The 144,179-nt window shown below is 42.8% G+C and overlaps 2 protein-coding genes and 1 non-coding gene across 8 annotated transcripts; 1 reads left to right on the plus strand and 2 right to left on the minus strand.

Annotated features, from left to right (window-relative positions):
* Nucleotides 1–6,973: 6,973 nt before the first annotated feature.
* On the minus strand, nucleotides 6,974–70,592 carry ZFR (zinc finger RNA binding protein). 5 transcript variants are annotated; one of them, XM_090037905.1, is made up of 20 exons: nucleotides 70,438–70,592; nucleotides 70,234–70,318; nucleotides 42,037–42,319; nucleotides 37,975–38,119; nucleotides 32,767–32,985; nucleotides 29,917–30,164; nucleotides 28,698–28,889; nucleotides 25,521–25,809; nucleotides 24,674–24,864; nucleotides 24,094–24,213; nucleotides 23,516–23,661; nucleotides 22,985–23,147; nucleotides 21,680–21,885; nucleotides 21,288–21,438; nucleotides 20,089–20,230; nucleotides 15,085–15,182; nucleotides 14,176–14,271; nucleotides 9,722–9,833; nucleotides 9,526–9,623; nucleotides 6,974–8,652 (listed from the first exon to the last, which is right to left on the minus strand). In XM_090037905.1, exons 1-20 carry the CDS (start codon nucleotides 70,472–70,474, stop codon nucleotides 8,473–8,475), a joined length of 3,201 nt encoding a protein of 1,066 aa, XP_089894031.1. In that variant the 5' UTR covers nucleotides 70,475–70,592; the 3' UTR covers nucleotides 6,974–8,472. The 5 variants fall into 5 exon arrangements, 4 of the variants coding, with proteins under 4 accessions (XP_089894031.1, XP_089894030.1, XP_089894028.1 ...); XM_090037904.1 differs by having other exon boundaries at nucleotides 25,509–25,809; XM_090037902.1 differs by lacking the exons at nucleotides 70,234–70,318; nucleotides 70,438–70,592 and adding an exon at nucleotides 52,399–53,548 and having other exon boundaries at nucleotides 25,509–25,809.
* On the minus strand, nucleotides 54,316–54,451 carry LOC149868064 (small nucleolar RNA SNORA66). The gene has a single exon (XR_016441528.1). It is a non-coding gene; the product is annotated as a small nucleolar RNA SNORA66 (small nucleolar RNA).
* Nucleotides 70,593–94,273: 23,681 nt separating the features above from the next.
* On the plus strand, nucleotides 94,274–113,339 carry SUB1 (SUB1 regulator of transcription). Of its 2 annotated transcripts, none has more exons than XM_090037907.1 (5): nucleotides 94,274–94,401; nucleotides 99,299–99,371; nucleotides 101,570–101,689; nucleotides 107,073–107,181; nucleotides 112,452–113,339. In XM_090037907.1, exons 2-5 carry the CDS (start codon nucleotides 99,300–99,302, stop codon nucleotides 112,529–112,531), a joined length of 381 nt encoding a protein of 126 aa, XP_089894033.1. In that variant the 5' UTR covers nucleotides 94,274–94,401; nucleotide 99,299; the 3' UTR covers nucleotides 112,532–113,339. The 2 variants fall into 2 exon arrangements, with proteins under 2 accessions (XP_089894033.1, XP_089894032.1); XM_090037906.1 differs by lacking the exon at nucleotides 94,274–94,401 and adding an exon at nucleotides 94,711–94,729.
* Nucleotides 113,340–144,179: the final 30,840 nt, after the last annotated feature.

Below are 144,179 nucleotides of genomic sequence, written 5' to 3' on the forward strand. Positions count from 1 at the left end.
TATTCAACTGATGTCTGTGAATTTGTAGTGTCTCCATTGCTCATGAGCAGCAGAAGAATTGGGGCGACTGCCCTGGGCCCTGCACTTTGGGGGCCCCTGCAGAGCCAGGCTGGCTTCGTGTCTGGCCACTCGCCACCCCCCTGCCACTGCTGTGTCCAGGTCCTGCACAGACTGATTTGCCCCAGTCCTCACACCCTACTATGGTCATCTCTGGCCTTGGTGATCCAGAAATTACAGGGGAGGCAAGATTTTTTAAGGTGATATTTTTTATTAAACCAAATATGTGGTTGGGATAAAGTTAGACTTGCTCTCAAATGTAAGACATTCATTATCTAGTCTGGTGTCCACATCCTTCAAAAGTATTTTGAAAAATTGGGAAAGATTCTATAGGCGCGCCTACACATTCATTAATGCACTGTAATTATGGCGCATTTAGTTACCGGTTTTAACCTTAATGCACTGTAGTTACAGGTCCCAAACTTAATGCACCATAATCAGCACTACTGTGCAGTAGTGCCAGTGCACACTTTTATGTGATGCTGGTGCACAGCAGACCAATTCTACTGTGCATTAATGCATTAGCACAGTTTTTGCCTGCCACACTAATGCACAGTAGAATTAGTCTGAGCATTTAGTGTCTCATGTAGATGTGCCCAGTAAAAGCTAGAAGACCAATTTAAAGTCATGAAGGCCTGGCTTAGAGATTTAAGTGCAATTCATTTAGCTTATTAAGGAGAAAGCTAACAAGTGACTTGGTTTGGGTCTTTAAATACCTTAATGAGGGAAGAATTCTACTAGTTAAAAGTTATTTTGTTTAGCAGACAAAGACATAACAAAAGCCAAAGTCTGGACATTGGAAATAAACAAAATAAGGGTGGCAAAATAAGGCTTGGATTTGTAACAGTGAGGATAGTTAGTGATAATCAAATAGTAGGTCTTAAAATTATTTATTCATAAAATGACTCCAGAGGTTAAATGGAATAGTTTTCTGAAACCTAATCAGTAATATATCACAAGAAATGCTTGGTGCTGACAAATCAAAGTAGTGAAACTGTGCTAGCATGCCATAACCACAGTGGAATTTGATCTTTGGACACAGCATAGCATGAGTTGTTAATTAAGTCTTAGTTTACCTAGGTGTCTAGGTTACCTGGGAAGATTTACCTTTCCACTGCTATGGAGCAATAAACCTCCCTGTCATATAGAGCTAGCCTACTCATCAGCCTTTACATGTTGCATTGACTGTGAAATTATTCCTGCCACAAATAAAAATCACTTTATACACTTTAGTATAAGTAACTGGAATAAAAACCAAAAAAATTAGCTACCAGTTATCATGCTTGTCCCTCCTTCCATCCTATCCAAGGATGGAAAAACATAAGAACATGAGACACTGAAAAGTAAACAGAACCCTCCCCCCCATGTTGACACAAATGTACCTCTTCCTGGAGAAAGAAAAGAACTGCATTCCTTGAGTTTCAACCCCAGCTTTAAAGAATAGGCAAAATCTTTGGTGTTGAATTGTTTTCTGCCTGCAACCTTGAAAATAAAAATTAACATCAAAGAATATTGGAAGTTTCCAAAAAAGAACGATTGTACAGTATCCAGTTCTGTCCTCTGCAGTGTAAATACACTGAAGTTACACAGTGTAAAACTGGTCGAGGGCAGATTTGGGAGCACAGTTGGCAAAATACTTTGTGTTTTCTCTCAAGACAAACCTTGCTTGGTAAGATGTCAGGGCTTGCTCCTGCATCAGCTGAAGGCAATGGAAATCAGTGGGAGCCAGCTCCGGCCCTCGGTTATGATCTGCAGCATTTGTCTTTGTGGCATAATTTGCATGTTGTTTCCTGCAGTCATAACTTTGGTTGCAGGTATTTTCTATGGCTTTAACACAAAGCTGGGGTGGAAAGGAGCAACAAAGTGGGACACTGATTGAAAATAGGGGACCCAGGCACCAGATCAAATGTTTCCTGTCATGGAATGGTGAAATTGTGCCCACCCAGAACAGACTAGACTCTAATTTTTCAAGGTCTGGTCTGAAAGATTCATATGCAATGAACTTGACAGAACTATTTTTTAAGCAAAAGTCTGAGCTGACTGTGGTGGATATGGGGAGGGTTGTGCATGGTTAGAAGACTGCTGGATGCTGCACTACCTCCCAAATGGGAAGCAGTATAGCTGCCTTAGTACAGCGCAGCAGGTGGGCTAAGTAGCTCTGCAGAGAGGCAGCTCTAATGAGCCCTGCCCCAGAACCATCCTTATACAGCTACTGTGGTTCTGCTTAGATCAGGGATGCTGTGTCATCCAGCCTGTGGATTACCCACAGGTCTGGAAATTTGGTGGCGGGAGAGAGATGGCACTGCTTCCCTGCTGCCAAATTTCTAAATGCATGGGGAGCCCCAAGTTGTGTGCTCTGACTGGGGACCCCTATCCCAGCACACAGGGTCAGGTACGGGTGGCACCAAATCCCAGGGCCCATTCCTGGCACATGGGGTCTGGGAGGGAGTGGCACTGGGTCCCCAGGACCCAATCCCAGCCCACTAGCGGCAGGAGAGGGTGGCGCAGGGCCTCAGGGATCCAATACCAGTGTGCAAGGAGTGGAAGGGGGTGGCAGTAGGCCCCCAAGATCCAGTCCCACTAGGGAGGGGGCAGCGCTGGGCCCAGTCCCAGTGCATAGAGGATGGGAGAGGGTGGCATGGGGCCGGAGGCCTGATGTGGCATGGCTTCACTCATCGGGTCCATGGGGCCAAAAAGTTGAACACCATTGGCTTAGTAGTTTTCAATCTGTGGCCTGAAGACTGTCTAAAGGTTCTTTAGCAAAAGATGGCCAAGATCAATCAAAAGTACATGAATACCCATTTACAATTCAAAGGGGTCCATACCTTCATTTGAAATTTCCAAAGGGGTCTGCACCATTCAAAAATGTTTAGGGCTCCACAAATAAAAAAAGGTTGAAAACCACACTGGACAGCTGGTAAATCTGGAAGGGGAGGGGGTAGGGAAGAGGCATGGTAAGTGGGGGCAGATCAACACCCCTGCAGCAAAGAAGGGATTGGGGCTGGGGCAAGCGCTGCCCAGCTGGGGCAGGAGGGCATGGAGCAAAGGCACGGCTCATCCAAATGGCAGAAGGCGGAGCGGGGGAGGGGGGCAGTTCCTGCCACTGCATGCCACTGCTCTGGAGCAGCACAGAGCGGGCAGCGGCAGCGAGGAGACCCCCGGTGCAGATTTATGCTCCCTGCAGAGCTGAGTCTCAGGGCAGGGCAGCAGCATACAGCTGCTTCCCTGAAAGCCTGGCTCCAAAGCCCTGAAAATTTCCAAGACATTTCTGAAACATTTTGGATGCCTTGTTTTGTTTCAGATATGCTTTTGAGCCTTTTGTTTCTATCCAGATTCGGTGTTTTGGGTGCTGAAACGGCCCAAAACATCTCCAAAGTGAAACAGCTGCCAAAATTTTGCACAGCCCTACTGCATACCTCTGCAGCCACAGGGCTGCAACACATGTACAGTCCAGCCCCAGCAGTTTTCTAGCCTAAGTATTTCGGTGAAATTATCTTAAATGTTGTAATTAGGCTCACAGTAGTTAAGTATTAAGAACTCCAATGCAAGAAGTGACCACCTGTCCATAGCCATTAGCTTAATTTAATAAAACTATGTTGCATTGTATTCCATTTACCCCCATGTCTTTCATAGCCTTTCTTTGAAAATCTGCCTTGAAATCTTCCATAGCACTTGGTTGCTACATTTTTTTCCTTCCCTTTTTTGAATAAAGATGTTATCCTTGTTATTCTCCCAATACAGGGCACTATACTTATGATAATGTGGGTGAGTTTGTGGTGGAGGTCTGCTACAGACCACTACACCAGGAGGAAGTGGTGGATGAGGCTTTCTTCAAACAGCTAGGGAGATGGCTATGACTGCAGAGCCGCTGGCCATTGTCTTTGAAAACTCGTGGTAATCGGGAGAGGTCTGGGATGATTGGAAAAGGGCAAATATAGTGCTCTTATTTAAGAAAGTGAAAAGGAAGATCCGGACAACTACAGTCCAGTCAGCCTCACCTCAGTTCCTGGAAAAACTGAAATCCATTTCTAAGCACTTGGAGAAGTTGATTAGGAGCAGTCGAAATGAATTCACCGAGGACAAGTCATGCCAATTACCTTCTATGATGAGATGACTGGCTCCATGGATGTGGGGACACCAGTGGATGTGGTATACCTTGATTTTAGCAAGGATTTTGATACCATCTCTCACAATATTCTAGCAAGGCTAAAGAAGTACAGGCTGGACGAATGGACTTCAAGGTGGATAGAAAACTGGCTGGAGCAAAGGCTAGAGCACTTCCCCCTGCCCAAGAGGGGAAGTGCAGCTGGTGCTGCTGCTCCGGCTTCCCCTGTGGCCAGAGGCTGCCCAAGCTCCAGCAGCGGGCAGAGCATGGCTGGGCAGCCACACCTCATCTTGCTTCCACTGCTGCTCCATGTGGGACCCAGTGACATTGCAGCCCCACAGCCCAGCTGCTCACCCAGCGATATCAATCGACAAACTGTAACAATGTGAGTAGGAGAGAGTGCAAGACAGCATGCATACCAGTTTGGATGGAGTTTCCATTAGGAAAATAGGCACGGTCTCAAGGCACTTATGGAAAACTATTTGGAACAATAAGAACGCACATATTTTTTCGTGAGAGATCTTGCAAAACTGATGGGAGGCCACCAGCAGAAGTCTGGTGGGTTATAGGGATATCTCCTATGCCCAAACTTTCATTCTTTACAGCACATTTAATACATGTGAATGTGTGAGGGTTGACATGCCAATCTAGGGGAATTCTTGGGTGAATGGTTGGCTGTATATGCAGAGGACCATGCCTGATGGCTTTCATCAAGAGGCTTCAACTCTGGGTTCTCAAGTAAGAAAAAACAACTTTGATACATTCAAAATCCTTGACAGCTTTTTGGCTGAAAACAAATTGACGCTGGACAATGATGTGAAAAGTGAAATCAAAGAACACTTGAAGGTGTTCAAATCTCAGTTTTGCCAATGCTTTCCTGAAACGGGCAATGAGAATGAGTAGACATGTAAACCCCTTTGTAGTAGACTGAAACTCTAGGTCCTAACAGCTGGAGAGGAGCAATTACTTGAGTTATCCTGTGATGAGAACTAAAAACTTGAATTCAAGCAGGAACCTCTGGCTTGATTCTGGTTGAAAATCAAAAAGGAGTACCCTGATCTGACAGATAAGGATATTATAGTCTTGATGCTGCTCAACACTGTTTACTTATGTGAAAGTAGATTTTCAGCCTTAGTATCAATAAAAATGAAACACTAAAAGAAATTGGATGTTGAAGGAGATTGAAGACTGACACTATCACCTATCCTATCAAACTTTCACATGTTTTTTGCCAAGAAGCAAGCTCAACTCTCTCAGAACTGACAACAAAATGGTGAGTTCAAACAAAACTGTATTATTGTTAATGTTGTTGAAATTATTTTTAACAAAACAGTTTTCAGAAATTATCTACTTATGTTTACTATATACACGATAGATTTCCAAAGGGTCCATGCCTCCATTTGACATTGTTTAGGGGTCTGCAAATGAAAAAAAGATTGAAAACCTTTGCTTTAGAGTAGGGATTCTCCATTATGATAAGCTAAGATCCTTTGAAATGTGCTGCAGAAATTGTGGAGATATGCAGATAAGGGCAGGCTCAGGCTCTCCTTGCCTGGCTGTTTCCCTGTCTCCACTACAAGGCAAGCACTATAATAAATAATTTGGCTTTTGAAATGGGGTGTCACTCAACTCACAGAAGTTATGGAAGGGTGCCTTGAGTCTAAAAAAGGTTGGAGAACTACTGCTTTAGAGTAATTGTAACGGGCATCTAGGTAAGCTGCCTAGATGCACTGCTGTAAGTCTGAACAACACTTATGGAGCTTTAACTAGTCTCATTTTCAGGAATGGTTCCTCATTACGAGGAACTTTGGAGGGAAAGCTGGTACTGTTGCTCTTTAGGATTCTCCTGCTCTTAGAAGTATTACAAATATAACATTGTTAAATAAAAAGTAATTAATACTACGTAATTTTGTACTGCACATTGGTATTACTTATCCAGTGGTAAAGTACTCATAATTCAGAAGTTTAGTTGCTAAATCTGTGTTTGCAAAAGTCTTAGCTGTTGCTTTGTAAATAAAAGATTTAGATTAAAGTGTAAATAGCTTCTTGAAATGAATAATGGATTAAAAAAAAGCCAAAACAATTACTATACATCCATTCTTTTACCACGCAGATCAAAAATCACTGTCACAGCTTTATGTTTAATGTGGAATCACTTCAAGTATACAATATTTCAAACATCCAGAAACTGGTTAAGAGATAGAAGCCAGCTGAACAAAAATGCATGAAATCCAAAACTCATTTGTGACCTTTTCATCTTGAAGTATAGGGTCAAATGAATGAACTAATAGCATATCTTCCTATGAAGGAAACTTTGGTATGGAGTTGAAATGGCCACACTGAAGAGTACCTGAAGTGTCCGGTATGAAGTAATTTTCAGAATAAGTAGTGATGGACACCATGGCAGCAAGACATTTTCACCTTCAAAAACAAAAGATCACAAGCAACTGCACAATGCTAAGCTGAATATCAAGGCAGCATAAAAGAAGTTAGTGAAATCTCTCTACTGAAAATAATTTTAAGCATGTGCTAATCCTTTCCAATATAAAATTATTTTATTAAATCATTTCTGCACAGTGTAAGCTTTCCATTTAGATTTTATTTGCTGACCAGTAGCATCCTACTTATTTTTTTAAAGTGGCACTCTTTGCTAATCATAGGATACTTAAACTTCTATCACGCTCTTCTCCTTTTTAAATACTGTATCTTTTTTCCACAGACCCCAGTGCTAATTATTTGGGAGTTTCACCAGTATATTCTGAAGTACAAGACAAAAAATTGCTAAAAAGGTCAAAGAAGTTTGACCTCAAACAAGGTTTTGAACTTATTTTATTAGGGAAACAAGTGTTTTTGCAATATCTAGCATTCTCCTACAGCCATTTTTAAAGGAGTTATAGGAATGTTAGTCAATATTAAAGTAAGTGTTTTATAGGTCTGCAACTAAGCATAGCACACACCAAACACAATGAGCGAAACTTTAGTTTACAGTGTATAATGAACTTTAGTCATTTAATAAATTTTAGTTTTTATTTGTGTATTCCACTGTAGTGCTGTGACAACAAATCACACCTGTGTACCAGAGCATACATCAACAGTATGATGTAACTTTACTTACATCACTGCTATACTTAGCTTTTTGAAGGAGACATAAGCATACACTATGGCCACATCAAATAATTTTCTGGGTTTTTTCTTCGATAATCTTTGCTTTGTCAGCAATACTCTGTTAGTTTTAATTTCTGAGTTACTGAAAATTACAGAAATTGTATACAGGAATAGCTATAGGGAGTAAATTTGCAGGCACTGATATGACAAACACTTATTTTAAGGGCTAAGAAGTGGCATTAGTATCACACTGACAAAGTTTGTTGAAAGAAACTACTAACTTTGTCCAAATGGGAGAATGCCCTCTTTTACTTGCATCTTAAGGAAAAAAAATTCAGAAAGTTATTTTTTGGCCTTGCTATGTCACGAAGTCAATCATACAAAGACCTATGCATTAAACTAAAACGATAGTTTTAAAAGCCCTTCTATTAAAAACAAAAACATCATGCAATTTTTTTTAAATCAATAATGCAGCTGCTTTAAAACTGTTGCAAGACCATACTGTATATATTAGCTTTTACACTGCTAATGCACAACTAACAGCAAACCTGATTAGATTAACACAAATTTGTCTTAATTACACCGTTATATCACACTAGAGAGACAAATGTCACAAGATTGGCAGAAACATTTAATTCAGAGCGCTCAAATGGCAGGATAGTTGTGTTGTAATCCTTCACATTTAGAAAAGAACATAATCCTGCAGTCTCACTTTACAAAAAAAATTTCTGCTGTAAAATATTAAGTGGGAGGGAAGCTGTATCCAACATCTAACGCAAAGTAACTTATACAGCTAGTGTCAAAGGCAACCAAAAAACCTCTAAATAAAATATCAAAATACACATAGCAACCAAAGCACAAATGCTGCATTAAATACAGTCAGGATGTAAGATGAAGCACTAGTTAATAAACAGGACAAAAAAAAAATTGGGAAGTTAGCAACATATGACTAAAAGAAAAAGGGAAAAATCTTGAACTATTTTCTTTTTAAATCAGAGCACAAAACTTCCATTTGTTATCTTTCTATCCATAACCTGTCTAATAGAGCACATCCACTGAAAGTTTAGAATTCACAGAAGAGCTAAGTGTTCTTCTGCAAAATTAATCTTCCAGATGTTTTAAACAGACACTATTATGAATGAAAGTAAGTGAGGCAACAAACGGACTTTTATCATCACCTCTGGTCTTAATGTTCAGAGATATTTTTAAAAGTTATCATAATCTTTTTTGTCTTTTTTCCCCTCTGCTTCAAAGCCATCAACTCCATCACTGTCCCTTCTCCTTTTACGGTTGCTATGGATGTTGAAACGTTGGTTCATCTGCGGCAATGGATCCATTCCTAAAACTTTGTGTATCTGACGGAATGCAAGGAGTCTCAATGCAAACTAGTAAAAAGAAATAAAAGGATATTTCTATTAAAAACAAATATCAAACTTAAGTTAGGCAACAAACATTTGCTCCGTAAATCAAGTCTGTTATAATGTGAAAGATTATACAAATTAATTTAGGGCATTATTCTTTTACTATAACTCTAAATTTAAAAAGCATATTGGTATTATCTGAACATCTTTATGGGTGCCTTTACACAGGCTCTGAAGTGGGTGGGGAGAGGGTGCCTTAATTAGAGTATCTCTCTGGAGCCACTCTAATTAAAGCGCCCACAGTGTTTGTGTATTCAGTGTCCTGCACTTCAAAATGGCAGTAGGGGTGCCTTAACTAAAGCTCATTCAACAAGCTTTAGAATACTCCAGCAGACTTGATTAATAGTCTGCTTCAAAACATGCTAATGAGCACACATCGGAGCAGGCATCCAAGCACATGTGTAGGTGCTGAATGAGTATATACAAATAGAATCACAGTAATCATTTCCCCAACTTAAACAATAGCAAACGTTATACTTGTAACAGTCAGGATATAGCATTAAGTTCCCTTTTTGGATCTTTCTGATACCACAAAGTTGAGTTAGCCTGCACAAAGTGGGTGTTGAAATAGCCTCGTCTAGCCTAAAGGCTACTTTAATTTATGCCAGGGGCCAAGCTGTCTGCTAAATGCCCCAGGGATCAGAGGAAAGAAAACCCCCGTATGTTTACTCATCCTGCTGCTAGAACTGAGGAGTGTTTATGCAAGAACTGCAGAAACAGACCTTAAAAGTCAAGTTCCTGAAGAAAAATAAAAAACCCAGATTCTATTAAGGAAGGAGAACATTCTTTAGACTAAAAATGCACCAAATCTTCCTCTTCCATTATGCTATTTATTACCTGCGCACTTGAAGTAATATCCTCTCTTTGCTGGTCTGTCATTACAGCAAGTGTGTCAAAAGGATCTTTTTCACAAGGATCCAGAAGGCCAGGACCGCCTATAAGAATAAGGGTAATTACCATTGTCAGTGTCCCTATGTAGTGTTTATAATATATTGTAAGCTGTGGGCACAAATTCTAGAATGATGCAACTTGCCTTTCAGGATGATGCCTGAAGATATACACTCAAAAACTCTTCTCAGTGCGTCACCTGGGCTTTGCGGTCCAGAAGCACTGCTGATTGCTTTCTCTACTAATAATTCCATAGCCTGAATTAAAAAGAAAAGGCAGGGGTTTTTTAATGTTTGCTAAAAAAGCAGTAATCCAACCATCATCTTGGAGCTCCTGGTACACATTTTCCAAGAATCTACACATAGTATTTTGCATCTAGCTAAAAAGTAAGGAAAAACAGAACTAGATGTGTGTTTGCTTTTTTTGCATGCAGAAAAAGTCTAAGAAAAAATAATAGTACTGATTTCTCATATAGTGCTTTTTGTTGGTAGACATCAAAGCACATTATAAGAGACAAATATATATTTAATAGTAAGATTTGAAATAGAAATGTGAGTAACTTGTGCATATATAATAACCTACACTGTAATATACAATATAGAAATTAGCTTACATGATCAGCTATCATATTTTAAAATATTCTTTGCAATGTTTTCTGTGAATTTCTGAACAGTTCCCTACCACACATGCACACATTGGTAACACAGACCTCCTAGAATTATGCTGAGTGTGGCAGGTTTTGTAAGATCCTAAAAATATTTAAGTAATACAGAATTTGCATCTTATGAGTTGCAGTTTCAAACAATTCTCCTCTTCTCCAATTTTCTTCTTAAGAGTACATGTCCAAGATGTATTAAAATAATTTAGCTCAAAGCAGTAAAGATCACGGCCTAAGCAATTTCCATTATGGGCTGGCTTGCAGCTACTTATAACTTTGAGAAAATTTCATTTTTACTCGCCTGTTTCAGTTAAAATAATGTATTATAAATTCAAAGAACAAGGCAAGGATCCAGAAAAAAAATCCTTTTATGGACTGGACTGGAGTTAAGAAGAATCATCTTCTAATTCCTGTCTATAATGGATTTCACAAATCAGTGGTTCTCAACTTTATTTAGACTTAAGGCATCCCTTGTTAGATACCCCTCAGAAAGTGCCAGCTCTTGGCTTTCATTCACTTTGTGACTATGGAAAAAATAGAAGAGCAATTATTCCGTTGCAAAGACCTAAGAAATACCACACAGCAGGTCAGAATGTTTTTGACATTATGGATTCCTATTGTAAGCTCTGGGTTCATCTTGTAAATCATGTGTAGGTGTTTGCCTATCTACCCTTACTAATATCATGTGTTACCTTTGAAAGGATCTTACAGTTCCCCTGGTTGAGAATCACTGTCCTAGATTAATCTGAGGAAGATTATTCTAATGCCGGGGCGGGGAATTATTTCGGGCAGAGGGCTGCTTATTGAGTTTTGGGAAGCCATCGAGGGAAGCATGACAGGTAGCCAGAGGCAACTAAATATTAATTTTCTAAATTTTTTAGGGGCCCCATGGGCCAGATAGAATGGCCTGGCGCGCTGCATCCGGCCTGCAGGCTGCATTTTGCCCACCCCTGTTCTAATGCATACAGGCAAAGAAGTTGAATGCATGTTACAAAAACAACTTTAATTCTGACATTTTCTACTTTTTGGGTTCTTGCACCCTTTTAAACTTAACATTCCTCAAACTTAGTTTTCTGTTTGCAATTATAGGAAGGACTAAGAACACCTCCTCTACTTTTGTTTCCCAATATTTTCCATTAGGAAAGATTCTTGGGACCTTTTGAGAACTTCTAACATGTTCATTGTTTGCAACACACAGCCAGAATTTAAAGGGGGAAAATCCTGGGTTCAGAAAGTGCTTTTTCTTTGACCAGTGAAACTCCATTCAGGTTGGCCAAGACATTGGTTTCCCTCTGTGGGCAACATGCAAAAAATACTGAAAACAGTAAAGCCCACTTACACTACTGCCAAAGCTGTGCCAGTAATGCCTCAGGCTGAGATCTGACAACCTCTTCAGGAGGGGTGGAGGGAGAGAGCCGTGTTTGGCACCTTAATGCACCACCCATCTTGGCCCTACATTGCAACAGAAGGTACCATGTGGTGAAGGGTCCTCACCCACTTCCTGGACTATAGGAAGGGAAGGAGTGGTTCTGGAAAGAGACATCACTTATGCTTGACCAAGCTTTCTCTAGATAACATATTTCACCCCCGAGGAGGACTGTCCACATTCAAACACTCCTATAGCTGAAGGTGTAAGGTTCAAACTACCTATAATAGATAGTGATGGGGTTGTTACAGACATTCATAAAATTGTCCACGTTTCTCTGGGGATATGCATTATGTATAGTCTTTACATGATTACAGACCATGCTTTTCAGGAAACCCCTGCTCACTGGGTATACAGTACAGCAGGTATAGAACAGTATGGCTGGGAACTGTTTGTTCTAGAAGTTGGAATATGGGTAGAGAACAAGTCAAGGGATTACATAAAGAAAAAGGGATTACATAAAGAAAAAGGGACTAAAAGGTGTCAGATGCACAGAAAAATTCAATTCTATTCCTGCTTCTGACATTCTTCCCTTATGAACAAATGAAAGCATTACATCTTGATGATAGCTATTAACTAACTGTTCCTCATTTTATAATCTTCCCATCTAGAGACTCCTGTGCCAGATATGTAGAAGCATGGAGCACTTGCAACTCCAACTGAACTCAGTCAGCACAACTGCAACTGAACAGCACAGTCTGGAGTGAATCTACATTACAAATCTAGAGGTCCCAAGTTCTAATACTAGCTCCAAAACTAATTCCCTGCTAGGCCTCAAAAAAACCTCTGGCTCAGTTCCTCTATCTGTAAAAACAGAGGCTCTCCAATATCTCACAGCAGTATGTTCATATTTGCAAGACCCCTATATTTTATAGGCAATAAATGCTGTCATACAGTAAACAGTATGTGACCCAAACAATTAAGGTAATAATGCATACTGCATATAGCAGTGATTCTCAACTGGGGTGCCAGGGCACCCAGGGTGCTACAAAATCATTTGAAGTGTATTGCAGGGAGTAAGGTGATAAGTGCAGGTTCATCCTTGCAGAGCTGCTCCTCCTCCCTTCCACCATTCACTGCCTGGCCCCAACGAGATAAGCAAAGTTTCATCCCTGCCCAGCTGCTCCTTCTCCCTCCCATCCCAACAGCACCCAGCCCATGTGAGAAGGTAATAAAAACTAAGTTTTTGAAACAGGGCACTGCTCAATTCCCAATTTACAAAGAGGTGCCTTACGATTTAAAAGGGTAAGAAACCCTAGCATATAACACAAAGGAGCAGAATTTACAAAGCACAGAACCCTAGTTGGGGCATGTGTGAACTTTTAAATGTTTGATGTGTGGAACTTAAAGTTGCTTAGACAAAATAATTTTCTATATGCTTTCTTCTCTGCAGACAGTTCCCTTAAATACCAAAGTCTAGGAATACTAGGAAGCATATTTCATTGAAAAACAGAAGAATAAAATTATTTTCCTCTAGCACTTGCAACCATTTTAAATAGCTGAAGCCTCAGTTTTGTTTTCCTGGAACTTAGCTAAAACTATAAATAATAAACTTCTTAATACATGGTTCCACATAAAGAAAAGTTAACATTGTGTTAAGGGCTTAAATTGTGAGGCTGATCCCAGAAGCCTGGAATTATGTTGATGCTGGAAAGGCATGTCTGCATTCTTTTCCCTGTAGCAGTGGTTTTTTGTTGTTGTTTTTTAAAATCAGTGGTGCTCAATCTTTTTGCCCTGTGGGCTGGATGGGCAGTACCTGGTCCACTGATGGGCTGGATCTGGCTGGTGGGCCCAATGCAGCAGGGCTAAATCCAGCTGTGGGAAAGGGGGTGGAAATCAGCCCAATGCTGACCCTGGCTGTACAGGGAAGTAGGAGGCATAGCCTGGCCTTGATCCACTTGTGCAGGGCTTGGGAATCTGGCAACAGGGGAGGGGTGGCAGTATTAAACTGCTACTAACTTCTTGTCTGAGTAGACACCTACACTGACATGGTTTGGAGAACTTCCAGTGCACCCCCTTGTCAAAGCCAGACAGTCACAGACTAGTATTTGGGTACTGTATTTCGCAATGGTGGCAGATATTAATGATGATAACAACAGAAAGGCTATTTTGTAGAAGCTGAGAGCTGCTACAGTTATCCAGGTACCTCTGACAAATAAATTTAAAGAAATCTGAGGAAAAATTCCAGGCAATTTGAAGTGAATTGATAAAAAATAATCACACTTAACTTGTCTACATAAACTTAAAGGTAAAAAATATGCTACCAAAGAATTCAGAACTTTTAACACTTGCTTTGTAGAAGAATATAAATTAAGAAAAAAATCAAGCCCCAGAAATTACAGGGCACCAGAAGTCAGAGTTCTCTTTAGGGATTTAATTTAATTAGTCTGTTGAATGAAAACAAAGACCAATTCTTGATGTATATGCTTTATTTAAAATAAGATTTTCAGCATTTTCTGACATGCAAAAGCATGTTGCTACTCATGCATTTGGGGGTGATTTTAAGATTACTTACCCAGCTTGGAAAGTCAGACCAAGTTGGAACTCGCTGACAGAGGTCACGAAGAATACGTATGATAATCACACAGGACTGCAGACCATTAGCTCTAGCCTTGAGAGCAATACAAAATCATGTTAATTAATCCCATCACCTACAGAAAACAGGATTCACTGATAGGCTAAAACACCACTGTTCAATGGAAGCTCAGATACAGAATAGAAACAAATCACTCTACAACTTCATTCCATGAGCTGCCATTTACAGCAGTATTTTATGCCAGGGTTAGTAATTTAAGGTGGTAGAAGTCAAAGTGCACAGGTTATACAAGAATAACTTTTCTTGATCCCCTGTAGACTCTGACCCTTCTTCACTTGTAACGGTAAATCCAGTATCTTTCTACATTAGAAATAAAAAGAATAAAGTAAAGGTCTAAGAAGAATGTATAGAGACTGAAAGGTCAAGGGAGTCTGTTTGGTTTCTTTGTTGTGCCTTTGCCAGAATGCAAAGTCACTAAACCAAACAGTTGCTTCTCACCTTTCATTCCCTACACGTAATGCACTTAAAGAAATAGGAAAAGGTCTTAAATCTAAACACAAAGCTTTAAACACATATTCCATTATTTAAAGCAAAGTTACTCTGCAGCCTTATGGAATATATTACAAATACACAATATATGATTACTCAAAGCGAGTCAAACTTTCAACGTCGCCTTCTCAATGACCAGAAAAAAAGTCAAATCAGCAATAACCGCATAAAGCAGTTCTTCCAAACTGAACATTCTATGTTAACATTTTTCTGGTCATTAAATTTAAAGTATTGTTAACATGGGCAACCTTGGGTGTTTTTACACAGTCAAACATGTATATTGCAACTGAACTAGCGTCTCATAAGGCTACAAGAAGAAAGTAAAATGATGTTCCGAACCTGGAACCACTTAGCGTGGCGTAGAGCAGCCAGAGCGTCAAGGCATTTTTGCCTGTCCAAGACGTCCGGTGGGTCTTTCACCATACCCGAGGTTACATCTAAAATGGATTGAATTGGCAAAATGCAGTGAGGAATGGGTGTTTGACCAGGTGAGCAAGACACTTCCTTAAAGTAGCTTCAATGTCACACGTGCCATTTAGAGTTTAAACCCCTATCCAACAAATATTAGTGTTCAATAAAATTCCTTTTACTGGATTAAAGCATCAACCCAGTATAAAAAAAATAAAAATAAAAAAAAACATAAAAAAAATCAAGAGCATAATAATTTTTAGCTCTCAATCTTAATTTTTAAATGCACTGCAAATCATGCAGCACTTTAAAGTTATGTACACATGCTACCTCTAGAAGAACACATTTCCCCTAAAATTAAATATTGCAGGAAGGATGGTTGGACACAGTGCACCAGCACAGAGAACACGAGACAGAAGGAACACAAAAATCCACTTCAACAGTAGAATTTACAACAAACTCAGTTTGTTGAACAATTTTAATGGTTACATACTACTTGGGACATATTCTTGATAAAATGGTCCAAGTATAACAATCTCTGAAAGCACACAGAATCTAATGGAGATGTGAATTTTATCCATTTAAAAATCTAACACAAATTATTTTACTATAAGAAATCTGACTGAGGAAATATGAAGTGTTCTCTATAATCCCAGAGTCTCATTACTTTTTACTAAATATTCCTCTAATTACTATAGCTCACATACCCATGGTATATATTTTCTAAATAAAATTGGGCCAAGAAAAAGCATTGTATTTATTAAGCCTAAAAAGGAGAAAGAAGTAAGAAGTAGCAGAAGCAATAGCAAAAATATTTGAGCGATAACAGAAATATAGTGGGCCTTATATATTTAAATGTTCAAAAAAAGAAAAGGGGATTTGACATATTGCTATTTATAGTCCAAAAAGGACCTCTTCTAATAAGACTAGAAATTCCAAATTACTTTATGGTAGATTCTGGCTGGTTTCAGTAGCTTCTGAAGGTAATCATTTATGGTAGCTTCTGAAGGTAATCATTGCCCTAAAATAATAATTATTTTTAGACTATATGTATCATCATCATATTCTATTGGAAAAAGGCCTTTGTGAAAATATGCCAGTACTAAAAAATAGAAGAGTACTAGATGAAGAAAAATTCAAATTTGGCTTATTCAGACATGGGGTGCATAAGAAAATGTAGTTTTGTTTAGTAAGACTCAACATAAATAAAGCAAAGAACCAAACAAAAATAGTATATAAGAGACTTATGAGGCATACTAACAATAAAAATGATTTGGGAACACTGCAGAGAAAACTTTGATGCTAGTTACCAACATACAAATGTAGGTAAAGGCAACAGAATATTAGGATGCACCAACAGTTAAAGCACAAATAAAATCACAAAGGCTACTGGAACTCTGCAATATTATATCTAGAACACTGTATACAGATTTCGTAATTTTTAACGGGAAATATTTTGTTGCTCTGCACAAGGAGAAACAAAAACAAGAGAGCAAGAATTGCTGGGGAAAATTCAGATACCTCAGAGATATTCAAAATTCTGAAGAATTATTATAAAGCAAAATGAAGAAAAATTCACCATTAACAAGAGGTTCACAGAGCAAAGACATTAAAAAGTAAAACTACTTTACTCAAACAATAGGAAATCGACAGTAAAGAGTTGTCAAGTAAGGTAATCAATGCAAAAAAGGAAGACTTGAAATAAGAGACAGGGATATGGTTAGAGAAGAACCCACAAGGGGGAAAAATGGCAAAGCAAGGAAGTAAAACTGGAAAATTAAAAAAAAAGCCATGGGTTTGATGGGCTAAGTGGTCTTTGTGAGTCAGTCAATAATTTCCATTCCTAACACTGGTGTGCAAATAGGTGTCATTGTGCAATCTTTCAAAATAATAATTTATGACTTACTTTGAAACTCTAGTAAGTGAGTTTCTAGCACAAACACTTAAAATTTGGAAAACATTTTTCTTAGGAAACATTTACATTTGAATGAACACGAGAAATCTTGCTTTATACTGGGAGCAGATCTGAAACATGCCATGCACCATTAATAAAGGAGACTGCATGAATAACCTTAGAACTTAAAGCTATTGTGAAATTCAGAAGATGCCAAGGCACCTATTGCAACTGAGAATAAATTTTGACTGAAAATAATATTAGGAAACTTGCAAAATTTCATGTGGATTTTTGCACCTGTTTTAACGTTTCAAGTGGATTAACCCCTTAAAATACTACAGTACTAAAATTAAGACTCCTAACCTTACTGCTCTATTAACCTAAGACAGAGGCTAAATTAATTTAAAAAAAACACGAGTGCAAATTCTTAACCTAAATAACTGCATTCTATGAATAGCCTAAATAATAAGGGGTTAATCTTCAATTAGAGACATGCTGTGTCCACACTATTTCTTCATTAAAAGTTAACAGGTATATCAATTTCAGTAAGTTTCAACACGTGAAAAACATTACCCAGTCAACTATTTCAAAACTAGTGTGAACACTGCTTAATTCTGAAGAAAGACAGAGACAAAAAGAAAAACACAAAGTAACAGTAAATGCTAGGACTATGCAACCAAAACCCCTCCTTTGTGTAACATGGCAGGTGTGACACTGAGCTTTAGAAAACCTTGGTCAAAAATCCTTCCGATGTCTTGGCAGCAACCCCTGACAGGAATCAACTCCCTCTGCTAGAAGGCCTGCTAGAAGACTTTGGACCGGGGCTGATAAGCTAAGGATAAAAAAGACACACACATACACACATATATACTTTGCTTGCTGAAGGAAAGACTCCACACAGCAATGGTTAGAGCATTTGACCATATCGGATTTGATGTCAATTCCAGGAAAATGCGTAACTGTCAAACGCACAATACTGTAGGGAACAATTACTATGCGATTAACAGTTTTCTTTTTTTTTTTTTTATTCTTTTGTCATGTAATGGAATTACTGCATATTAACCATGATTCTATTCACATGCAAGTCACAGGCTTATCTTTACTCAAACTGTTTCTTCCAGCAAAGCCTTCCTTCCTACCTGAACTTCTTCCCCCAAAAGCTAGCTAAAGACTTCCAACCCTTGTAAGACACAGAGCATTAGCAGCTGCAGTAAGAGAATACACACACATCCTGTTGTTCTGCAGCAAGTTAGCAGCATTCTTCATCAGCCCTTGTTTACTGCAATAATTTGCAATGAAATCCTCTGTATTTTATTCTCGTTTCACAAGAGAGTGTTTCGGTACATACATTTTACACTGCTCAGTGTCTTGAAGTATAAGCAATTTACTTTTTGTTCAATTTTGTTTCCCTAAACTCAGAATGATCATTCTAACTCAAGTTTGGGTCAGACAAAAATACAGATTTGTTTCCTTTAGGAGGCATAACTTATCAAGTAATTTATTGAAAACACCTGCCATTTGTTTTATTTTTGCCTTTGTATAAATTTCTGAAGGCCCAAAACAAATTTCACTTAAGTTCAGCACAGTGGTATGGACTGATCATGTAATTTTGTATAGCACATTGAAGGATATAGGAAAATGTTAAAATTAGTGTAATTAATATATATAATCAAAAAGATTACATTGAAGGTTTCCCTTGTTAACTATTCAAGTGACAAGCTACATCCAATTCCATTCCAGAAGTAAACAGAAAAAGTTTGGTTTGATACACTAATTTGTACAAAGCTAGTGATACACACAGCTGAGCAATCATGTACAGAGCACTGCTAAAAATACAATCCAGTCCAGAGAATAATATCTTCAAGCTTCGTTTTCTGGTGGACAGATTGGCTCTGATAACAAAGCTCAATCATAATGCACCCATCACGAATATAGAGCATCTAATGCAATAAACCACTTCAAATATTTTAAAGGACAAATACAAATGCTGAGATGGGAAAGAAAATTCTGTGCCTTCCTTCTCTCTATATATATACGCATATACACATGCAAACGTATACATATACACATATGCTTCCCCCACAACCTGCATCATTAATATGAGTTAATATAGCCTTAAATTGCCTAATGGTAACTTCATATTCAAACACCAGAACCTTGGTTGTTATGAGCTCTTTTCAACTATGAAAACACAGGATGAAAGGAAACAAAGTTAATTTTATCTGACCCATAAAACAACAGAACCAACATACTGCAGACATGAATCATGCTTGTTGGCTTAAAAGCTTTTGGAGCTTTGAAAAGTGTTACAGAACAGACCCTAAAGCAACACTGCTGGCACCAGGAGGATTGCATATTTCACGAACGTAAACTGGTTTACAAGTTCCAACTTCCATTTCAACTCAACGACCAAGTCACTTCTTAGTACTGTACTATGGGCTTACCCATTTGGGTAAACTACTGATTGTAATACCAGGAACACAAATATTCTTAAAAGCATGCCAAACCAAAGAGCAACCTCAGCGAGCTGGAAAAATTCACATCTTTTTCCAAACAAAACCAGAAAGTCTTTGAGTATCTAAATCATTTTACAAGTGCAAGATCTTCATCAATGTAATTTTAAAGTGGTAGGCAAGACTGATTCACTTTAAATCCAGAATATAAATATTTTTATACAGCCTTTACAGGTAAGTCCTGTCTGGCAAGTCTGCTTGTAGCCACTTGCTATAAAACCTTTAATTTTTCAAATAGCTTAATGATTTCAGAGACAGAAAATAAAAAGACAATTTGGGATCTTTTCCAGAAAACTGAGGTTGGACATAGGTTAGAAAAAACAATAATTTAACTAAATAAATGCAGCATATTAGCATTTATTTTTAGCAAGTATTCTCTGATAAATCTGGTTGTTGAAAGAGCAGGATTTCCATCAAATACATGTATGTGCCAGCATGTTGCCTTCGAGGACCTTAACGCCATCTTAAGCAGAAAAGATAAATTTATATAACAGATAATAGAGGTAGAATCTTAAACAACTTTCCAACCTCCATCCCTCATGTTTTCCTCACGAATGATTGGAGATGTCAATGTGATAGTAACTTGCATTTTGGGTTCCACACATGAATTCAATATTATAGCTGCTTCTGGAACTGCACACTTTATGTCATACTTCTCAGGACTTATCACCTAAATAATGAAAAACAGGTAGCATTTGTTAAGATATTTCACTTCTACTGGCATTCATCAAAAAGAATAGAGAAACAGGGAAGCCAACTTGAACATCCTTCTGAAAAGTCAAGAAGCTGGAATACTACAGTGATGTCTGCTTGACAGTTGTGCTGTTACCTGAAAATGTTGTTCTACTGAATTAGGGTTTTTAAAAATTTATGGTCTTTCACATAATTTCAGTCATTAATGAAAACATGTAGTGGGTACCCTTCAGAACATCAGAGAGAACATTCACACACAAAATATGTTAAAATAAGGGGCCAGATTCAGCATTTTAAATTGAGGATTCCTCTGGACTGTAGTCGTCTTTGGATGGCATAAAGCTGATGTAGTGGTTCTTATGCCATCACTCCAAGTACAATATGAACCGCTAGGCTAATTCTCTTCCTGGTTGTTGACCCCTTTGCCCACATGGTTTCAACAACCAGCTAATGTGATAACAGAAGAGGAAACAGAGTTGTTTCCAAGTAATCGGAATGACTTGTCCCCAAGAACGTTATTTAAAACCTGCCTCCTGTGACTGGTACCACATGAACCTATTAGTGTCTCTGGAAGTAAAAGCTGCTATTTGGACACAAAGGTAATCTTCTGCCATCTTCTGTCTCTTTATTTAAAGTAGAGGTGGGCAAAATGGCCCACACTATCTGGCCTGCAGGGCCCCTAAAAATTTAGAAAATTAATATTTATCTGTCCCAGGCTACCTGTCATATGGACCTCATTGGCTTGTCAAAACTCAGTAAGCAGCCCTCCACCTGAAATAAATTGCCTGTCCCTGATTTAAAGGAAAGGGACACAATATATATAAGCAAACAGCTCCATGTTCATGAACTGGATCTCACTTCCAAACACTACATGGGTAAACATAATTAAAATTATGAACACAGATATAAGTTCTTGGAAGCGCAACCAATGTTCTATGCCCTGATATCAAATTTAGAGCTGTTAGCACCACAATATCTTGCATTTATGGCACCTTCATAATAATCCAAATCCAAATTTTCTAAACTGTACTTACTGCAAGTTGCTTGGGAAGACTTTCTGCAATACGACTGAGTAATGTCTTTGAAGGTTTCTCAGCACACAGCAAAACAAGGTTAACGTTCCGGTCTCCACGGAGAAGCAAGCCTTTAGCTAAAACTCCTACTCGTAAAACTCCTTTCAAGGCTCTATGGAGAAGTAAAGAAAAAAAGGTGGCATTTAAAACATTATTCATGATTGTAATAAACTAAGATGACAAAAAAGGAGTAAAAGTAAAAGAGAGCACTCTACATGTCTGGATACCAGAACCTAAAAAAGCAGACTCAAAAGAGCAATTAAAGAAGATGTAGGGAAAATGCACAGGATGATTTCTCTCAGCTCAAGATTTCAACAGTAAATGAATTACCAGATTAAAAAGAAAAAATGTACCTGTCCTTACTGCCATCTTTTTTATCATCTCCTTCTTTGTTCTTACTTTTTTCATGGTCAGTCATGCTGTCAGATACAAGTTTCAGAGCACGCTCTGTAATGGAAACTATTTTTTGAACTGCCTGAAGTTCTTCCTCAGTTGGATAAATGGCTGCATGTTTTGTCATTACGTAACGGTCATCAGATGAATCTGGGCGGCGAAGAGGCTACATGGAGAAAAAGCATATTTCTGAAATCCAGGTAAAGGTACTGCAATAAATACTAGCTTTCTTTTAAAGCCATCTGTTCACTACCATCTTATATTCAAAACAGATCCTCCCACCACACGCTGGCCCTCTCACAGAATTATACCTGAGGCTGATCAACATGCACATTTCATACATACAGCTATTGACCATCAACACTCTAATTGGATTTACATACGCAGACCTTACATGCATAGAGGAGTTGCAATGAAGCAGACAGTTTAGCATATTGTGTACTGCTTTTGTTTCAAGCTCTTCATTAGAGAATAACCCAGAAACAGATTAAGATAATAACAGAGAAGACTAACATATTTAACTCAATTCTAAGATGAGATCCATCCCCCTGGCAAAAAAATCCCAACAAAACCAAACCAACCCCCCCACCCAAACAAAGTCCTGTCTTAGGATCAAGCATCACAGCTGGGAGCCATGTGAACTTGCTGTGCAGGGAGCCCAGCTGGGATAGGGGCTGCATCAGTAGCATGCAGTGGCAGCTTTGCTCCCTGCCTGGATTCCCTTCCTACTCCCCTCCCTCACCGGCAAGGAGCCAGGCAGGGAAGGGGGAGTCTGCATACTGCTGTGGTCTTCAGCCCGCTCCACACTACAGGAAGCAGCTGTGCTACAAGATGGACACTGCACCATAGTGATTTCTCCTTCCTTGTCCTGCTGCTCCCTTCTCCCCTGCCTTTTCTAGTCTCCCCACAGAAAAGGCAGGGAGGGGGAAGGAGAAATCTTCACAGTGCACAGATGCTTCCTGCAGGAAAGGGCAGGGGCAGCTTTTTCCACACTCAGCTTTCTCTGTACCTGCCTCCTTAATGCTGTTCTCCTGCCACAGAAGTGGGGCAGGGGGCAAATTTGAAGACAATCCCTCAATAATTATGATCTAGACATGGAAAATCATAAATATGTTATAATGTATGATTTTCCATGTCTAGAATCCATGGGGGGAGGAGAAGGCATTGTAAATTTAAAGTTGTCTTAGATTCAGGTAAATACAGTAGATAATAGGTGTAACACCAAGACTTCAGCCTCTTAGATTTAAAGTAAAAAACCCCCTCACAGCTGGTCCCTGGGGTTGAGGTGGCATTCCTGGTCTAACTCCCAGTAGGCCTAGAGGTCCAGGAGGACCATGAGGATATCCCCCATCAGGTATTCTGCGACGGTCATCCCAATGATGTTGCTCCTCTTCCATTCTCCTCCAGTACATGTCCTCTTCATAGCGTCTAAATAAAATGAATAAAGAGCATACTATGACACCAAACTATAAAAGTTTGATTGCTCTAAAAATTATTTAATTAATATTATTCCCTAGCTCATGGTCTAGTACTGGAGAGCTTTTACCAAATATTAGGTAAAAAGGATGGTTGTTTAAAGCATCCTTACTCTAAAAAAAATTTATTTTAGAGACCTAACTTCCCCAGATGAATTGAATGCAAAATGCCAAGAGCTGTACCATAACATAACTAAAGACAAAAGGGCATGGACTCCTCACTGTGAACAACCAATAGAAGATAATTATGGAGGATAGACTCCATGCCAGAAAAATCAATCATGAATGCAAGGCCTGTCTGAATTATCATACTAGACATACCTCATTTCCATCCTCCAGCGCTCTTCCTCTTCTCGTCTTCTCCAATATTCTTCTTTTTGCATTTGCTTTCTCATCTTCTCTTCTTGAATTTTCCTTGCTCTGATACTAGGTTTTACTTCTACTTGCAAATCTGGATTTACTTTTTTCTGTTTCATAGATATAAAGCGATGTTAGGTTTATTCTTCATTTCACTCCAGTCACAGGAAATTTACTCTCTCTGTTTTGTTAGCATGTCAAACACTAGTAGTTTAGAATATAAGATACTTAGATAAAATTACATGCGATGTAATTGCAAGCAGAAGACCAGAGAATGCTCAGAATTAATTTAAAATATTGTGACCTCACAATATCTTCCCGTAATTAACTTCAGGAAAAATGTTATATTAAATGCGAGTCTGATGCTAATGCTATACTACCTCTAATCTGTAGCACAGGCTGAAGGACCTAGGCTACACTGCACTAGATTAACATCTCCAAACCTACCCTCTAGACTTGCCTTGAAACATTCTATGATCTGAACAAGGTACGAAAAGTAGTATCTAGTAAAGTTTAAAACAATATGCAGTATCAGTACTAACTTTATACTGAAGTCTGTGTCGCCTTCCTTTCAGATGCATCTCCTTGGCATTAGGATCATTAAAACTGCATTCACAAAGTTTGCAGTGGAAGCGGATCACTTTTCCTTCATCATTCCGCACCTTGAAAATAAAGTGGCATTAGCGCTTTGCTTTTTTAAAACAGAACGGAATTGCACAACTCAACACAAATATGAATTCAGGCCTACTAAAAATAGGCTAACACATTAGCACGTAATAAATTAAATAAATACCCCGTGGGCTTCACCATGCCATGTATTGAACCAACAGAAGAATGCCAAGATTTTGCCCCCAAAGTGTAGTCTTAAAAAACAGCTGTTAATGGATTCCTTATAATAAAAGGAATTAAAAAGCCAAGCCAAAAACAGTGAAAAGTCCAAATAAGACCCAAACCTTATGCATGCACTTCATGTTATCTACTACAAATAGTTCTCTTGATTTCAAAGTGATCAACTCTTAATGTGAATTTGCACTCTTAGCACGTGCAAGTCTTTGCAGGACCACAACCTTACTTATTATTAAATACATACTGGAAAAATAATACACATTTTCAAATTAATACCTCTTCCACATAGTCATGGCCCACAGGCTGAACATCACTCTGTAAAGCAGCAAGAGTTGTGGGTGTTACTGGTTCAGACGTTGCATCTGGTTTAACTTCTTGTGTCTGTACTGTAGCAACAGGAGTGGTCTTAACATTTTCAGCGGCTTTCATTTCATCCAGTTTGTTTGTTGTTTGTAGTTTATTACCACCTAACAATCAAAAGTTTAAAACAAATTGTTAATTGTTTTAAACTGTTAAAATGATGATACAATTACAAATATGTAATTTTATAATTACTTAAAAATGACTGAAACCCCTTGTAAATACTAGTAACCATAACATGTAATACAGTGAATTTTTTAGCTATAACCAGTGATAATGTTTTTCAGTGTAATAACATAGATATTAAACTCCTGTCAATTCAACTTTTCTCTCTCAGAAGAATAGACTTTGCAGTTTTGCACTATTGAGACTTTTATTAAATCCAGCTCAGTGCTTTGCTAGGAAGCAAGACTGAGGGCCAGAAAAAAAAAATCCAGATAAGCAATCCACTTTGTGTTGTCATAATTAGCCCACTGTGGGACTATAAAAAGAATCTGTATTGCATAGAGCAAAATAAAGTGGTCCAGAACGTCTAATATGTGCATTAAACATAACATTTAGCCCTCAGTGCTGCAAATGCTCATACATATAATTAATGCTTTCCACTACTAGTAGTCCTTAAAACCAATGTTGCTCCTATGCAAGAAGTTCAAACACATATTTGAGCATTTGTAGCCTTGAGTCCTTAAAAACCAGACAGACACATATTTAAAAGTCATATAATAGGTTAGGTTTCAAAATAAAGACTGACTTCTGTACTTGCCAACAAAGTTTATTTTCGGTGTAGATATTTTCTTTACAGCAATATTAGCAGCAACTGTAGATGTTTTGTTGTTGGATACTGTGTTAAGTGGTGTGTTTGTTGTGGGAGTAAGAATTTTCACTGCTGAAGATGCAACGGAGGAGTTCACAGTGTTGCTGCTAGTTGCAATATTTGAAGCGGAGGCAGCTGGTTTGGAAGCAGATGTGGATGCTGAAGAAGTAGCCTGGGTGACAACATTTGGTTCAGTTGAAGGAATGGGTTTGCCCAGTTTTGTGTGCAACTTAACCACCTAAGGAAGAAAAAACAGAGAGAATTTAATGAAAGGCTCTTTATGAAAAAACAATAACTGCTTGGTTTGTCCAAATAATAGGCTTCTTATGAATAAACAGTAACTGCTTGGTTTGCCTATTTACTGATTTAAAAAAAAAAGATGATCTGTAAGTGGGGGGGGGGGAAAATCAGAAATCATCCCAATTATTAGCTATGCAAAGAAACACAGATCTCCTCTATCCCAAGAAACACTTCATAGTTTGACAATTAGTAAAAATAGATATCCTACTGAGCCAAAAACCTGGACAAGCAAGCAACTTGAGATGGAACAATTATTTTTATTAACCTGCTGGTTGGGGAGACTATTAAACTTCTTTAACTTCAATAACAGATTAACATTTTGGAGAAAGAATGTCTTTACTGAAGTCTCAACAACCTGTCTTTTCATTCAGAGACTAAAATTTGATAATCTATACAAATCAAAAACCTTAACAGGCCCTTGAACAAAACCAGGAAGAGATCCAGTTGACATTTCTAATGTTATGTAATGTTAAAAACAAAACAAAATAAGGTATTTCAAGCCTCTCTTATATATTATGAAGTGCTGAAAAAGGGCAAAAGCAACCCATTTACCTTTAAGATACAGATATATTTCAGTTTTCTGACAGATAATTAATATCGCTTATAAATACTGACCTACTCCAGAACAACATGCATAGTCCGTAACAGTGAAGGATGCTATCAAGGAACCAAAAATGGGGGAGGATATAAAAACAGTGGAGTAATCTACTTTTGGCTGGTGATCTTGGGGATTACATATCACTGCCTTGTACCTCAGTTACCAAAGCTGAAAAATAGGCACAAAATTACTGACTGACTTTGAGAGGTATGGATGAAATAATATTACATAAAAGCTGAGTATTATTATTACATTTAAGTCACTGGTATGAATCTTGCCCCTCTGAGCACTGCCTGGCAGTACATCTGAAATCCAAATACTGCAAAAAGTACTATTTCAACACCAAATATTTTTCTAGTGCTCAAAAATGTGCAGGGTGCTTTGTAGAAGTCAGGGAGAAAGCATCTCTCTGAGATGTTTTCCCATAAGCGAAAAAACTTACCTTAGATCAGGGACTGGCAATGGCATGCAAGGCCATTTTCCTTGGTACGCCATGGCCAGCCCAGCTGCCAGACATGGAGCCCGGTGCAGCTGTTTGCAACCTGCCTGCTAGAGCTGCCCAGAGCCCGGGCTGGCTAGAAATACCTGTGCAGGGCTCTGGAGCCCAGTCATCAGCTCTGTGCCGGGAGTGGGGGAGAGACCGGGGTTGTGCTGCCTCAGGCCCCTCCCCCACTGCCCGCTCTGAGGTGCATGCACAGCGCAGCTGTTTGCAGCCTTCCGCCTGTGGCTGCCCAGAGCCTAGGAACCTTATTCCTGAATTTATTTGGTTGGTCCCAGTACCATAGCCTCTGGGCTTACAGCCATAAGGCTGGGGCAGGGGCATGGTTTCAAGATTTTGAGCAGCTTGGGCACTCCAGAGATCCAGATCTGGTCCCTCCAGAGAACCAGGGCATGATGGGAGCTGGATATGAGGTGATCTGGTCTCTGGACATAGTCTTTGGAAGGAACAGCTTCCCTCCTCCAGACCTGAGTTCTCAGAGACGCTGGGCAGAGCCACATGGCTGTTGCTCAAGGGACAATGAAGCCTGGGGCTGTTCCAGTCTCCTACTGGGACCCCAGACCAGTGGCTCCAGCTCTGCCACTGCCATCCTGCATGGCCATGGGCAAGTCCCCCATGCCTCTGTTTATTGCAGCTTAGAGTGAGGGTGGGATTTGGTCCCTGAGGCCAGGGTCTGGGGGGGGAGCTGGGGTAATACCCAGAAGCCCATGAAGAAGCTCTGGCTTACTGCCTCAATCCCTTCAGGGTGCAAAGACAGACTCCCCTGGCTCCAGCCCAGCTTTCCCCTCCCCTGCTGCACTGGCCTGACCTCAGACCAGTGCCCTGGACCCAGTGGGGTGTTACACATATGCAGCACTGTCAGTCCAGAGCCAGTCTGGTTTGCTGTCCTGGGGGAAAACACTCCTTGATGCCTTCCTACGCCTGCTGACTTGGCACCAAGGTGGAGGGACTGTGGTGGGGATGTACCATCGTGTGCTCTCCCAGCCTTTCTGGGGATAACAGTTTAGATGTCTTGAATGGTCCTGCCAGCTTAGGACCTTAGCTGTGTGGAGTGGGTGGGTCGCTGAGCTGATGGGGAGGCTCTGGGCTGTGGCCTTGGCCGGCCATGCTGCAGCCCAGGGGCTCTGGTGGGCTTGGGGCATTGCTGGGTCAGACTCTGGTGGCCCAGCAGTGCCCACGCATCTAGTTCTGTGTGCGCATCTGGTGGTGGTGGTGGTGGTGGTGGTGGTGGTGGTGAGTGGGTGGGTGGGTGCGTGCGTTTCTTTCTCTGCTCTTTTTCTTTCCATCTCTCTCCTTTTTTTTCTCCTTCCCGCTTTCTTTTTCTCTCTCTCTCTCCTCTTTCTCTTATTCTTTTTTTTTTCCCCCCCTTTGTCTCTCACTGCAACATGCGGGTAGGGAAGCAGTGGGGTGGAGGAAATGTGCATGGAGTCCTGCCATGTATCCCCCGCCCCGCCCCCCACCCATTTTGTTTTTCTGGCATGCCGGCACTCCGGTACCTGCCAAGGTAGGCATTGTGGTTTTTTCAGCACTCTGGTCAAAAAACGTTGCCTATCCCTGCCTTAGATCATTTTTGGCAGTCTTGCCAGGAGCAACAAGCATCCTGCAGCATTCTCCAGCTAATCTTTGTACTATGTATAATTTGTTTTGCATACTTTCTCCACCTATTTCAAGATAGGAATTAGAAAAAAAATCAGTATCCAGCTACTGAAGAACTTAAAAAAGCACTTACTTTCTGATGCTTGGCTCCACGAATATGGGCAGCATATGCATCTGCTCCTGTACAAGACACATCACAGAGCTCACAGCGCAACTGATTCTGTGTTCCACGAGCAGATGTGCTGCTGTTGCTGGTGTTCTGAGATGCTTTTAAGGCTGCTTCTTTCTTTTTGTGTTTCTGGCCTTCCAAGTGCTCTTTATAAGTCTGTTAAAATGTAGTTAAAATGTAAACAAATTCACCCTCTGAAAATTACCTCCATGATGCTCAGTCTCACAATGACAAGAGAATGTAAAATATGCAATAGTGTATAAATAAGGCATAATGATTGGTAACACTTAAACTTTGCTAGGGACAATGGTTTTCTACCCACAACAGTGACCTACTGTGCGAGACATGCACTGAGAAATGCACACTGCTTACAGGGACTGCAAAGCTCTTTTCCTTAGCGCACAAAGAATTTCACAGCTGACAAGAGACAGCCCAGGTATTAAGTATTGGTTAATGAAAAGTAATCGATACTAACACGGCAAACCTAGCAGTCTAATACAATAGGGTATAGCTCATCTGAAAGTTTCTTGTGCAATCTGAAATCGTCATGCATCTTGGGGGGGGAGAGGCTGGGGCTTTGAATCCAAGTCCTAAACACTCTAAAGAATTCTGCAGTTTGGAAGGAGGCACCGCAGAAAAAAATTAAGCATGAAATACAATGTTTTAAAACAAGGGTGGCCCCTGTAAAAAAACAGTAGTCAGCTGGGTGTCATAAAAAAAAAAAATTGTTCTGACCAGGTGTCTAAACACAGTCTTGTTCATTACTCTGAAGACACTAATTGTTTTCCTTCCAGTTATTTCAAAATTAGGCTGGTGTTCTTGAAGGAAAATCACAATACAGTATATTTTTCCAAGGAGAGATTTCCTACAGGCTAAATTCACAAAGTTTATGAGCCTATGGTTTTAAGAAAGGAACTCCAGAGTCAACTGAACAGCAATTCAAACACAAAATCTAAATTTTTGGGGGATGTAATGTAACACAGAGTATAAACATGAGCTGTACACCTTTCTAACTTCAAAATAGCAACCATTCGTTTTCATACCAATACGTTTTCACTGAATTAGTCTCTTGACAGAAGTATTTAAGCAATTTTCAAAATCCACCACTGATCATAAATATTGCCTTCTACTAAGTATGTGAAATGATACATCTGTGTAGAGGAATGTCACGTAATATGGGTACCTGTGGTCCAGCACAGCTGATCTTACAGACATCACAATAGTGGATCTGGGGTGGCTTGGGAGGCTGTTTTGGTTTCAATTGCTTATTTTGGAATGGTGCCTTTTTAGTAAAGGTGGTCCCTGTCCAGGCGGCTGTTGCAGCAGCAGCTGCTGCTGCCGCTGCCGCCTGTTTCTGTTGTTGCTGCTGCTGCTGATAATAGGATGATGCAGCTGAATATACTGCAGCTTCATAGCCAGAATAAGAGGTACCTCAAAGATTAAAATAAAATAAACATTACATAATTATACATTGCATAACAGTCATACATGCTAGTTCCAAGGACACTCCATGGCATTTAACTATCCCTTTAAAGATGTATTTTGAGATCTAGACATCTTGATCCCTTGGATGCCCTTTGATACATGTGGCCCGTATCATAATTTAAACTGCATTTTTCTTGACTACTTATGATACAGAAACAATCCTTGGTACAGATGGGACACTATGCTTTACCTCACATGCTTCTTTATAGTCATACATATTTAAGTATGCTATAATCTTTTATGCTATTAGAGGGATCAACACAACCATTTAAAAACAGTAAAAGCTCCTGGCACATTTAGTGGATCTGGGTGCAGTATATCAAAGATCTTATTAAAAAAAAAACAACACAGGAAGTAAGCCAAGGGTGGGCAAAATATGGCCTGTGGGGCCCCTAAAAATTTTAGAAAATTAATATTGATCTGCTCTTGTTTCCTGTCAAAAATGACAGGAATCAGGGACAGTAGGACCCAGGGGAAGCCCGGCAGGCTCCTGCAACAGCAGGGCCCACCCAGCTCTGCCTGAAGCCCCAGCAGGCGCTTCTGGCCTGGGACCACGTGGCTGCCCTGGCACTGGAACCTCAGGTAAGGTGGCAGGGAGGGCAGGGAAGGAGCCTGGAAAAAGGCAACCTGGGAAGAAGCAACCCAGGAAAAAGCTGAATGTGGGGAAAAGCAGCCCCTCGCCCGCCCAATGGCCTGTGCTCCCTGCTGCAGCTGCTTGCAGCCCACACAGGGCTGTTCTGAGCAGGCACAGGCAGCCCCACACAGGCTGTGAGCGGCTGTAGCATGGAGCACCAGCCACGGGGTTGGGTAGGGGCTGCTTTTTCCCTCTGCACTCAGCATCAGCTTGTAACCTGCCCCCGCTGCCAGCTTGGGCCCCATACAAGCTCTGGGCTCGCCCCTTGGGGCTGCACATGGCAGCAGCAGCTGCAGCCCCACCACTTACCACGCCAGACCGCGTTTGCTGCTGCCCACCCAGAGCTTGTGCGTTGGGCAAACATTGCCCGGCGATGGAAGCGGGGGGGGCGGCGCCACAGCTGCAGCCGCTGTGGCACAGGGCCGACGAGTGAGCCCAGAGTCGCACAGGGCACAAGCTGGCAGTGGGGCCCGGTTACAAGCTGGTGCTGAGTGGGGGGGGTGGGGGGAAGCGGCCCCTCGCCCACCCTGTGCTGCAGCCACTCAGCCTGTGTGGAGCTGCCTGTGCCTGCTCAGGACAGACCCAGGGCTGTGCTGCCCCCAGCATGTACCATGGAGCTGGGGGGCACTAAAAGTGAGCGGGTACAGAGGCACGGGGCCCACATCTGTGTCCCACGGCCAGCGCCAGCAGGGCCCAGAGCAGGGCAGCAGGGACACAGGGTCCTGGCCGGCAGGGGCTCTATGGAGCCGAGGCAGCTCCCTCCTCTCCCTGCTGGTGCAGCCCAGCCTGGCTCTACAGACCCCTGTTAGCCTGTGCCCTACTCTGGGCCCCACTGGTGCTGGCCCTGGGACATTGGTCCCACAATGGTGATCAGGGGGCAGGGCTCCCACGCAGCCCTTGACAGCTTGCCAAAACTGGGTAAGTGGCCCTTTGCCTGAAAAAACTGCCTGCTCCTGTAATGGAGTAATCAGTTTTTCAAACCCAGATTTATGAACTTGTACCAAATAACTGTGCAAGTTCCAAGATGGAAAGGAAGAAATGGACACTTTTTTGGGAAAAAATATTAGGTTTTGATAATCCTAGATTTGTAGATATTTAAGTCCTAGAATTGTAGCTATTTAAAGTACTCTGGAATAAACAAACAGCTGGTCTGCTTAGATCTCTACATGTCTTATCTGCGTACCCCTTGATTTCTAGCACTTAAGTTGAGCAAATCAAGAAAACTGGACTTCCGTACTTTTGAGCCACTTTTCCCATAAACTTTCTACATCTAGTGGATCAACAATTTTACTACTCTGATCAGGTTCTTCCTGTTTTAAGGAAGTCTTTTATAATCCCTTTTTAAACAGAAAACAAAAGCAAAGAATTCAAGGCAGCTACAATTTGCCAGTTGTCTACTATTTGGCCATAAAGCTAAAGAGGACTTTTCCCACCCAGAATCAAGACTTGAATTGGCTGCGTTTGAAGGAAAAATTTTTTTTTAAACCAACCAATTTGCAGCTTTAGATGGGAACAATCCACAGTCTTCAAGGTGACCCTGGAGTGCTCCCTTTCTACCCTTCACAACTGACGATACCTGACAGAACTTATCTGAATATTTGTCTCTGCCTTTCCCCTCCTCCATCCCCAGTTCTGGTTTCTGCTCCCCTTCTTTCCTGGACCACCATCAAGAACTTTACAAATTGCACTGAAAAATCCAATTTTCATATGTATGCAGCAAAACACAAGCACATAAAATGCATTTTCCCACCAACGCTGAAATGTGTCAATAAAATGATCTTATTGGCTGGATGTTTCTTGCTGCTTTGCAACATTATTAGGTACAAACTTAAACACCCAAATTTTAGAACAGCAAACGCCTACCCCCACAACAAATTACAAAATGTATAACAACGTATCATGCAAAGTTCTTACCAGAATAAGTAACTGCTGTTGTACTGTATGTAGCACTTTGAGTATAGGATGGAACAACAGTAGCTGCAGCTGCCACTGGTTGCACAGTGGAAGATACTGGATATATAGAGAATGTAGTTGTAGCTGGACTTGGGGTGGCTGGTTTTATGGCTGTCACTTGTCGAGTTTGCTGTGCTTGAGTATACTGAGTAGCTCCTTGACTATATCCTGCTTTTGGAGCTAGGATTGAAAATTAGAAATGTACACATATTTACAGTTTGACATAGGTGAACTGCCAAAAACGCTAAAAGATGGCACTTTATCATATATCAGTAATTAAGCTGATAACAAATTAAGATAAATCATACTTACCAGAGAGAATATTGTTTTAATAAGATGAACACAACCCAAAACACACCCATGTCACTCTTTTCACCCTTAAAAGTTTGGGGGTTTTTTTGTTTTTTTACACACAATGATGACAAACAGATGGAGGTATAATCATTGCTTCCAGTTAGTAGCTCAATAATTTATAACAACTCAGAGGTGTTTTTCAGAGATTTTTTTTGGATTTACATGTTCTTTGGCTATTGCTAAAAGTGAAAGCCAAGCCACAGACAGTATATTAATTCTAGGAATATCATGTTTCATACAAAGAAGACTACCAACAAGTGCAGACCCTTGGAAGTCTACACACTCACCAGCTAACCACTAACAGCATAGAATATTATTTCCTATAAAACACCTGTTCAGTTCCTATATTAACTTGACTACAGGAACAGTGATTTCTCTACTTTTACACTGTGTAAGACATATGACATATCACAGGAGCAAAGATTCAGTCATACATGATTTTTTTCTTGATCTTGTTTAAAAAAAAGTTTGCTGACCATGAAGACTAAACTTGCTTCTTTTAGTTCTCCATCAGTGTTACTTCCTATAAACCTATGAGATGCATCATAGGGAATAATCCTAATGCTTGTACTTTACTCCTTCTTCAAGCAGAGATGGACATAGTTTCACTTACTCTCTGGCAAAACATAGACCCTACATTTAGCTCCCAAACCATGAGTGCTCTCTATGTTATAATGGGTTAGGCATCTATTAATAATGTACCTCTATACTTTACAAAAGCTATTTTAGAACAACACCCATCATTCTCTGGTCTCTTTTCCATGGTCTTGGATATTCTTAAGCAACCTGCTCATCCTATTGATTCTTACACAACTTCTACCATCTCAAACTTGCCTTTTATTTTCCATTGACACCAACACCGGTTTTAAAGCAGGTTTTAAGAGTTTTTAAATCCCTCAGTGGTCAGAATGGCTGAACACCAATTTGTACAGTTTAATGAAAAAACAGAAACCAAACAAAACCTTTATTCAAAACCCTGTTCCAAACCAAGCCTAACTGCTTTCTGCAACTGCCAACTAATGCTTACTTGAACTTAGTTCAGCAACATACTTGAATATTTTTAAATTTATACATAAGTAGTTATTTGTAGCCACTTAAAATGGAAAGAGGCTGCTGCTGCTGCTGCTCTGGAGCATATAGCAGCTGATATGCTGAGAGTATTATATCTGTATCTGTGGAGATCCAAGGGAGCTACATCACCCTAACTTTGATCTTAGATTAAGCACTCTTCAAGTTGGAGTGGTTTTGCTACGTTTATATCATTACAGAACCATGCAGCTATAACAGCCATGTTATAAAAGCTTATACTTGTATCCTTTACCCGCGACACAATTGTTAGCTCTCTATGCCTATATTAAAGGCATCTTTGGTCACAGACTTACTAACTTACCGAGGAGAGTTTTAAATCAGAACTGATATGGACCAATAACAAATGCACACTGAACTGACCTAAAAAATATGGCAGGGGGCAAGGGCAGCAGGACATTAGGTAATTATAATAGGTATACAAGAAGGACAAATTGGAAAGCACTAGGTCAGTCTTCTGAACAGATTAGATGGTTATGTTGATGCAAGCAGCACAGGAAATGAACAGGAGGAACTAGAAGTCTCACTGTATAACAACAATTGTGATTTAATTGGCATAACAGACTTTGTGAGATAATGCACATGACTGAGATAGAAGAGTACCACCTGTTCAGGAAGAACAGGCAGAGAGGAAGTAGCAAGGATGTATATACTCTCCCAAGTATTAGGAGACCTGTTGAAAGTCTCTGAATACAGATGAAAAGGGACAAGAAAAAGGTAGTATTACAGTAGTATTCTGCTACAGACCATAAAAATGAAAGATTGACAGGATATAGCTTCTTTTGATCAACTAACAGAAACATCCAAAAATCAGGACTTTATAGGCAAGGGGGCACTTTACCTAAAAAGATATTCTTGAAGAAGCAATTAAACAGTACAAACTGTCCAACAAGATGGGAAAAACAGCAACTGGAGGGGAGGATCTACCTGAGAATGTGAAAATGAAAGGCAACATGTAGGATACTGATCATAAAATGACAGAAGTTAATGGTTCTTAGAAAGGGAAGGAGGAAGACGAGCAAGCACAAAGATAACTGATTTCAAGAACGCTGATTTCCATAAACCAGCAAGAACTAGAAGGTAAAATGCTCTGAGAAGCAAGGCTCATGGGAAAAGGCATAAAGTGGTAGTCTCTTAAAGAAGCAGCTTTAAGGATACAAAGAAAAACTATTGTAAGGTCAAGAAAAGATATGGCATGTAGTGAAACCAACCTGGCTAAATCATGGGCTCATCAGTGACCTGAAACACTGAAGGCATAATTGTACAAAACGCAGGTCAAAAGACTAAGCATGAGTAAAACTAGCATGAACATAGAGCAGTGATTCTCAACCAGAGTGCTGCAACACCCTGGGGTGCTTTGAGATCCTTTCAAAGATGCTGCAGCTTGTCTATTCAATGTTATCAGGCTTACGAGTGCAAATACGATAGACTCAGATTTTAAATAAGAATCCATAGTGGTAGAAACATTCTGACCTGTTGTGCTCTTTCCAAGTTCTTTGCAAGAGAAGTGCTCTACTGTTTTTCTGTAGTCCACAAACGAGTGAAAACTAAGAGCTGACATTTTCTGAGGGGTGCCCCAAGTCTAAAAAGGTTGAGGACCACTGACATAGAGAGAGAAAACAGAAAGACAAAGGCACAAAATATGACAACTAGCAAATTATATAAAAAGTAACAAGAAAGCATCCTACAACAGTGTATTAGTAGTAAGAGGAAGATGAAATAAAAGGTCAGTTCACTGTTCACTGGGAGGGAAAGCTAACATGACAACATGAAACTCATATTTTAAAAATGCCCATATACTTCAATATTCACTAAAAAATGTTAACTGTGACCAGGAAGCCAACAAAATAAGCAACAGCAATAGAGAGGTAAGACCTCACTGAGAAAAGGAAAAGAACAGATTAGGGCAGTGGTTCTCAACCTTTTTAGACTCAAGGCACCCCTCAGAAAAGGCCAGTCCTAAGCTTTCACTTCTTTTTAACTACGGAAAAACAACAGAGCAATTCTTGTTACAAAGAACGCAGAAATGCCACAACAGGTTTTTGACACTAAAGATTCCTACTTGAAATCTCTAGGTTTATCTTGTGATTTATGCATAGGTGTTTGCCAATACTGCAATACCTCCTTAAAAAAATCTCAAGGTACCCCAGGGTTGCATGGCACCCTGGTTGAGAACCACCAAGTTAGAGAGTACTTAGTTAAGTTACTCATTTTCAAATCAGCTCTACCTAAAGAAATATACTTCTGAGTACTTAAAAAAGTGGCTGAAATAATCTCAGAGTTGCTAGTGATTACTTATGAGAATGTCTGGAGGGTGGACTGAGTGTCTGAAGAATGAAAAAGAACAAGCATAGTGTTTATTTTTAAAAATGAAGGACAAAAATCGGACAAGTCAGACTAGAAAGATACTGGAGCAAATAAATGTAAGAACCTAGAAGATAACAAGGTGATAAATGCAGGTTCCCAAATCACTGGGGAAAAAAACACGGCACTCAAAGAAATAGGTTACAACAGTTCACTACAAAACAAGAAGAATAGATCCTTTGGGGCTCTGTAGAGGTCTGTTCCAAGTCCAAGTACTAGGTTAGTATTTTCATTATTACTTGTTTGATGGAATAGAGAGCTTATGTCTTAAAACTGCAGATGATACAAGCTGGGAGAGATTGTAAGCACTTTGGAAAACAGGATTAGAATTCAAAAGGATCTTGAAAAACTGGAAATATGAGGCAAAATAAATAGAATGCAACTGAATATGGACAGTGCACCAAGGCAGAAATAACCAAATGCACACATACAAAATGGGGAATGAGTATTCAGACAGAAGTTTTGCAGAAAAGATCTGGAAATTGTAGTGGATCACATATAGAATGAGTTTCAATGCCATAATGTTGGAAAATAGCAATTATCATGTTGGCATGTACTAACAGCAGCGTGGTATTTAAGATGTATGAAATAATTCTTCTACTGGACTTCAAACACCTCAGCTAGAGTGCTCTGTCCGGTTTTGGGCCCCACACTTCAAGAAAGATATGGATCAACTGGAGAAAATCTGATGGAGAACATAAAAAATGATCAGGGGTCTAGAAAATATAACCTAAAAGGAAAGATGGAAATAATTTTATTTCATCTGAAGAAGAGAAGATTGAGTCAGAAAGGTAAAAGTTAATTGCAGAGAAGTATGGAACAATTTGTTCTCCATGTCCACCGAGGACAGAAGTAGTGACACACACAAATTGCAGCAAGGCAGATTCCAGGCAGACTTAAAGAAAAAGTTATCTAACCATATAGTTAAGCACTAAAATACATTACTAAGGGGGTCTGTGGAAGCTCCATCATTGGAGGTTTTTAAGAGCATGTTAGGCAAACATTTGAAGGTGTGCTTTAGCTCTATTTCATCCTATTGGGGAGCAGTGGGATGGACTAGGTAACTTCTCAAGGTCCTTTCCAGCTTTATTTCCTATGACTCTTAATACTTTGGATGTATTTTATAACATAATATTTCAAAACTCCAAGATAATGTCTTTATCCAAGGTCTAATGCCTAGAATTTAAGTAAATAGTGGGAACAAAATTCCATACAGTCAGATGCATAAGTGTTATAATAATTAATCCAGAAACGTAAGAAGAAACATGGAATCTTCTAAGATACACAAAGAAGTCTTTTTATAAACTTATGAAGCAGCACACTGTTTTGCACTGACCAAAAAGGAATTTCAAGCATGCCACCCACCTGTCTGGTAGTACGATTCGGCTACGGAAGGCTGAGGCTGGGCAGCAGCAGCCACTGCAGCTGCAGTTGCTGTTGGTTGTTGATAGTACTGCTTGCTGTCATAAGCTACAGCTGGGGCAGTAGATCTGACATACGAGTAGGAGTCCTTAAAAAGCATGCAAAAAAAAAAAGGAAAGAAGAAAGGATCTGAGTTTTCCCTTCAATATGTTTGGTATTAAGGATAATAAGCACTAGTAGCAGCCAGAGAGTGAAGGTTTTGTATAGTTTACTGAACCAGAACAAGCACCATATTTTTCCTGCATACCACATGCCCCCAAACAAAGATACACTTTGTTTTTGAAAGGCAGAATGAAGCCAGCAGCACCCACTGAATCAGCCAAGGGCCCATCCCGCTTAAGAAGGACACAGTAGTTTTGCTCTAACAGGATCATGCCAACAGCTAATTCAACAAGTACTGCTAGCTGCCTACCCCGCTGACAAAGAGATGAAAGGCCAGGTAGTTCGACTCAACCAGTGGCACCTGCGAAGTCAGCTAAAGGCCCAATCCTGATGAAGCCAAACTGCTTGACCCCTCTTCTCAAGCCACAGGGGCTCTCAGCTAACTCATCAGGCACTCCCACCCCCTGCATTTCCTCATTCAAGGTTCATCCCAATTACCAGCAGCTAACTGAACATTGTATATTGTATATAAGTAAATATGATAATTTGGTTAAATATCTGGATGACTGCAACACTGAATAAGTATGATTTAATTTAAAAAAAAGAATCAATTTAGATACTTACAATGATTGCTTATTAAAGTTGCTTTTAACAACTTGCAGACCCAATATAGCCGTTTAGCTCCTACATTTCAGGTAATTCTAATTTTTTAAATATTATTTCCATTAGGAAAAAACAATTTTACCAGACAATTGCAATACTGAATGAACACCGCATGAGATGAGAAGCCCTATGCAATTTTGAGGAAAAAAACCCCCAAGCCTCCACAAAACATACCTCTACAAAATACAAATGCCATTGGAAACTCCTAATGTTAATGTTATAAGAGAGAAAAAAATCCCACCAATAATTTAACACTTTTTCCCTTTACATACAAATTTGTAGAGGGAAATATTAGTAGAACCTTTTAAGTACTTCTGTTTTATGGTGAATTCATAATTCTATAATTTATAAAATGTTCTACCTCCCCCATTTTAAGCTTTAGAAGATACTATCAAGGTAACATTTCCTTCCCTAGCAATTTTGGCAACATTTTTCTTTTCTGTTTTTTTCTAGGGCTCCTTTTGTTCCATTTTCTGCATCAACATTTAGTACAATGCGTGCACACGTCTTATAATTAGTACTTTAAGTGGCTAATTGCCACTGCAGAGCTTGCTTTCAGGATTCTGAAACATTTGATAGCAAATACCCAGCTCCTATACAGTGTATATATAATAAAATCTAGAAGACTCCTCTCTCCAAGATATCTTTAAAAGACCTAAAATATTAAGTTAAAATGTGACCCTTAAAGGGTATTTTGCAATTTATTTTCCTTTAGCAATAAAGGAAAAAATATTAATTGAGAGTAATATCTACAACGCAGTATTTACTTGCATCTAAGATGACACAGCAATAATTAGATTCCGCCCAAAAAGATTTTGGTTTGATATTACTTTTATAAATAGACCTACTGACAAAATTTATGCAAAACAGAAATACCAGTCAGTCATAAATTCAACATTCGCTTCAATTCAATTAAAACATTAACATAACTTGATCAATATTAGGTTTTGCCAAGAACCTAGTAAGTACCAGTCCTTTCTTAAATCCTACAACTTCGGACTGGTCACTTCCACTTTCATACTTTTCACTGTTCTCATCTTCCCACAAAAGTCTTCAGTTCCATCCACTTCTTGATGCCTTTAATAATGGATTCTGAAGATATCATTCCCTAAGAAGTCAGAATCCACTGGCAAAGCAGTATCGTGGTTGGCTTCTTAATCTTTCCACCAGGTGTGCGGTTGGTTCCCTGCCAAGAGCCAGTCTAAGTACTGTCATTATAAATGGTCCTAAAAGGGCTTATTTACTATGACATCCAGTACTTAAAGTTGAGATGTCACACCAGCATGTATGACAACAAGATCACAATTCACTGTCCAAATGTTTCTTTTCACATATGATATTAAATGCCCTCTGAATTAATCTAACACTAACATTCCTCTTTTCTTTAGCAGTGTTCCAGGCCTTCATTTCCACACATCTTAACTAGTCTTTCATCATCAATGCACTTGACATCCTCCTTGTTCCTGGCATTTAACTATTCCTGGTGGCAACTTTTATTTTGGCAGAGTTTTGCATTTCAAAATCACATATGGTAGCAATTTTCTCTCATCTCCCAATACTGCTAACATCACTGTAATTCATGACTTTTCATTTTTTGTATTTCTCATAATTATGCATTTTGTGCCTCTCTCAATGGTGATATTGCTTGGCATGTCAAAACTGACTGGAGCTTCATTAGCATTACCAATCTAACCCAGCAGATAAATCATGGGCTCGCCTCATTTCTTGCCGCTATTGCTGTGAGCCTTGACATATGCTGGATCCCTTGCTGCTGCTCCTGACTGCCACCTGGAACTTCACCATGCATTGGATCCCTCACCACATCCTGAGCATGTGGTCCCTTGTCCCTGCAGTCAGGTCCCTCTGCAATACACAGGGTGCCTAGTTAGCTCCCAGGAGTTCCTCCTTCCTGAGTGCTGGACAGCCATTGCAGAGTCCCTCCCTCTTGTGTGCTGGCCGAGGTCCCCCCTGCATGTGCTGGTCAGCCACTGTGGGGGTCCCTCCCTGCTGTGTGCCTGGTAAGCCTCTCCAACAGCATGCTGGGTGCCTGGCAAGAAGGTGATCAGGTTGCTTCCTGCTGTTGCCTGGCTGGCAGGAGCAGAGGAAACTCAGCATGTGCTGGCTAGGCTCTCCTTGCATGCAACTCGAAATGACCTGGCAGGTGCTAGCCAAGCACCATCTCTACAGTGTGTGGGGTTTCTGGCTAGCACATGCTGAATCACTTTGAGCTACTGCCCTAGCGGCGGGTGCTGGAGCAACTCATCACATGCTGGCAGCCTAGCTATGTCCCTTGCTGTGTATCAGGTTGGTCCAGCACCCACTGCTGGGGCAGTAGCTCAGAGGAAGTGAAGGGCCATTTTGAGGAAATGGGGTCATAAACAGGGTCACTCTGAGGACAAGTTTCAGAAGCAGGGCCCTACATGATGAGGGGAGCTTAGACGCCCTCTGCTGGCTGATCATGTGCATTTTTTGGTTAAGTAAGTCATATGTGATCCTAAGTTGAGGCTTGATTTTCGTTGTGTTAAATGGGGGAAAAAAAACTAGTAAATACGGTATTTACCTCTCATAACTCCAGTAAAGAGAGGAATCAGTTCAAAATAACCATACACCAGACTAGGGAAAATCTCCCAGTGATGTAAACAGAAGTTGGATTAGGCCTTAACACCACAAAAAAGTACAATTTGCTGACTGGGATCAGGCTCCCCCCTCTACCCGCAATATGGCATGATGCAATTTAATGCACAATCCAATAATCGTACCTCCTGCCATGCGCATGTTGATTGTGCATTAGATCCCATTGTGCCTTTACCTGCATATGTAGAGGGGATTTTAGGTGTCAGATTAATGGTTCTAGACAGTGAAATCCTGTATCCCCAAAGTCAACACAACAGTGCTACTTGTGCTGTAAATCTTTTCAGTTACACAGTTTATGTTCTTCAACCCTTACCTGAAAAACAGCACAGACCAGCCTCCAATCTGACTGTTTGCATCTGTAGCAGATATTAAAGACTACCAAAACAGCTGGTAGCTTATGAGATTCAGAAAGTTATTCAATTATCTCAATCCGATTATATCAAATTAATTTTGCACATAAAGTTTTAGCCACCCAGGAGTGCTAAACTGGGCTCTGCAGAAGTGTAAGAATATAGATCTTATTACCAGTTCCTTTCAGCCATCCAGTTTCCCTCCCCTTTTGTTATTCTATATGAACTTTGGCAATTTTTGCTTAAGGACACTTACCTGGTAGTTTTGTGTAGTGACTGGAGGTGGTGGTGGTGGAGCTTCTTGTTGCCTCTGGGTATAACCATAATCTGTTGCTGTGTGTGCCGTAGGGTAACCTCCATAGGCAGCAGCTGTTGCAGCAGCTGCAACAGCTACTGGAGCAGGCCTCGCTACAGCAACTGTTGCTGCTGCTGGAGCATAGGCAGCAGTAACTGTGTGTGCAGCTACTGGAGCCTGATGAACAGTGTAGCTAGCAACTGTAGTTGGATGGGAATAGGCTACACCCGAAGCTGGCTGCTGGCTGTATTTGAAAAAGATAATAAAGTATTACTGTCAAGCAAGGAGACCATCATATTCATATGCTAAACTTATTTTTTTGCAGCTTTAATTGTTTAACATCACTGCACACTAACAAGTGTCACACTATTTCAAAATGATTGCGGCTGAAGCATATATTAACTGGGCATCAGTTTTCTTTTTGGCAGTGGCACAGAAGTAAAGGGCACAAATAAGTCAGGTTTTGCATGAATTGGAAGTTGTAAACACTTCAGTGGTTCTTTGCCATAAACTCCCAGGCTGAAAAAAACCTACTATTTCTCTGTGAAAGCTTGTTATTAATCTGTTTCCAGCCGGCATGGAATTTAAGCAAAGCATATGATTCCCATTAATGCTAGTGGGGAGCCACACAACAATTTCCTTTTCTAAAAAGATCATCTGAAAGGGGACTGTTGACTGTAACAGAGCTATCAAGAAACTTGACTTTTCAGATGTTTCACTGAAAATCAGTATAAAAATTCTTTTGCTCAGGGCAGAGACTTAATGAAGGAGTTCTACCAAATGCTGGATATGGGAAAGGTCGGCCACTGTATCTATGGGAAACTGCTCCCACCCGCCAGCATTCCAGATGCAGCATCAAAAGAACTTGCCACCAAATCAAGCATACCAGAAAAGTGAGTGGGGAGATTACGTTGGGACTTTGCCAACCTTCTGCACATACTGCATGCCTTATCTGTTCTCTAAAAATTTGTAGCAGAAGCATGAAGGGGCATATGGGTAAGGATTAATTAAAGAGGAGCAGATATTAACAGTGTAATTAAAAATTGGGTTGTCTCAGAAGCTGCAGTCATTACTTGAAAAATAAAAACTAATAAATCTCAACTAACGTCTTTTGATTTGTAATATTACACATACAGAATATTCAAAAGTTTAGATAATTTAGATTAAACTAATACATACTACAAAAAAGCCAGCATACATTACATAGAAATGGGGGTTAAGTGAAAACTAGGAACTTCCATAAGAAAAAAAAAAATCTGAGGACCAGCCTGATTTTTAGCCAATATTAAACACTTGTACAATGTTTCACAATTTAAAAGCAGTACAAAAAATTAACTAACACTCCCATTATCTGGGTCACAGAGTTATTATCTCCTTTCTACTGATGGAAAACCAAGTAGAACAATTACTTGCCCAACAAAGTACACTGAGTCCATGACAGAGCTCAGATTATGATGTGCAATTTTGCTTTGGAGTTAGTTCTGGGGGAATGGGCATTAGCAATACCTGTCTGAAGTTTCTAATACTCAGTGTGGTGCTAATTGCCATAGACCAGGGGTTTTTAACCTTTTTGGATTAGTGTACTCCTGATGGCTGGATGCAGGGGTGGGGGGGGGAGGGAGGCAGGCGCCATAGCTGTATGCGGAGTGGCAGCAGCAAGCTTCCCCTGTTCCCCACGTCCAGCCAGGTGGGTGGTGCCTACGTGGCAGTGTGGGATGGTGGGGTGGCGGTGCTCCATCTCTGCCCACCCACACATACCCCCTAGGGCCTTCTCAAATACCCCTGGGGGTATGCATACCCCTGGCTGACAACCCCTCCCATAGACGAATGGCTTCCAAACTCCAGTGGCCCACAAGCAACAATACTGACAGAGTAACCACCTATGGGCAACTGTATACTTTGATCTCCTTTTCAAGGGGCTTAAAGATTTAGATTTCCTGGGACCGAGACAAAGGCAACACGTTGACTATTTGCCACCGTAAGTGGGCAAGCTGCCTCTTTACTGCTTACAGTTATTGTCATAACTGTAAGCTTCAATAACACATTGATCTTTATATTTGGCAAAAATGTTGCATGACTTTGTCATTTTAATAATGTCAAAACAGCACTAGTATATTAAAAAGGCACCCCTATCAACAGAAATGTACAAGCTGCTTGCAGATGTAAGAAAAAAAAAACAAAGCTGTGCTCTACCAAAAGTAACAGTAGATACTCTGCAGCATCTGTAGAGATTCAATCAGCTATTAGATAAAGGGACAAAAAAGCCCCACTAGAGTATCTAATCTATATAGACATCAGGAGAGTCAGGTCCGATTAAAGTGCTGCTTCTTCTGGGCATGTTCTGGGTGAGGCACAGGAGCATGTCAAGTTTATAGTGCCATCTTTTTTTTTTTTGTGCGTGTTACGATCTGCAAGTAGCCACAATGAAAATCCTACCATTCTAGGAAAGTCAAATAAAAATAACAATATTTAAAAAAGCAGAATTTTTAATATTCACTTTAAGAATGTTTTAAAATAAACTAAGGTCCATTAAAATATTTTTAAATGCCAGAACTATATTTAAAAAAAAATACATATCTTTAAATATAGACAGTTGAATGTCACAGAATTTTACAATATGATACAGAAGTCATATTAAACCATACTGCCTCAAAAAAACACTCAAATCAGGAGCATCTAAACAGGGAAATATAGAGTTAACTAACAATTACCATGTAAAGTAATTTAGGCCAAGAAAAGTGAATAACTGGAAAGAATGAATAAATCTTTTTTACCAAGTGAACTCAAAGCAAAAACTACAATGCCCAGACAAAGAAGGTATAGAGAAAAAGGAGGAAAAGGCATATGATAATGTAATCAAGAAAGTAGAAAGTACCAGTGTTAACTTCTTCACAGCCATTCAGATTTGTTGTCCCTGAATACAGCACTAGATCTTTAGTCAGATAAACTGATTAGCAAAGAGGCAAACTGCAACTAACATCCAAGCATCTTTGTATTACATATAATCCATTCTATTAAACTAAAAGCACTTCAAGGTAATATTTTGTTTGTATAGATTTCAGGGGACACATAGGAAGTTTAAGAGAAGAATTGGATGAAGATCCTATTGGTGTTGCAGAATTTTAAACTTGATCCTTAGCAAAATGAAACTTTTCAATGAGAATAAGATACAGTCCTTTTAATAGCTCCAGCAAGTTTAAATTTCTGAAAGTTCTTTCCCTTATCTTACCAGCATTCTCCAATGCATCCCCAGATAACTTCATTTAGTCACTAAGACCTAGAAGGACAAAGGGACTAAAGATTCAGTAATGCCAAGCCTAATTTTTAGGCATTTGGTCCCCACAATGGAATCCACTGTCCCGAGTTAGATGCTTCAGTGTAAGTGGTTTACTTGCCTCTTTTGGAAATGGACAACTGGCTCTAATGCTAGTCTCAGCCCTAATCTTTTGTATAAAAGGCTAGGGTTGAAGCTTCTGCAGAGTAACTAGTAGATGAGGGGCTAGGTTTTCTCCTCAGCCTGAAGAAACTCCTTCCCCTGCCATGGGAAGGCCATAAACACTAGGCCAGGGGTTCTCAACCGGGGGTACGCGTATTCCTGGGGGTACTTGGGAAGGCCACAGGGGGTATATGGTGGCAGCGTGGAGAAGTGGGGATACTTGGAAAGTGGTGGTGCTGGGGGGGGGGGGCCGCCACCACCATCCATTACTCTGTGTTGCTGCTGCACGCCACTTCCCTGTGCCCAAGTAGCCCCGTTCTCTGTGCTGCTGGCTTTGCATCTGGCCAGGAGCGGGTGGGTTGCTGACAGCTGGCTGGATATGAAGCCAAAGAGCTGGGGTACATGGGAAGTGGCAGCACAGGGGGGTGGGGCTGCCACCACCCATCACTCTGTGCCAGGCACCGTTTTCTCGTACCCACTCTTTTCTCATTCCTGCTTCTCCACGCCACCGGCTTCATGTGTGGCCGGCCGGCCATCAGCACCCCCCCAGCACATGGCAGTGGTGTGGGGAGCTTACACGTGGCGGCCATCCCTGCCACCATTTATACACTCAGCACCGCCACTGCATGCCAGGGAAGGACGGGGGCTGACGGCCGGCTGCAAGCAAAGCCAGTGGCATGGAGAAGCGGGGATACTTGGGTGCAGGGAAGCAGTGCCCAGCAGCAACACAGAGTGTATATATGGCAGCGGTGGCATACGAGCTCCCAGCACCCCTGGCTTTACATCCATCTGTCAGTGTGCCCCCGGACCTGTGTGGGACAGGGCAGGTTACCGCTGAGGGCTGGGGCTGCACCAGGCTCTTCCACGCGTGCGCGTGTGTGTGTTGTGGGGGGGGAGGGGAGCAGACTGTGTTGGGGGGCAGAAGTGATGCTGGCAGGGGGCTGCAGTCACCCCAAGATTAGCTGTAGCTCACCTGACCCCCTCTCCTCAACACCCATATAAGTAAGTATACCCATATAAACCTCCTATGGATCACAACCATGACATGTATGCTACCAAAGACCTGAAGAGAAATGCTATCTTGAGGTTTTTTTTGGTAGGTTTACCCATGGGGACAAGGCTGAGAGTGAGGTTTCCAGGCTAAGAATAATCCAAAATGGAAAATAAGTCCTCAACAGAGGAATAAGCAGATGAAACAAGAATATTTCACAATGGCTACAAAGGCAGATGAAGGCTACAGTGGAATAGAAACCTCCAGTTGTCTAGGTTTTCTTTGCCATCAGATTAAGGTTTCCCTTCCACAAATTATTACATGGTTACTGATGCGCAATGGTGTCCCCACATTGAAAGAAGACACGTCTTCTTTTCATAGCAAGTCCTATGGTGATGGTGGCAAGTGCTTACCAGAAGCCCATTGTCATGAACCTACAACAAGAGTTGATGATTCTATGATGACCGTTTTGAACTTGGAAGAGAGATGGGTGTGCAATCTGGCAGCTGCAATCATGACTGTATGGGGAGGGAGCTAGAAAAGGTGACTTATACAGTCTGTCTTGTTTTACCTAACTGGAAGACTGCATCCAGTGGGATCACCGTGATTCAAATCAAGTAATGAAGTTTGCAACCTGGAATATCCATATTCTGAGGAACTAAACTAACAATAGAGAAGGACAACAATCATGGCCAGAGACCTTGCATAATTTGATACTGAGGTTGCTGCACTTAATGAGACGGACATGCAGGAAAAGGGCAGCTCACAGAGCATGGTGATGCCTACAACTTCTTTTCCAAAGGAAAAGAATGAAAAACAGACATATCCATGACACAGGTTTTGCTATCAAGACCAAGTTCATTACTGAGATGCATCAATTAGCATGGCATCAACATGCATGCCACAACCCTTTGTCTTCAACTCTCTCTCTTTCAAATGACGTCCACAGGTGGTGGAAGAGCCTCCCCAAATGTGGGGCTGCAGGCTTCTGGCGGCTGCAACAGAGGTGGGGAGGGGCACGCAGGCAGTGATGAGTGAGGGAGTGGGGCTGGGGCAGGCCCTGCACAGCTGGGGTGGGCCATGGGACTGAACCACAAGTGGCTCGTCCTGGGGGGTGCAGCTCCTGCTGCTATGCGTACCCTGGGAGGCATGTGCTCCTGGATCTGCACGGCGTAGGGTAGGCTGGGGCTGCTCTGGGCTCTTCCACTTTTGATTAAGTTCCATGCTGTTTCTTGGACACTGCATTCACAAAAAGGGCTGTCCAAGATGTTCACATTGTGTCGTTTTGAAGTGTATCCAAATCTCAGTCTGTTCAGTTTGACCCACTCTTCTGTCAAGGTTGAATGCAATGGGGGACTCATTTGGTGTTGGTATAAAATACTGTAGAACAGGCCTGACCTTTTCCAGCAGTTGGCCCATTGTTGCTGCCTATAGGTTTGGTTCAACATCCCAGTCTCTACCAGGAGTTTGTGGGCTTCACGTACAAACAGCTTATGACTTTTAAGCCTCTTAAGCCTCCAGATATTTGAGTCTTCAGTTAACAGTTGATGGAGCAGGTGATTGTCTGCAACTGACCAGAAGACAACAAGCAACAGTCATCGGCGCAAATGCTCCGAGCCTCGATGCAGATGATGAAACAAAAATTCTATTCTAAATTCAACCAACTCCTGTCATCTAGCCCCAGAGAAAAGAAGATAATTCTTGGTAATTTCAATGCTAGAGTGGGCAGGGACTCAGAGCTATTGAAAGGAAGGGATAGGGAAAGTAATTTCAAATGGTATTCTTCTCCTGAGCAAGTGTTTAGAATGCGATCCCATCATCACAAGCTCCTTATTCCACCCAAACAACAAAATGAAAGATATTGCGGATGCACTGCTGCTCAAACCACTAATTACATCGTATGTGATTTGGTAATTACAACCATTGCAATGTCTATATCACCAGAGTGATGACCAGCACTGACAAATGCTGGACAGCTCATCATTTGATATGTTCCCCATAACTTCCATTGGTATGACCCAAAATGAAGTAAATAAGAGAGGCAACTAAGGAAGTGGTTCAGTATCAACTTCACTAAAAGTGATCATCTATAGCAGAACCTCAGTGAGAAACTGTTCAGCCTCCCTGCCAATCTTGACACCACCGATCACTGGAAGAGCATCAAGAAAATACACTGCAAAGAATCTTTCAACTTCTCTGCAAAGAAACAACTGGACTGGTTCAATGAAAATGACTGGAAAATACAGGCTCTCATTGATAAAAAAGGAGGGTTTTCAAAGCTTGGCATAATGACATCAACAGAAGCAAGACACTTATCACATTAAAACTGAGACCCAGAGGAAAATCTGAGAGCAAAAGAACAAGCAGGAGAGGACAAAGCAAGATTTAAAAGTTTCTGATAGCCATAACATGCAGAGTTTCTTCAGCACAATCAAAACCATCTATGGGCCAAGCACACAAGGAGCCATCCCTCTGAAGTCCAAGAACTGAACAACACTCCTTAAAGACTGCTCCGTCATCAATGCACAGTGGAAGAAACCAAGATTGTAACGCTGATGATACCACCATGAAAGCCATTCTGCAACACCCCATAAAGGACTACTTTGTAGATCCACCAACTTATCAAGAGTCCTTGAAAGCCATTAAGCAGATGAAGAACAACTAGAGCATGTGGCCCTGATGAAATACAAGCTGAAATTTATAAGCGAGTTGGGCAAAAGCTCTCTCAAACTATATGGGTGCATCCAGATGAGCGCGGCTATGCAGTATGTGGCGCTGCAGACACATCTGCGGCACTACATTTGATCTGAGCCTTCAAGAGGCTGAGAAGTGACTTGTATTACATATTCAAATTTTCTCCATGCTGCAAGGTAGCAGCGTGGGGGCGGGGCAAGGAGTCTGACTGGGAGATCCTCAGGTCAAAAGAACCTGCACCAAAGAAGTGGGGCAGTGCACAGGGGGAGCCACACTCCAGCTGCCAGACAGGTTTTGAGTGGCAGGATCACCACTGCCGCAGCCCCCAAGGCGCTCAGGATTCCAGGCAAGGCTGATGGGGCCAGCCCAGTGTCTGGGGTAGTCTGCCGTGTACCAGGGGTGCGTGGCACAGACGTTCCAAAGGGAACTTGTCCCCAGGAAACCAAATATCTACGCTCATGTGGATGCAACCCACAATGTTATTATGAAAATCTGGAAACAAGAACAGATTCCCAGTGACTTGAGAAATGCCAGGTTCATAATCATATTCAAGAAAGGAGATAGATCAGATTGCAGCAATTAAAATGGTATTGCATCTGTCTGTAGCTGGTAAGATCCTTGTTTGTGTGATCCTCAACAGACTCACTTTCCTCACTGAAGAGATTCTACCCGAGTCCCAGCTTGGTTTCACACCAGTCAGAGGTACAATAGATATGATCTTTATTCTAAAACAGCTGCAGGAAAAGTGCTGCAAATAACACCAAGATCTTATACATGGCCTTCTCTGACCCAACTAAAGGCTCTGATGAGATTTGGATGCCTACCAACAATGTGTTACTATTAGACTCCTCCATGACAGCAACTGTCCTAAGGAACGGCTCAGAAACAGACCCCTTCACTATGAGAATGGGAGTCAAGCAAGGAGATGCGACTGAACCAACACATCTCATTGCTGACAGACTTCCATCTGGAGTCAGCATCCAATCCAGTATCGCATAGATGGCAATCTCTTTAACATCAACAAGTTACGTTCCAAATGCAGGATAAGCCATAGTGCCATTACTTATCTTCAATACACTGATGATTGTGCTATGTGCGCTCACTCAATTGAAGAGCTTCAGGTCACTCAGGACTACATTCGTGAAGTGTATGAAATGTTTGGACTCATCATCAACTTCAGGAAAACCAAGATACTTTACCAACTCACTGCAAACCAACCAGCTGCTCCTCCACACATTACAATTAGAGGGTAATCCTTGGATAAAGTTGAGCATTTCCCTTATCTGGGTAGCCACCATTGCCAAAAAGTAAACCTAGATAATGATATTCAACACTACATAAAATCAGCCAGTGCTACTTCTGGATGTCACCAAAATTGTGTTTTTGATGATCATGACATCAGGAGCCAAACCAAACTTCTAGTTTCCTGGGCTGTTGTCATCCCTACCCTGTGGTATGGATGTGAGACTTGAATGACATCTTGGAAACCCTTTAAAAGCTTTGGAATGTTACCATCAGCAATGTCTTTGGAAAATCATCCAAATGATTGGAAGGATAGAAGAACTAATGTCAGAGTTCTGGCTCAAGCAAACACCATGACCACTGCAGCCATGTTTATACAGCACCAGCTCCAGCCTGCAAGAACCAATTTGCAAAAAGGGCGAGAAAACCCCAGCCCTGGCCAGAGGGGGAGGGAGGGCAGGGCCTGAGCCTCTGAGGCAGCCAAGGCCTGGCTCAGGCTCAGACTTGCCCTTCGCTTCCGGAGCATGGAGGTAAGTGGGGCTGTAGGACAGGGCTGGGGAAGATAGTTGGGGGCTGAGGGAGCAGGGGTGCTGCTGGCCCCAGGTGGCACACTGCAGCTGGGAGCAGGGCCAGGGGGTGAGGGCAGGGGTGGCCCTCTGTGGGGGCTTTGTGGGAAAGCGATGCCAGGCGCATTGTGGTGGTGCCCCCCATATGTGGGCCACACACTTATTGCTCAGCCACCTGCCTGGGGGAGGGGGAGGCAGGCATGCAGCCAGAGCACAGCTCTATGGCCAACGCTGCAACCAAGGCGAGGGATGCCGGGGGGAGGGGGGGTTGGGTTTGCCACTTACCTGGAGACCTGTAATGGCAGTGTCAGCTGCTGCCTCCAAAACCTCCCGCTGCTGCCGTGGAGCCATGCTCGGAGCTGCGTGGCTGGCAGCAGCAGCGCAGGGTGGCTGCACAGCTCCAAACATGGTTCCGCGGTGGCAGCGGGAGGTTGTGGAGACGGTAGCAGTCACCGCTGACATGGGTGGCCGCTGCCGCTTGCCTCTAGGGCTGCTGGTGCCAGTGATGACAGCCGCTGAGTAGAAAACCTCCTGCTGCCACCATGGAGCTATGCTTGGTACTGTGCGGTTACCAGCAGCGGCACAGCAGCAGCATGGTGGTGGCCAGGTGGCACGCAGCCATTCCCAGCTCCACCACTGCGCTGCACCGCTGCCGCTGGCCACACAGCTCCAAGCATGGCTCCACGGCGGCAGCAGGTTTTGTACGGAAAGGCCGTCACCGCTGACATGGGCTGCCCCACAGGCAAGTGGCAGCAGCGGCCCGTGCCAGTGGTGACTGCCACTACCTCCACAACCTCCTGCTGCCACCACTGAGCCATGCTTGGAGCTGTGTGGCCAGTGGCAGCAGCGCAGCGGTGGCTGTGTGCCGCCCAGCCACCACCACGCTGCTGCCGCCACCCGGCAGCCAGCGGCACAGCTCCGGGCAGAGCTCCATGGTGGCAGTGGGGAAGTTTTGGAGGCAGTGGCAGTCACCGCTGTCACAGGCCTCCAAGTAAGTGGCAGCGGCTACTGTGTGCAAGCCCAAGCCCCCATGCCCCACCTCCCGCGCCCCCATCCCTCTTCCTGCCTGCAGCATTGGCCATGGAAATGTGCTCTGGCTGTATGCCAGCCTCTCTCCCCCCCCCCGGCAGGTGGCACACTCACCCCCTGGCCCTGCTCCTAACTGCCATGTGCCGCCTGGGGATGGCAACACCCCCCACTCCCTCAACCCCCTATAGCCCCCAAGCCCCACTTACCTCTAGGATTCATGGGCAAAGGGCATGGCTCCACAGTGGCGGCGCTTGCTCACAAAGCTCCCCCCACCCTACATGCAGCCACCACCACCCCACGCCGCTGCTGAGCCGTGCAGCTGGTTGTGGGGCATGCTGCTGCTTGCAAGCCCCACATTTACATACCTGGCCTGCACACGGTGGTTGCCACTGCACTGCTGTTGCCGCACCATGAGGCACTTGCTCACAAAACCATTCAGGTGGCCATAGGATGGCAGCGCAGGGCGCAGTGGTAGAGTTGCGGTGGCGGCCTCTGTGTGCGAACCTCCTGTCAGGCCAGCTGGCATGTGTGTGCCCCACAGAGTGGCACCCCTGCCCTCACTCCCTGGCCCTGCTCCTGGGAGTGGGCACACTCACTGCTTCTTGATCTACCCCTCCAGCACCTTCCCTTTCCTCCACCCTTACCCCCCCACACACTTGTGTGCTGGGGTGGGTGTCAGTGTCTGTATCTGCATGTCTGTGGGCCTATTGCAAGGGGCATCAGGAGGGCTGTTGAGACTGTTGGGGGGGAGTGCGGGGCACCAGCAGCACTGGGAGGGGCTGTGGATGGCCTTTAGTTTCTCTCATGGATTTTGGGTTTTTAACCAGAGAATATGCAAATTTTAATCAGAGAAAACCAGGATCCCTGGTCATAAGGATGCCTGACAACTGGCTCCCAAAACTGGTCTTATATTCCCAACTCACTGATGGTCACTGCTTGAGGTGGGCCAAACACGTGTTTATGGACACACTGAAGGCCAATCTAAAGAAATGAAATATTAACCTTAATACCTGGGAGACTCGAGCACTAAATCATCCTCCGTGGCACTGAGATGTACACCAAAGCATCAATTATTCCGAGCAAACTCACCTCACTATGGAGGAGGATAGATGAGAGAGACAATGGGAAAGAGCTGTGACCAGACATCATCAGAATCTACTCCTTTCTCCTAGAACTATTTGTCATGTATGCAGCTGAGCTTGCCAATCTCAGATCAGCCTCCTCAGATCAGTCATTTAAAGACTCACTGATCAGTCTGACTTCTCTACTTCCTTGCCCCACATACCAAGAGACCAGTAACAATGATACTCATAGGAATAACAAAACATATGCCTGATTTTTAGAGTTATTCACAAGATCACATTCATCTATTCAAAATTACAGCCAGGGATACTGGTCTTCCCTGTTTAAAAAACAGCAAGTTCTCAGATAAAAATTGCAAGTTCTCTGATTAAAACCCCACAGACCCGCGTTTTTCCACAATTAAAATGAAATGCCACTATAAATATAGGTATCAGTTAAACACAATATTTGAACAGCTCTGATATGCTGGTGCCCTGCCCATGCCATTGTCCCCTCACTTCCAAGCCACAGCCACCCACTCCCGCTGATGCCCCTCACTCCTGACCCACCGCTCCCCAGCCCTGACAGTGCCCCTTACTCAGCACCCACAGCCCCCTGGCATTGCTGGTGCCACTCACTCCCCATCCACAGCCCCCCCATCCCCTCCAGCCCTACTGGTGCCCCTCACTCCCGCCTCACAGCCCCCTGGGCCTGCCAATGCCCCTCATTCCCCAACCCACAGGGCCCCCCCCCTCCCTCTGCTGGTGCCCCTCACCCGTGCTACCAGGGCTATGGGGTGTGGTCTGCATCCCCCTACCCGCTATCAGCAGTGCCTAAGCCCTTGCTGCCACCCGTTGAAGGCGGCAGCTGTTGTGGCCAAGGTGGAGCGCAGAATCCAATACCCAGTTCCCCCCACCCATGGGAGGCATGGCTGGAGCTGTACCAAGCTATATGGTACTTTTGTTATCAAATTATGATGTACCAGTATTAATCAATGGTACATCTATCAAAATGATACCATTTGTAAAAAAAAAAAGTAAGTCTTTTTAAAATTTAATTTAGACTACTTGATAGCTTTTGATATTGAGGAACTGAGAGCAAGCCACTAGTCATTAGTGAGCAAGTTTCTATCAGAGATGTCACCCAACAGTTAAAAGAAACAAAAACACAACTCCCCTCCCCCCCTGCCACCAAAACCAAAACCTTTTTTACAGCAATAATTTTATCATGGTATAGGATTAACAGCCCAGGAATGAGATTTCAAAGGCTAATAACATTCTATACCCATGTTTACTTTAGCAAACCTGTTCCCCTTGCTTCTGCAACATCATGCAGAGCTAGTGATCGAGTTTGCAAAATTTTGGGAAAATTTTCTTAAGTCACCCTTTCCTATACTTATCTGACTGAATGCCCATACTCTTCTATGACTTAAAAATTTGTTTTACTCTATCACAACAATCCTCTATCCAAATAATGCCATATTTTACTAGGTTATTTTAAGAATCTTTTTGTCAGTAAGTCACTAATGTAATTTGGTTGTTGACATGACAAACTCAACAAGCATATAATTAAACAACTATGGTATATATCCTGGGTTTGCTACAAGAAGCATCCCCAGAACCATATAAAAAACTCACATGCCACTGTGAGGCTTGTGGCGGGCCAGTAGGGGGCGCTCCTGCGTTGAGCCGCCCACCTCCCTGCAGCCGCCCACCTTCCAGACTCCGAATGCCTCCCTAGGGGCGCCTTATACTTGGCTGACCCCTCTCCCGGAGCACACTCGCTAGTCTGGGGGCAACGTGCTGCCACCACCCCGAGAAGGGACTGCCTCGGCCCTGTGTCCTCAGGGAAATACAGGCCTAATAGTCCGATGGGTACTCGACCCAGTACAGGCACTTGGGGCACTTCCCCAAGTCAAGGGGGCAAAAAGTAAAGTCTCCCTTAGTCCGCAGACCTAAGGGGTCTCTCTGGCGTAATTTAGACCCACCCCTCAATAAGTCTCCCACACCGGTCAAAAGGGAGAACTTTACTGATTACAGGGGTAGGGGAAACTAGGGTACAGGGTTGAGTAAAATCCTAAAGAGCAAACAGTGTGGCTGAGGTAGCCTTTTGATCACGCATCTGTGTTACTGCCAGCTAGATATCTAATCAGATTGAGTAGCTTACTCACAAGCATCTTCCAGAGTTCTTCCGTTTCCCCTCTGGAGTCTTGGGGTGAGAGAGAGAGCTAGGTCCCGATGGCAAGGCTCCTCTGTCTTCCCTGCTTTGCTGCTGCTTCACCTCATGGTGGAAGAGAGAAGAGCGAGCCTCCTCCCCCTCCCAACCTATATAGCCCCTGTGACCTCATTCACCTGGTCCAGTGGAGGTCAGCCCCAGTTGGCTGTCAGCCAACCAATTCGAAATACATCACCTGTTACCAGGCAGATTCCAGCTCCCCAGGTAGAAACCCCCCACCCAGGTAATTGATGCAGTCAGGTAGGCAGAGGGAGCAGGTTTCCCCCCTCCCTCAGGAATGCAGCCAGTTCAAGTTACCTAAAGAGACCGGCCAGGGTGTTGTCCCCTCCGTGCTGACCCACCCTAATCAAATGGTTGCTGCTCAGAGATTTTAGTCACAGTGTCACAGGGCAGAGATTTTGGGGAGAAACAAGGTGGCTTTCTGCCACAAGGCTTACTAATGAGTATGTACAACCTCTTGCAGGTCAAATAAAAATGGGCAACTCGAAGTACTTGAAGGGACATTATGCGTCATCAAGTCCTGTTTCTTGCTACCAAACAACAGCATGTAATCTCTTTAATGAAGTAATTTAAGATTAAACTTCATCAGTTATATTTTTATTCTCAGAAATTCACTTTCACTCACTTGACCTTTTTCTTATTTCCAACCTGAACTTTTTTCATAGCCAATTTATAACATTTTCACAAAAACAAATGGGTATCATAGAATCATAGACAATTAGGATTGGAAGGGACATTTGGAGGTCATCTAATCTAACCCCCTGCTCAAAGCAGGACCATCTCCAACTAGATCTCCCCAGCCAAAGCCTTATCTAGCCGGATCTTAAACACTTCCAAGGATGGAGCTTTAGCTAAGCTGGTTCTCTCCATGCTTTAATAGTTCTGCTGATCCTCATTTTAAATAACAACTTCTGATTTCAAAGGAGGTCCAGACAATTCAGTTCTCCTCCATTTCCTTTGTCTAGAAAAATATCAGCTATCTGAAGAACAGCAGCAACAACAAAAAAGCACTTCTGACTTGAAGAACTCCCAGTCCTTCCCTCCACTCACGTACCTGAGCTTCTCAATCCAGCTGGCTGCATTAATCAGTTCCATTAGGTTAATTTTGCCCTCAGACAACTTTATTTCCAGGCTTTATACTGATCTTGCAGATTCCCAATTCAGAATCATTCAGTCTAAAGTTACTGTCTTGGACCAGCTTTTTTTTTTTGTTTTGTTATAATGTCTTTAATACCCAAAAAAAAAGAAAAAAAAAGTCTAGAATAGCAATGCTTTACGTTGATTAGAAAACCATTTGGTGAAATCTACTATCTATTACACCCCATATCCTGATTAATCAAATCCTATCACTAGTAACATTTATTTTCCAGGCTGTATTGGGAAGCTAATTATCCCATAACGATGTTACTTTTAATGGCATTTCACTCTTTAAGAACATTACAGGGACCTCTAGTCGCATACAAATCCAACCTTGGAGAGGTAAAAACTCTGAACAAAACCTTTTATCTAAGCTTTCCCCAAAGTGATGCTGATATAGATAGACTCGGTTTTATCCATGTTATTCTTTTGAATTTCTCACAGTTCTTATTATGTAATTAACATACAGTATTAGCTACCTAATCATCTTTACCTTTTCTCTCTTGTATCGTTCAATACTATCATTCCAGTCATGACTGCTATTCCATCTCGTTTCTGTTACACATATATTCTCTAGTTTTACATCCTGCATGGGTAGTTCAAGTTCCTGCATATTGTTGCTCGGGGACCTAGTATTTACATGCAAATGTATCAGTTTCATACTGAACACAGAATTTGCTACTGAAATTAGGGCATGCCTCCTTCTTCCCCAACATATAGGCAGCATGCAGACCTCTGGGATTCCCTGGCCTCTCCCCACAACCCCACTGTGCCTACAGCACACAGACCACACTCACCCCACTCCTGCATAATCTGCACCAGTGGCCACAGACCCCATGCTGGGCCATTGTGGGGTACATGCAGCCAGCAGGACACCAGTTGGACAGCCCTATCTTAGCCTGTCCCTGAGAAAGCAAAAACCATACCCCAAATAGCATGCCACCTCTCCCCTTGCTAAATTTAAGGGATTTGCTTCAAACCATGGAAATGCTATAGTGGCTAATGCTAAAAAAAAGCCAAACAAACAAAAACCCACCGCAAAAAACTTTGCAAATGTTTCACAGAGAAAATTAATGCATTTCCTCCACTTTGATATTCAAAACCTCTGAAGAGTTTTGCTTAAGCTAAAGAAAAAAAAATAGCCTGAGGCAGATATCCAACACAGAAACATTTAGGCTGCATAGAAGAAATCATAAGCATTCAAAAAGAAAGTTTATATTACAGCAATTAAAAACAATTCTTGGTGTTAGGGCTGTTCTTGGTAATTAAACTTGGGCTTCTCTTTCAGAAAATGGAATTTGGGGGCTGGAAATAATTTGTGTCTAAACTGCAGTGACTGCCCAAAAAAACTCTGGTACAGCTCTTTTCAACGGTATTATAGAAAACTAGTCATGGACCAAAGACTAGAAGAAGGCCTGTAGAACAGGTAAAATACAAGGATGTAAGAACAGCTGGTTATCGACAGTAAATAAAGTGCCATCAGCAAAGATCTTCAACTACCTGATCTGAAAAAAGATGTGGTGGTCAGAATTGATAGTACTCTATAAAGTTGGGATATATGCAGACAAACAGAAAACAAAAATGGATTTTTACTGAGGAAAATCACTGCTCTGAGAACTTCTTTATAGTAATTAGACTGAAAAACACAGAATCTGAAGACATGACCTATGCTCTAGATCTCTTCAATTCAGAATTCCACCAATGTTCATAAGGAACTCAACAGAAAAAAAGTCTGCAAGAAACTATCATTACTGTAGATTTTAACTCTGAACTGGTAATAACAAAAATAAAATCACATCTTACTAAAATCCTACTTCAAAATAGAGGCATAGAGCATGACTTTATTAATTGTATGCACAATATAACCAAAGGAGGCAACAAGAACTGTCAATCTCTAAGCTCTCAGAAAAACATTATGGATAGAAGAATGCAGCACATCGCTGAAGGTAAAGATCTCATCTATTTCTTGTATAAACAGTCTCAGAGGTTATGTAGATTGACCATGAAAGAAAAATCAAAGGCAAAAACTTTCCTATCAGATAAGAAGCTACATCAATGATTGTCTTATAGCCTTGGATTTAAGACAACTGTCAGCTTCTGCATAAAGAACAAACTTTCATCTCACCCCTGTCCTTTTCTTAGATATGGGCTCTGGCTGAAAGTAAAACATAGATTTCTTGAAGCATAAAAGGAAATACTTTGGGGTTAGAAAGTTATTGTTTCTCATCAATTACTCACATGCAGATGTGTTCTGATGTCCTACATAGGCTCTGACTTTTTGCTAGGAGATAACTTTTTGGGAAGCAGACTCAGAAGATGCTTCAACAGCTTAGTTAAGGTATCTATGGACTTCCAAGTGGGTAGGATACTACAGACTTAAAATGTTTGCTAATGTGCAATTGCTGCAATAGGAACCTATTTTCCAGAAAAAATGTGGTCCATGAGAAAATATAATATAGTAGTTAATTTAGACTGTGCACTTGTATTAAAAAAAAAAATTAATGCTGTCGTTCCATTTGTATTTAAAACATTAAGCAGTAAAAAAAACTACCAAACAAAAAAACCTCACAACCTTGATTACTGCAATTTTAATGTTAAACGTTACACTAATCTATTGTTATATTTTGACTAGTTCTGATTTTACCTCTACCCAAACTCCCAACTTCCTCAGAAAACACGATGGGCAATATAAATTCTTATGAGTTCTCCCATGCTAAAGGATGGGAAAGTGTTTCAGATTTGCTTGAGAAAATGCTTTAAAGTTACACAGAAAAACTACTCCATGTTAAAAGTGAACATTTCTGTAATACCTGCGAACTACTTTCACCGTAAAAAAAATGAAATGGGTTTTATTCATTCAGCTCTAAAAATCATTGACTGTCTATAGACGAGTCTGGAGGCTGCTCCAACACCCTGTGATTAACAACATATTGGAGCAGAATCAGTTAATTGAATCTGCTGGAGCATGCTAATTAGCACACTCCAGCCAGCCTCCTGTCTTGTGTATCGGTGTCCCCATGCTTCAAAACGGTGATGGAAGTGTTTTAACTACGGGTGGTTTGAAAAGCTCTAGATAGAGTGCCAACTCTGCCATTTTGAAGCACAGGGACACTGATACATGAGGCGCTGCGAGCTCTTTAGTTAGAGTGGCTCTAATTAAAGCATGCCCCCCCACTGCCAAGCACATGTAAAAACATCCATTGTTCCATTAAGTGTGTCCATGGAGAGCTATCTTCAGCATCAACTACCATTTTCCACAGCTTGAATCTCAGGCTAATGCTAAGCAGCAGGTGGAGTTAGAAACCTGCATCAGGGGAATTAGCAAGGATTTGCTGCATATATATCCTTATGGATTTAAGAGCATTGCAACCTGTTTTCTGTTCAGATTCTGCCCCAGAAGGCTGAAGTGCAGAGCGTATGACCACCTAGAGACTTAAAAATGTTAACAGTTTCCAGGTATAACAACAGTAAAAAACAAACAAACAAGCCCAACAACAAAAAAACAAGATTGTTTAGGTAAAAATAGCTGAACTAATTGTGCATTGACCTTTGCCTTCAGGCAACATGTCATAATCCAAGAGATTATTCTTCTTTGGCAGAATTTAAATTCAAATTGTGCTGATTATAAATACAATCAAGTACTGTGTTGATTTTATATATATAACAGAGTAACAGAATGTCATAAAAAGAGCCATGTTTTAAGGGAGAAAAATCAACTAATGCACCTGGGACTGGGCCCCACATGTTGCTTGTAATTCTAGCACCAGCCCCACAAACTGCATGCAGTATGTTTCAGTACAAGTGAAAACCCAATGAGCAGCACCAGTAGTGTGGATGCTGGACACAGCATGCAAGGTCAGTCTGGAGCATGAACTGCATGTGGCTGGGACCTGCACTGGACCAGCCCTGTGCGATGGATCTGGCAAGCATAGCTGATTTATGGGCCCAATTTGGATGAGTACACAGAACCATTTCAACACACTGGCTGGAGACCCAGCAGCAGCTCTACAGGCTGCATCTTTCACACCCCTAAAATCATCTACCCCCAGGAAGGTTTCTTTCTAATCCCTTAGCTATAGATTGACTTAAATCCTGAAGTGTGCAGTTTTATCTTTCCTCCAAAAAATTATAATTTGATATCACATCTCTCAGTATTCTTATCTACATAAAAGACAAAGCCTCTTTTGAGTCTTGTTAAATTCTTGTATTACACAAAATACTCAATAGTCTAATTAGCATCGCATGAAAAGGCAGTTCTTTGTATCAATTTTGAATGTTGCTTATTTCCATTAGAGTATCTTCCTGCATTCTGAAATAGGGAAAACAGAACCTCACTTTACTTTTTCCTTACTATATATATGTACCCACTTGAATATTTTATTCTGTCTTCCATCCCTGCATTTCTCTTGATCCTCAGGTAGAACTCTCAACGTTTTTCCTGTATTTTTAGTTAACTATTCTCATTGCCTTGGCTAAAAGCCACATAATTCTGCAATACTTTCTTTAAGTGAGGGCAGTCCACTGGGTAACTGTGACGTAACTCCTGTTTCAACCTCCATCCCATTCCTTATGCATGCTAACATCTTGTTTGCTTTTTGACTGTAGCTGCATATGATTGCCAGCTCAATGAAGGCCTCTGTTCAATGAGGCACAGTTTACTTTTTCCTCTAGCATTATACTATTTCCATAATGTCATTAGTTTTACTAAAGAACCTTTTGCTAGCAAGTGCTTTTGCTACAAATGACAGTTCAGGAAAAAGGAAAACAGCAACATTTGTGGTACTTTCTCTAGCATAGAAATAACATTTTCTTTACAATTTTTAATAGGATTTGTATACACACAGCAGGGGAGGTTTAAAGGGTGTGTATAAAGATACACCAAATAAAATTCTTCTGTGTTCAGGTGCGACCTGCATCAATGTGGCAAATTCTATTCACTAAGGCATACATTGCAACTTTAATGGTACCCAGAAAAGCTATGTTTTACTCCAACCGCTGTTGCATTTAAGTAGCAGGTAAAGTAGACTCATAGAATCACAGGAATTTAGGGTTGGAAGGGACCTCAGGAGGTCATCTAGTCCAACCCTCTTCTCAAAGCATGACCAGCCCCAACAAGATCATCCTAGCCAAGGCTTTGTCTAGCCAGGTCTTAAAAACCTCCAAGGATGGAAATTCCACAACCTCTCCAGGTAGCTTGTTCCAACGTTTTACTAAGTTTTTCCTAGTATCTAACCTAAACTTCCCCTCCTGCAACTTGAGACCATTGTTCTTGTTCTGTCATCTGCCACCACTGAGATCCATTTTCTTTGGAACCCCCCTCAGGTAGTCTGAAGGCTACTATTACATCCCCCCTTGGTCTTCTCTTTTCTAGACTAAATAAGCCCAGTTCCCTCAGACCCTCCTCATAAGTTATATATCCCAGCCTCATTATTTTTATTGCCCTCTGCTGGACTCTCCAATTTGTCCATATCCTTTCTGTATTCAGGGGTCCAAAACTAGATACAGTACAGTACTACAGATATGGCAGAGTACTACACACACATCTGATACAGTGGCTGCTAACTCCATACTTAAAAGCTGCAACTGCAATAACATTTTGAGCATTCTACCACTTAAATGCCTCATCCAAAAGTCTTTCCAAGTCCCTACCCTCAACAATTACCTTTTTCAGACCTGAGCATAGCAAGTCATGACTTTAACATTACTTCAAACTATAAACCTACAAATTGATTGGAATACAGGTGTATACACACACAGACAGAATATGGTTTAGGCCAGGTGTGGGCAAAATACAGCCTGTGGTCCAGATCCAGCCTGCCAAGGGATTTTATCCAGCCAGCAGCAGGTCCCGTGGCTCTGCCTGGCCCAGGCATTGGGGGCAGCCTGAGCTATGATTCGTACAGCTAGTCCTGCCACCCCCAAGCGCACAGTGGGGCTGGGGTGGCATGGCAGGAAAATTTGTTTCCTGGAAGCTTCTGCAGCATTGACTTCTTCCAGCTGCTGCTGCCAGTCTTGGGCTAGGGCACACAGGGAATGGATTACAGCTGTCCCTGCACTGTCACAACCCTGTAATTCTGATCCCACCCTTGGCCCCAGCCCTGCCTGCCCATCCTGATCCCGGATGCCACTTCCCACCCACCTGCAGCCTCGTCCCACCCACCTGGCCAAGTGTGACCTGACCTTACAGGTCCCAGGCCATTCTCTATGGAGACCCCAGGATCAATTGGCAGCAAGATCTGAGGTGCACCCACCCAAATCCTGGATACTGCTCCCCACTTCATCCGCCCAGCTAAGCGTGGAGCAGAGCCACTCAGGGAGTTTTAGTGAGCCCTGGTAGGCTGGGCAGGTGGGGGGGATTGTGCTGACCCGGGCCCCAACAGGGCTCAGCTCACCAAAACTCCCTAGGTGGCCCTTCAACTCGTATAAGTGTCCACCCCTGGTTTAGAACAAAGCTAGAAATGAATGTATTAGTAACTCTGAGAATTCTTGAGTGAACACTGTTAGCAATTGTAACACTATGCAATGATCCATGCATGGATTTATGATCTTAAGCCTTGGTATACTAGAGTAGGGGTGCTCAACCCCAGCCCACAGGCCAGATGTGGCTGCAGAGCCATGTAATCCAGTCCACTGAGCCCCCTAAGGGTCTGGAAATTTGGCAGCAGGACAGTAGTAAAAACTAATGCTCCCCTACTCTCAAATTTTCAAGGCTTACAGGCTAAGTGACATCACCTGTGTGTGGGATCTGGCCAACATACGTAGGCCTGATCTGATGCCTGCACAGCCAGGGCCCAATCCTATGCACACAGAGCTGGAGCCCAGATGGCAGGCCCCAATTCAACCCATGGGGCATGGAGGCCAGGGCAGCAGGTCTGATCCAGCGTGCACAGGGCTAGGACTGGGGCAGCAGGCCCAATCCAGTTTGTGTAAGGTCAGTGCCCCAGGCATATCGTGTGTGGGACCAGGGCCTGATCCATCATACTGGATTAGGCCCATGGACTGGATTGAGCCTACAGGCTAAACCCACACCACCCATCCAGCCCATTGGGTCAAAGGGCTGGACTCTACTGTGCTACAGCACCTGACTACCACAGCTGTTAAGATACTATTCTCCCAGAACAGATTTAGATCTGAATAGGATGAGAGACAGAATAGGTGTATACAGAACTCTTGTGTTCACAAAGTACTTGCCAAGCTACAGTTTACATATTAATAAGCAGGCAGCTTCTACTATGACTAGGGATGCACCGATAGAGATTTTGGGGGCTGATACTGATAGCCCATTTTTAAGGAGGCATACTGGCTGATACCAATCTGATTTTTGATACAGAGTGGAGAGCCAATAAGTCTGTTGTGGTGGAAGAAGAGTGTGAAGGCTGATCTGGTGCCTACAGTGAGGGAGGGAGTGGGGCTACAGCTGGGGCAGATGCTGCCCAGCCAGGGCAGAGTGGGGTGCCATATCCTCCATAAAATCATCTAGTGCCACCCCCCTCCCTTCCCATTCCATTTTTTAAATTCTGTTACACGCAGGTCTTCACAATGTCCTATAGCAGGAGTTGACAACCTACAGCCCACAGGACAGATCCGGCCCACAGAGCAACTAGACACAGCTCATGGAGCAGGGGGCTTTGGCAGCATTTGGCAGAGGGTGGGCCTTTGCTCAAACTGTGCCATGACTGAGCAGGCAGGAACTTTACCATGCTGCAGCTAGGTAGCTGAAAGTAGTGGCAGCAGTGGTGCTGGCCTGCCTTCCAACTTGAGCTGGGTCATTCCAGCCTACCACCAGAAAACATTACCAATTTCTGTCCCATGATAATAAATTTCACAAGTTAATAATGAATTGTGTAAAAAAAAGTATTTCCTTGTATTTTAAGCATCCTACCCTATGAAATTATCACTCATATTGACAAATAATGAACAACAGCTCCGTATTCATTTTCCCCCCACATCATGCAATATTTATAAATCTCTATTAGAGATACACCGATATATTGGTCCATTTTGAATCGGCACCAATAAAAGGAAAATTTATATTATCAGCAATTGGCTTTTTTTGGCTAGTATGGCCAATAATGTCACCAATAAATGCCCCACGCATGTGCACAGCTGAAGCATGCATGTGGTCAGGAGTGTAGCTCGGCAGCATGGAGAGCAGTGTCTGGCCAGTAAGTCTGTATGGGGGAAAAGGGCGTTGGGGGGGGGGGGGGAGGGGGGGCATGAGACCCCAACAGTGAGGGAGGGAGCGCGTCTGGGGCAGAGGCAGGGGCTGCCCAGCTGGGGCAAGGTGGGGGATGGAGCTGCAGGCTGCTCATGGTGGAGGGGAGGGGGGCCTGTTGCTCCCTGCTTCTGTGCATACACCTGGGGGAGGCATGAAGGACATGCCCCCCCGATTTGTGCGCCAGGTGAGGGCGAGCTGCCAACTTGAGGCCAGGGGCTGTGCTGGCCTCTTCCCAGTGGGGGAGGGCTGGGCTGTGCTCAGGACAGGTGGTGGCAGCACTAGGAGGGGGGCCATGGCAAACCTTGGGGTGGCTATGCCCACCCGTAACCCCCCCTCCCAGTGCTGCCCCCACCTGCTCCAAGCACAGCTCCAGGCCAGCCCACCCACCAGGAAGAAGCTGGTGCAGCCCCGTCCCTGAGCTTGCAGCAGGCAGCCTGCCCTTGCCCTGCACACAAATCCAGGGAGCACATGCCTCTCCTTGGGGTGTGTGCAGCAGTGGGAGCTCCCCACCTTTTAATGATGGTATGAGCTTTACGAGAACCCACTGGATTCCTTCTTCTTCATGTGCTGTTGATGCCATTAAAGATCTCCAACTGATTGACCAGACATGATTTCCATTTACAAAACATGACAGCTCTTTCCAGCATGTCATATTTATCCATGTGACTACTAATCTTTTTTTTTTTTTATTATAAATTTTTCCTTCATGCCAGGAACAAAAGTTAAGCTTACTGGTCTTTTGCTCCCTGGGATTAATACTTTTTAAAGATTGGCATTATATCAAGAACACTGGTCCAGAGACATCAGAATCAGATCAGTTAGTGACATATGCACTGTCGGCAGCCAGGGATGGGTCATTCAGCCTGCAAAGCATCTCATAGGCCAGATGACCCAACTCTGGATCCAGGCCATGGGGCTTTCTGCTTTAGTTGCCAGAGGCAGTGTGTTAGCGTGGCCCCTACCCAGGAAGTTAACACTGCCTGTTGCCTGGTACCCCCTACTCTCCCAATTTGTTCTGGTTGCTGCCAATTTTAGCTGCCAGATGTCTGAAATCACAGCTGCAGTCCACTAGCACAGAGGCTGATTCTAGTGATGGTCTATACAAGATCCTTCAGAGCTCTTGGTTAAATGTCATCTGGTCCTAGTCACTTAATGTTTAATTTATCAAGATAGTGAGGGAAATTTACTTCATTCCTAAATCATTACGAAATTCATTGTACAGCAGAGATCTTTGGGGTCCCCAGTGTGTTTACCTTTCTCCATTACAAAAAATGGCCATTTAATCCTACTCTGAAAAGAGGAACTCCCCTCTTCTATGGTAATCCATTCACCTAAAGCAATTGACCTCAGACTGTTAAACTATACTGTATAAATACAACATATTGTTCAGTTCTGCATTGCACTTCCGCAATGGTGAAAGGTTCACTTCCACCCATATCTTGTCAAAAGACTGCATCCAACCATGTGCGACTTGGATCCAGTTGCTGCAACTAGGCCAAATTACTACAACTAGCTATATCTAGAGCAGCAATTCTTAACCAGGGTGCTGTATTCAAAACCCAAGAGAAAATTAAAAGCTATTATTTTCCAAGCAGTTCTTTGCATCTAGAAAAGTTGAGAAACACTGATCTAGAGAGATCTAGTTAGCCATGCTAATCTGAAGTGAGGCAGAGGGCAGGTTACAGATGCATTTTATAGCTTTTGCATCTCTGATTTAGTTAGCCTTTCATGTGTAAGAGCCCAATTCATGAAATGAAGCCTAACACTCTGGGAAAGCTCAGATCATCCATTACTCTGCACTGAAAACGTACAACTAAATTTAAGGCTTCTGCCTTTTTTCTAGATACCTGACAAGCTCTCTTTCTCTCTTTCTGTAAGAATGATATTGCCCAATACAAAACAACTCAGCTGACAAGGGGAGAATCAGGGTGTCAGGACACAGAACCTTAACTGAAGCTGGAACAGGTTTATATCTTGCAGCCTGATGAAACAAGAACCACTTGCCTTATTATATTTGCAGCTAAACAAAAAACCCCACATATTTGCCTTACATATCCCCCAACAGTATCAACTCTCATATCACGACTCCCACACTTCTCTGGGTAAGAATAATTACAACAGAAATCTAAACTTGCCTCTGGCTAGCAGGGAAGGAAGGGAGATAATGTCTCAAGTACTAACTATGATGATATACAGATGCAAAGGTGATGGATGTCAACACATAAACCTGGACAGGCAGACAGTGGTTAAAGGCCACAAAAAAAAAAATCCTCATGCTAATTTCTTTAGTGATGTGTATGTTGAGAAAAGTGTAGGTTGGAAGTTGAATTTTTACATGTCTATATAATTGTTAGCAGAATGATAAAGGTATCGGTTATTTACAGCAATTACCTGATGCGTTTCTTTTATAATTTTTTTCACTCTTCCTCTGGAAATTGTAATGTTATTCTTATGCAACTAGTGTATTTGTGAACAGAAACTGTAGAAAGATTAGGACATAACAGCGCACGTTTGAAAGGAATAAGAAAAATCCCTTATTGATAGGTGTAATGAGCACCTAATACTTGTGTTACCTTATTTGCCTTCAATTTAAAAAAGTATACTCTGGTATATATTAAATGCTCAAAATCTCATTTCATATTTATTAAAACAATGACTTCATTGTTTTTGTCACCTAATCATCAGGCACTAAAATACTTGCATATAATTTTAGATTGACGTGGTGTTATGAACTGCTGGATGAAAGCATAATAATTATTAATTCCATTTAAAATTTGGATTGCCATTCACACAAATACTACATCATACGTTGTTGTGAATTAAAAATATTAGCAACCAACTTTTCACAGCAACACTGACAGTGCAGAATAAATTATTTTCCCTTTGATATATGGTATATGAAGCCTACTATATTGACCATTTTTTCTGTTGAAAAACTGAATAATCAGTCAATTAATGAATTTAGAATGTCAACCATGACATTTTAAAACCAATTTAAGTCTCCTATAAATTTTATATTAAAAAAAAAATATATCTGTGCTGAAGCAACTGTAAAAACCTATTACAGAAGTATGACACCTCCCAAACTTCACCCAGCTGGATTATGAAACTTTCATATGGAATTATTTTTAGATAACTACCTAGTATCCTTTCCTCTTGCAGTGAAATGCATTCCTTTACATAGCTTTGGTCAGACATTTTAAGATTACTTTCCTAATTTAAGATGCTTAAAAATTAAAGTCCAACTCAGATGATACAGAGAAATTTATGCAAGCAGACCCATGCACCTTTGTCAGATTTCAGAGAGTAAACAGGGTCCCACGACATGAGAGGACCACCCACAGAGTTCCCTGTGTAAGTGGTAAGCCTACAGTTGTCCCAGCTCATCAGCCCTTGGGATTTTATTTTTTAAAGGATCAGAAAGGCTTGACCAGTTTGTCTTCTGTAAAATAATATTTTATATAAGGGATTGGCACACTGGTAACCACTACAAAAATTAGTAAAATACAGCACTTTTTACACAAGGTAGGCACTAATTTTTTAAAAGGAAATACTAACACTGTTGTGTTGTTTGTGTCCAGATCATAAGTGCTAACTGTGCACTCAATTAACACCCATCATTTCAAATGTGTGATTTGGTCTCCTAAAACAATTCACTAATATGTCCAAGTTTCATTAACCTGCTGATAAACTCTCCGTCTGAACCTGTGCCTTTACAGAAATAGACAATATACGTGTAGTAAAAAAAAAGAAAGGTAATCTCTATTCTCTATAGTTTTTAGACCCTGCCCTGCAACAAAGCATTTTTTTGCTGTGTGCATTTCAAAGAGACACTTGAGATCATCCACAAAGATGTCAGTTTACTGTTCTTGTAAGATTACTAAAATTTTACATTAACTAGAAAAAAAGTATTGCTGTATTCTTTGTCTATGCCTTGTCTGTCTTAAATATGTCAAAGTGGCATGTACATTTATAAAGTTCTATAAATAAATTACTATGGATCTGCCAAATCTTATTTTGATAAGGGACCTTACAGTCACACTGGGGATTCATTTTAAATGCAACTTTTAAGAGCTTTTCCCTCTTGCTTTGGCTGCGCTTTTCCAAAAAAAAGTTTGAATCTTTGTCTCATGTCTAAGCTATGGCAATATTCTGTGTCCTCTCTCTTATTTTACACTGAATCTCGGCCGATCTACAAATTTGTTTGGAGGAAGGAGTCCTTCATTAATTTATCAGTGGAACAATTTCTTGCACATGGGACATGGAAACTCAATGGCAAAAGGGTTTTCCATTTGTAATGTTATGTTCCTACTTGGAAATAGAGGCAGTTTTGACAGTTCACCCTCTTGCAATGATTTATTTTTACAGGATGCTTAAATGGGAAATCACAAATTTCAATTGTTCAAGTCAACTTGTAAACGCTAAGAAACTATTAGTAATTGAGTTAATCTTCAGTTTACAATTGCAGACCTGTACATCTCAGTAATTTACCATTCAGTTTAGAGATGAGTTTTGCCTTTTTAATACTTACTAAAGATTAATATTCATTATGCAGGAACAGGAGTAATATTTAATCCCTCTGCCAGGCAGCAAGGATGTTTCGCTCCCCCCCCATAAAAACATTAACACTTGCTATCCTATCTGAAGTTCAACAAATGTATTCTGGACATTTTATAACAAAACTACTGTCAGGCCAATTGGGCCTCATTCATCCGAGGCAGGGAAATTCTTTCCATTAACGTCCATCACCTCCCTATCTGCTGCTTGGAGTCAGAGCTGCCATCTTCTGCTGTAAGCAATACTACATCAATGTAAAAGTAGGATCTCTATGGAGCAGGGAAGGAAAATACCCATTCTGATGCCACAAATGCATGACTGCTCTAAAAATAAGACTTTTGGGACTCTTTCAAAACACAGTTGTTAGCATACATTTCTATTACTGCAACTCTCTTAAAGTCATTTAGACCTATTGTCATGTGTCCTGCTCCACAAATTTTGCCAAGCTACTGTTAAATTACAACAGCCCAATGTCTCCTTTGCTTGGCTAAAGGAACAAAGGCTTTACAAAGGTCCCAGGCTGCCCAGTTCTTCGTCTGATTGCAGGATACCAGAACGTATTCGTACCTCAGATCTGATGTGTCCCCAGCTTGGAACAAACGGGACTTTGTGGCAAGAGCTTTACTATCCTGTTCGCACACAGCCCGCTAACCGGTGAGTTGGAGGATGAATCGCAACCGACGTGCCCCTTCAGGCCGCAAATCATGGGGGCGCCAATCCCTAGAGTCCCGTGAACCACCTCAGGACCCTGCCTATCCAGGGTCCTGCTCGCACCCTGGGGACAGGGGGACCCAGCCCACGGCTCCCGTGAACAGGGCTTCAGGGGCCCTGGGGCGAGGCCTCCCACGCTGGGGCCACGGGGGAGGCAGCGGCGGCTCCCACCTCCGCCGCTGCTGTCAGGGGCCATTTTAGTGCCGGGGCTGGCTCTGCCCCCGCCCCCGGGCGCGGGGGGATAGGCCGCGCGGGTCCCGCACACGCACCCCGGCCGTACCTGTACTGGGCAGCAGCCCCGCTGTGGGTGAACCCAAAGTAGTTGCCGGTGGCCATTTTGGCATCTTCCCCCAGCCGGCTGGGCACTGCGGCGGCGGCGGGCCATGGCGGGAGGAGAGAGAGGAAGAAGCGCCCGGTTAGACACGGCCCACGGGCCCCGCGCGGCCCCCGCCCCGTCCCGTCCCTCCCCTCCCCCGCCACTCACCATAGGTGAAGGAAACCACCGGGCATATGGGAATCATGGGTCCGGGCTGGCGGCGACGGCGGCTGAACTCTCAACTCTCACCCCCTCCCGCCGCCTCCTCCTCCTCCTCGCCGCCGCACTCACTCCCTGCCCCCACCCGCCTACGGCTGCAACGGCGAAGTGGGACCAGGCCCAGCCGCTGCGCCTGCGCGGGATGTGCAAAGGCTCCTGGAAAGTGTAGTTCTCAGCCCCCGCCGCTTCCCCATGCCGGCCGGCGGCGGGGGTGCAGAGACTGCTGCGCGAGCGGCGCATGCGCGGGAGGTGCAAGGGTTCATGGGAATTGTAGTCCCCTCCAGGCCCGCTTGCGATCACTCGCTAAGCCGCCGGCTGTAAGGATGGGGGAATATTGCGTGAAAGGCGCATGCGCGGGAGGTGCAAGGGCTGATGGGAAATGTAGTTCTTCGCTCCATCGCCATCAGCCGCCGGTGGCCGCATGCGCGGGATGTGTAGGTGCTTGTTGGTAAACCCCGTGTCCTCACGCGTTTGTCGGGGTGGGCGCATGCGCCTGGCTCTGCTCCGCGGGGATTTCCCGAGTTCTCGTGGTTCGCTCCGGTGGGGTCCTGTTTACCACAGGGCGGAGGCCGCGTGCCAGGGGTTCTGCTGCCGCCTGTACAGGAGCCTTGGCCCTGGCCTGCCCCCGAGACCCTGACTGTAAGGGCCCAGTACACGTGCATGTTACAGCTGTGTAGAAACCAGCTCTAACTTTGTGACCTGTTCAACCTCTCCCCTTCTAGCTGCTTGGCTCTTTATAATGGGATAATTACCTGTCTACATTTATTACATGACCGACCATTCAATTGCATCATAAATATAACTGCTGGTGAATCTCGAGAGCAGCAAGGCAGGAGGAGATACGTTTTTAATTGAAATTTTCCATATTCCCTTCCAAATGAGCTAAAACAAATTCCAAATCCAAGAATCAGTCCAGAACTATAAGTGGTCCTACTACTGGCAAACATCTCCCACCCCACCTGGGGCTTCAGATGTTTCCAAAACCTTTAGCCAGTATCCTACTTGCAGGCCCAACCTGGGGAGGAGAGCAGGAGAGAGGAAGCTAACCATTAAGCCAGGCTTAAGCTCCTTTCTGCCTGTGGAGCCCCACCACTGTGTAGCCCCTGTGTGAGGAAGGAAGCAGGTTCATCTATAAATTAGGCCTTGAAATTGGTCACGGAGGGAGCTTCAGCCCAGTGAGGGGGACTTTGAGTCCAAAAAAGGTTGAGAACCAGAGCTGTCTTGGGCATGGGCAATTGCCTGGGGTGCTGTGGTCAGGAGGGTGCCAAGCACACACACATGCACAGGTAACACAGGGGGGGCATATGCCCCCCCTGAAATTGGCCACCACCAGCTTCTGCAGGCAGTCACTGCCCCTTCACAGCCACCAGCGCTGTGGGTGGTTGGCCACTCTCCCTCCCCCAACTGCCAACACCACCACAGCCACTTGCGGGCAGTCCCCGCTTGGCCTGCCCTGACATCACTATGGCAGTCCGCGGGCGGCCCCTGCTGCCAACACCACCACTGCTGGTTTCGGGTGGTTGCTGTGCATCCCCAACCTCAGAAGGCACATGTTGTTCATGCACATTTGAGTGTGAACAGCCTGTGCTCACAGCAGCGCTGAATTCCACTTTGCCCTGGCTGATCCACACCCCAAGCAGGTGGAGTGCCTGGCCCAGCCAGCCCTTTGCCTCCATTTGCTGCTCAGGAGCTGGGCCTGGCACACATGGGTGGGGGAGTATCCCATCCACCCCTTTGTGAAGCCTGTTCCAGTGCTTTACTACCCTCCTTGTGAGAACGTTTTTCATAATATCTAACCTTGCTGCAACTTGAGATGTTCTGTCATCAGCCACTACTGGACCAGTTTAGCTTCATCCTCTTTGTAACCACCCTTCAGGTAGCTGAAGGCTGCTATTAAATCCCTCCTCAGTCTTCTGTTCTCCCAACAAGAGAAGCCCAGGTCCCTCAGCCTCTCCTCATAAGTCATGTTTCCCAGCCATCAAACCATTTTGTTGCCCTCCACTGGACTCCAATTTGTCTGCATCGTTTCTGTAGTGGGGGGACCAAAACTGGACACAGACCCTGGCTAACTTCAGACAAACTCAGCTACCTCCCTCCCTCTGCCCAGTGCAATGAAGTATCTTATGGATTCAGATATCTGCCTTTATAGTGCTTATTGTAGGATTAAAGCCCCAAATACCTCAATCTAACATGATTTCTTAGACCCAGAGATCCGAGTGCATCAGCACAATAATACATTGATGTAAAAGTAGGATCTCTTTACATAGCAGTGAATGAAAATTTGTGTCCTGCTGCCACAAACGAATGACAGCTCTAAAAATAAGACTTCTCTTTCAAAACATACTACTTAGTGTTAACACAAAATGGACCTTTTAGTATTAGCAAACATTGTACAAGAGATCACTTTTGGCTGGAAATCTTCCATCCTAAAATACACCAAAAATCCCCAAAGAATTGCCAAACATGTTGAACCAAATTCCTTACACATGTGATTCCCCTGTTAAATTTATACTCAGTTTTCTTCTTGCCAGAGTACAATCCTTAATAGCAGAATGGAAGTGCTCTCCAATAAGTAACTCATTTTTGGAAGCCTGTTTAAAAGCACACATGACAACAAGAAGCAGTGAAAACTCTCAGGCTCTACTTTTTTACTTCTTTAATAAACTATATCTGTCCTAAAATCTGTACAGTTTTAATAAACTTATTACACCCAAATTATGTAATTATACTGTAAAAAAAATAATTGTAAGGTAGCCATTTAGAGGTATTAGGCTTCTGAAGTATTTTATTCCATGTTTCAAAGGGTTTCTTGAATTGATTTGAAGTAGGGGTACACCAATAAAGATTTTTTTGGCTGATACCAATGACCAATTATTAACAAGCCATATGGGCTGATACCGATCTGATTGCCGATAAGCAGCCTGGCAGCATGGGTCCAGCTGGTAAACTGGTTGGGGGAGAAGGTGGGAGGGGGAGAAAGGAGAGTGGGGCGGGCAGATCGAGGCCTCTGTGGTGAGGGAGGGAGTGGGGTTGGGGCTGGGGCTGGGGCAGGCGCTGCCCAACCAGGGTGGAATAGGGCATGGGACAGAGCCAGAAGAGGCTTATTCAGGAGGGGCGTGGGGGGGACAGATCCCACTGCTATGCACACCCTTGGTGGAGTAATGGGGGTGCAGGATAAGGGCAGGCTGGGACTGTGGGGGTGGTGCCAGGGCTGGCAGTGGGCCAGGCTGGGGCTGCACTCAGGGCTGGTGGTGGTGGCACTGGGGTGGAGGCTACAGGGTGGGCTACAGGGAGAGCCACCCCAGAATTTGCCCTCTGTAGCACCCCCCTTGCAGCACCACCGCAGCCTACCTTGAGCACAGCCCCAGCCCAATGCCCCCTTCCACCAAGAGCCTGGCACCAGCCCCAACCTGCAGCGGCAGTCTGTCTTCACCCTGTGCACAGATCTGTGGGGCACATACCCCCATTGCCTCCTCTGGGGTGCAAGTAGCAGCAGGATCTGCCCTCCCCATACTCCCTGGATCTCATGACTTCATCCCACACCCTGCTCTACCCTGGCTGGGCAACACCTGCTCCTGCTCCAGCTCCAGCCCCACTCCCTCCTTCACCGCAGGGGCCTTGATCTGCCACCCCCATGCCCCTTCCCTCCCTTCCCCCTGCCCCTTCTCTCTCCAGACTTACAAGCCAGATGCTAGTCTGCAAGCTGGTGGCTGGCCACATATATGCTGTGGCTGCATGCATGCATGTGACATTTATTGGAGACATTATCAGCCACATCAGCCAAAAAAACCCAATTGTTGATAATGTCAATTTTCCTTTTACTGGTGCCAATACAATATGGACCTATGTATGAGTGCACCTCTAGTTTAAATACATTCATATCCATGATCATTATCACAGTATATGAGAGCTGCTATGGTCCTCACAAAAATCAGTGACCTGAAAATATGAGACTATTTAAAATGTTAACCTTGTTATGCATGAGCAAAACGTCATGACAAATACACATATTGGTAATCATTATGATCATTTAAAATGTTGTGGGGTTATCAGTGTGCTGATAGTAAATCAGTCTCTCTAGATCAGGGGTGGGCACAATACAGCTGCAGGTCAGATCCAGCCTCCCAAGGGATTCTACACAGCCTGCAGCAGGTCTCTTGTCTCCCCCCAGCCTAGGGATGAGAGGCAGCTCAGGCCATAGCATGTGTGGCTGGCCCTGCTGCACCCAGACGCTTGGCAGGATGTGGGTGGTGCAGCGGCCAGACTTGGCTTCCTGGCAGCCTCTGCAGTGGTGGCTCACTGTCTGGCTGTTGCTGACAGTGTGGTAGCCACCAGATCGGGCCCTGCTGCCCAAGCACCCTGGGCAACTGTGGGCTTGGGGTTAGGGGCTGCACCAGCCTCTCCCTGGTGGGAGGACTAGGCAAAGGCTGTGCTTGGGGCGGTCAGTGCTGGGAGGGTGGTTACGGAGTGGGCTACAGCCCCCCAAAATTTGTCCTAGCCCCCTCTCCCGGTGCCACCACTGCTTACCCTAAGTGCAGCCCTGGCCCAGCTCCCCTACCACCAGACAGAAGCTGGCACAGCCCGAAACCCTGAGCCTGCAGCAGGTAGCCTGCCTTTGCCCAACGCACGAATCTGGGGGGCCCATACCCCCCCATGCCTCCCCTAAGGGTACATGCAGCAGCAGAGAGCCACCCCCCTCTTCCTTGCCACATCACCCAGATGAGCCCTCCCACAGCTCCATCCTGCCCTGGCTGGGCACTGCCAGTGAGTGCTCCTGCCCCCTCAACAATCCTTATCTCCCTCATGCCCTTCCCCCCCACACTTACTGGCTGGAGGCTGCTCTCCCCATTGCTGGACTACATAATTGGCTATCAAACTGGTACTGGCCGATATGGCTGGTTAATAATTGCTCATCAGTATCAGTCAAAAAAAAATTATTGTGCACCCCTACTAATAGCCCACTTAAACCTCTCTTGCTGCAACTTGAGACCATTTTTTCTTGTTCTGTTACTTGCCACCACTGAGAACAGTCCAGTCCCATCCTCTTTTGAAGCCCTGTTCAGGTAGTTAAAGGCTGCTGTCAGATCCCCTCTCAGTCTTCTCTTCTCCAAACTAAATAAATCCAGTTCCCTCAAGCTGTCCTCAGAAGTCATGTGCTCCAGCCCCCAAACTATTTTCACTGCTCTTCACTGGACTCTCTCCAACTTCTCCATATCCTTACTATAATGGGGGTCCCAAAACTGGACACAGTACTCCAGATGTGGCCTCACCAGTGCAGAATAATTACTTCCCTCAGCCTACTGGCAATGCTGCTACCAATTCAGACCAGTATGCCATTAGCTTTCTTGGTAATAAAGGCACACTGACTCATATCCATCCTACTGTCCACTGTAACCCCCAGGTCCTTTTCTGCAGAGCTGCTATTTAGCCAGTTAGTCCCCAGGCTGCAGGATGCATGGGATTCTTCTGTCTTAAATGCAGGAAGTTGTACTGGTTCTCATTGAACCTCATGTTAGGAGACTTCTTTTGGCCAATCCTCCAATTTGTCTAGGTCTCTCTGAATCCTAGCCCTACCCTCCAGTGTATCTACTACACCCTCCAGCCTGGTGTCATCTGTGAATTTGCTGAGGGTGCACTCCACCCCATCTTCCAGATTGTGAATGGATATTGAACAAAACTGGCCCCAGCATCGACCCCTCCAAAACTGCACTTGATACTGGCTGCCAGCTCGACATTGAACTATTGATTACAATCCACTGAACCTGACAATCTAGCTAGCTTTCTATCTACCTTATGATGCATTCATCCAACCCATACTTCCTCAGCTGGCTTGCAAGAATGCTGTGGGAGACTGTATCAAAACCCTTGCTAAAGGCAAGGTATATCACCTTGACTGCTTTCCCCACATCCACAGAGTCAGTCATTCATCCTAGAAGGCAATTAGGTTGGTCAGATATGACTTGCCCTTAGCGAATCCATGACCATTCCTAATCACCTTCTCCTCCAAGTGCTTAGAAATGGATTCTTCGGAGGATCTGTTCCATGATTTTTCTGGGGACTGAGGTGAGACTGACTGGTTTGTAGTTCCCTGGATCCTCCTTCTTCACTTTCTTAAAGATGGCCCTATATTTGCCTTTTCCAATCATCTGGGACCTCCTGTGATCACCATGAGGTTTCAAAGATAGTCACTGGAGACACCGTAAACCATCTGTGTCATAGGCTGCAATATCCACCATCTCTCACAGATGAAAGGATGCCAACAATATAGAACAAGGCCTTCCATCTCTATGACAGGAGTTATACTTTGAAGCAAATCTGATAAAGCAGTACTTCTGATGAGCAATGGCAATGTGAACAGTAGCTACTTCTGCAGTATTAGAATTTTATAAAAATCAGTTGGCTGGAAGAATGAGGGTGGAACAACAAAGTGGGGAAGCAGGTAAAAAAGAGGCCTGGGGGGAGAAGGTTATTCAAGCATTCTGAAGTTAACACATTCTTTAAATAACACATTCCAAATTTTGCCCCCTGTTCAAGCAACACAGAAGTAGTCAATTGGTTTTACAGAATTGTGGCATAATTGGCATTGTTGGTGGCAGTCCCTTGATACAAAGATGACAGTCTTCCAGGAAACAGGGAAGTCATCAGTGAATCTCTAGGTAACTGAGGAGGCTGATTCAAGATCCATGTGTTCAGTTACAGACATGGCAAACAGTTCTGGGATTAAAGACCAGATCCTGGTGATATAGGGTTGCAGCTCTTTCCCTTTATCTCTCTTGTCTATCTCCCCCTATAGCAAGGCAAGCTTGCTCAAAATAATCAATTCCTTGTACATCATGGTGCCACTGGGCGCAATTCAGTGCTTGCGTATCCCAGGTAATTAAGTTAATATTGCATTTCTTCAGATTGGCCTTCAAGGTTTCCTTGAATCACTTCTTTTGTCCACCTCTAAAGCAGTGACCATCGATGACTAGGACCTGTTTGGGAGCCTTCCTGATGACATGCCCTATTCACCAGATCTATGGCCATATAAACATGCCTTCAGCACTGGTGGTGTTTGCTTGAGCCAGAGGCCAAGCATTTCATATACTTTATGGAAGCAATCAAGAATGACCTGGAGCTCTTCAACTGTGCTGGCACATGCAGCACAATCATCAGCATATTGAAGATTAGTAATGGAGGTGCTGGGTATCTTGGACTTTGAACTTAACCAGTCGATGTTTACAAGATTCCCATCCATGAGATACTGGATGCTGACTCCAGATAGAAATCTATCAGCAATGGGATGTGGAATAGTAGCCATATAGATTGAAAAGAGCATTGGTGCAATCATGCATCCTTGCTCGACTCCAGTTTTAAAAGTGAAGGGGTATGTTTCAAAGCCATTACTTAGAATGACCGCTGTCATGTGATCATGAAGGAGTCTGATAATGGTAACAAGTTTTGGTGGGCATCCAACTCTTATTAGGATCTTCCACAGGGCCTCTGGCATGCTATGAACTCAATGATAAATAAAGCCTGTGATATTTTCTCTCTCAAAAAGTAGTTTCCTTCTTCACACAAATTAGGTCCACTTGAGACAACCAGTAACTCAAAATGAAAGTGAATCTTTGATCTTTGAAGTAGAAGGAAAAGGAGATCTGCATTTCATGGCAGGAGACAGAAAGCAGGAGTTAATATGTTCTGCCATCCATTCTGATGCCAAGACAGGATGCAAAACTCTGCCTTTGCATTCAAGAATTACAGAGTTTTCCCTTCTATCCCCCTTACACCAAACTTATCTTTCCATATCAGGAAGCCAGTCAGCCTTGAGTGGGCCTGGAAACGTTTATATATCAGGTATGCATTTATTTGGTTTCGGGTTTTTTTTAAAAGACATTCCTGCCAGGTATTAAAAACCTGGAATTTAAAATGTCTTTGTTTGACCACTAGAGGGCAGGGCAGAAACAAAAGAAGGTGAAGTAAAGCTTTTCAAAGCAAGAGTCATGATATCCTGACCCTTGTCCTCGTGTCTCAAAAAGCTGAAGTTTTTGTAACCATCCTTCAGTAAAACTGAAACAGAGACTTAGGCCAGATAGTTTTCATCTCTGTGTATCAAGTCACAAGATGCTATACTACGCATCCAAAGTTTTATCTGGGTTAGCTACAGTGTCTTGTCTCTACAGTTGTTACAGGGAAATAATCAGACAGCTGTAAAAAACAAAACAAACCCACACATTGCCTTTTTAAGCATTGAAATGAAGCCTAAAATGAACTGTACTAAATTTCAGACTACAGGGACTCTTATTTAAAAAAAAAAATGTTACCTCTTGGTGACAAGGCTGGGTGATGAAGGAACAGCCTCATTGACCTGCAAGTAAGCAAAATGAATAAAGCTATCTATTATACCAGAGGTAAATTAGGAGTATTTATAAAATGTCTTAATTCAATGACAGTCGCAGGAGGCAAGAAGGCAAGCATCTTGGAATTTTATAAAATTAAACATTATACCAAAGTTACTTAATAACATTTTGTAATGCATGTACATTATGTACAGTTTATATGCAACTCAAAGTGATCCTATAATAACAAAACATAAGTGAATAATCTGATCTGATCCTTTACTTTTTGTTCCCCAGCCTATAAGGTGTTGCGATCACAGGTTGTATATGCTTAGAATTTATTTTTAGGGTGGAACAAGAGCCTTCATTATAAATTGGCAGTTTATTTTCCATTTACCATTAGAAAACATTGGTACTCATAATTACTGAAAATGGGTAGTGCTATAGAAGAATAAAACATACCAAACCAGATATTAACTGTGCCATTTATAACAACAGGCATCAAGAATTATACAATTATTTACTGCTATATGCCTAGAGTCCATTTTATTGAGGACCTGCAGGTTCATATTTCTCCTTGTGTTCATCCAACCATCCACATGTTAAACTGAGTGGCTAAAATTTCTCTCTGAATAAAGAGCCAGTGCTGCAACATTACTCCCAGCCAAGGTTGTGTGTGACATGAAATGAGGTAACAATCATGCAGTAACTGGAAGAAGGATTTAAGTCCTTTTAAGGAAACCCATGAAGGAGAGGAAGCCTGAGTGAAAACACCAATATAGAAACTGTTTTAAGAGCTTTGAAAAGGGAAGTTGGACAAGTACGTACTTTAGTAGAATAAGTTTCTACTTTCTCAAAATTGGCCACATGCTTTCTTTTTTTGTTTTTTTTCTTTCTTTAGTTCTTAAAATGGAATAACAAGCCCAAAAGCCAACTATAAAAAGGCCTCCCCAAAGGGAATAAGCATAAGTAGCAATATGCTACTCAGAAAAACACTTCATTACAGAGAAGTTGCATATTTTTCCCCAACTTTTTCCTAATACTCTTTTTCTCAAGCTGACCTGTTAGCTGGGTACAAAAACAGACTTAGTGCTTCATATATTTCATAGATATTAGGGTTGGAAGGGACCTTGGAAGATCATTGAGTCCAGTCCCCTGCCCCAGGGGCAGGAAGTCAGCTAGGGTCAAAGGCATCCAAACATCAGCAAGATAGGCATCCAAACATTTCTTAAGAGAGTCCAGAGTAGGTGTCTGCACCACTTCTGGAGGGAGTATATTCCAGGCCTTGGGGGCTCGGACAGTAAAGAAGTTTTTTCTTATGTCCAGCCTAAAACGATTTTGGAAGAGTTTGTGACCATTGCACCTTGTCATGCCTTGGGGCGCGCTGGTGAACAGAAGTTCCCCCAGATCCTGGTGAGCACCCCTTATGTATTTACAGGCTTTCACCAGATCCCCCCTGAGCCTGCGCTTTTCCAGGCTGAAGAGTCCCACGGCTCTCAGCTTCTCATCATAAGACCTGTTCACTTGCCCTCTGATCATGTGCGTGGCTCTCCTCTGGACTCTCTCAAGCTTCTCCACATCCTTCTTGAATTGTGGAGCCCAGAATTGGATGAAGTACTCCAGCTGTGACCTCACCAAGGCCGAGTACAGTGGGAGGATGACATCCTGAGATTTGCCTGAGAAGCATCTATGGATGCAAGCCAGAGTTTTGTTTACTTTGTCAGCTGCAACATTGCATTGGTGGCTCATGTTCATGTGGTCAGTCATGACCTCCAAGTCCCTTTTGGCCGTGGTGCTAGCGAGCATAGCACTATGGAGCCTATAAGCATGATGTGGGGTTTCCCACCCTGCTCCGAGGTGGAGTACCTTGCATTTATCCATATTGAATGTCATCAGGTTTTTTATCTGCCCACTTTCTAAGCCTATCAAGGTTAGTCTGGATCACCGCCTATCCTCAGGTGTGGACACCCTACCCTGAAGTTTAGTGTCATCAGCAAACATGGCCAGTCCGCTTTGGAGACCACTGTCTACATCATTAATAAAGACGTTAAAGAGAACAGATTGAAGGACGGAGCCTTGGGGGACACTACTGGTCACAGAGCACCATGATAACTCACTTCCATTGACTACTACTCTCTGGGTCCGACATCGGAGCCAATTTCCCAGTCATCAGACTGTGATGTAGTTGAGGCCGCAAGTGGCCAATTTTTCCATGAGCAGATCATGGAACACCAGATCAAAAGCTTTTTTAAAGTCCAGATGATATCAATCTCTTCTCCCTTGTCCAGGCATTATGTCACCTGGCCATAGAAGGAAATGAGATTGGTCAGGCAAGACCTAACCACAACAAACTCATGCTGGCTATCACTCAGAATGTTGCCATCAGCCAGCTTGTCAAGAATGGTCTGTGATAATTTTTTCAAACATCTTCCCAGGGACTGAGGTCAAGCTGATTGGTCTGTAGTTCTTGAGATCTACTTTTCTCCCTTTTTAGAAGATAGGTACCACACTGGCCTTCTTCCAAACTTTGGGTATTTCACCTGAGCACCATGAGTTCTCGAATATCCTTGCCAATGGCCGGGCTATGATGCCTGACAGCTCCTTAAGTACTTGGATGCAATCCATCAGGACCAGCTGATTTGAAGGTGTCTAGCATCTCAAGGTGTTCCTTCACAAGGTCTGCACCAATGTTGGGTATAAATTCACCCTCACCCTGGCCATCCTGCATCATGTTAGGCAGGGTGGTCTGTGGCGGAGCACCTTTGGGGTCCTCACCATGTGGCAGGAGCTGCAGTAGGCTGGAGCAGAGCCCAGCAAAGAAGGCAGCCAAGTGAAGCCCCCCTGATCTCATTTTAAGGGGCCAGGTGTGTGGCAGAGCACTTTTGCGGGTGCTCACCACCTGAGGGCTCTCACAGGCTCCAAGGGGAGCCTGTTTTGGAGAAGCAGCAGGGGAAACCTTCCCCTGGTATCATTTAAAGGGGGAAGATATGTGGCAGGGCACTGTGGGTGCCTGCCACTTTAAGATCAGAGCCAAGCAGCCAGCAGGTGCTTGATAGAGGCAGCTATTTTAGGTCCCTGGCTGCCTATATAAACAGCTCAGTTCCCTGCTGGCTGGGAAGGCAGTAATATTGTCTGGCTGCAAGGCTCCGTAACATCCTGGAGGTAAGGGAGGAGATGTAGGGGTTGGATTGGAGCTCTTGGTACTGAGCATGACCTAAAACTGCACCCTGCCAGGAGTGGGTGCCCTGGTGGGACTCTCAGTGGTGCAGGAGCCCTCAGGAAATGCCAGGCCAGTTACCACCCTGTTGAAAGGCGGATGGGGGTGCCTTAACCCTAGCCCTCACCTTCGGGTGGTTTTATGTAACATTGGAGCGAGTGGGGGCTAGGCACGATTGAGGCCACCTGAGCCCTGTGGTGTGCAATACCCCAAGGAGGAAGAGTTGGGGCCAGGCATGGCTGCAGCCACCTGTACCCTTCAGGGTGCAAGAACCCGAGGAAAGGTAGTGGGGGCTGGGCATGGCTACAGCCACCTGAGCTCACCAGGGAGGGAAGCCCCGTGGCCCCAAGTGAAGGGTGGCAGAGATGAGAAGCCCCAAGTGAAGGGGGTGGTGTGGAACCCTAGAGAGGGGGCGGAGATGGGGAGCTGCAGTGAAGGGGCAGAAGAACCAGAAGGCTGAGGGCCCAGTACATTTTTATACACATAGTGTTGCCTCTGGAAGGGGCCAGAGTAAGCTTAGACCCGGTTGGGTAATTGGCTGGCCACTACCCTGGTGAGGGTCATGGTAGAGACCCAAAAGATGATACGTCTGCCACTCAAGGGATGGACTAGCTAAGCCTATGGCCTAAGGGGCCCGCTCCAAGAGGGAGCAAGGCAGAATAAGTTGTTGATGGATGAAAGAGACCCTGTGAGAGAGGGTGGAATGTGTGAGGCATGAGTGAGAGGCGGGCAGTATGAATGTGTGTGTGACTGAGGCCTGACAGCATAGCCTAAGCTTGCTCCGGTGGTAGGCCAGGACCATGGTAACATCTGGATGCCATCTGCGAGGCATGGGCTGAGGTGTAGGGGAGGTACAGCGCCACAGATAGCGGCCCCTGGCATCAGGGCATAAAATGGGCAGCCTCCTGCATTAATTATCATCATATATTAATTACCAACAAGTTGTGGCAGGCGAGTCAGGTGGGTGGCATGCCCAAAGGCAAGTGGGGATTCTAGCACTGTGGCTAAATGGGGAGCCCCACTTTGCCACACAGTTCCTTTGGGCTGGTGAGAAATCAGTGCAAAGTACCCGTTAAGCAGGTTGGCTTTTCCCTGGGTGTTGGTTGTTAATTGTCCCAGTTGGTTTAGCAGGGGTCCAATGTTGCCCTTGCTTTTCTTCCAACTCCCCACATATCTGAGAGAGGACTTTTTACTGTCCTTGATAGGTGTAGCCAGTTGGAGTTCGGTTGCAGCCTTGGCTTTCTTAGCTTTGCTTGGATCAAGAAATGGCACAGATATGAAGGATTAACTCATTAAGCAGTAGGTTTTTCCCTGATGATGTGCTTGTTTTTATATATATTTAAAGACTTGGAAGATATCTGTCATTCTCTATTTTGATTTCTGTTTAATGACTACAAAAGTTTACAGTACTGGGTTTACAAGACTACGAGAAAAATGTTGATTTAAAAAGAGCAGAGTAGCCTGCAAATTACAAAGGCCTGAACCATTGTTTTTATCTAGTACATTTGGTTCATCAGGTAAACAGTCTGAAGGGAATAGTTTCTATATTTAAACATTTGGAAATGTTTGTATGTTCCTAACAAAAAAAGTCTCACCTAGAAAGACAGACAACTTTTTAATAAGATGTCTGCTCTACAATGCTGGAATTTTTTCTGTTATAGCTTATAGCATATAAAAAGTTAAAATATATCCAGGAAAGATAATTATGCATCTGTGTAGCCCCACTTAATGCTGCCTCCATTTTCTTTGTTCTTTCTTTCCCAAATTTAGGACTCTTACTTCCTGCCTTTGTTTACTCAAATTTTACTGCTTTTGTGGGACTATAATTTCAAGAGCATAGCTTTTTAAAAGCATTCTCACCCAGGTGTGATCAATTATTAGATAGGCTGACAATTCTGGACATTTATCACCTTATATGTATTTTAGTGGATGAAGAATCATATGCAAGTGTATGGTAGTGGTTAGAGTGATTTGCAGCTGTGTTAATCCAGGAATTATGTGAGAAGCAAAAGATTTTTTTAGGTGATCTCTCTTTTTATTGGACCAGCTATATAGCTGGGGAAAGTTAGATAAGCTTTTAAGGAATTAAAATGAAGAATGCTTTGCATTTGAAAACTCATCTAACTGTTCCCAACTATACAATTGGTCTTTGCAACAGGGGGCCTGCCTGGGGTCTGTCTACTGACAGCCTCGCCCACCTGTTCTGGGCCAGCTGTTGCCTTGTCTCCTGCCACACCTTGTTGTTAATTAATTAATTAATGAATGATCTTAATTAGATGGGAGGCTGCCCATTTTCTTGCCCCAAAGGGGCAAGATAGGGGGTGCAATCTGTGGCTCCATTCCTCCCCTACACTGTGGCCTAAGGTATTTATAAATTCCTCTTTTATGCTGGCATCTCGACCACTGTGGACTTACCCCTTCTCTCTCTAGCTAGGCCTGTCAGTCAAAAACCCACTAATCAGGGCTTGACTCCAAGGCTCTACTTCTCAAAAACTCACTCAGGCTCCTGCGCGCTCTCTGGCTCTGAGGTCCGCTCACCCCTGAATACTGCACCCCCTCTGGTACTGGGGTCCCCACACTGCAGTGGGCCCCTCAGTGAGGCCTCCTTCTTCCCCAAATAACCTTATCCTGATCCTTCAGGTATTAACATCCAATGCAAAACATAGTCTTCTATGGCCATATAATGGAAAAAACGATAATAAAGAAGTAAGAGAGGCAACATGCCTGCTTACTTTAGATGATTATGCTTCTGGCTTACAGTGTGGCACAGAAAGAGACTGTGGCCGTGGCCGTGGCCCTGTGATAATTGGGAGTCCCCTCTCTCCTGCCCCTCTGGCCTTCTCCACTCGCCATTTGTAGGATCCTGGCCTTCCTCTTCCTGTCACTTGACTAGCTGGCAGGGCTTGAACCTTAACCCCTACTTGACCGGCCGGTCATGACTGGAAGGTTCTAGATTTAAAGGGACCACCCTGTCTCTTAGTAACAGGGCTGGGGTTCCCTGTTACAGTCCAATAAAAGATATCGCCTGAAAAAATCTGTTTCTCATATGTAATTGTAGATGTTTTACTTCTTTCTAATTACAACTAAATTAAACTTTTTCTCCTCCATTTTTTTCCTGCAAGCTACACTAGAGTACAAAAATAATTGAGGAACTATGGGATGGTTTATCTGGAAGACTGAAGTACCTTGCTTGCAGGTAGTAGCTTTGTAATGGCATTGTGGCAGCAGTGGTTCAGGGAATGTGCAGAAAACAAGACTTGTTTGTTAAAAACTTTTATTGGATCAACTAAATATTTGGGAGAGATGTTAGACAAGCTTTTGGGCTTAAAATGCCCTTCCTCATATCCTGGAAAGGAGTTGGATGCAGTCTAATCAAAATATGAGGTAAAACAAATGCTTTTATTTGCTGCTCCTTCTACTGCAGTTTTTGTTACTATTATCAGCTAAGTGTCTTGTTTTTCTTTTTTTTAGGGAGTGGCAGAAGAGAAACATAAGGATCTCATTTCATTTCCAGGTCATAGTAAACTGAAGTCCTTATTCTGCACTGTGATCTGAACGTCCAAGGTTCTACCAACATGAACCTTATTGCCAGAATCTGTCTGAACAAAGGATGATAATTAATAGCTGCAAAAGAGAACAACTTAAAACAGGACCTACTTATGCTATTAAAGCTGGCTGGAGATATACCTGGCTATTATGCTGTAGATCCAAGCATTCTACACTGTCCAACACAAGGCAAAAAAGTGGAATCAGTTATCACAACAAGAGCCACCTTACAGGCCACCAGCAACATAGGAGAGAGTCAAGACAGTAGTACCCAGAACATCACCATCATTCACTTAACACAGCACACACTATCCCACACTATCCCACCCTGAAATAGCCGTAGTTTCCTAAAAGCCCAGAGAAACAGACTGACAAAGAATTAGGAGAATTTGACAGTCTTTGCCTGGAAGTATGCATCTACAACCAAGACAGGACCACCTCTAACAACCCTCCTGCCACAACACAAAACAAACAGCAACAAAATATTTGGCTGGACACCTTCCACAGGACATAACCACACACTGGACTACTATACCGACTGTTTCAGGAAGAAAGCTAACAGCAAAATTCTCAACAAAAGCCAGGACCATGACAACCTCTATTCATCAGAGAGGAGAGACATATAGTCCCCAAGATCAAACAATGAGATAGAGAAGCCTCAGGTGCTGGAGCTGGCTGCCTTCCCTGCCTCACAGTGGAGGGTGCCTGGGGCTTCCTTCCCTTGCAGCGCAGCCCTGGCAGGGAAAGCAGCCGACTTCAGCATGTGGGCTTCCCTCCCTGCTGTGTGAGTTCAGGGGCTGTACAAGTGACAGGGAACGCTGGCAGTACAGGCAGCCTGGCGCAGGCTGCGTCCCTCGCTGCGATGTGCAGCACTGGCTGGAGCTGTGCCCTCCTGGGCACCTCTGCCCTGAGTGCCATGCCTGTTGCTGTGCCATGGTGGGAGTGTGGGGGGTCCCCGCACCCCTCCAACCTCCCTCACACCCACACCCTGCCCCCACAACTGCCCACATATAAACAACCCCCCAACCTACCATATGGCCACCCCACACACAGCTACACCCCAGCACATCCTACCACACACCTACACCTCCCACACCCCACCATACCCTCCCCTCCACAATATACAAAACTAAGAATTTATTTTGGAATTATTATGCAATCACCTCTACATACACAACACAAACAAATCATAACAAAAATATTGTATGCTTTGGTTTTTTTCTGGTTCTAAGATGACAACCTGCCTCTCCAAGAAGGAGTTTTTTCCTGGGGCCAACGCAATGGGAGACTTCTAGTAGCAGAGGTCAGGGGTTAGGGGGTGGGACTTCTGGTCCCAAAATGGCTACAAGGGGGCAGAACAATGGTCAAGGGGTGGGGCTACCCATGTGGACCGCGACAGCTCGCCAAAACTTCTTAAGCACCCCTTCAGCTGAGATAATTGCTTGCCCCTGCTCTAAATGGTGCCTCTCAGGTACCTTTGTGGTCCATCCTTTCTGGCCATAGCTAGTCCTCCAGTTCTCTACCAGGTGCAGATCACTCAGAGCCCTTTCTGGGTCTCCCTGGGGTCCCAGCAAGCCTCCGCCCTGTTGCTGCTGGCTCTTCCAGCTTCTGTGGGTACCCACCATATTTACCTGAATGCAAAATGACCCTGAATGCAAGATCCTCCAATAATTCATCCTCTTCCACAACTGAATTGAAGATGACCCTCCAGTAATTAGTTTCTATACATGGAAAATTTTAATGAATTTACAAAGTTTCCATGTATACAATCTAATTATTGGAGGATCTTGCATTCAGGGTCATTTTGCATTCAGGTTCCCATATTGCAGCCCAGGCCAGCAGGAATTTGATCCTCAGTTAGAGTAAGGACCAGACAGCCCTTTCTGGTTGAGGGTCCAGGCTTTTAGTACGCTGTACTCCTTTTGATCACATAGCCTCTTCCTTGGCCAGGGGTTTCCAATTAGCCCACTACTCAGCCTGCCCTGAGGTGCTGTAGTTTCAGCTCAGCCCTACCTTGTCACTTGCTGCTCCTTAACTCTCTGTGATTTTCTCAGGCTGCAGTTTAGTATGGCATACTAAATCTACCTGCTCTACACCTGGCCATTGCCAGGCTGTCTACCTAACTGCAGTTCTTTGATGCTGGCTTATCGTCTCTCAAGTAGTAGGGACCCCTGCTACACCGTCATACTTACCTATGTCCACAAAACCAGCAATCATCCCAAACACATCAAAAACATTTGATGTCAACAGACATCAAATGGGATGCAGCCTTGCCTTAACAATAGATGCAAAATCTGTCAACACATCTTCATGACTACAGCAATCAACAGCCTCTTCAGTGAACCTGTCAGAATCCATGGATCCTACACAGGCCTTTCGCAAAACATGATATATCTGATCCAATGCACTAAGTGCCATTATGGCATCTATGTGGGTGAAGCTAAACGGCAACTATGAATGAGAATGAACTCTCACAGGAAGGAGAGGACAGGAACACACACATATACCAGCAGGAGCCCATTTCTCACAGAACAGCTGCTCCCTCTCTGATCTTACTATCCCCATGTTTAAGGAAAATCTACCAAATACCTTTAAAAGGTGAGTCACAGAACAAAAACTGATAAATGCCTGGACATTAAGAACAAAGGACTGAACATTAATGTTGAATCTATGGCAGGGGTGGGCAAAATGCAGCCCACCAGGCCATTCTATCCAGCCCACGGGGCCCCTAAAACTTTTTGAAAATTAATATTTATCTGCCCCTGGCTGCCTGTCATCCGGCCCTCAATGGCTTGCCAAAACTCAGTAAGCGGCCCTCCGCCCAAAATAATTGCCCACCCCTGCTCTATGGCATACTAAATCTACCTGATTCCTGACATTCTTCCTTCACAGCTAATACTTCCCTTTTGATTGGTCTTGATTAATCAAGCTCCAATGCTTCTGGTAATTGTTTTTCCCCTACCCTTGGGAATTTCTTCCTTCTCCAGTTTCACAGCCCTTTCTACTGTTTTTCATCATTGCTGTGCCTGCTTCTTTCCTCTGACCTGATAGAGAATGCCTTGCATTCACAAGCTTTTCTAACTTCATCCCAGCCTTGTAGTTGGTCCAATAAAATATATCACCCACAGAAATCCTTGCCTCTTGTATATGCTACTGCTTTCTAATATAGAAACTATTCATGTTAAGAAAATGCTTGTCTCCTTGAGATAAAAAAAAGATTTCTCTACATTTTTTAAATATTGTCCTTCCCAAGAATTCTGTTAGAAAGTTGTCATTCACTCTGTTGTTCATGAAGTTATCCTCACTTTGGTGTGAGGGTGATGAAATAAACATTCTGCTGGTCTAGCTTAATGCTAAATCTTCTTGAAAATGGGGAGGTGAAGTAATTGATGTGACCTTGCTTTTTGGTGCTTTAGTCCATGTTTTTGTCAGTTAGAGCTTCAACAGTTTGTCCATGACCCAGCATCTCATAAATAGCTACTTCAATAAACAATTTATTGGGAAGTGAACTTGAGGCTGCTTTTGTTCCTCTTTCTGATCACCTTCTGCTGAACTTTTTGTAAAAATATACTATTGTTGCAATAGAAACCTGGTGCAACTCCATTAGTAATAATGGTGGAAGCACATGGTCAGGTAGCCTTAACAACATGGGTGTCTTAACCATAATCAGGGTGTTTATACAAGTGCTCTGAGTGTGTGTGGGGGGGCATGTTTTAATAAGAGCAGTTCCAAGACCCCCTCTAATTAAAGTGCTGAGACCATCTCATGTATCAACATCCCCACGCTTTTAAATGGTGTTGGGGGTGCTTTATCTAAAGCTCATCAAACGAGCTTTAGATAAAGTGCCCCTGCTGCCATTTTGAAGTGCAGGGATGCTGTTATATGAGTTGCTGGAGGCTGCTGGATTGTGGTAATTATCACGCTCCAACAGACTTGAGTAACGGAGTCTGCTCGGACACACTGTAATCATAGTGTGTCAGAGCAGCCTTGCTGCTCGTGTATTGGAGCCCTTAGCTTGCATTGATTTTGGTGAGAACCATGGATGACACGTGGGGGTACATGCAGGTGCATGTGCACCCCCTGAGCTTGGCGGTGCACCCCCTGCAAAAAGCACTGCTGATGCTGCTGGCGGTGCCTGTGGGCAGTTGCTGTTCGTCACCCCCCCCCGCCACCGCCACCGGTGTCTTCGGGTGGTCCCCGATCACCACTGGCTGCTGCCTCTGCTGCTGGTGGCATCTGTGGGTGGTCGCCGACACGGCTGCCTGTGGGTGGTCACCATGCCCCCCTCCAGCCTCTGGGGGCAAGTGGTTTTCGTGGTGAGAACAGTGGTAGTCAGTTTAACTCAGTATTGATGATGTGGGGGGTTGGACTAGATGGTCATTAAGTCTCTTCCAACCCTAATTTTCTAATTCTATGATGCAATGATAGTGAGCACTTTTTAAGAAAAGTTTGATGTAGGTTGAAACCAGGCCCTTAGCATACTCTGATTAAGACAGCTTGGAGCAAGGCAGCTCCACAGCATGGAGCTAATCATGGTCCAGAATATTACCATAGCCTGGGTTCACATTTGAAGTGGTAATGTTAGGAGACCCTCTCTTCCCTCATTGAGTATGTGCAACATAGGATCCTTTCTTTCTCTAGGAACAGAAAGAAGGGGTTTGGCTTATTTCAGCATTTAGGTTGTACCTTATTTGATGGCTGAGGTGACTGCACCTTTCTCTTCCTGATATACTATGCAGAGTACTTAGTGGAGGTGTGTTGGTCCATTTGAGCAGTGGCTCCTGGTGTAATTCTAATAAGATGAATGAAGCAGTCTATTCCTCTTGAGCTGTTGTTGCAGGCTCACTGTCGATAACTTCAGGCATCAGTGCACTCATCAAAGTGAGGTCATGTTTCCAGTCTTTTTTTACAGTTCGTTTTGCTAGAAATGTATATTTTTAATATGAAAGCTAGAATTCTCATTTAATCACATGACTCAGATGCTAAGACCGTAGACACAGGTTGTAACCAGTATGCATTAATTTGGCCCCAAGCACCTATGAAAACACATACTCATCTAGGAACCATGACATACAAGCAGTTGACAAGGTATGCACATGCCCTACAGAATCTTTCAGCAAGGAAATGAAACATGCTCATTAAAGTTAAGCAAAATAACTGGTTTATTTTCTGTTTGGAGTCTTGGGCCTTTTCTACATTACAAGGTTTTGCTGGCGTAGCTTTCTTGACTACAGGATGTAAAAAGACCACATCCTGTAGTGTAGATGAAAGCTGTGTCAGCAAAACCCTGGGTGTGTACACAACCCTGCAGGGGAAGGTTTTTGCTGTTCAGGAGAGCTGGTGTAAGTCTGGTAGCACACAAACTCCTTCTGCCAGCAGAAGTGTGTATACACCAGGGTGTTCTGTCACTGCAGTTAAAGCAACAGCAGCCCTAGGTGTAAACTAAGTTTACCATAGCAAGGATGGGAAACTAGGTGATGGAGGGAGGCTAAGGCCTAGTTTACCCTGTCAGGTTTTAACTCTACTGTAGTTCTGCTGGCAGACTTCACATGACAGCAATGATGATAACCATGATGAAGAAGAAGATGAAGGCAGTGAAAAAGAATAAAGGATGAGCAATGAGGACAACAGAGAAAATGATGATAGCAGCGATGATGAAGAGAGCAACACAGGCTAAAAACTAGGGAGAACAGAAGGGTGAGGGAGGTGGAGAGATGGAAAGGGAGCAGGAGGTAGAAGGAGCAGAGGCAGGCCAGCATGACTGTATTGGAGATATGGACGGGTGCATGGGTATGATTATTGTAATGGGAATTTGATGCTGTAATGGTGTGCATGTGTGAGGGCCTATCAGGTGAACTGGACCATTCTTCACAAGACAGGGAGGTGAAAGTAGAGGAGTGATTGTGTACATATATATGTATAAGTATATAAATATATTTTTGCAAAAAACCCCAAACAAATGTCACATGCATTCATACTCAAAGCTCCTTTGTCGTGGCAGAAACTTCTTTTTTGTCAGCCAAATTAAACCATCTCTGTCAAGCTAAGTGAAGCTTCTGCTGCATATTGGCAGCTGACAGAAGGCACATATAAACACTCTTGTATCTGCTGCTGGGCACCAGTCCTTTCAGCAGCTATTGCTTCCCAGGATGTACTTGGTACTCTGGTATAATTGCAGTGGTACTGGGATGCAGGAGTGCTCTGAGTGCAGCTGCTGTTTGCTACTACAAGTGAGTGTAGACAAGGCTGTGTAGGTTGTAGCCGTGTTGGTCTAAGGACATAGGCAGAAAAGATTCTTCGGGTAAATCTGATATCTTTAATTAGACCAACTCAAATAGATGGAAAAATTCTTCTTAGCAAGCTTTTGGGTTTAAATACCATTCATCAGGCTAAGGAAGCATTTGCAGTTGGTGTGTGCTCTTCCTGGATGGAATGAATAGTAAGGAAGCCAGAGGCTGGGCTGCATGCAAGAAAGGCAGTCAGTGAAGATGTAAATTGAGGAGTCAGTGGATGAGAGGATGGGGGTGGGGAGGGGGGTGGGAAGAGGCAAGGAATGACTGTAGCTTGGTAAATAGTGGAGAGATACCTGGGAAGTCAGATGTCAGGAAGGTTATAATATGTCATAAATCCATTGTCTTAATTTAGTCCATATTTTTTTGTGTCCAGAGTCCATGATTTTTTGTGTCTAGGAGGTTGATGAAGTGCAGTTCATAGGTTCATCTGTGAAAGGTGTTTTGTAAATTCCTTTGAGGGTTAGAATGAAATTGGAAAGAGAGTGGTTTTCTTGTGAGAAATGTGCCCCCCCCCCAGTTATTGGGTATTCTTGTCTTTAATAGATTTCTGGCGTGTGTTCATTCTGGTGCGCAGTTGTTGTTTGTCTCTCCTATGTATTTTCCATCAGGGCATTTGGTGCATTGGATGAGACATATATTACATTTCTAGAGGTGCAGCTGTACACAAGGCCAGTATTGTCAGTGGCTGAAACCAGTGAAGGACCCTAATATATGAAGTTTGCTAAGCACTCAAGAGTCATGTTAGTACAAGAGAAGTATTCAGTACAGGGTGAGCAGCTTGAGGATTCTTCAGAATGCCTGTTTATCTTGGGCATTCTCTGAAAATTGTTGCCACACTGATATTTAATCAGGATGGACACAACCAGCCTATGTAATAAAGAGATGTTTAGACTATGTAATGATAGAGAGTAGGGGTAGGCAACCTTTTCTGACTGTGGGTCAGAATAACTCATCACAGGTTGGAGGTGAGCAGGTAGATGGGTGTCAAGATCCTGGCACCACTGCTGCTTGTCTCCCCACTGGCTCCAGGAAAATGTCCCCAGCCAGTGCTTCTCCTCATGGTGGCATGGAAAGAGCATCTGCAGAAGGTGTCCTATGTTGCCAGGTGCTACTGAAGCCCCATCTGTGGGCCAGAGTCAAAGGTTCTGCAGACCAGAACTGGCAGGTGGGCTGTAGGTTGCCCACCCCTGATTTAGAGGTTTTCTGATAAAGAATTTACAACCTAAGCAGAAGGACTGGGGAAGAAAAACAAGACTTGACCATGGGGCTGGTAATTTTTCCCCACAGTTCTGAGTTATAAAGACAGCTGTAATTTTTCTGTGGATGTAGAAGCTGCTAAATAACTGACTTAGCTTAACCTCAGTAATTATTAACCCAGAGACTGACTTAGCTGCCCAATTATACCTTCTTTCTCAAGAATGTGTGTCAGAAGGATAATGTACTTATGTCAACTATTGCAATTTTTATCACAGGTCTTCCAATATTTTTCTCAAAGCACATGGTCCTGAAGTCAAGTGACTCAAGTCCAACTTTTCCAGAAAATTAAAAAAACCCTACATACTTTTAAAGGAAAGCTTGAAAATGTGTGTGCAACTTAAGAGGCTCAAAAAGCAAAGGAAGAAATTTTTAATATTATTTTTAAGCTGATATTTTGAATGTTTAGGACTGACAATACTGGGATTCACCAACAGATAATATGCTTCTGATTCTTTCAGATCAAAAGGTCGGGGGAGGGCACAGACAGAACACTTTGGAGGACGGCCGGGAGCGCTGGAACACATCCTCACGCAGCCCCTGCAGGTCTTGGACAAGGAGAGCTACACAAACAGGCAAGAGACCACAGGGTGAATGTAGTGTTTATGCAAAATGACACCGCTGGACAAATGATGGTCTCTGGCTGCAGGGCTGGCAGCAATACTGTGTAAGGCTCTACCCGTTCTCGAACACTAGATGTGTCAGCATTCAGAACCAACCCTCAGGAGATTAACCAGGGGACTGTTCAGTAGCTACTGCAGTGGGGGCCAACCTTTCTGCCAAAACACTAATGCTTGCACCCTTCCCCCCAGCACCACTCTGCTCCCCTGCTCCTGCTTTGCTTCCTACTCCCTGCCCTGTGCTCCCTGCTTTCTGCTATATCCTGTGCTCCCTCCCCAGTCAGCCACTCTATTTTCTGCTCCTTGCCCTATCTGCTGGTCTGCTATCTGCTCCCTTGCCCTATCCACTGCTCCGCTTTCTGCTCCCTTTCCAATCTGCTTTGGGCCCTGAGGCTGCCCGTGCCACTTGTGCCTCAGCCCAGCTACCAACGCTCCCCGGGGCCTACGCTCAGCCCGCGGCCGATCCCGCCCCACGACCCCCACTCCCAACCACGAGCCACACTACCCCAAACCCCACCGCGCAAGCTCTGGGGCCCCCTTAAGCCCCGCCCCCCCACGTGGTGCAAGGTGGAGGCGCAGGCGGGGCCTGGCCGGAGACGTCATTTCCGCCTGTGTAGCGGTGCGGAGCGTAGCTGTACGCGGAGTGGGACAGGACGGGACGGGACGTGAGTGCTGGGGGTCCGCGCCCGCAGCCGGCCCGGGGGGCGGCCACCGCCATCTTGTCTCCCCGCCACGGGCTGGGGGCGCGGGGCGGTGGCAGGTTCCGCGCTCGGGCCCCACGTCACCCTGCGCTCGGGGGCGCACGGCTCCGCTCTGCCGCGGGCCCGGCTGGGGCGGAGCGGAGCGGGAGGAGGAGCCGCAGCCACGGGGAGCTGCCATGTTGGGGGGCCAAAGAAAGAACCTCGGAGCGAGGGAGAAAATGGCGGCTGGGACCCGCCCGCCCAGACCCCCGCGTCCCCGGGGCCCGGCCTGGCCCACCCCGGCCCCTCCCGGGTGGGTGTGGGGGGCACAGCGGCGCCTGGAGCCTCTTCCCCGGGGGCTGGCTGCGCCTTCCCTCGGCTCCTGTCCCGGGGTTGCCCCTTCCCTGCCCGGGCCCTGTGGGCTCCGCTCCCTGTGTCTCTCCCTCTTCCCAGTCCTGTGGCGGCCCCTGCCTGGCCCTTCCCCTTCCTCGGGGGCAGGTGGGTTCCCACCCCCAGTGTTCCCACCCCCATCCCTTGTCTTGGTCTTTGCCCAGCCCTGTGGTGGGTCCTCAACAGTCCTGTTTCCAAGTGCCCCTTCCCTTTCCCTCCTGCAGGCCTCACCCAAGTCTCCTTCTCCCTCCCTCTGTCCCTTAGGCTCCCTCGCCTTGCCCTGGTCCTGAGCCCTATCCTGTGTCCTACTCTGGGTCTCCTTCCACCCTTGTCACCCTGACCCATTTTCTTCCCCAGGGTAATCCTCTTCCTGCTACTCGAAACAAGCTGGTGTCACAGGTTCAGCCCCCACTGTAAATCGCTCCTTTCCTAGGAGCTTCCCTCCCTCCCCCACTTTTGAGAGAGACAAGCAAGGCACGAGGAGGCAGAGAACTGGTCGTTGTCAGGCCAGATGTTCATGGGTTGTACGTAACTGTATGTCTTGTAGAGCAGATGGGAGGGTAGGCGCATATCTACCATTGCTCATTCAAACAGACGAGGGTGCGCTTAATGAAATTTGGTCCTTAAAAGTCTGCCTTGAGTTTGCCTGACAAATTTGTTGCCAAACGAGGGGTACAAAACACAAATATTAATTGACCATATTTGCTTGAATAGAAGACATCTTCAATTATAAGGCAACGCCCTGATAAGTAGATTCAGTATCTGAAAAACGTGTACACTTGTTGTAATTTTTCAGATATTGAATCTAATTGTTGGAGGATTTCCTTGAATTTGTCCTCTTTCCACTGCTATAGCAGGGAAAATAAATCAAGGGGTGGGGGTAAGGAGGGGGAGATCAGATGATTCTTTGTTCTCTGCTTTTCCCCAGCTTTTTCTCCTGGCAGCCCCTTCTCCCTCCCCTTACTATCAGACTCTGGCTGTAGCAATTTGCAGACAGTACCCATAGACTTAGTTTGTCCAGGATTGATGCATGTTACTTTTTGAAATGGCTGCACGTTTCAGAATAGGTTTCATAAACGTAGTTTTGAGCAGCACTGTGTGGGTCTACCACTGGGCAAATTTTCTCTTTTGGAGACCCATCTGTCTGGGACTTCAGACACTCTTCAAGTGTGCCCAAATCCATGATACTTGCCTTGCATGCACACCCTGAGCCCAAAGGTCTTGACGTTCAGGTACCTAGTCATACTTGTTCCTAACCAAACGGCCAATGGAACAAAGCCAAAAGAGAAAGCGCAGGTACAGTCAAGTCAATTGCACAATCACATTTCTCAAAGTTAGGAAAGTTGGAGGGAAAGGGGTTTTGTGTTCCAATCCAAATTGGCCAAAACAAGTCCAAATCCGTGAGTCAGTCAAGAACTATAAGTGGCCCTACTACCAGCAAACATTCTCCACCCCACCTGGGGCTTCAGATGTTTCCAAACGTTTTAGTAGGTATGGGGTTCAGCTGCCCCTGAGTTTTACTTGCTCTCAGCCATAAGGTCCCAGGAGCAAGCTAGAAAGGAGTTTTCCCTTCCCATAAAGAGGGCATAAAGCCAAGATCTTCACACTGAAAGTGGAAGGTTGATTATGCATAACCTCCACAGGTACTACCCCATGCCAGGAGAGTGGTTTTCCCCAACCACCTTGATGGTCATAGTGTTTTTCCCTGCCAGGCCAGCATGTTGCAATTCCTGAGCTGAAGGGTCCCTTTGCCTTTAGATGTCCATGAGGTTATAGCGAGCACTGACCCCCGAGTTACATTTATTCAACTTTCTTTACAGCATCAGTCCCCTTATGAACTTTACAACTTTAGACAGTGCATAAACACCTGTCTTCACTGGCCTCTTACATTCAGAATAAAAGCGGTTAAAAATGCGTTATCTCAGTTAAAACAAGCACAGAAGGGTTCTTCACTCGCTCGACCATGCATACCAATAGAGGACATGCAGATAAAAGACACAGTCCCTGTAATCTGACCTTGCATGCCAGTGCTGGTATGCAAATTAGTACCGCAGAATTGTCACCCAGCAGCTTGTCGTGTTTTTTTTTAGATCTCTAATAACTTCTCTACTCTAGATTCTCTTCAGTTTGTCATGTTTTCCTCGAAGTATTGTAACCAAAACTGGACAGAGTACTCCAGTGAGGCCTCAACAGTTCTGAATAGGGCAGAATAATCACTTCCCCAATATGAAAGAGCAATGTCATGGCTCTCAATGACTTGGAAAAAAAGCAGGTAGTGAGGGGGATTGCCCTTAATGGGCGCTAGTATATGTTGGCCTTTCAGTTAGGAGCAAGCAAGGCAACTTTTTTTTCACCTTTTGGCTAAGAGCTTCTGCTTGGCCTTTTGGCTAAAATCAAGGGGAGATGCCATGATTGCCAGGCCAAACCAGGATTACCATGAATGGCGTTGTGTGTTTTAAAGGTGAAAACCTGTCCAGTGTACTGTGGGCAACCCCCCCTCTATGAGAGTCTATAGCCTCCCAATGGGAGGTTCTCAGCTACATCCTTTATTTTTTATGATGTGGGATTTCTCCCTAAGTTGTTCCTTTGGCCTTTTGGCTAAGGGCAAGTGAGATTCGGGGGGGAGGGTGTGCGTATCTGAACTCAAAGGCCTTTGTGCTAGGGGCCTCCATGTAGGATTTCTGCCATGGATTTGGGAGTGTCTGAAGCCCCAGGCTGAAGAATCTGGGAGATAGGATATTTGCCAATGGTAGCACCACACAGACTTGAATGATTGAGCTCCTTTTAGTCTTACAGAATTTGGAACCAATTTAGCTGATTTGGCCTGAAAGACCAAATTAAAAAGAGAAAAAAATGGTTTTTGACCCAGGTGGTTTTATGTGCTTTTTAGCCTTGAATGACTTGGTGTAGTTAGAGGGTGAAGGCCTGTCCCTTGCACTCCAGACAGGCCAACCCCTGTGAGAGTCTACAAATGCCAGGGTCTCGGCCACACAATTTATGGTGATGGAGGATTGCTCTCAGGCTTTCTCTCTGGTTTGTACTCCAGCCTTTTGCCTGGGAGCAAGTGAGCTTAGGGGGCATCTGAATTCCAAGGCATCTGGGTTTGGGGCTTGTGTGTGGGATGTCTCCCATAGATTTGGGAATATCTGAAGCCCCAGGCTGAAGTCTGGGAGGTAGGATACTTGCCAGCGGTAGCACTGCACAGGCATGAATGATTGAACTCTGTTCAGCAGATGGAATTTGGAACTGATTTTGCCCAAGACTCAAAATTAAAGAAAAAAAAAATCAGACTCCAAGGCAGGGGTGATACCATCTTGGGCTTGAATGACTCAAGTGTAGTTAGAGGATGAAGGCTTATTCCTTGCATTGTGGGCAGGCTGACTCCTGCAAGTATCTACAAATGCCATAAACTGTGAGGATCTTGGCTATACACCTTATGGTGATGGGGGATTGTTTTCAGGCTTACCCCCTAGCTTGCTCCTTCAGCTTTTTGGCTAGGTCCAAGTGAGACTAGGGGATGCTTACTCCAGAGCCATTCGGGGATTGCAAATAGGATGCCTGCCATGGATCTGGAGTATCTGAAGCCCCAGACTGATGAGTCTTAGACATATGACACATGCCAGTGGTAGCTCGCACAGACTTGAACTATTGAACTTGGAACTTAATTTGGAACTGTTTTGGCTTTGTAGGCCATGTGTTTTATAGCCATGCTCAGTGTTGGCTGCATTTAATCAACTTCATAGTTGGTTTCCATTGCTAAGCACATGCTGCTTTTGGCAGCAGTTTAATGATAGGCCATGTATTTAGTGAGATTTCCTTCTCTGTGATTATAAGATGAGGGGCTTTTTTCTCCATGCCAACTGGGGAAAAATCTTGTCTTTGAATTGAGTAAATATGGTATAATTGCAACATTTTTTGCCTTTTTTTTTTAGAAGCTTGACACTGGTTCTGTTCTCTTTGTCAGTGTCTCACTATGACTTGGTAAACGAAGTAGATTATCTAGCAATATGTGAGAGCAGGATGCCGTTTACTAGGTCATATTGTCCATAATGTCAGTTGCTATCATTTAAATATTCATGTTTAAAATATCAAATGCAGAAATATGCAAATAAGTAGAGTTGATGATAAATGAAATCCTCCATAACTTAGAATGAACGGTTCATCTGTTTCTGATATGTGCATGCTTGGTATCTCAAAAAGAGCTGGCAATCTGTGACTAGATATTTGAGGCAATGCATCCAAAAATGGAAAAAAAAAACTGGAGAGGAAGCATAAGGGTGATTAATAAGATCATACTATTAGTCTGACGTGCATGCTGAATGTTCTGTTAGCTTCTTCCTGCCTCTTCTATAAGTTTCAAGGCAGTAGGAGTCTTGGAAGGGATTTGAATAAGTTATGAAGGATGAATCCACATAGGTGTGCAGAGTGCTTTCCAGTCTCAAAAGAAAGTTTTTCCTGTACAGTATGTTCACATGATCTTTCTTCTCTCCAGAATGCCTAAATCAAAGGAACTTGTGTCTTCAAGCTCATCTGCAAGTGATTCAGATAGTGAAGTTGACAAAAAGGTGAATATTTATTACTTTAGTAACTAAAACAGCAAAAAAATTACTTGCGTTTGGATGAGGATGCCAGAGTGTATTCTGTCAAAATGTGCATATCTTATTAGTATGTCATATCAAACTTCTTAAAAACCAGAATCAATGATTGATAGGTAAGATGCTTCTAGTTATAGAATGAAGTTTTCTTTTATCTTTTTGTTTAAAGCTTGATTGCTTCCTGTTCCCATTAGTACTTAGTGTTTCACTTATGGCATGTAGCCTCAGGGTTCTTGGAATTCAGATGTTTGTAGCAAGCATAAGAACACTAAACTTATCTCCACTGTTAGCTCTGGAGTCCCTGGCAGATATTCTGACAAATTTATAACACTCATCGTTGTGATATGCAAGCTTGAGAACAAAGGTTTTCTGTCTTTTTTGTTTTTTGTTTCCTCCTCTCCATTTCCCGGCCTAGTTTTCTGAATTTGTCTTCACATCTACTTTCACTCTTCACCAGTCACAGACTTGCTATAGATCTATCTGTTAGCTCTGTTAGGGATGGAAACTCCTTCAGACTTAAGCTACATGGATAAGCATATTTTAAATGTCTAGTTGAATTTTTTTTTTAATCATTCATATCCCCTTTTATACATGTTCACATAGGAAGTTGTGACATGTGAGCAGCGAACATATCATTTCCATGTAACAAAACAGTGAGAAACATGCAATAACATGATCATATTCCTAGCACCTTCTTACCATATTAGACTGAGATTCTTCTCGCCATCAAGGATGTATTTCTTGTGACTTTAATAACTGAATTAAACTATTAAGTCTGTTCATATTTATCCTACAATCATCTCTGTTAAATAATAATGGGCAGCTACTGCATTTTTCAGGCAAACATCATTAAAATACTGGTTAAAAATAAACTACTATCTATGTATCTGCTAGATGTTTGATTTGGGTGTGTACTGGATATCTTTCCCTGCCCCCAAACTACCCCTATTTAATGACTGAACCAGTCCAATGATATAAATAAAATCTCCCTATTTCATCACAATTTTTCTTGTGTCTATCACTACTTTGTGTGTGTGTGATGTATAGATTGTACCTTATGGGTGTGAGGTGCCACTAAAACAGTATCTTAAACTTTCTCCTGTATTACAGATTGAGGTTGTTTTTCCTTTTTTCACACCAGTGCCCATTCTTGTCATGCGAGTTGTCTAGCCCAGGGGTGCTCAACCTGTAGTCTGTGTGCCTTATGTGACCTATGGAGCCTTGGAATGCAGCTTGCAGGCCTCCCTCCCTGCAGCTCGGGCAGTGTGGCAGCAGAAAGTAGTGGCAGTTCATATTGCCACTCTACCCCACAGCTGTGGCACGACCCTCTCCCTGTGTGACTACGTTGAAGCCAGACCATACCCCCTTCCCTCCCCAGGGTGGATTTGGGGCCATGCTGCACCCCCTTTCTTCCCCCTGTGGGGCTGGGCTGCACCACTTATCCTTTCTTCCATTTGGCCAGGTCTGGGCTGGGCCATGCTCTCTTTTTCCCTCAGGGCCAAGCCCGGGTGGCTTGTTTAGGGCTGGACCATAGCAACCCCCCACCAGCTCATTTATGATCCCCTTCCCACTTTGGGGCCAGGTGGGAGCTGGACCAAGCTCCCTTCCATCATGTGGCTGGAATGGGGCAGGCTACCCCCCCTGCATGGCTGGATGGGGCCCTGGTGTGTCTGGCCTGCAGAGGGATCAGGCACTGCCCATCTGGCCTGCCAGCTGAAAAAGTTGAGCACTACTGTCTAGCCAAATTTCTCCCTTTCCCAACCCCTCATTCTTCACTGGAAATTGTCTGCCAATATTTAGTTTCCTAATTGACCAAAAGCCACAGCTGCTCTTAAAGTTGTTTTACAAAGAAGGCTAACTTTACTGGGGCAAGGCCAGTGGATAAAATGCTGCGGGTAGGATCTTTTAAAATTTCTTGTATTGCCTAATTCTGCTCCCTCTGGAATTGGTGAAAGTTATTACAGTTAATTTCAATGTGAACACAAGTAGGCCTGTGTTAGGACAGTGATGAAAATCCTAGACCAGGTGCATGGTATTGAAGAATCCAGTAGTTGTAGGCAAATGGATTGCATAATAGTTCCTTTTGGTCTATAACGTTACTGTTTCAAAAACTAACAGGATGAGATGTTCTTTGTATTACTGTTGGTTGTTTTTTTTTTTTGTTCAAGGCAAAGAGGAAAAAGCAAGCAGCTCCAGAAAAACCTGTAAAGAAACAAAAGACTGGCGAAAGTTCTAAAGGCGCAGCTTCCTCTAAGCAAAGCAGTAACAGAGATGAGAATATGTTTCAGGTAAAACTGACAACCCCTGACTTGGAAGAATTGGTTAGTGGAGGGGTAGGTAGCTTACACTGGCACCTGTACAGGGGACTATGTGAAGGCATTTTGCTTGGCATGCATATGACGGGGCGGATGGCAGGGCTGGGGCTGCACTGCAACACCAAGAATTGGGCCCCTTGTGGCTCTCCCATCATCTGCCCCTGGCATGCCAACATCTTAGAAGTTGTAGTTGCAGGTGTTTTTGGCACTGTGCTCAAAAACACTGCTGACTCCTGGGTTAGAGGGATCCTTAAATAGCATATTCTAATATTATAAAAACCTTAATCTGAGAAACAGCCAGTCAAAGTGCAAAGAAGCATTGGGGCAGGTGGCAACACGCTGCCATGATGGCAGGGACACAGGGCCGGAGCAGGGGGGTGAGGCCAGTGCAGCCCTGCTCCTTGGAGGTGTTGGCAATGGAGCTGCACTGGCATCGCCCCCCCTGCCCTGCTCTGATGGGTGGAGGCAAGGCCTCACTGCCCTGACTCCCCCGCCATGGGTGACAGTGGCATTGTTGCAGGAGGGGGGAGTGGGATCAGATGCTGTGGGGGAGGGGGGGGAGGCTTTGGCCTGCCCCTCCCCCCTTCCATTGTCACCATCTGTGATGGGCAATTGGCTAGTATTTTGATAATTGTTTGTTTTATACATTTTTAGGAAGAGACTTGAATATATTCATTTTCTTTCTAGGTAACATAACATTGAATTTCTTGACATTCTCCTGGCCTAAAAATTAATTTGTGAGAAGAAGCAATTTTATGATTCAGTAATAGAATCTAAGCTGTTACGGTTCATTTTAATTTTGCTTTATTGGTTGTATTGTTTATTCCCAGTATCCTGCCTTTTTCACAGTAGTAATTTTTTTGAGGTTCAAGCATGTATTATATTTCTATTTAATATAGAGCTTATAACTAAGCCATAAATAGTAATTCAGTGTGACATCTGTGGAAATGCACTTTGATCTGGACTGTTGTACTGTGTGGCAATTTAAGGTGAAGTCACTCCAAGCTGAACTAATGAGTCAAGATCGGGGTGGGCAAAATACAGCCCACAGGCCGGATCTGGCCTGCGAGGCCATTCTGTCCGGCCCACAGGGCCCCTAAAAAAAATGTAGAAAATCTGTATTTCTCTGCCCTTGGTTCCTGTCAAAAATGACAGGACCCAGAGGAAGCCCGGTGAGCTCTTAACAACAGTGGGGCCTGCCCAGCCTCACCCCCCAGCTGGGTTTCTGGGTTGGGAGCATGTGGCTGCCCCGGCGCGGGAAGCTCAGGTAAGTGGGGGTGGGGGACCCCGGGCAAGGGAGGAAAGGCGGTGGGGGGAGTGGCCTCTCCTCGCTCCATGCCCGGTGCCCTGCACTGCAGTTGCTTGCAGCCCATGTGGGGCTGCCTGTGCCCACTCCGGACAGCCCCATGTGGGCTGCGAGTGCCTGCAGTGTGGGGCACTGAGCGTGGGATGGAGGAGGGGCTGCCCCCCCCCCCCCCCCCCCCCCGGTGCTCAGCTTTTTCCTGGGCTCCTTCCCTGCATGGAGAAAAGCAGCCCCTTGCCTGCTCCATGGCCAGCGCCCTGCGCTGCAGGCGCTCGCAGCCCACGCGGGCTGTCGGGAGCAGACACAGGCAGCCCCAGGTAGGCTGAGAGCAGCTGCAGCGTGGAGTGTCAGGTGTGGGCGGGGAGTGGCTGGTTTCTCTCTTCCCCCCGCGCTCAGCACCAGCTTTTAACCCAGTCCCACTGCTCCAGACAGCCCCGCATGGGCTGCGAGTGCCTGCAGCACGTGGCACCGTCCATGGGGCAGGTGAGGGGCCACTTTTCCCTGCGCTCAGCACCAGCTTTTTCCCTGCTGGTGAGCAGGGGGTCAGGGCTGTGTGCTGCCCCCTGCCTGTACTGCAGGGCTGGGGGGCACCGGATGTGAGCAGGCGGGGAGCCAATGGGGGCACAGGGCCTGCACTGGTGTCCCAGGGCCTGTGCCTGTGGGGCCCAGAGCAGGGTGGCAGGAGCGTGGGGTCCCAGCCAGCAGGGGCTCTTTGGAGCTGGGCCAGCTCCTCCTCCTCCCTGCTGGTGCAGCCCAGATCGGCTCCGCAGTCTCCTGCCAGCCTGTGCCCTGGTCAGGGCCCCACTGGTGCTGACATTGGTTCCAAGACGGTGACCAGGAGGTGGGACACCTGTCAAGGGGCAGGGCTGCCCATGTGGCCCTTGACAGCCTGCCAAAACCGAGTAAGCAGCCCTCCACCCAAAATAATTGCCCGCCACTGGTCAAGATGATGTCTCCACCATGTGTGGCTGCATCTAGAGACTTCAACTAAGATCTGCACCCTCTTGCAGAAACCTGTTATAACTCTAACCCTGAAGCTGCTGTACAAACATTTTAGAAACCTCCACCCTCAATGTATAGCTTAATAACACAATCTACTAAGTGAGAGTGGAGACTGTTATGTGGAGGATATAAGTGGCTTTAAGGATCATATATCAAATCAGTGGAGAGGAATCCAATGTCATAACCGCTAGTCAACAAAGAGCTGTGGAATTTCATGAGACTTACAGTTCATCTGCACCCAAATACTGCCATACTTTCAGTACACATACGATAGTCCTTTGTAGCTTGGGTGCATTTATTCAAATAAAATGGCTGACAGTAACATGGCTAACTCTGAAGTCACATATTTGATGAAGTGAACTGTTCATGATAACTTATGCATTTCTGATTCAGTTAGTCTATAAGGTACAACTCTATCCTGCTTTCTGCCTGACTTTTTTATAGCTGTTCTGGTCACAGCCATTTATTCTGTGTGTGGGATTAAAAAAAAAACTTTTGAAAAGTAACACTGGAGATCAAAAGTTATACATTAAAAGGGGTTCTTGATGTTCTTTGTCCTGTGAAATCTACCTTTGTTTTGTGAGGCTTCTACTAGTAAATATGGACTAAAATTAATTTGAAAACTTGAAAGCATTAATTAAAATAGTGACAGTTGTAAGCTAGGGTATTAAATATAGGAAAACAGTTAACTACATATATCCATAAATTAGGCAGATTTGTCATTTCTTTTGTGCTTAACCCCCCATTGTTTTACCACTTTCATCTATTGTACCATCTGTTGCTTTTTACTGATTACTTGCACACTCACATAATCATGCTACCTTCTCCTTAATTTAGCTCCCATATTTTAAAGAACCTTATCAGCATTTTCAGTCTCTAATCTGCTATGTCCTGTCAGGTTATATTAGATCAAATCTATAACTATTTAGGTTACACTAAAGCTTTCTGATAGATGATGTGATTTGGAGGACTGGTCTAGATCAGGAACATTTTGGTTCTAATTTCTGCTCTTATGTTTTTTTTTTTTGCCATACAACTCTTTGTTGGCATATCATTACTTGCAGAAGAAGTAAAGTGTTTATTTTTGTCATAGGAGAATTGTGAGGATTTAGCTGCCTTTGTCCAGATCACTATACAAGCCACCATGGCTATAGAAGAAAATTAGTTTACTTCATTTTGTATTTCTGGGCCATTTTTGAAGAAACCTGAAGTTAATAAGGGTCATACTCCAGGTTCTCATTTAGCACACTCGGAATATTAAACTTTGGGTTCTAACGTAAATAGTACACTCTTCCAGCAATATTGAAAAATTTAGTGGAGGGTGGAGAGGAGCTACCTATCTTGTTACTTTTATTTTCAGAATGTGGTTACATTGCTCTTCTAGTTGATCAGTTAAACTAGTGTTTCACAACCTTTTCCAGCCCAAGGCACACATACTTTAATAGAAGCATTCCATGGCACACCTGTTATGGCATTCCCTATCCTCATACCTATTGTAGCTCATTGCTGTAGCAAAATTCTGTGGCACACCTGTTCATTTCTGGTGGCACACTGGTTGGAAAACACCGAGTTAAACCTTCAAATAGCTAATGAATAGATTATGATCCCTTCCAGGGTCAAACTTTGTAGTGTTAATGGAAGCAGTTGCTGCAGTACCAGGGCTTATTATGGTATACATTTCTAATGTATAACTGCCCTGAGAATGATGGTGAAGAAGATGGAAAAGTTAAATTTCACATGCAAGGTGCATCAGGACATCCAAACTTCATGCCACCTCTAGAATCTAGTGCATGAGCCTGCTTCCCAAACCTTTAATAAATTAAGTTGCTTATCAAGCAACTGTGTAACCTGAGACTTAACTGGAACCTCCTCAGTCTTGTTCTTGCTTCCTGCCAGATTTAACACTAATTAAAATTGCTGCTTATTGTTCCATAATACTTGCACACCAAGGTACCTTAAGATTCACTTCAAGGATTAACTTCTTATAGCGCTATTTGTCACTGTACCAGTAGGAACACTTTGAAATGAAACTTTTTAGAGTGTATGCTCTGTGGTCAGGCACTCCTCATTTTTGTCTGGATAGTTTAATTAAATTGATTAGTCACTGGTATTTTAGTTCTCCCTGAATAGTTTTTCTTATTTCCACTCCTCATATTCGCATTATTTGTATGCTGCCTATAAATACATTTTTGCATTGATTTTTGCTATTGGTCTTGTCTAGTTCCTCTATAGCAAAACTTCAGACCTTGTATACAAGAGATCTGAGTTTATAAGAAATGGTATTTGAATTGAAGTAATTTTAATGGCTCTGCCCAGTGCAGTTAATTCTGCACTATCAGCCAGTTGTTTGCCAGTTGTTTCCAGGGAATCTACTCTCCCTGGAATCTGGTACTCATTTGTTTTTATTCTGATTTGACATCCAGTGCTTTAACTCACTTGCATTAGGATTTAGTCAGGAGCCAAGCATCAAACAGTCTTTGTCAGATATATTGGGACTAGTAGCGTTTCTTCACTCCCAGCCAAATCCAGTTGAAAAATGAGTGACTTAAATTATTTTTGTATTATCTAATGTGTGTAAATGTTGTTTGATTTCTGATAGCATATATTCACATTTAGAGTTGGAGGAGATAATAGTTCTGCTACTGTCTCAATTTCAAAAAATGGTGTGGGGGGAGGGAAATTGAATGGATTTCTTTCTTGCTAGCACTTTCCACCTGTGACAGACAAGATTGCATAAGAAGGTAGGATTTTTTTTTGCAAGTAGGAGATTACTAGATAGGTACACAGCTTATTCTCGGACAGTTATTTCAGCTGCAAGATGGTACTAAATTTTTAAAATTTTTTTAAGTCTTTCATCCATTTATGTGGTCAACCTTTATTAATGTTGATGAACTTCATTGTGAAAACACTTAATCCAGTCATTCCTCTTGTATCTAAAATAAGTTGCACTGATGTGCAGTGTTGCATGTCAAAGTATCTAGTGCTGCTAAGAAATTCCTGTTTTATGTAAATTATCTAAAATTTTGTTCTGATGATTTGTTTTATTTGTAGATTGGCAAAATGAGGTATGTGAGTGTTCGTGACTTTAAAGGGAAAGTCCTAATTGATATTAGGGAATACTGGATGGATCAAGAAGGTGAAATGAAACCTGGTAGAAAAGGTAACCTTTTGTTTTCTGTCATTGGTTATTTAGCATTAAGTATAAATATACAATATATGGCTTATTGGGGAAATGGGAAAGCATCTTAAATAATTGTATAATAATTGTAAGTATCAATAATATTTTGTAACTGAAAGAAGCCTATGTGTGTTAGTTCCTAATGTAGAATTTTAACTTACCTTTTATTATATTTTTTTCTTGCCTGAGCAAATGTTTCAAAGTGTAACTGGAAGACCTTAATACTGATCGAAATTCAATCATTTCATACAGCTCTAACTACACCCCGCCCCCTTTTGTTTTTGCTGTCAAGTCTTTGGTTCCTTCAGAAAGAGGATGTGGTTCCAAGTTTGAGAATAGGAGCATGAAACCATACAACTAAAAAATAATTAATTTAGTTCACTTTTGGTTTGAACAGCTTGAACTTATGATTTACTTGAAAAGTTGCACTTCAGTATTTACACCGAAAAATTACATTGGAGTAGATTAAAGTTGGGGACCAGGTGTTTATAGCTTCCATCAAAATGAGATTCAAGGAATAAAATATTAGCTTTTGTATTACCTTTTTTTAGAAACTACAATGCTATAGAAGCGTCTTAGCCTAGAATATTGAGTGGCTTTTGGTTTTTACTAAAGTTGTTGTGGTTACAAATATGGCTTCTAACTTGGTTAATATAAAGGTTACCTGTGAATGGATGCACTGTGATCTTTGGCTTCAAGAACTTCATGCTACCATTGAATGAGAATTTATAAACTGCATGATGATCAATTACCAGTTTTGGAACAGGACAAGATACTTTTGAAAACACTGAAATGGAAACAGCTTTTTTTGAGACAAATTTTGCAGAAAACTGTTCCATTTTTACAATGTTATATGCATAAGTTAAAATGCTAGACATTTTTTGGGGAAACCTACAATGTCTCCAGATTTCAAGGAGTCCCTTATGGGAATATTTTTAAAGAGATTGCTATACCATTTAATAACATTAATAAAGGATCATGTGCTGCAATAAGCATAATTGAAATTCAGGGCTTGTTAGCAAGGATGAAACTATATTTTGAAAAGTGTGGTACTGATGCCAAGGTTGATATTGAAGATACTGTTTCTCTATCATTCCGAGTATTCTGGATTTTTGGTGAGTATGGTTAGCGCTTTTATTAAATTTTAGAACAAAATTAATAAACAAAAAAACTATTATTGATTGGTTAATTGAGAAGTCTCTTTTCAAATATTTTTAAGTTAGAAGTGTGCCCTTTAAGACCCAGTTCAGTACCTATTGAAATTTAAGGAAAGATTCCCATTGACCCCAGTGAACATTGGATTATGGCCTGAGAATGTCCCCCCATTCTCCTCTCTTCCCAGCAGTATATCTTCATAATGTAAACAGAAGCAATCAGGTATCCATATTGTTTTGATAACTTTTTTGACAAATCATACTGTGAAGTTTGAATTTGAACCAGACATTTTTTTGACTGTGGACAAAGTGAGTAAAGTACTAACCACAAGCAAGTGGATCTGCTATACTGATGGTATAGTGATATGCATGAACAAATGTTTATACTTTGGCTTTTTTGCTTTCTTATGTCGTCATTTTTTGTGAACTAAATTTTATTGAAATTGTAAGTTTTTGCAGTTAAAACTTTTTAATCTGTGTTGAATTGCATGAATGCAAATGAGTTGTTTTTAAGGGAAGCATTCACTTTGGAGTTCTGTTGACCAGAAGAAACCATTTGAGTTCGAACTAAAAATGAAATAGTTGATCTCTAAATGTAGTTAAGGTTACAATGGAAGTTTTGGAATCCAGTAATCCAGTTTGTTTTATGGTGGTATTGCAGTTCATATCTGGAAAGCAGTATAATTAATGCCTCTCAGTTGTTCCTTTTGGATACTTAGTATTGACACCACTTTTACTGAATTATGGCTTGCAGCCATTGTCACCTGTGAAGAGAGAGTTAAGATGATATTGCAGGAGTGGCATTGATTTCCAGTTTGTTTTTCCTGGTTTTCAGAGGCTTAGGTTTAACCACTCTATACCCTTGTGGAAAAGTTATAAGACAGCATTTGGACAACATTATCTATTGATTGACAAATGTTTTAGGCATTTAATTTTGGAATTAGATAATTTTGTAATATAGCATGAATGTCAATGTTACCACTATTGTGGTGATGTCCACATGTTAGAAAAAATTCTGCATTCGGTACCAAAGAATATCTATTTTTGTTGTCTTAGAGCAACCATTCTCAGCTTTGTAATGTAGATTGGTTGATCCCATGAAGTGTCTATAAATTAAGACATGCTTATTTCAAATGTGTAGTTAATTTTTTATGATTGTTATAGGAAGAACATTTAAATAATTCAGACTTTGAAAAGGATTACATATCGCTTTCTTCATTGTGTGAGCTGGATATTAAATTTGCATAGTTCCCTGTGGACAAAACCCTAAATGAAGCTTAAGGTTGATAGGAAAAGCAGTGTCTATAGGGACAAAGAAATCCATATAAATGACCCAAGATGGGTTGGGATTGTGTAGTTGGCAAGCACTTCGCAGACCAGGCTCCTTCATTGGTCAGTATTTGATAGAAATAATGATAAAACTCCAATATGAACATGTGTACCATCATGTTATTGTGGCAAACATTTTCTAAAGCAATAATAAAATAAGTGTTAATTTGCATGTAACGTTTATTTGATACATTTTTAGATGCAGCCTTTGCTATCCAAGGTGCCCAGGAAATATTGCTGAAATGATAAACTTTTGCATTAACAACACTATATAGAAGTAAAATATGTTCCTGTACTCCAGTATACATAATATAATTGTGTTCCCTAATTAAACATTTAACTAAACTGATTGCAGTTTATATGGGATATTGTGGCAAAAAAAAGGGTACCTGAAAGATAAATGTAGATAGGTTAACAATCTAGCAATGGCTTATTGTTGATGCTATTGAAAGAAAGAAGAGAGAAAATTTGGAAGAAAATCAGGAAACCCTTTGGGGGAGGGGGGGAGGTCGGATTGTTTTTACCACAAAACAAACCAGGTATGTAAATCATTTCATCTGGTTTTTCTTTCTTGGGTGCTCAATTTGGAATTGCCAAGATTGATGTTTAAATACAAGTCAGGTGGATACAGGTTTGCCAGAGGAAACTGTTAACAGCTTCTCAGACATGTCTGCTGAAGTATGCTTTTAGAGTTGAGAGAGAAAAAATCTTAAGTGTTTGCTCTGAAATCAGTGAAATAAACTCTTATGAACTGATGAAAACTGTTGGCCAATTACATAGATGCAAATTAAGTGGCAATGATTCTTTTCGTGCAGTAGAGCTTGCTTAGCAGGTGTTGAAAGGGTGTTTTCTAAATCTAGACCAGTTTCAGCCTAATTAGAGAGACAGGCAGGGTGGAGGGGAAGGAAATAGACTATCTATTTGTCGATGAACAAAACCAGGTGGCAGATGAAGATGCTGCATTCTAGAAAATTTCTTAGTTCAGTTTGTCTTATTTAGTCATCGTATTACAGAAGCTTTTAGAAAATATTTTCTGCTCAAACCTTGTTGCAGCTCTTAAAGTAGACTACAGCAAAGTTTTCTGAAGAAAAGGATTTTGATTTAAAACTAAATTATGTTTGTACAACTCATTTGTTCATGAGCAGCACTTTGTGTCAGATATTTTTTGGCTTTAAACAAGCTAGTGAGATTATTTTTATCCTATTTTCTGTATTTATTTAACTGCTTGAGACTTCAAGCGTGCACAGAAGCGCACAAACTATCAATCAGTAAAATAAATGAAATAAAATGTATATATGAATGTATTAAGTATGTGTGAAATTATATATGAGGATATGTATGATTAGTAAATTCAGTCTACCCAGTTTGAGAATATATTAAATTCGGCTTATAATATAAGCCACAGGTGCATCTCACGCAGGTCCAGGGAGGTGATCCTCCCCCTCTATGCGGCACTGGTCAGGCCGCAGCTGGAGTACTGCATCCAGTTCTGGGCGCTGCACTTCAGGAGGGATGTGGACAGCATGGAGAGGGTCCAGAGGAGGGCCACTCGCATGATCAGGGGGCAGCAGGGCAGGCCCTACGAGGAGAAGGTATGGGACCTGAACCTGTTCAGCCTTCACAAGAGAAGGCTGCAGGGGGATCTAGTGGCCTGTTATAAAGTAGTCAGAGGGGACCAGCAGGCACTGGGGAAGTCCCTGTTCCCCTGAGTACTACCAGGAGTGACCAGGAAAAACAGTCACAAGCTGGCAGAGGGTAGATTCAGACTAGACATCAGGAGGCATGACTTCATGATCAGGGTGGCTAGGATCTGGAACCAACCAACCAAGGGAAGTGGTGCTGGCTCCTACCCTGGGGGTCTTTAAGAGGAGGCTGGATGCCTACCTGGCTGGGGTCGTTTGACCCACCCCAGTACTCTTTCCTGTCATGGCAGGGGGTCGGACTCCATCTGCTAGGTCCCTTCTGACCCTAGAAACTGTGAAAATACTTGATGCCATAGTAAGACTTATGCTAACTGTTGAAAGTGGCTGTGATTTTAATTGCAGAATTTTATATGAAGTCTTAATATGATGTTTAAGATTTTTTAAAAATGGAAACAGCTGCCTCTGAACACTTGATAAACCAACATCATAGTATGCTTGAACTAACTGGTGTCAAGAACAGAAAGCACCCCCCCCCTTCAACTTTTCTGATCTTTAAAGTGCCATAAAATTGGTCCATGGGAAGGTGTAGTTAAATGTCAGGCTTGTCTGGTGGGTGGAGTAGGATATGGTAATAAGTCTGTAATGACTCTGTCTACCCCACAGTACTTGTGATGCTGCTTTAAAAAACTCTGCATAATGAATGTACATGTGGGTAAGATCAATTTTTAGCTTGTAGAAACCTGAAAGAAACAGCTTGGGCCTCTCCAGCTCTTCCAGAGCTTTAATGCTTCCTGATGTCAGGTTCCTAGATATAGTTATAGCTTCTCTTCCTCTAATTATCCTTACACGTCTAGAAGGTTTTCTGTAAAGGGGCTGTATTCATTTTGTATTTTCTTCTGAAGCCGAACAGCATCCAGAAGCAGATTAACCTCTAGTTTAACTTGAAGTTAAATGTAGATTTTATGGTGAACGACAGTTTTAGCTGTACTGAGTGTAATGGGCATTTTGTTCAGATGCCAATCTTAGTTGTGAAAATACTGATGATATAGTAAGATGGTTAAATTTGCACAGACTCTTGAATCTTAATTTTCCTCTTGCACTAAGGATTTTTTTTAATGCATTTCAGGTATTTCTTTAAATCCAGAACAGTGGAATCAGCTGAAGGAACAGATTTCTGATATTGATGATGCAGTAAGAAAACTGTAAAGAAAGAGCCATACAGAAACCTTTATTGTTTTAGTTGTTTTTAGCAGTCTTTTTACATTGGCTTTTGTTTTCTAAAATATTTGTTTTCCAAGCTATTGTATATTTGGATTGCAAAACAGTTTGTAAGATGAATACTTTTTTTATGTGCATTAAAAGTGTCTTCTGAGTGAGGCTATTTGTGTATACTTTATTAAAAAGAAATGTGTTGATTTCACCTCTTGGTGTAAAATAAAAACAAAATCAAGTGATACCATGTAAAACTTGGCTCTTTGTGGCCTTTTTAATTGAAAATGCTGGATAAGGCCAACGAACAGTTTTTAGTAACCTTTCATTCTACTCTCAGTTCAGTTTAACAGTTAATATGAACAAGCTTTATGAACAGACCTTTAAAATGTTTTCTTTATAATTTTTACTTTGTCCTTCATTCTCTCACCCCCCAAAAGTTATGATTTATCTGAATTAAGGTTCAATGGAAACACTGATTAAAGTACAATTTAAATACTGTATTTGCTAATTGACCACATTATGTATTTGGATGTAAATATATAGACTTTCTGCATTACTTGCATGAAGTATTGCACTACATGCATATACAATTTCTGTACAGTAACACTTGAATACCAGCTACATTTATTTCTCCCATTTTTATAGCTTGCTTGACGTACTATATTTAGCCTTTATTTGTGGACATGAGGTGTTAGTATGGTATATATGTAATCTTAAGTAATACCTCAGAATAGGTATTTACCTCAGAATAGGTTTTAATAAGATTGTATTAAAAAAACAATCAGTTTTTTTTTGGGGGGGGGGAACAAACTAGTTACCTTGCTTATTTCACCCTTTTAAGTTTTGCATTACACTAAAATAATTCTAGAAAGTACACTATTTGCCTAGGTGCTAGTTACTCTAAGACAAGAATGCTTTATATGAATTTTTTAAAGGATTGTACTCATGTTTAACAATCCTGTTTGAGCACATTTTATTAAAGCTGAATTGTAATACATTTTAGTCGACTGGATTAAAAATGCTCCTGCCAGGGTATGTGTAGGGTTAAAACAGTTTTTCCCTGTCTGTATTACCTAGTTAAATCAAAGTCGGTTTGATTGCATTTGCATGGCTAACCCATACACGATATTAATATTTTGCAAAGGATGTAGTGCTTGCAATGACATGGTAGAACACAAGTGAACCTTAGCGAACTTAATTTGGCTATCAGTAGTCTGATCTGAAATAGGTCAGGTGAGTGAGACTTCTCAATAGGAGGCAAACTAGTGTAGATAGAACTGAAGGGACTTTTGACAGATAAATGAACATGGAAAGAAGGGAAAGTACATAAGAATCTCTCAAGAGGAGTATGGTAATTTAGTGGACATTCCTAGTCGTACTAAAGACCATAAAAATGAGGTGGAAGATCAAAGTATAACAGTGTACTGAAGAAACTTACACTGGTGGTATCCTGGATTTCTCTACCTGCCTCCAAATCCTGTAAGGAAGAAGATAAAGCAACTTCTTGAAACCTGTAATTTCAGGACTGTATATCACTGAATGTACAACTACTGATTCTGCTGTAACTTTTTTATTTAATATTCACTTATCTGTATTTTTCAACTTGTCTATATAAACTTTCTGCTATTTGCTTAATTTTGCAATAGTTAATATGTTGTGATATACTTTTGTGAGTCATGAGGAATCATGTTGCAAACATGCACAGAGGATCTAATCTGCTAGACACTAAGCAAACTGTTCCTGCCATGAAGAATGTCATAATCCAATGCCACTAATTCATGAAGGAAAAAGGCTTATAATCAAATTTACACATGGCTTATATTTTCATGTGCAATGTCTAGTATCTACATCTACTACTTAACCTCACTGGCATTTAGTTGTTTCAGATGCAGCTAATAAAGGCGATTTGGTTCTTTATCATTTCAGAGAGGAAGTTTGGAGTTTTAAAAATTCTGTTTCATGGTGGGAAAAGGGTCAAAAGGCCTATTTTGGGGTAGCAATATTGTCTTTCAGCTGCATTGTCCTCCAAACGTGGCTTGCAATGGTCTCTGAGCCAAATGGAATAATTAAATAACACATCCTGAAATTCCACAGATAAGAATTTTTGTGGAGTGTTATTGTCCTTGTTAAGGCAGCTGATCCTAGCTGTAGATTATTTTTTTAATTTTTTTATTTTTTGGCTGACCTAGAGTATTTTATAGCCTATACAAAATCCAAGGAGAACCAAACAATTTCACATTCAAACCTCAGATTTCACTTCCTTTACCTTGAACAGTTTTAGCTGGCTGTTTCATTGTGTGTATATAGGTGCAATAATGGACACGGCGTATCTCAAATGATGACTACAGTAAGTTCTTTCATGGTTGTTATGGGTCAGGGCACAATAATACTTCATTGGAAGAGTTATCCACAGAAGCAAATATTTCTAACTGTAGAATATTAGCTCCTCTCTTAGTTTATTCCTGTAAATTTTTAGCAGGCTTTTATTTCACTGAGCTGTTCATCTAATATTACTTATTCCTCAGTAAAATTGGTATTGTTCTCTTTGCATAGGTTCTTCCAGTTTTGTTTTACTTAAATTCCTGCATTACAAATAATTGCTTAATCTGCCAGAGATTTTTTCCACAGTGTTTTTTGTAATGGTATATTTTACATCTGGGTCTTCCTTCTCCAATTTGTTGATGGGATACAATGCTTCCCCAAAACAAACTTTTGCCAACCAGTGAATTTCATGACTGAACTCAACAAAGTAAGATTTTTTGCCATGTGAGGAAATAAGAGCTGTTGAATGGCTGAAGTGGTGGGTACATCTTTTACATTATGTGAATTGGCACTGATTAAGTAATTAAGCTTGAAATACGTGATGCAAAATATTGGCGAGTATCAATTATTAACATTTTTGCATTATGTTTCAACATAGGTATTTAATCAGTGTCATTATAGGTATTGTCCACTGTTTTTTGAAAAAATACTATAAAGGATTTCTCATCCGAAAAAGAAAATTCACTTGCCTATGATATAAAGTAGGCATTAAAAGCATATACATGAAATGAAAATGCTCCAGGGATTTAAAAAAAGCTACATTGTATTGCCGTCTTAGCTAAAACAAGCAAATGTACAAGGGATATTTAAACGGCTAAAATATATTAGCTATCCAAATTTGATCAATAATTATAGTAATTACAATGTGCTTTATGAATATAAATCCATTACTAGTAGGTTTGCAAAGTACATCATAGAGATTGTGTTGTGTGCTAAATCAATACCTCTCATGCACAGTACTGTCCTTCAGTACAGACCTCAATTTTCATTTTTATTAGCATTAAACCATAATCAAGCTGATTTCTGCTGTTAAAAAGACGTCCCAATAGACTTTATCTGTAATATGTAAACAAAAAATTGTACAAAAAGTTAAATGTAATTTTGGTAACTACAATGTAATGTTGTTAACCGTGTGGAATGTTTGAATGTTTTGCTTTGGTGGCAGCTACTGGGAGATGTCACCGGGAACATGAACCTTCCAACTGTAATTATCTTAAATGTTCAAATAAAAAATTAAAATGTGAAGTGTGATACCAGTTTTAAGACCTGAAAATAAATATCTGTTGCATATTGTAACTTTTAATAGCAAACTAGCATTTATGTGTAAAGTCATCTCCTATGTTTTGATTTAAACCACTATGAATGCTGCAGATAAGCTAAAACAATAAGGTATGAACTGCAGGCTTGGGCAAACGCATCCCTTTATTATTGGCTCATGTTTGGAAAGTTTTCTTTGCAGCCTGAAGAGCTATTTTTATTCCCAATAGCGAAACATGGTGTTGATGTAGATCATGAATATATGCACAAAATGCCTTACGAACACTTTAATGCAAGTTGTCAGTAGGTTTTGAAAAATACACTCCTGTTCGCTAATTAGAAATGCTCCCTATGCTTGGTATTTGTAGACTCTAATCTTGCTATTTTTTTTAAGTGTGAAATTCTTATGTTGCTTTCCTTGTTACCTTTCTGTCTCTCATGCACCTTCAAAATTGTTTCTTTTTGGTTATATGCTGTTTCAGTGCAGGCCTCCTTTATAAAGACTTCTATTTTTCATATACTTGCTGAAGGAATGGTTCTTTGGTTACACTCTCCTTATTTGAATGAGGAAGGATTGCGCCAGAGGAAAGAAATCTGGCTGATGTTTTCTGTTGAATAGGATCAAGATTTGAAAAAACAAATATACAGTTTGTAATGACTTGTGTCCATGTGCCTAAGCAGAAGAATGACAGGATTGTTTTTACAGGTTCACACTGCCACCTTCCTGCTCTAGCTGAAAAGCAGTCTAAATCCTGCTATGGGTCTTGTGGCTTTCAGGTAAAGGAGACTAGTTTTGCAGACAACACTTTCTGCCCTAAATTGTCACTATCTTCTTTTTCACTTATGATGTCCTTTATTAAAGGTGTTGGGGAGAGGGGGTATGAGCCATTCTCAGGAATATGTTTTCATGTGGTGTCTGTACTCGGGTTACAGATGTATCCTTTGGTAGGGGTTGGCTACCTACAACACACAAGCTGGCTTCAGTCTGTAGATGTATTGGATCTGGCCTGGGGATATGGGGTATTGGTTGGGGTAGGGTAGGGTTGGGAGGGTTGGCTGCTGATACTCTCCGTATGGCATTGTGGAGACAAATGGTGGGTTCCAACGCCTGTCAGCCTCTCACTGGGTGCATCATTCCCACTTGCTGCCAGAAAGGGTTGCCTACCCCTGTCCTTGTGGGATATGCATAGGCTTAGCAGACTCTAGTCTCTGGAGGTTGAGCCCTTCCTTGTGTGTGTAAGGGGGAGTTTGTTGGACACTGTTGAACCAGACAAAGGTAGAGTCTTCATTTTTTATTTGTGCTAATGCTTATGGCCTTCCTGTTAATGTTTCTTCTCTGTGTATGACAAATTGGTGTTCTCATCTGGAATTAGGAAGTATGAGGAATCGCCATCTGTCTTAAACCCCATTGCAATCCATAAGGTCAGTTGAGAACAACCTCTTACAAATACCATCAGCACACGAAGTATGTTCACTTGGTGAAAGTATATAGGAGGTCATTCTTAGCCCTGGAACTTCCCTTCCTCTTGAGGCTGGCCAGAGCCTGGGCCTGGACATCTTTTGGATGCCTTGCAAGACATTAAGAAGTTCCATAGTAGGTCAGACTAAAGGTCCATCTAGCCCAGTATCCTGTCTCTGGTGTCAGAAGTAGATGCTAGTGGGGAAGCACTGAACTGGAAGTCCATTACTGCTCTGGCACCTACCATTATGGATTTAGAGTTGCTAGAGGAAATATCTTAAGCCATTCTGTTCAACAGATATTAATCTATCAACCATGACCTTGCTGTTTAGCAACAAAAGCTAAGACAAAACATTGTGTAATGGATTTCAGCTTTATTTTGTTTTATTTTGCTACTTTGTTTTGTTCATGCTGGCTGCCATTTTAAGTTTTGTTTTTCTTACTCTAAGCTGCCCTGAGCCTTTGTTGGGAAGGACAGCGTGAAAACTTTTATAAAAAGTAAAACTATGCTACATTATCTGCATTAGAGAGAGACTAGTGTATACTAAATGTAAGCCTAATTTGGAGTTCAAGTGCCACTAGTTCAAGTGCAACTTTTCTAGAAATGAGCACTTACGTGCTAACACAGCCCTTGAGTCTTTAGCCACAATGCTGTTTCAGTGTCATTTTTCTTGCTGCCTTGACCATATCTTTTTATATCCCTTCACTTACCTTCCATATCAATTTGAAACTTTTGATTCCCAGTTTATGCTCCTTGCAACTTTTTTTCATCAGTCAGCCCATATCTTTCTCCCTGTAGCTCTTTTTGCATTCTCTTGTTCATCTTTGCACTTTCTTGCATGTTGCCCCCCCGTACAAGTTTCATAGATTTCATAGACATTAGGGCTGGAAGGGACCTCAGGAGATCATCGAGTCCAGCCCCCTGCCCAAAGGGCAGGAAGTCAGCTGGCGTCATAGGATCCCAGCAAGATAAGCATCCAATTTACTCTTGAAGGTGTTCAATGTAGGTGCTTGAACCACCTCCGCTGGCAGACTGTTCCAGACCTTGGGGGCTCGGACAGTAAAGAAATTCTTCCTTATGTCCAGCCTGAAACGGTCTTGCAGGAGTTTGTGACCGTTCAACCTCGTCATCCCTTGGGGCGCTCTGGTGAACAAACGTTCCCCCAGATCCTGGTGGTCTCCCCTGATAAACTTATAGGTGGCCATCAGATCACCCCTGAGCCTGCGCTTTTCCAGGCTAAAGACTCCCATGTCTCTCAGCCTGTCATCGTAAGATCTGTTTTCCTGAGCTCTGATCATGCGCGTGGCTCTCCTCTGGACTCTCTCAAGCTTCCATTTCTTCATCCCTTTTTTGTTTTCATTGTCATTATTGTTTATCTCCATGGGGCAAGGTACTATGTCCAAAGTATACAGTAACAAGCAACAAAATGGTCCCAATCCTAATCTGGAGTTTGGGTGCTAATGCAAAAAGTATATATAGTTCCAAAATAGGACAATTTTATGGCAATATTTTTATGGTTGTGAAATACTAAAAAAACCAACCCCCCTCCCCAAAAAACCCCAAACCAAAAAACTGCACGTTAAAAAAAAAAAAAAAATGGATGCAGGTGCTACTTGTGGCAGAATCTGGCTTGGCAGTGATGTGCATATTTCTCAGAATAGAGGATTCTCCCAGTCACTTACTGTTCATAATGAAATGCTAAACCAATGTCATTAACTTCAGCAAAAAAGTAACTTTGAAACGGTATTGGTGGTGTGGTAGAGAGAGTCATTCTTACTGTTCATAATCCCACTGAAATCAGTGTGCCTGTGAAATGATGCATTATTCCCTTGAAATAATGGTTAACAGAAGCTGTAAACTCACCGAGGGAGCATGAATATCCTGTCTTTTTATTTCTCTGCATTTGTCTTTCATTTAGTCTCATCTACTTCAAAGCTTGTGCATCAGGTTTATAGAAATCTCTAAAAGGTGTATGTAGTCTAGCTATAATTACCAGGGGAAATGTTGGGAAGAGACTTGCTAAATTTTGTTAACCAGGGGTGGGCAATTATTTGGGCTATTTAAGGAGTTTTGGTGAGCTGTTACAGGCCAGTCAGCACCCTGTCCCCCCTGCCAGGTGAGCACCTCTCCAACAGCTCACCAAAAACTCCCTGAATGGCTGGGATGGGGCCACGGGTGGGTGGGGAGCAGCATCTGTGAGCAGGATGGGCAGGTGGGGCCAAGTCTGTGACAGCCATGATCCACTCCCCACACACCCCTAGAACAGGCACCGGTTCTGCGGCCAGTGGCGTGCAGGGGCAGATCACAGCGCCAGGGCCCAGGGCACAACTGTAATGTCACAGCCCCGCAATCCTGGGCGCTCTGTGCAGACCATCCGGGACCTATGCGGTCAGAGCCTACAGGCAAATGGACAGGATGGGGCTGTGGGTGGATGGGAAGCTGGGGTTGGGATCTTGCAGGGGTGACAGCACAGGGCTGGGGGCCTATGCATGCCCCTGCCGGTGGAACCGGCACTTGTTGCAGCGATGTGCAGGCAGCAGATCACGGCTCTGCCCTGATCCCGAGTCCCGGTTCCTTCCTGTCTGTCCTGCTCCTGGATGCTGCTGCCCCCACCCAACCACAGCTGTATTTTGCCCAGCCCTGGGGTACACGGTTTCAGTGAGAAAATACTGAAGATAGAAAATATGTTGTTATCACTAGAGGGCACTATTTCAAACTTACGCAGTTCACTTAAATGTGCAACTATATATTAAAAAAATTTTCATCTTCTTTGTAGCAGTCTTTTTTTTTGTATCTGAAGAATTACCAGTTCACTCTTGTGTTCTGTAATGATACCCAGTTGGTCCAACCTTTTTTTGTATGTCATTTTTTCCAGACCTTTAATCACTTTTGTTCCTGCCTGGATAAATTGCTCCAGGCTCCCCAAGTGTTAAAAACCAACATAGGCAGTCAAGAAATGTGTAACTATACAACTTTCTGTTGGATAAACTGCTGTTGGATAAATGTGCTTCAGGACACTTGTATTTCAGTCAGTGCTGAAGTGATTTTTATATGCATGTACATGTGTAGACATATATAATGCCCAGCACTTGAGGTAGAAGTTACTATGTGGTGTGATAGTTTTCTTTAATAAACCAAGTCTTTTTTCCATCAAAAAACCTTCCAGATGCAAGGCAAAATTGCGCTATTTTTTTATGAAACCTGACACTGAATAAAGAAGGATTACAAATTAGATTATCCAGCTTGAAGGATGTTTCTCTTTTCTGAACTGAAAGAAAATGGTTTTGGATTAAAAAAAGGGGGAGGGGGGTTAATAAAATATTTAAATTGCTGAATCTTTTGGTACATTTTCAATAGAAATCTGATCACTTCTGAAAGATGAGCTGTTTTTCTGGATGCTTCAGTTAATTACTTATTGTTGCCATGTGATTGGCATTTCTCTTTAATAACCATTAAAAATAATTTCTCCATACATTATTACTCTACATCAGAATCTTACTTTGTGATGGGGGAAAGGGTTTAGGAGGAGGTCATGCAAAAAAATAATTATAAAAAACCTAATGTAAAAAGATGAGAAATCAAAAGACAATCTAAGTCTTGTAATGATGGCAAAATCTGAGAATCTTTACCCAGTAGTTGAGTGCAGGATGCTAATAAGTGCTGAAACTGCTAAATGTCTTCATGACTAAGACAGTAGTAAACTGGAGTCTGCATTTGCTTGGATTTACTTTATTCTAAACAGTAAGTGTCTAGCATGAACATTTATTATATGTGACATGAAGTAAAACTCTCCACGTATACAGCTCATGACAACACTGCATCACTGAATTGGAATCCTGGATGTGTCAGCTATAATTTTTGGGGTCTAAAGATACTTCTAAGCCTCATTATCATTTTATATACCTTGGTTGGGCTTTGGAGCTCCTTATTGGCTAAGGGTAAGTCAGAAAAATGGAAAATTTAATGAAGAAAATAGCAAATTGTTCAGTAAACACTCAAAAAACAAGGGACATGTAAAGTATGTGATGGATCATTTGGCAAGTGTGATGGATCATTTAAGCTAACTGATTTTAGGCTGCAGTTTCTTGTGAAGTGCTGGCTGCTGCAAGTGTGGAGCCTGAGTTGTTTACAGTATTGAGAAACTAAGCTTCTGGCAGGGAGGAGTCCAGTGAATTTTCCCAACAAAAGAGTGAGCCCTTAAAAATTAGTTTCTTGATTACCTAAGCCAACAGCATTAAAACTGATGCTGTTCAAATGTCTTATTTAATATTGCTGCAAAACAGCACTGTAAAATACATAACTCTACAAAATATAAGCACATGCACATGCATGTTTAAAATATAGATGTGAATTTAAATTTTGATTTCACTGAAATCATTATCACAATCATTGACATCAGTGGGTCCAGGATTGGACCAATTGTTTTATATTTATACGACCTGAAACAGCTAGCAGTTTAACAATGGTATCTTTGTTGGTTAATACTGCCATACTGTGTTAGTGTTATGACTGGGAATATTAGAGACTGTTTGCTTTCTAGTCCCAGGAAAAAATGATCAAGTAGCAATTTAATTTGATGTGTCAAATGTACCAGGTGCTGCAGAGATAACATTTTGTGAAATAAGTTTATGACTTGTGTCTAACTGTTGTAAGTAATGTTAGGATGCATAACAAAACAATGCTTAAAATTCAAGGAATTTGAAGATGCAGACAGAGATTTATGCGATCAGAAAAAATTATTGCAGTGTTTGTGGATGACATCAAAGTAGTGATAGGAAAGAATAATGGGCTGGTCACACACACAAGGTGCACTAATGCCATGTGGCTTTACCATTTCATAAATCACCAAGCATTTACTTCTATGGAAACACCTGAAAACTTGAGACGAGTCCTTCATTATATTGGAAAAGAAAGGAATGGTATAAAGGACACCCAATGACTTCTTTACCTGTGAACTGTTCTCTGATCATGTGGTTTCTGTTCATCAGCAACTGCTCTCCTGACATTAAAATGGCATAGCTGTCATGAAGTATAATGATAACTCAGCTCTTTGAACTGAAAATGGTACAAGTTATTCTGAATGATCAGAAGCCTTCCTTTGATGCCTTCTATAATTTATCTTCTGTGGCATCCTAAGCCGACCTTGCTGATAATTTTGGATACCTCAACAAACTGAACCTTCTCTTCTTTGGGGAATACGGTTGTGTTCAGGTGAGTTGGCAGCATCCATAACAGTGCATGGAATTCATCTTCCACAAAGATCAATTTAGTAATTCCCTGGTGTTTCAGACTTTTTGAAGGGAACAGAGGCTGGTCAAGAATCAAAAGGGATCCTTAGACATGGGTGTAAGGCTTCTTTTGCAGAAGGAAAGAGGTGGACCACTGACCTCTTTGTTCAACGTACTACTGGTGGCACTGAGTAGACTGCTGCAAGACAAACTTGACCGATCTCTCATGTGACAAGACTTTGAACTGAGTTTCTTTAGCCTGAAACTCATCAAATTTCGGCTGCTCCAAAGAAAGTGCCGCTCAGCTTGATTAGTGGAAACCTTCCCATTTCTGAGTCATTTCCAGAACTCCTGTAGTCAGATTTCTGACCTATTTAGATGCTAGAAATGAAATATAACTGGCTTAGGACTGTTCAGTCTTGTGTCAAGCATATTCTCTTCACATCACAGACTCCTTCAGCAAACTGGGTCATAATTTTTGTGCCTTCTTGTAATCAAGTTTCAGTTTTGAAATTTCACAAGCATACTTGAGGTTAAAAAATATGCATAGGATAAGGCTTGAGGGCTTGAAGGGAGGTAGTAACAAAATATTTTTTAGTACAGAGGAGGATGACTAGTTCTGTAAGTTTTGAAAATCCTAAACTAGAATATAATCTTGTTTTGTTTTCCAGCAGAATGTCCACTACTCATAAAGAAAGGATGCATGAAAACAGTGTTAAGGGTAGAAAGCCATTAGAAAGACATGAATCTCAGTATTTAGGAATAATATTTCATGTCAAGTTTTGTTTTTCAAAAGTTCTAGATACCACAGACTAACAGAAAGTTTCTCTTTACTCATAATCACAGGTTTCTTCCCATCTTTGGTTTTCTATAAGAAAATTCTTATATCTGGCTGGTGTATATTTTGAAAGGAAGGATGGTTTTGTGATTAAGGTACCAGCTTAGAAATCAGATGATCTGTGATCAGTTACCAGATCTGCCAAAGGAATTTCTGTATGACTTTGGGGAAGTAGTGATCGTGTGTTTTAGTTACCTGTCTAAAAGGGGAATGATACATTCTTTCTCTTGTTCTGTCTTTTTTCCTTAAACTGCAAACTCTAGGTCATGGACCCTCTCTCCTGCCATTAATATAAAACAAGCTAATGATTGATAATAGTCTCTGTAATAGGTTTTAGAAATACCAAATTGTGAGTAACTGGCTTCCCACTAGATGTCAGCATTATGCTAACAATTTTCAACTAAAGGGCTCCTGAGGCATTTGTTCTTAGAAATGATCATCTGATATGAAATTGAGATTTTAACAATGGAAGGATTGAGAGATTTATTGCATTTCTAGGCTAAGATACTTCAGGTAAATAATACACTTTTGCTGAATCACCATTTAGAGTGTAATACATGCTATTCTTAAGCAACACACCTCTCCATAACTTGACTATATTAGACTTGACTGTAATGCATCATCCATGTCAATGATTTTTTTGTATTTTTTGTAAACCAGCGCTGTTATCAGCAAACCAGGGGAAATTGAGATAATCAGTCACATCTTAGTCCTCATGAAGTTTTTCTGTCACCAATTAAAATGGCTAGAAACAAAGTAGTATTTAATAATGAAATTAGGGCTCATGGTAGAGGTGATTATCCTTTATTAGACCCAACAAGATTTTTGCAAAAAAAATTTATTTAATTGCAACCTTTCAGGCACAACCACCCTACATCAGGCATCAGAGAAAAGATTATAAAAGCTCTCTTGGGTAGAAATGAAAGTTCATATTTCATAGGCATTCACAGAGGAGTCAATAAATGGAAGGTCCCTCTGGGCAGGTAGTTCTTAGCTGGTAAGGAGTCTCCCAGCTCTCTTGTGAGGCTCTGTTATGATGTAAATGACCTTGAACCAAGACAAGAACAGTATCTCAAGTTTCAGGTGGTCACGGTTGCTTCCTGCTTGGGAAATTATGAAGATTGCATTAAAAAAATTAGTTAAAATTTGATATTTTCCATGTGTCTGGTATCCAGGTTGTAGCCATATTGGTATAGAGGAAAAAGCCATTAGGGCTCAAGGTAGAGGTTATATCTTTTATGCGACCAACAAGATTTTTGCAGAAAATATTCTTTAATTGCAAGCTTTGGGGCACAAATACCCTTCAGGCATTGGAGAAAAGACTGTAAAAGTTCTCCTGGGTAGATTGTTGGTCTAATAAAAGATATCACAATTTTTCTGTGATGCCTGATGAAGGGTGTTTGTGTCCAAAAGCTTGAAATTAAAGATTATTTTTTGTAGAAATGTTGTTGGACTAATAAAAGATATCACCTCTACCATGAGCTCCAATTGCTTTTTCCTCTAGACCAGTTTGACTACAACCTGGATACCTGAACTTAACCTTCTTGAAACACTGCTCTGGTCCACATCTCTGACCCTTTTGTTTTTCAGATCTGCACTCCTCTATTTTTGCCTTGTCAGTAATGCCAGGTTTGCTTTTCTTTTCTCACTTCCCCTTGTGTGTTTTAATGCTATCACTTTTGCATGGAATGCTCTGCCTATCCTCATTCATGAACCTGACTCTTCACATCCAAATCTCTACCAAAGGTTCATTTTCTTCTGCAATGTTAACCAAAAGTGGTTTACAAAAACATTGAAAATTAAACTGCCCTTTGCACTTCCTGTTTTATTGCATCTTTTATGGACCCTGCAGTTGGATTGGCAGGCCTTTACAACTACATGGAGCCCTATTGTCTCCAGAATGGCTTTGAGTGGGTGTAAGATTTGGCTTGAGCAAATCTAACTGTAGAATTGAGGCTGTGATTGTAATTTCTCTGAGGCATGGGCTGCCTTGTACAGAGCTTAATACAATATCTGGGGCCAACGAATTAAATGGCAATAGCTGATATGAGGTGCTGCTTGATTTCCATGTTAAAACAGTCTCTAGTGTAGAGGTGGACAAAATACAGCCCATGGGCTGGATACGGCTCATCAGGCCATTCTATACAGCCTGTGGGGCCCCTCCATAAATAATTATTACCAGCCTGTGGCCCTCCCTCTGAAAGCCAATGGGAGGCAGGCTTTCAGAGGTTGTACGCCATGGGATTGGGCGGGCTCTGTACCTCCACCTCTGTGGAGCTCCGGGCACTCCTGCTGTGAGCCCCACATGGAGGCACAGAGTGACTGGGCAGCTGGTGGATAGGGAGGGGAGCTCCCAACTGCAGTGCTGGGAGCCCCACGTGGCGTGGGGGCCACATGCCATCAGGTGTCATCAGGCTGTTTCTGTGCCAGCATATGGGGCTCCTGGCACTGCAGCCAGGAGCAAGTGCTGCCAGGCCAGGACAGGCTGGCTCTGTGCTTCACTCCCAGCACTGCAGGTGGGAGCCGCACTCCATTGGGTCAGGCCAGGTTGGCTCCATGCCTCCACGTGTGGCTCCCTGCTGGAGTGCTGGAAGCCTCACGTGGAGGCATGGAGCCACCCTGGTCTAATGCCATGTGGCTCCCATCTGCAATGCCAGGAGCCCATGTGCTGGCCTGGAGCCAGCCTGGTCTGGCTTAAAATTGTGCACCAGTGGGCCAGGATGGGCTGGCTCTGTGCTGTCCTGTGCAGCTCCCAGGACTCAGCCAGATCAGTGCACTGCCAGTGGGCTCTGCCTGCTGCAGGCCATGAGCACCCTTAGGGCTCCCCTGCTGCTGCCACTGCTGGGGGGAGTGGCTGTGTGCCATGTGGGGGCGTGTATAGCAGGGACACCCACACCCACATCCCACCAGACATTTCCCCACAAACCCCACACATACCCACACCCCTTCACAACCTCCCCAAACACAAATACTCCACAAATCCCACAACCACACCTCCCCACACAATATACAAGACTAAGACTTTATTTTGAGCTATTATGCAATCATCTTTTCATACACTATGCAAACACATGGAAATCAGGACAAAAATATTTTTTTTAAATAAAATTAAAATATGATATTGTAGATGTTTGATTTTTAGTATATGATTTGTATTTTTCTGGTTCCAAGATAGCAAACTGTTCTCCCAAAAGGACTACTACTGGGAGCAAGGGGAGAGACTTCTGGTGATAAAGGTTAGGGGTGGGACTTCTGGTCCCAAGATAGTGATCAAGGGGCGGGGCATCCATTAAAGGGTGCGGCTACCCTTGTGGCCCTTGACAGCTCACCAAAAGTTAAGCGGCCTACAGCTGAAATAATTGCCCACTCCTGCTCTAGTGTCTTGTTAGGGCTATGTGTTCTTCCTTTTCTTCTCTTTTTGATATGTTAATATGGTTTCTGTCTTGCATAATTATTATTCAGCTTCTTATTTAAAATGGTTTATAACTATTTGCTTTATGTACACTCAGTACCATTTACCTCCACAAGCCACATCTTTTGCTGAGCTCATCCTTTACCTATAAATGTAATTCATTTTAAGATAATCAGCCTTCAGCTTTAGGAAGGAAGGAAAAGTTGGCCACCACAGATTGTGAATCCCTGTGTATTTTAGCAATGAAAATTACATTGTTTTTTCACTTACAATTGAATTCTATATTCCCTCAAGCCCTCTTATGTTTGCAAAATTGTTTGGTAGGATCCAGTAAATACCAGAAAACATACTTTATTTTGAGTTGGGAATTTCATATTCTCCTGTCTATTACTAGACCAAAATATTTTATTTCCCACATGTTTTGACTACATTATAGTGGCACTGTTCATGTCGCTATAGTTAGGGTTGTGTCAGCATTCTCATTATAAACTCTGCTTTTTCCAGAGGTTATAACTTGGACATAACAATTTGCTTTCAGTCAGAAACTTGGTCTCAGCCCAGAAGCAATTACAAAAAAAATAATAATACAGATTTTCTATAAAATTGATTTTGCCATTTTGGAGATGGGGCAGGGGTCAGGGGGTGTTAAAACTCAGAATGTTGAACACTGAAAATTGGCAACTGTGCTAGAAAGAGTATATGAATTGGATACTTTTAATTAGGGATAGGAGAATCTAGAATTTGGCAATCTGAATTCTTTAAAACTTTAAAAATTCCAATACTGAAATATATTTAGAATCTTTCTAAGTGTAATTGTCTCAGCAAAGAAGAAGAAAGAGAGAGAGAAATAGATCTGAATTTATCAGGTCAAGGCATTCTGTGTATTTACTGTTGCTTATTTCTTACTTCCTAAGTAAGTTTGGAGTAGTACAAAATGGAAAAAATATGTGCTGTTCCTGCCCCAAGTAGCTTGCAAATGAATTAAGTCTTTAACTTTTTCAGGAGTTCTTAAAGTTTTGAAAACCCCTAAATTCTGCTGAGTTTTTGTATCCCAAGGCAAATGAAGGAGACCATATTTTGTTAAATCTAGCTTATTGTTTATTACTGTTGCCATAATACTTATTGCACCTCACAATCTCTAATTTATATATCCTTACAGTACCCTGTTAGGTAGCAACCTATTATCTGCATTCCAGAGATGGGAAACTGAGGTAGAGTAAGCAACTCCCCCAAAGTCATAAAGAAAGCCAAGAGTTAGTGAGGGAGTTGAATCCTGTTCTCTCTTGTCTATGACCAGCACACTAATCAGGAGACTATCTCTTACCCCAGGAAGTGGTCTCTCTGGGTGGAAACAGATATCTGATTTCTCATTTGTGCTGCCTTAAATATTTTTAGGGTAGCACAAATGTGGAGCAAACAAAGGTGCTTATACCACATGACCTGAAAATCAGTGGTGCAACAAAAGGTAGTTGTAGACTCTGCTGCTTTATTGTGGTGGCTGTCTATTACCTTGTGGTGCTTTCCCTGCTCATTCAGCCTTGCAAAGCTTTCTGGATGGGGAAAATGCTGCTTTCTTCACTGCCACAGCCCCATGTCTTGGGTCTGGGGCAGGGCAAAACATTTCCCTACTCACCACTCCAGTGGGGTGGCTGGGCAGGGGAATATCCCTCTTTCCCTGCTGCTGCAGACCATGCAGTGGGTTTGGGGCAGCAGGGAAAAGTGCTTTTCAACTCGGCCAGCCTCATGGGGCTGGCTGGGCAGGGGAGTGCTGGGTATTCCCTGCTGCCCCAGACCTGCACTGGGCAGGAGAAGACCTGCAGGTGTGGGGCGTGGGGAATGCTGGGTGCTCCCCAACCCAGCAGCCCTGTGGGGATAGTTGAGCAGGGGAACACTTTTCTCCACCTTCCCAAACCCACAGCACGGGTCTGGGGCATCTGGGAAAGTGCCTTATCCTGCACATCACCCCTTATCCTGCACCATCAGGGGCGGGACAAATAGCTACGTGTGTTTCACTCAGTGAAGTGAACAAGTCATACTGTGATGCATCATGGCACAGTTGAACCACTCCGTCTGGTAATATTTGTTTCCAGCCTCTGACGCTTACGGCTACTCTCTTACCTTCTCATTCCAGCACTTATGGTGCTATCCAACTCAGAGTCCTTTCTGTTGCAAAGCTTACGAGTAATTTGTAAATCTTCTGAGCTCTGCAGCAAAGGGGAATTGTTTGGTGTTCAGAGCACTCCTTCTCCTCATAGACAGCTACCAAAAATATCGTCAATCCAAACTTCAGAATGAAAAGTGCCTTCCTTGGCATCCAGTCAGTTAGGGAAGAGTTTGCATAGCTCAGAGCCAGTCTTTTGGCTGGCAGCTCCTTTACAGAGTTCCAGGTCTTAGTCAAGAAAAAATGGGAGGTCACCAAAGGGTTTGAGTGATGCCTTCTACCATCTCTGGCTGCCACTCCAGCTGGAAGTGACTTGACTTCTAACTATACATCTTCTAACTGCACAGTGCAGTCTACTGGGGAAAGAAATTGTCTGCCATAGAAAACATAACTAGCATGATGTGCAGCAGAGCATCTACTCAATAAACAACTCCAAGCTTTTCTGTTTGCTATCAGGTGTTGTACATATCACATCAAGTTAAAGATCATAGTTGTTATCTTCACAGTCTGGACCTACCACACTCGAGATATCTTCTATAACCAGAGACCTACTCAAATCATGATTTCACAGAAACTGTGAAAAACGGTGGTTTCCGTGAACACTGCAAAAAATGGCATTTCTGTGATTTTGTGCAGAATTGCTGGAAAGAAAAGCTTAATAAATATAAAATGCTGGCTCCCCACTGGAAGCCATGGCCATTGTGACCCAGCCTTGCAGCCTTCCTTTGGGGGGAGCCACCAACATGAAGGGAAGCAGGAAAGATGGTGGCCACCTCTCCTCCCTCAACCACTGATCGGCTGAGAGGGCTGCCTCTTTTGTGACCCAACCCCCCCCGCCAATCAGCAGCAAGGGGCAGGGCTGCATTGAGGGCAGCCCTCTTGGCCCAAAAGCAGTGAGTGGCAAGACCACTGGGGCCCTTCAGCCAATCAGCAGTGGGGCTCATTGCAATTAGCCCAAGAAAATGGCAGCTGGCACTGCAATTGGCTTGCAAAATTGCCCGTCTGCTGCCTCAATGTCTGTAGCCATAACTGAAGATAAGGAACTGCAGCAGAAAAACTCTGTTCTTCTGGTACAAGGGAACTGTTAACAGAAAGGGAAGAAAAAAAGTACAGCTTTTTCAACTGCTGGCCCAAAATTGTGGAAGCAATCTTACCTCATACACTTAGAATGAGGTAAGGTTCCTGGTGAAAGGCACATTTTTTCACTCTACCTTCACCAACAAATATATGTACCTAGCAGCTGTAAATAAAATAATAATTCAGGAAAACCCACACATTTCCCCTCTGGGGAGAGGAAGGGAAAAAGACTATGAGACCTGTATGTGATAGATATTGTTTGGACTGCTTCATGCACAACTGGAAGATGGTCAAGCTCCAGAAGTGGAGACAGTCTAAAAACCTAAGTAAATTATTTCTTTAGTTTTTTTCACCATTGAAAGCATTGATGGTGGGATGGGAGAATAAGAACCTTTCCCATCCTGCTACAATTCGTAGGGCCTCCCTGCAGGACTGTGGCTAGAAAAGGGACCCATGTCCCAAAATATATTAGGTGTATGGCTTTTGAGTAAAAGTGGGTCAGAAAGGGACATTTTTTCCTTTCTAGTTTTCTTCCAGTGAACTTGGATGCATCAAGATGAGACAGGAACTGGAAAAAAGAAACAAAAATTGTAGGGTTTCTTAGAAACACCACAGAACAATCAGAGCAAAATGGAAGAGATATGGAGATTTAACATACCCTAAACTCTGCATACCTGAGCCTCAACATAAACACATCAGGAAGTTGCAGACCTGCTATAAAAGCACTACAAAGAAGCTGTACAGATCCATTGTGTCTTAAGGAAACCCTAACTATAAATAGTAAGAGTTGCTATTCAGCAGTTTTATCCAACTCAGCCTAAATGTGAGTATGAAATCTGGGAATCAACTCTAACTCTTAACAGTGCACTGTGCTAAGATCAGCCTCTTTTACAAGTTATCTCACACAGTGAAATGTATGGTAGTAAGACAGTTTCTCCCCGGAAGCAGAATTGGTGATCACAAAATGGAGGTGGCAACTGCATGGCACCAAGCCCATCTAAACCGAGAGAGAGAGACAACAGTGCAGCTAGTGTGACAGCACAGGGCCTGACAGAGAGCCATTCCCTTCTCAAATGTTCCCAAAAAAAGGACATGTAAGAAGAGTATTTCCTAAAATTATCGGGGACCACTTCTCATCAGAAAGTGACAAGCTGACCCTAGGGGTGAGGAAAGCAATACCAGTCCACAGTCGAGAGGCAGATTTCTGCTGAGTTTTGAAATCGGTAATCAGAAGCTTACATCTGATTTGTCAACATGTGGGACGGATCACGTTCCCTGTGGGCTGTTTGAGGTCTCCGGTAAGGGTTCTACAAATCTGTGGACCTTACATTTCCCAACAACAGTGTCTAAAATCAAGGCAGACCCCCAGCATCCCCGAATCTTACCATTACAGTAACAAAGACATTGAAAGCCATTCTCAAATAAAACTGACAGCCAGGTGCTTTGCTACATGTAGTTGCATGGTGACATCAATGGAGTTACACCTGTTTACACTAGCAGAGAATTTGGCCTTGAGACGAAATATTCAAAATGAAAGCTGAAATGCCAGGTGAAAGGGGGTACCATTACACTCTTTAAACTCAAACACTGGTTTCTCTATAGAAATCTGTTTTGTAAAATATACTTTGAATATAAATGTTTGTTAGAAAAAAAATTAAATTCACACAAACAGGTTTATTTATATAAAGATTGCCCTGTTATCCTAGAAACTAAAACACCACAGGTTTTGTTTTAGGATGGGGGCTACAGAAATGTATCCTATTTACTCACACAAAATGCATTTTCCCCACAAACCAGCTGGGGGAGATACAGGTGTGCATTATATACAAGAAATATGGATCCCTGGAGCTCTTGAGATTTGGCAGTGGGAGAGCAGTGGCAGCATTAATTGCGATGGCTTCCAGCCCAGCCACAGCAATTAACACTGTCACTGCTCCCCAGCTACCAAATCTTCAGATCCCAGCTGACCTGGTACTATGTGCCAGCTTACACTGGCCTGTGGGGTCAGGCTGTGGTTGAACCTAGGGCATGGCCTCAGGCCTGGTACGCTGGATTGGGCCCTGCTGCATGGCCCCAGCTCTGGCATGCAACCTGACCCACAGAGACACCAGGCCCATAGGAGGAGGCAGGAAAGGCCAGCACAGGGGTAAGGAGAGAGGAAGGCAGAAATTTAAATGTAGTTGACCTCATTCTTTAGGTTTATTCTCTAGATTTATGGGCTCTAAATCTACACACTGAGCTATTCAGGTAAGCTGACATCACTACCAAGTCCTTGTAAAAATAAGTGCAGACTGTACTGGCCCCATGCATCAACTTGAAGGATTAAAGTCCTGGAATCTGGAGGAGGGGTATCCACTCACTATAAATGTACTTTTTAGGAAATGCTACATCTCAGCACATCCTGATTTTGAAACAAGCAAACCAGCAATCAAGAAATGGATTCTCACATACCTGAAACATATAGTAAGCCAGCTTTTCATTTATAATACTGTGATTACGGTGCTGTCAGCACTTCCATTATAAACCCTAACAGTATTTACATTTGGTATAACTTGTCCTAAAAATTCCTTTCAGACTGAAACTTGGCATGAAGATCCTCAGCCTGGGAGGCCAATGTTTTCTGACACTTGAATACAATTGGTTTAGACACTTGGCTTTACACAGAACCTGGAAAATAAAGATATTTGTTAGTTTCTTGCTTTTTCCACAGGATAAAATTTTATATCTGAAAAGAAATTTGAAGATTTAGAACAGTGGTGCTCAACCTCTGACCCATAGCACATGGGGCCATGTCATCTGGCTCAGGGCCTCCCCACAGGTGCAGAAATTGGCAGTGGGGGAGCAGTGGAAAAACTAATTGCTGTGGGTTCCAGAGCATCGGAGTTAGGCCAGTAAACTGGATCACACCTGCAGGCTGACCCCATGCCAGATCTGGCCTACAAACTGATCCGGCCCACAGATCAGCCCCATGCCACTCCTGTGGCCCGCAGGGCCAGAAGTTTGAGTATCGCTGATTTAGAGCATACTTTTAAGAGTCAATGTTAATATAATCTTTAACTAGATCTTTTTTTTGTAATTTTAATGGAACAAGCAATATATATATATATATGTAGTGATGAGTGCTTTAGAAATACTGATAGATACCTTTAAAATGGCTGTTCCCCAATCTTAGTGATTAATTTTGCAACATTGGATCAAACTGAGAATTTTCTATCCATTAAATTTAATCAAGAAACTTTTCTGCATATTCTTATATTATGATTGGATTCGCTGATAGAGCACATGCATTCCAAACACCTACTCATAGTGAGATCAAATCTCAGGATTACTTATAGACCTTCACTGTAGTTACAGCAAAAATCTTGCAGCAGAATATATAACCCAAGGAGCTGTAGTATGTTGGGCTACATGAAAAGTCTTCCTTGAGATGATATTGGTCTACTTTTGGGAGGCCAGCCTATTTTAAGGGCCAACATATAGCAGGTCAAGAATTCCTCCTGCTCTGAGTTTTTACAGAATTTCAGTGGAAGACCCTCAAACATGCCTAATTGAATTACATGACCTTCAGTCTGTCTCAGACTTCTTTTGTCTGTTTCTAAAACAGTATATTTATATATTGGGTGTGATTAGGAGAATGGATTACCAGATAAGGATATTGTAAAGAAGTGTGATTTTCTGGATGCATAGATCCATACCTTACTTCAGTCAACTTTCAGTGTACACTGAAATCTATTTTGATCTATCTGGATAATAGGCATTAATTGCAATGAATCATATCTTTGTATATATTATGCATACAGCCTACCAAGGACTCTTAATGAGAACACTGTTTGAGGTAAAGCTGGCTATTCCAAAGGAAAATATACTCCTCAACCACTGCAATTTAGGGTGGAGATACTGACAATTACAAATATGTAGATTTATATTGTTATTTTTCCATAATAGCATATTGAGTTGGATACTGCTGAAAATAAAAAAACCAAAACAGTAGGTCAACTACAGCTTTTGATGTATTTTTCTTACTAGGCTTATATTACCTTATGCTAATGTTTCCTTAGTATTTTTGGTACAAGAGATAATTAACAAGTTACTTTTGTGCATATATGTATATTTCTATGCAGTGATTAGTGGCTTATATATGATGAACTGTTTACTAAACACTTTATCTGTGATGTTTGGATGCATTTCATGGATGTCTAACATTACTATTTAAGCAAGATTATGTGATGCAGGTGTGCCTTAAATGATGCTTGTTGTATGCTTTGATCCTACAGTGAATTTTGTACGGACAGCTCACTTTATCTACCTGTAGTTCTACAAAGGTCACTGCAGGATTTGGACAACTAAAGGTCTCACTTTGTAATCTTGCATAATTAATTATTATTACCATCATTTAAAATTGGGTAAATGAAAGGTAAAATTATTTGTTCACAATCACACTCAGCTTACTTATATTTTAAAAATATAAGTGCCTGATAGATTGGGGCCTACATCAGTGGCAGAAATGAGCTATAAATTTGCCTTTTAAATAAGATCTAAATTATATATATCAAAACATAAATTTTCATGGGTGTATATAGGAATATAATTTGGCCCACTGTAGTGTTTGTAGTTGTTAATACACAAACATATGGATAGCAAATAATTCCATAGGATGGTCCAACTTCAACTCCACTGTGGTCAGTCTGATTGCAATAGAGATTAATTTGGCCAGTGTATCTTTTGTTGGCTTATTACAGTATAATTCTAACCTTTTTTTTAGGTTTAATAATATTTTTCTTTACTTTTAGAAAAACTGCAAGTTAAGCAACATAACATGATTGATTACATTTATACTTAAAGGTAGCTGGCTGTTATTGTAACTAAAAACTGATTTTTTAACTCAGGCCATTTTTAAAAAAAGAACACTATTAAGCAAACTTTTATAAAATATATCATAAAAACATGAGTACTGGTAACATCATGTTTGGATATTTGGTCTCATTGTCATGTGTTTTTTCTATGCAAGCCTGTCATCCGCAGCTTGATCCATCTGATTTTTGTGTATTAGTTTTAACACTGGGCATATGGTCCAATGATTTACATAAGTCATGATGTTTGATAATTTAAGTATTTTTCCTCGACTTCTGAGGTGCTAAAATATGTCAGTAACAGGCACGTGCCAGGCCCGCAAGTCCTCCAAGTGCTCCTAGGCCATCATGACCAGCCAGTAGAGCAGCCCGGTCTGGTCCTGGGTCCTGCACTGCTGGTGTAGGCGCATCTGCAGGGCCCCAGCCAAAGCTGGGGGTGGCATTGATGGTGCATCCCGGCTGCCAACTGGGGCCTCTGCTCTGTGTGCAGCTGCAGGTCCTACAGAGCCAGGAGAAAATGTTTGTTTGTGAATTTGCAACATTTCTAAGATGAGATGTTCTGTACCAGGAGACTCTGCATTGCCTGATCTCAGATCGGGGGTCATGCATGCTCAGGTGCCCACGGGCCATAGTAAGATGAGTGGGCAGGCCCTGTCCCAGTCAGCTGCCAGCTGAGTGCCCCATCCCCGCTTTCTCTGCAAGGGATCAGTGGGCCACTAGGTGCTGGCCACAGGCAGCCTGCCTCTCTGGACCCATTCCCAGGCCAGGACAAGCCTAGCTCCTGGCAGTACCTGTTGCTATGGCTCCAGAGGGACTTCCCCTGCTCCCTTCTCCTCCTGCAGGCCAACCTGTCTCCTATGCTGCTGCCAAGCCCACAGTGTCCAGGCTTGGTGGTGGTGGGGGCCTCCCAGCTAACTGGGAAGTCAAGCTGGTGGCATCTCTCCCCTCCCTCCAGGGGTCCTCTCTGGGGAGGTACCCTGGAGCCAGCTCCCTCATGTCAACTCTGTGCCCTGAGCATGCCTCTGCTGCAAGTGTCTTGGGCGCACTACGAGGAGTTGTTTGCAGGGACTGAGGGGTGCCCAACCCACTTTGCCATGCTGCTGCTGATTGCCATGGTGCCCTGGGCACACTTGTGAACCTGGCACAGAACCCTGAGCTCCGACAGTGCAGAGGGCAAGCCTGCTCTGTCCCGGTAACCTCTGCTGCCACCTGGAGGGACTGCCTGTGGTTGCACTACACATCCTTGCCCCTCGCAGCTGAGAAGGACATCGCTGCTGGCCTTGGCCTTGGCATGTGAGAGGCCTGTTTTTGCCTAGCTCCAGGGGCACAGGCTGCACAATAAGGTTTTGCATTGTGTCCCACCTCCCTGCATGCTGCCTCTGGGGGCCAAGGGGAGCACAAATGGGTCAGGCAGGGTGTAGGGGGTGAGGGCCAGGAGGGCCCTCCTCCCAGTGTGGGGGTTTACCAGGTGGGTGTGGCAGCTGTGCCCAGCAGCCCAAGTCACTACCCACTGGTGGTGAGGACATGTGGCTCCCAGTGGTGTACTGGGGCACCAGGGTTCAGCATCTGGCTGCCCAGACAGGGGCCTCCTCCAGGGAGAAGCTGGAGCTTCTGGTGAATGGCTGTGCCATGGCCAGCCTGGCCTCTTGGGTGGGACTGAGCATGTGGAGCTGGCAGGGCAGGTGCTGGCCTGAGCTCCTAGAGCTGCTGCAGGAGGCCAGTGTGGGACAGCATGGCAGGATGGGCTCCTGGTGGGCCAAGGGACCCTCCCCCATTGATGCATCACCATGGGTACCAGGTTGCAGTGGAGGCTCGAGCAGGCTGCCTGTGCTGGAATAGAAGGCATAGCTCTGGCTAGGGTCCCAGTGTGTGAGGATGTCATTCACACCCTGGGACCTCTCCTCTACACTGGACTGGCAGTCAACTTTGTGCCTCCCGCTGCCCAGACCCTGGCTGCCCAGAAGCAGGCCCCTCCTGGGCCTGGGCTAACGTGCAGTTGCACCTCCACTGGTCAGGAGTCCCTGCCCCAAATCCTGTCCCTGGTCTCCCACCACCCAGCCTCCCTGCCTGCACCCAACTCCATTGCCCCAGCTTGCCCCAGCACTGGTGTTCATTCATGTAGCATCTTCCTGCTATTATAGCTCATGACATACAACAAAGCTTATAAATAGACAATAAATTCAGGTTACATTCAAATTAAACTTGCTTCACAGGAAACTAATTCTGGCATTTTCTAACTTTTTTTTGCATGGCATTGCAACCGTCATGTTATTCCAACTTAATTTATTTGTGTGCAGTTGTTCATAGAATGGAATAAATCATAATGGACGTGGTGTCATGAAGTGATTATTATTCACTTCAACAAACACAATACCTAGTAGGACAGTTTAAATACAAGAAAGGTTGAGAAAGCATTGATGATGAGATAAGCATTGGAAAACATTGTGAAAAGATTTGAAGTACAAGGACGAATTTGGAAGAAGACTGGTAATCCTTGCTGTGTAAAACATGTTCTAAGTATGACATGAAAGAGCACCAACTGTCAGCTCTCAAAGCCATAATGGAGAGACAGTTGTGAAGGCAGGGGAGAGGAGGAGTAGTGAGAGTAAGGAAGAGGAATGAGAGAGGGGATTTGCAGAAAATAATTCAATTGATATAGAAAGCTGATGAAAGGAACAAAGAAAATAAATATTATGATACAGCAAAAGAAGGGAAAGATGATTCTAGCATGACATTTTGGCTCTAATGGATGGGGAAAGGGCATAAACTTCTGTGATAAAAATCATTTTCTCTCTTTCCTGTGTTTGTACATCATGTAACACAACTGGACCCTGATCCACAACTGAGCTCCTAGGCGTGATTGCAACATAAATAATAATGATGAAACAGTAGGGTCATAGCGTTGTTCTAGTTATGATAGTCCAGGGAACATGCAAGCAGCAAGGTGTGTTTAGCTGTATCTTTTACTGAATCAACAGTATAGTTGGGAGAGATATTAGACTAGCTTTTGGGTGAAAAGTGCTATTCAAGTCTGGGAAAGAAATGAAGCAGGCAAGTCAGACTCACTGAGGGTGAGTTTATTATGTACAGATGATGATCTACATACAGATTTAGGTGCAGAGACAGAAAGGAAAGGAAGAGGTGATGTGTACTAATGAGAGAGAGAGTACATGTGAGAGGGTACATGTGCGTGTGTGGTGGCTGATAACAGAACAAGGAGCAATTGTCCCAAGCTGCAGCAAGGGAAGTTGATGTTAGAGATTATGAAAATTTTTCCACTGGGAGGGTAGTAAAGCACTGCAACAGGTTATTTGAGAGGTTGTAGAGTCTCCATTCTTAGAGGTTTTTAAGACCTGCTTAGACAAAGCTTTGGCTGGGATGATCTAGTTGGGGATGGTCCTGCTTTAAGATGACCTCCCGAGGTCCCTTCCAACCCTAATTTTCTATGCTTCTATGCTTCTATGTGTATGTGTATATGTGCATATGTTTGGGTGATGTGATTATTGGAGACTTATGGCCAAGACCCTAGGCTGGAAGAAACTAGCGGGAAATCTGTCTAAATCCCATTAATTCAATTAGTTTAGGCCAAAAATTTTGGTTTTGTTAACAAAAAGTTTTCATAAAATGTAACCAGACCACAGATACTTGCTTCTAAAAAATAATGGCTTGTTTTGAATATAATGATACATATTGTGATGGTATTTTGTGATGGTATTTTGAATATGAATAGAGCAATTCTGTAACAACAGCAAGGCCATCATGCTACAGAGCATGACCTAACCTCTGTATTAAAAGGGTTTACCCTAAATTGCCTCCTGTGATGTTTCTCACATCTTACTCTTAAGCAGCTGATATTTTACAGTATTTGAGGAGAGGTATTGAACTAAGTGGGCCAGTGGGCTGATCCAGTCTGGGAATTCCTGTGCTTCAAGTACTAGTAATTGACACTGGGTGCAGTTAAGTGGCTGAAATGGTAAGAAGAAAGCTCTCCATTTAATATTATTTTGGTTTCAATGAGCAAAAGATGTAGGGAGATTAGTATCTCACAGTATCTCTTAACAGTGATGATGATTGTCTTCCTTGGGTATGCAGACTTAATATCATTATGGCACCCTTTGTTATACTTTCATCTGTATTTGTTATTAAGCATCTAGTCTATGGCCTTTCATCACAGTATCACATAACACCAGAAAACTGAACATGCATGAGAGGCCGGCAAGCTGCACAGACCTCAGGGAAACAAAGGTTATGCAATAATCTTTCTTCCAAGTCACAATCAGAATTTCTTTTTTATCTTTTGATCCCCTCTGACAAGCGTTCTGTTACCTCCGCTTCCCAGAGGAGGTACATGTTGCCAGCACCATTTTCTCTTTGTTTTGCTGGGAAGGAATCACTTTTTCTAGCAGTGGAGTTACAATTCAGAGCTTTGTCTGAATGATAGAGCTCACATTAGCAGAGAAAAAGAAATCACCAGATTTGAACAGTAATAACCTCACTGTCCTTAGCAGTTCATAGGATTTTCTCTTTTCTGTTAAAATCAGATAATTTGAAAGCAACACTACTTTCTACAAAATTTTGATTCTTCAAGTCTCTGGATTTAATTCCTGAAACAATCCTTTATGTGCAGGGTCAAAACCTGGACTGATGGATTTAAATGGTAAAATTCCTAGTGATTTAATTAGGACTGGGATTTTGTCAGATCATAATGTTTAGCAGCTAACTATCTGAGAGAAAAGACATCTCTTCTTCATCAGAGACCTAATATCTATAGGTGAGTGATTCTCAACCAAGGTTTGTGGCACCCTGGGGTATCTCAGGATCCTTTCAGGGGTGTCTTGGAGTGCCATACAATGTTGGTAGTGTTAGGTGTGCAAACATGATTCACAAGATAAAACCTAAAGATGTCCAATAAGAATATATAGCATCAAAAACATTCTGACATGTTGTCTGACCTTTGTAACATAAAATGTGCACTACTTTTTTCTGTAGTGAAAAATGTGTGAAAATTAAGAGCTGGCATTTTCCAAAGGGTGCTTCAAGACTAACAAGGAATGTGTAAAAAGGTTGAGAACGCGTTCTATAGACTTATAGAACTTATGCCTTTTACCATTAATGCATGCATACTTTTGTTGGAACAGAGTGTATCTACCTCTATACAAATAGTTAATAAATAGAATATAATTCCTGGGCTTTGTAGGACCAATAAAATTTGTGCGCCGCAAATGGCTTCCTCTGGCTGCTCTTTACATCAGCCCTTAAGAGCTTCCTTGGCTGCATTCCTTGACTTATATTCGTTTATAACTCTGTAAACTCTGTGAACTACGTTTAATCTGTCTCTTCCTGGCTCTCTGCCTACCTCCATTCCAAATGATTTCCCTATGTTATCCAGTTCTTGCTCTCACTACTTCTGGCTCTCCATCATCCTGGTTTTGTTTTTTACGTTGGTCCTCTCCTACTCCAGACTCACTTGGCTCAGTCTCATTATCCTTCTTCTCTTCTAGGTTTTCATCCTCTTTCTTTCTCTTTACATGCCTGATTCTCTGGTCTTGTTTCTTTCTTGCCATTTAGAAATGTTCTGCCCATAGTATTGTGTGTATCATTTCAGAGCCTCTGATAAGCAATATAGTTCCCCAGAGGCCACTTGGATTTCCCACGAGTGAAACAAGAAACTCTGGGAACAGCAATTTGGGACACAGAAGAGTGGGCTGACTTGGAGTTAAGAGGTCTCCACATGTGGTTGCTACAAGGCTGATGTGGCAGTCCACGCTGGGGTTTTCCTGTTCTGGATTTCTTGTGGTGTAAGACCAACTATTGCCCTAGCATACTTTGAACAGCCAGAGGGATAAAATATTTGAGGAGGATAGTGACTTGAAAGACTGGGTCTTTTTGGTATTTCTATCTAATAGGTACTTTTGCTGTCCCATTACTGTAGTATCTGAGCAACTTATAATGGTTAATGCAGCTACCTTAAAAAAAACACAGTGAAGTAAAGAAATAGTGTTATTTCCATTATATTCCCTTCTTCACAGAGGGACTCAAACTGCTTACCAGCCCACTGGGCAGCCTTAGAAATAAAGAAACTCACTGTGGGTGACTTATTCATTGTGGATAAAAAAGAAACCTTGTCCTTCCACTAACACTCTGCAATGCAGTACAATGTTTTCCATACCTCACAATTTGCTCGTTTTTAAGAACTGTCTTAGATTAGCAGTTCTTAACTTTTTTAGACTCAAGGCACCCATTGGAAAACACCGGCTCTTAGCTGTCACTCTTGTTTTGACTGCAGAAAACATGTAGAGCAATTCTTCTGTTGCAAAGCACTCAGAAAGAACACAACAGGTCAGAATATCGTTAACACTATGGCTTCCCGTTTGAAATCTCTGTGTTTAATTTGTGAATCATGTTTGTACACCTAATAGTGCTAACCCTGTGTTGCATCCTATGGCACCCTTGAAAGGATCTCAAGGCTGTGGCTTCCTGGTTGAGAATCACTGTCTCAGATGAGGGCTCTCCAACTTCTTAGTGGTTGGGGGTGGCACCAGTAGGAGCTATACACCAGTGGGGGCCACGCTCCTCCTTACCTCCCCACTGCTTGAGTGGATGACTCCCTGCTTGCCCCCATAACACCACACTGGTGGGCAGGTGCCCTCCTCTTACTGCTGTACCACACGTGTGGGTGGGTGGGTGGGTATGTGACCCTCTCCACCTCCTTGGAACCCATGGCCCCATGCCATGGGTTCCCCCAGCACTACAAACTGCGTTGTGCTGCAATGCCCTGCCCTGCCCCACCCTGTGGAACAGGGGAAGGAAGTGAAAACCAAAGAAGTGTGGGGAGCCTGGAGACCCCGGCTGCAGCAGCAGCTAGAGCTATGAGGGGAACAGTGGCCAGGGGAAACCCAGGGGCTACAGATTAATCCTTTGTGAGCCACCAGTTGGACAGCCCTGCCTTAGATCAATAGAAGAAGGTTGGTGGAGGAATAAAGTGGAAAGCCTGGGACTATTATTTACAACAGGATCTTCAAAGCACCGTAAATAATTAGGTATGCAAATTGCAATGAAATTCAGAGGGAATTGGTTGCCTAATTCTCTTAGGGTCTTTTGGAAATCCCTGCCAAGTTTTATATACAACAAATTGACCCAAGGACAAGACATTTTCTTAGCTTACGAGAACTGTATTAAATAAATCCAGTTTCACTGCAAATGGTAGGAGTAATCATAGGCAGCTGTTTGTTAGTGGCTAGCTCTTCTATCCCAGCAAAAGGGTTTACCCCTTCAGTGATTGCTCTGTTGAGAAATATAGCAATATTCTTTAAGTTTTTCCAAAGTAAAAATTGATGGTATCAGAACTGCTTTTCCCATCATTGAGGAGGTGTTTCCTTTTGCCTGATTTCCTGCTGTTGCTAATAATATTACTCTTTAAAAAAAAAAATTAAATGAACTCAGCATTTGGGGCTGCTGGGATGATTTCAAAATTAAATCCCACCACTCACACTTGATTCATTTCCAACTAAATTACTCAAAGATTGTATTCCTAAGACAATTCCTTAGTGACCAGAATGATTCGTTCATTTTCTGGCAACAGGTGTTAAGTTGCTTACTTTGAAAATAGATACAATTACAATCAATTGTTTAAAACAAATAAATAGACTCGGCACTGGTTCCAGAGGCATAGGCTGAGGCCTGATTAGTCAATTTTCTTGGACATTCTTGAACAAGAACTTGTTTTCTCAGTTGTATCAGCATTTAATATAATCACTGTGAGGAATTTCTTGTGGACTTCATGGGTCTTCAGAGGGTTAAGGCAGCATTAGTGAAATCTTTCAGCCATTGACTGATGATGCCACAATTGGGTAGTTCATATTCATTCTTCTGGACTCAAGTGCTACTTTGGGCAGAGCAAACCATGCCATTTTGAAATGCCCCAGCAGTTGTGCTGCATTGTCTGACAAACTGTTTAAGGGGCTTTGTCAAGGTCAGACAGAGCTTTCATTGTGCTAGAACTGCATTACTGGACTATAGCATTTGTGACTAAGTTTTATTCTACTCTGAGATGTGAAGAGGGATAAAATTTAATCTAAAACTTTTGCACTTATATTTGCATGATTATCATGTATGCTTTTTGTTAGTTGAACTGAATTCAGCAAGGCTGGGTGGTGTTCATCCCACGCCTATCAAGGAAGTAGCTGAAGGAATTTCAGCAAGAAATTGGTCAGCCTGACTTCAATACTTGGGAAGTTAATAGGGCAAATTACAAAACATTCATTTTTATAATTGAGTCAGCAGGGACAACAGGGATGATGAGGGGGTGATCACTAATTGCTGACATAGATTTGTTAGGAGCCAATCATAGCAAACCACTTTGATTTCCTTCTTTGACATGGTAAGTAGTTTGGTGAAAGAGGTGAACCTAGCAGGTATAATACACCTGGGTTTTAATAAGGTTTTTGTCTCAGTTCTGCTGAGAGCAAATTATGATGCTCGTGGCTCACTCAGGTTAGGCTATGGGACCAGGACAGTTCGAGTTAGTAAGGTAATGCACAGGTGAGACTGGAACTAGGACGAATGGCATCATGCTGGTCCTAAGTTTGGTAATTTTCCATATGACACCCTTAGCTGTAATGAATAGAGTGCTGTGTACACCCCCACGTGCTGTGTGCAGAGCCCTGGTGTGCCGGGTGCACTACCCCTATAAAGGGCTTTAACTGACAGAAACTGGCTGAGTGAGTGGGGCTCGGGGCGCGTGTGGCTGGTTTTCTGTGCGTTGGCGAGGGTACACTTGTGAGAGGGCCTGTAAGGTTTGATAAAGAGACAGTGACTGAGGAGACCGAAAGAGAGTGCTAGCTTGTGGGAGCGGGTACAGATCCTCTGCAGAATCTGGGTCCTCTGCGAGGAGCAAGGATCCCGGGAGCAGCCGGAGACTGCTCCTCAGCACACCACTACTCTCAGTCAGAGGTTGGCTCCCTGACATTTTTCCCGTCAGGTGCATAAGGACTTTGGTAGCGGCCTCACTGAGTAGTTGGTGAGTATTCCCCCATAC

The sequence above is a fragment of the Crocodylus siamensis genome, chromosome 3 (assembly GCF_052110815.1).
Source record: "Crocodylus siamensis isolate JL-2025a chromosome 3, ASM5211081v1, whole genome shotgun sequence".
Classification (NCBI taxonomy): domain Eukaryota; kingdom Metazoa; phylum Chordata; order Crocodylia; family Crocodylidae; genus Crocodylus; species Crocodylus siamensis.

Bases quoted from the DNA above. Each gene is read 5' to 3' on its own strand.
- SUB1 (XM_090037907.1), top strand. From the start codon at position 99,300: ATGCCTAAATCAAAGGAACTTGTGTCTTCAAGCTCATCTGCAAGTGAT. The intron at 99,372-101,569 runs GTGAATATTTAT...TTTTTGTTCAAG, and splicing joins ATAGTGAAGTTGACAAAAAG to GCAAAGAGGAAAAAGCAAGC. The intron at 101,690-107,072 runs GTAAAACTGACA...TTTTATTTGTAG, and splicing joins GAGATGAGAATATGTTTCAG to ATTGGCAAAATGAGGTATGT.
- ZFR (XM_090037902.1), bottom strand. From the start codon at position 52,559: ATGCCAGCTGGCCTGACAGGAGGTTCGCACACAGAGGCCGCCACCGCA. The intron at 15,183-20,088 runs GTTGGAAAGTTG...AATCCATTTTAG, and splicing joins GGAAAACATGAGGGATGGAG to ATGTAACCTCGGGTATGGTG. The intron at 8,653-9,525 runs GTAATAAATAGC...TCTTTTTACTAG, and splicing joins ATATTACTTCAAGTGCGCAG to TTTGCATTGAGACTCCTTGC.